The following is a 144,179-nucleotide window of genomic DNA, read 5'->3' as shown; positions in this document are numbered from 1 at the left end:
AAATGCATCTCCAGTATCTTGGATTAGCACAAGGGCTTCTTCCTCACCCAGGCTGGCCTCTCTCTCCTCTACTAGTCCCTGGACGGCACCAAGCCCCTTGCTGCTCCTTGCCGCCTTCTCCTGGCTCTGGGACGTAGTTCCTCTCTGCGTGGATGCCTGCGTCCTCCTTGCTGTTGCTGATGCCCTACCTCTGTGGACCTGCTCCCACTCTGTGCTCCCAGCCTCCCGTGGGGTGGCTTCTGCTTCCCTGTGATTCCTGGGCCTGTCACTGCTGTAGCTGATGGCTCTTTAGGGCAGGAATGCTGCTCTATTCTTTTGTGTGTCACTGTTCCTTTGTGTGTTTGCTTTGTAGCAATGACTGTTGAATTATTTTGTGTATGTTCAAGTTGGTGGCTTATAAATGATATTGCTTTTTTTCCCCTTCCCTAAATTATAAATAATCTCCCCAGTGCTGAAATTAAACAAAGAATGAGACAAAAGATCAACGTTGTTGCTGACAGCATTAGAGACTGCGGGATGGATGAGTGGCTTTACTCCAAGACCACATGTTGGCATGTATCAGGGACAGTATGGATTTACAGAATACCTCTATTTACCCAGAATCACTTCCTCGCACTCCTCAAGGACAGAGATTTTCCTCCAGACTCAGCCTGCAAGGTGGGCCTTGGGTCTGACCCAGTGTGCTCAGCCCATGGAAGCTGGAGCCGGGTGGAACACAGCTGCTCTGTGGGCAGACAGGTGCTTAGAGAGAGAGAACCACGAATGCAGTTCTATTCTCAATTCAGCCATCAGGTCACTCCTCCACAAGGTTGGGAAAGAGAGGAGCAGAAGTTACTCTTCTGAATACAGTCAGAGGCAGAAGTTTCTATTCTATGGATGAGAGAGGGAGTATGTAAGTCAGGGTCCTATAAGAAAAAGTAAGCATTTCTCGCTGATGTGAACAGAAGTGAATATTGGGATATACTGAGTGCTACTGTTAATCCTGTTGGGTGGAAAATGGCATGATGGTTATGTTAGAAACAGTCCTTATCAGTTAGAAAGGCACATGCACACTGAGATATTTATGGGTGAAATAATATAATATCTTGTGCTTACTTTAAAGTATTTCAGCAAAAACAAAACAAACAAAAAGTGCCCAAAAACAAACAAAAACCAAACAAAACAAAACAAAAACAAGAAACCAAACCAAAGAAGTAAAACAAGAAAAGAAACAAAAACAAGAAAGCAAACAGGTGAGGAGAGGACAAAAAACAGGTCAAACACTCGGCAAAATATGAATTGTGGAATGGAGTGATAGACACACAGGAGTTCATTATTCTGTTCCTTTCGATTTTCTGTATGTTTGGAATTTTCCATAATATAGTTTTATATAAAGGGATTTGGGGCAGCTTAGGGAATCTCTGAGTTGTCAACAAAGCTGGGCTGGGAGGTAAGGCAGCAGGAGTGACACCCCAAATCACCCACAGAACGAAAGGCACGACGGCCCCCCAGTGCTCACAGCAACCGAGCTGGCCAGAGTGCATGATGAATGCCAGAGTGAATGATAGACGCCACTCTAGATCTGCTGCCAACTCTGTGTCCAGAAACCAGACATTATGGTCACCCATGTCCTCCTACAGCCAGAATGGACTTGCTGCAGTCTCTCTCCTTTGGATGGCCAGCTTCTGGAACAAAACCTTAAGCAGCTGTTTCTGACTGGCTGAGCCTGGGTTATGACGCCCTAGTTCCATGCCCTGGGCTGGGGACACAGCACCTGGCAGGCAGGAGGTGGGCTGTGCCTCAAACAGTGAGAGATTCCTCCAAGTTAGGAAGCGATTAAGATTTTAACAGAAGGATAAATACCCACTGCAAGGAGAAAATAGTTCTTCCAACACTTTGAAGTGTGATAAAAAAAATTTTATTATGTTTTCATTGTAGCACCTACAGCTATTAACACTTGTACAGTTCTTTGCAGTTTGCAAATGTTTTCACATACATTCTCACCTAATTCTAAGAATATTATGTCTATAGTTTACAGGATGTTCCAAAATTTATACCTCACAACAACTTTATGAGTCAGAACTATTCCCATATTATAGACAAGAAAATTGTGGGGAAGAGAGGCAAAGTGACTCCCCAAAATTCCCAGAGTTTTTAAGAGGTGGCCTCAAAAGACAAACCCGGATCACGCTGTGTCACGTCCCCGGGACATCACCAAACTCTTAGTAATGACTTGCAGTGAAATTGTTAGCATTTATTCTAACAATCAAGAACAAAAAATTCATCGATTTCTGTCTCCCTTTGATAATTTTTCTAGAGCTGCAAATTTGTATCTTATACACTCAGGCAATACAGATTACCCGATTCAAGTTAATTGTGGGTGAGGTGTTGGCTCCAATAGAAGGCCGGTGAGTTAATTGTAAAAAAATGTGAAGTATGCAATAGGTTTCCAGGCAATTAAGCCTGCAAAGTAAGTTGGTGATACAGGACACTGCTGAGCCCCAAATATTAAAGAAAATCAACCTAGATGATTGCCTGGGACTCACTACAGCCTCCTCAAAAAGTGTTTCTGCAAGGGCACCTGGAAAAGGGATGGAGATCTGCAAAGTGTCAGGGAGGAGTTGCCGCTCTGGATGCAAATAACTGGCCTCAGCACATTCCAAGGGAGAAAGTGGAAAAAAGGAAAAGTGTGACGCTATGTCAAAAGAAGGCATCGGCCCAGCAAGCTCTCCCCTGCTGCTTAATACAGGAAATATCTCCCAAACATCTCCACTAATCCTCCACCAATACAATGAGAAATGAGCACCTCTGGCAGCCAAGCAGTTATTAAGCTAGGACAAAAAAATATTCCGCCCATAGCAACAGAGCCAAAGATAACAGCAGGGAATAGCGAAGCTGCAGAGAAATGGCAGATACAAAACATTCAATCTTGGGAGTCCCCCAAAGCAACTGACGTGTGAGTAAAAGAAAAGGCCTCATTTTGCCCAAGAAGCTCAGGGTGGATTGTAAATGTCAGGACTCGGTGTTTAGCCATGGCCATGCTGAACTCAGCTGCATGAACTAGAGTCATAGGTTGTAGAAATGACAGGCAGTCTTGAAATTGAGCAGTACTTTGAGGCTTTTTGAGCTGGTCACTGGCCTGTTGATGAAACATACATACGAGGCAGGAGAGCACCAAAACTGCATTCCACATTTGCAACACAGAGTTTCTTGAACACTGTTCCTGGGTAAAGACTTCAGGGATAGAGGGAGATTTGCTTTCTAGTCAATATTTCTCCAAAATTCTTTCTTTCTTATTAAAGTGCCCACTCTCCCAGTGTTTTTCCTAGTTCTCTGTCCACGGTGGGAGGGAACTCTTCCTAGGTATACAGTCTCTCACCATTACCTTGTAGCTACTGATTGTCTTCATTCAAGAGGAGCAATTTCATCTGCCATTTAAGAAAGAGGTGGGTTCCTGCCTCAGGCTTTTGTAGTCAGCAGCAGAGGCAGCTGGTGAGAGGTGGAGCCAGGATCCAGACTCAGGTGAAAATGAACTCAAAAATTAACTTTCTATAGCCTTTTACTATTTAAAAAATACTTATGTGTTCTTTGAACAAACTTGTTAGAGAGTAATAGAATTTCACTGTTTAAATGACTTTAGAGGTAATCCAACAGGTTTATTTTACAGAAGGTAAACTGAGGCTGGAAGTATAACATTATCTCTTGAAGATGGGCCTAGACCCATTCTCCTGCCTCTGGGTCAGTGCTTCTTCCATTCACTGCCTCATCCTACCTAAACCCCGCCTTGATCTGGGAACTACGGACACCAGATGGTTTTTATGTTAGAGTTCTTTTAGGAAGAAAGTAAAAAGATTCCTTACCTTGGCAAACTCTCCCAATTTTATGGCTTCATTGGCTCGTAGCAAAATTATCCAAGTTCCTTTAATTCATCCTTGCAAAGTTTTAGAATTTTTATTAATTTTAATTTTAAAAACTTAACCCACTGTAGTTCTATATGGAAGTGAAATGTCAGCCATTGACGTTAATTCCAAATCCACCCGCTTCTGTTCCTGTGCGAGCACTCTCCCTGATCACCCCTCTTTTCATCCTCCTCTGAGAGGACTTGTCCATAGGAAGACAAAACTGTAGGCTGGAAAATACAACATCCTATTCATTATTGATTGATTGATATACCTACAAATGACCCTTCAAACCACCTGACTCCATCTATGCTCTCCAAATGGAAACTGACCTGCTTTGGCCCCAACATGAAGATCCCATTGGGCCTTCCCTGTACATACTGAAGAATGTAGGTTGTGGACCATGAGTAAATTACATATTCTCCTTCACCTCACTTTCCTCATCTGTAAAACAGGGGCTAAATTGTACCTCCTTTAAGGGTAATGAGGGGTAAGGGAAGATTTAATGGGACAATCCATTTGAAGGGTCTCAGAAGACTGGCACATAGTAAATGGTAGCTATCATTATTCCTGCAACTACTGAACTCCAAAAAAAAAAAAAAAGGAAAAAAATGGGAACATTAAATTCTTGCAAACAGCCTGGTCCATTCTTACCTTTAAGGACACTGACTTACCTCCAGATTTCAAATTGTTAGGGATAAGTCTAAAAACTTAATCACTTGCTTTCCCTCAAACTCCAATTTCAACCTTGTGTGCATGGAAAGGGGCCAGCAAGCATGTTGAGAGTATTTCTCTCCCTTTACGTAAACCCTAGGAATGCTCCGATTTCTCCACTCATCTGGATCAATGTGTAGAAACATCTCTTTACCCTTAAGTCTAAGTTTAGCCAAGACTTCCATTAACATTTTTCAAGAGGAAAACACACACACACACACACACACACACACACACACACGAACCTGGAAATAACTGAGCAAAAGTAGCTCAAGCTTCTTAGATTATACTCACCAATTATTGGTTGCCACCGCTCAGAAAGTACCCTGCCCTTACCTTGCAGTCCTTGACACGACCTGCTTAAATGGCAGTCAAAGTCTTATAACCCATGGCAGGCTTGGGCTGGCCCAGCTGCCGAGTGTGGTAGGAATTCTACCCCTCCCGGTGGACTCTTTCCCGAAGCCCTTTCTCCAGCTGGGCGCTGTCATCCGTCATCTCAGACCTGGCCTCCCAAGCCTCCCCTGTCCTGGTCCCTCAGGTGACTAGGACACTTTCTGACTGTGTCTGGCTTTAGGCTAGCCTCTCCCTTTACCTCTCTCCTGGAGATTTCCATGGTTCCAGTTCTACCTTTGCTGTTGATTCTTTCTTCTCTGCCTGTTTTACTGCTGTGCAGTTTTATTTGGCAGAAGCATGTACATCAGCTGAAGTTAACACAGGTTCTACCCTTCTCTACAGTTCCTAATCTTCATCCATCGTCTTAACATGGCATTTGGGTCTGGCCTTTGTGACAGCCGCTTCTTTCTGTAGGGTTGCCTGTCTTACATCACCTCCTTTCAAACCTTGAGTTCCCATTAGGACCACCCATTGGGTTCTTGTTTCCTGTGACCTAATTTGTTGTGAGCTAATCTGCTGGGAGCTGATTTGCTTAACAGAAGTGATTGATACTTCATTTGTCCAATAACTGTTCAAGCCTCTCTTGCTTCTGTTTTTAGCACTACCCCCTTCCTCAAATTCCCTTTGTTGACTCATTCCTCTAGAGGCTTTAAGGATCTTCCAGAATTCTGACATCAGTTTAGCAGAATCAAACATATTATGCATATACTATATTTTCCACATATAGTAGATGGAAAAAGACACCATTCGCAAGTAAAGAATCACATTTCCTGCAGCTAGGACTCACTTGATTAGACAAGAGAGGTGATTTATTTACTTCTACGGTTGCTGAGGCAATGGATAGGAAATGTCACTGTCTCAGGCAATCCCAGTCAATTTTTGCTTCCAGTTGTAACCAGTTTGCTGAAAGAGAAATAGGCCAGGCTTCCAATACTGTTCAGGTCATGGCATATGTAGAAAGTTATAATTGTATTACGGCCAAAGAGATCCAGATATGTTCACTTCGGAGGCTCTGCCTTCTCCAGACCCCACACAGTTATCCTGAGAGCTGAGGGAATTACTATCTCAGCACATCCTCAACTCATCCTGCTCCGGCCCAGGGCTATGGAAGGACTGCAGGAGGTTTCCAATAGAAGTAACTTAATTTTCTGTTTACACCACTGCCCTTCAAACCTCCTCTATGCAATCTCCTTTCTCCACGTCTGGAAGAAGTCCTGGCAGCTCCCTTTTCTTTCCCAGGTATGTTTGGGGATGATCTTATTTTCTATTTAGCTTAAATCAAAATGCAATCTCTTATCCATTTCAAAGCTTCTCCCTTTCCCAACAGTTCAATCCCAACTCAGAAACTTACAGCAGGAAAGAGGATGGGCCGTCTTTCGCTCCTTGCCCCTGCCCCCACCTTCCTGCTGTGACCTCCTGGTTGGAGGCCAGGTAGTGAGTGCCAAGGGCTTACTTAGCCGTTGCCCTCAATATTTGGGGTTGCTGATGTCTGTGTAGCAGATATCCCAGTGCTGGCTCTCTCTCACCTGGGGCAGGAGTGCACCCCATTCAGCCTTTCTGCCAGGGTTGCCTCATTTGACCCAAGCTTTGCTATCTTCTGTACTTACCCCTCAGCCAAAGGGAAAGCTTAGTCATGCTGCCTCACTGGTGGTGGAAATGCAAGTGGGTCCCTCATCCTTCTCACTCCTTGCCTTTCCATCTCAGGCAGCAGGTCTTTTGACTTCTGCCCATGAAGGGAGGTCCCAGTCTTTGAATCTAGAAACACTGGACAAGCTCTTCAAAGGTCACTCCAGGCCCCTGACAGCCCTGGGGCTGTGTGTTCCCTGTGCTCAAAGCCCTTCAGCTGACTGAAGGCAATCTCATATGTGTATCAGGATCAAGAGGAGAAACTGGGATTATATGAAGTCAAATCACTCACAAGGTTCAGTACTTTTTTGTCTGTTTAATTTTTAAGAATTAAAACCAAGCTCTTATTTAAACTATCAACAATACTTATTGGCAGCTGCAATTAATATTCATGGGAGCCTATTATTGAAGACACGGTTCTGTTGCTTCTGACATCACTGTCCAAGTCTGTTTGGAATCTGGAGCAGCACTCCTGGAGATGTTTCAGCCATCCTGGAGTTCAGAGACTCTCCTCACACAAAACTTTTCCCAGAGTTCAGGCTCGGCCTTTTACTACGATTTGTGCCCTGGATTCTGCAGCCTGTCTTATAACACATCATCAGAGTCCCTCAAGATTCTCAAATGATTACATTTCAAATGAGAGAATTTTAATGCCTTCCAGGAAAATGTAGATGTTTTTCTTAGACATACTCAGCAAATCCCATGCAATATATTGAATGATCTGCATGAAAATGTTTGGGTGGACATTTCCTCAGAGGGCAGGCTGCCACATTCCTTTCCCATGAGCACAACTTTCTAGGTGGCACAGAGAGGTAATGCCCAGCCTTCCGTCTCCTGAGGCTGGGTTTCCTCTCATTGACACCCATAGCTGCTGGGAGCATGCAGAATGGGCACCCAAGATCGCTGAGGCAGAACTGGTGCCAGCGGCCAGGACATTGGAAGAATTATACTTTTACCTTCTCCCTGGATCTCCTGTACTGTGACTGTTTTGAAAATGTTACAGAGCCGGCTGCCCACTATATACAGAGGTGGTAAAAAACAAAGTAAGAAAATAAAAACAACAGAAACCTTTAAAATCACAAACAAAAAATCCAATCACCGCCCATTACCCAGATCTGGGGGCAAATTCCTTCACCAGATTTTGTACTGTGAGTGATGTTAGAGCAGAATGTTCTACCAGAGGCTATTAAAAGCATTGAGAATATCATAGAAATGGAATCATGCAGTATATATCCTTTGAAGACCAGCTTCTTTCATTCAGCCTGTCTTTGAGATTCATTTGAATTGTTGTGTGTATCAATATAGCTTGTTCCAGTCTTATATCTGGGTAATATTTCATGGTATCAATGTGTTATAGTCTGTTTTTTCATTTACAGTGTTGAAGGACATTAGGGTTAATTGCAGTTTTTGGCAATTCTGAATACTGCTGCTGTAAACATTATGTATAAGTATTTGTGTTCACAAATTTTTATTTTTATTTTTTGTGAAGTATTTCTCAACCTTAGCACCACTGATATTTTGGGCAGGATAATTATTTGTTGGCAGGGCTGTGGGATTTGTCCTGTGCATTGTGGAATGTTTAGCAACAACATTAGATGCTTCCCATTTGTAACAAAGAAAAATTATTTCCAGACATAGCCCTGGGAGACAAAATTACTTCCTCTTGCAATTCACTCCTCTCAGGTAGGTACCCAGGAGTGCAATTGCTGCTGAGTCACATGATAAGTATATGTTTGATTTTATAAGAAATTGCCAGACTATTTTCCAGAGTGTCCGAACCATTTTGCCTTCCCATCAGCATTGTTGCTCCACATTCTTGTCAGCACTTGGTATTCTCACCTTTTTTCTTAGCAATTCTAATAGTTGTGTAGTGATTTCTCATTGTGCTTTTAACTGCATTTCCCTAATGGCTAATGACATTGAACTTCTTTTTGAATGCTTATTTGCCAGCTTTATATCCTCTGGAAAAACATCTATTCAAATACTTTGCCATTTTTGATTAGATGTTGATTTTCTTATTGTTGAAGCTTTTTACATATTCTGGATACAAGCCTTTCTTGCACACGTGATTTGGAAATATTTTGTCCCAGTGTATAACTTGTCTTTTTAATTTCTTAAGATTGTTTTATGCAGAGCAAAGTTTGTGTGTGTGTGTGTGCGCACTCACATCCATGTGTGTGTGTTTTCCAAGATAACCAGTTTTAGGTTCACATGCATAAAAGGTAATTTTGGACAGGAGATTGGGGTGCAGGATGAATCTTCTCAAAAAGTGAAGATAACTGAGTCTCCCCTTCAACAATCCAGGGATGCAGAATGTGTCCAGTCTAGCAAGACTGCAGTTTTCCATAAGTATGAGGGCAGGGCAGGCTGGTGGACTGTAGGGCAAGAGGGACTTTGACACTCAAGGGGTAAAAGATGTAATTGTTCTCATAGTGGTGTTGCCCTTTATCATCAAATGTCAGCAAACAGAGCAGGTTGATCTGTCTCCTTCATGACTGTAGCTTCCATCTTGACCTCAGTGGCCCAGGGGCATCATGGCCAGGGTGCTCATGAGAGGGCAGACCTTGATGGTCATGGCCTCAGTGACTGGGGACATCATGAGGCTTGGGGTCACAGCATCCCCCATGTCCAGGACCTTCATGAAAAATCTCCACTTTCCCCACTTATGCCACCACCAGTACTTTCATGAAAGAGATGCTTATTGGTGATGATGCCCACCAACTCTGATAATGATCCCACCAGAATTTCTTCATCCATTTAGGGGTCCTACTCCAGAGAGACTTCCTCTGGCCCCTCAGAGTGGAGGAGGTAGTGGAGGTTCATTTTCTTTTTGGCCACCACAGCCTCTACGGTATGAACCAGGAATTGGTTCTTGACTCTCCCCTCAATATGAGGCCACCCTGCATGGGGTCACCTGGGCTATCCCAGAAGGGGTCATCTTTTGCTGGAGGGATTGGGGGACCCAGAAGATGTGGATCAACTGCCCATCAGGGTCTCCAGAGCCTCCATGGAAACCAGGCATAGGTCGCCAGTGCCGGGGGGAAAATGTCTTTGAACCCCCCAGGGCCTCCTGGTAGGAAACGACGGACTATTAACCAGGACCTCAGAGGTTAGGTGGCAAGAGCAGTCAGTCATCTTATCTGAATAGTCTGGTTGTTTTAGCAGTTATTTTGAGGGCTGACTGTTTGGGCTACCCATGATGAAAGTAAGGCTCTCCTGGACATTGATGCCTCCTTCTTCAGAGCTCAATAAGCCCTTCCAAGTACCTATGCTTCCCAGAAGATTGGCCAAAACAGGAGGCAACTTAGAACTGTCTGCCCCATCAGGCCACCTGATCCCTCAGGCTCCAAGGTCTTAACATATGGGTCTTATTCATGGAAACTCCTCATCTAGGAGGATGAGCTCATAGAGTATGAGTTCATAGGGATTAGGATCTGTTCATGAGGACTTGTCATGAACGCCTTGTCCAGGAAGAGCTTCTGAAAAATTCCTTCCTCGTACTTCAGCTTATACGTTTCACTCCTGGCTGTTGCTTCCTGAAGTGACAAGAGGTGATAAGAGCAGACCCAGGGACTAGGGGCACATTCAGGGCATGTTTACCTTTATGTTATCATGACTCAGACACTGGCCCATTTCAAATGCAGGTTGGTCTGACAGTGTCTCTCAGTCCTTGATCTTATTCACATTTCTGTGTTTGGTTCCATGCACTTCAATATATAAATATTCTCTCAGTTTGTTCCTGCCATGTCACAGTTGCCTTCTTCCAGTTTTTATTAATCCATTGGCTAGGATCTTCAGGATTCTCTACTGACTTTGCATCCAGAGCCCCTGACACCAAAGAAGCTGTACCCAAGAGCTCTGAGACTTCAACAGGTAGTACTGGGGTTGACAATCTTTGTCTGCAGCCTCAGAAGGAGGTGCTGGTCTTGGGAAAGAAATTTTGGCTGTGCTTGGTTCTGTGCATGCTTTTCCTTTGATGAGCCTTGACCTGGCAACTGGGAATGACAGCACCTTCTTAATTTTGAATTTGCAGAATCGTTCTTCTGCTTAAGTCTGCTGTTGAGGCTCTCTATTACATTTTTTATCTCATTCATTGTATTACTGAGCTCCAGAATTTCTGTTTAGTTGTTTTCTATTATTTCTCTTTGTTGAAGTTTTCATTTTGTTCATGCATTTTGTTGTTCTGATTTTGTTGAGTTGTCTATCTGTGTTCTCTTTTAGCTTGCTGAATTTCTTTGAAACTATTATCTTAAATTCTTTGTCAGGCAGTTTGTAGATTTCTATTTCTTTAGAGTTTGTAACTGGAAAATTACTGTATTCCTTTCATGTTATTATGTTCTTCTGATTTTTGTGTTCCTTGTAGTCTTGCATCTGTCTGTGCATTTGAAGGTGCAGTCACCTGTCCTAGACATTATAGACTGGCTTCGGTGGGAGAAGACATTCATCTGTGGGTGGGTGTGAAGGCACCAGCTGTGTGAAGCATGGCAGTTCTGGTTCAGGGGGTGGGTGTAGGGTCACCTCCTGCTTTGAGACATGTGATAGCATAGACTCTGGTCAGCTTCATCAGCTAAGGTTGGTGTTAGTGAGGCCAAGGCTGTAGGTATTTATAGTGGTGGTGAGGGCTGCTTGGGTACTCAATCATGAAGGGTGCTGTGGTCCTCCTATTCTCTTTCCCCCCACTAGAGGGAAGTCATGGCTGAGGGGATATCTCTTGGTTCCAAGGTCAGGGCATGTGTGCAGTGGTGCTGGGGTGGGGGTGGGGGGGGGATTCAGCCCTGGGAACATGGGGAAGGGGTCAGTGGCACCTCATTCCCTGGAGGGGAGCAGTGATGTGGACTCTGGGCAAATCCATCAGCTGGTTTCACTGTCAGCAAAGAATGCAGAGATCCTTGGTGGCAAAAGCTGTGGGTGTGGGCTGGGCATGGTGGCTCATGCCTGTAATCCCAGCACTTTGGGAGGCTGAGGGGACAGATCACGAGGTCAGGAGTATGAGACCAGCCTGGCCAACACAGTGAAACTCCGTCTCTACTAAAAAAAAAAAATGCAAAAATTAGCCAGGCATGGTGATGTGAGCCTGTAGTCCCAGCTACTCGGGAGGCTGAGGCAGGAGGATCACTTGAACCTGGAAGGCAAAGATTGCAGTGAGCTGAGATTGCATCACTGTACTCCAGCCTGGTGACAGAGCGAGACTCCATCTAGAAAAAAAGAAAAAACCTGTGGGTGTCCACAGTGGTGGTGAGGGCTTCTGGGGGAAGGCTGCTAGGCACCTCTTGCTCTTCTTTTCCCTCATGGGGAAGGTCATGACTGAAGGAATCTCTTTTGGTTCCAAGCTGTGTTGAACTGGGGGATATGACACAAATAAAATTTTTCTACGCTTTTTGATGTGGCCATGCTCAGTTTTTTTGTTTTTTTTTAATGGAGTCTTGCACTGTCACCAGGGCTGCCGTGATCTCAGCTCACTGCAACCTCTGCCTCCCATGTTCAAGCGATTCTCCTGCCTCAGCCTCCCGAGTAGCTGGGACTACAGGTACCCACCACCACATCCAGCTAATTTTTGTATTTTTAGTAGACACGGGGTTTCACCATGTTGGCCAGGCTGGTCTCAAACTCCTGACCTCGTGATTCGCCTGCCTTGGCCTCCCGAAGTAGTGGGATTACAGGCGTGAGCCACTGCGCCTGGCCCATGATCAGTTTTTGTACTTCACTGGTTTGCTGTGGCTTTTTGTTGTTATATTCCAGAGCTCTCTTAGAGATATTTTAGTGAGTAGGTAGTTGTTTAATCATCGTTTTTATGGGGGCATGAGAGTTGGGACCTTCTACTCTGCCATGTTTCTGACATCATTTTTAGATGTCCTCTTTTGACCCACGAATTACTTGGAAGTCATTTTTACATTTCCAGTATTTGGAGGTTTTCCTGTTGTCCTTGTATTGTTGATTTCTAGTTAGTTCCATTATGATCTGAGAATATTCTTTGTATGATTTCAGTTCTTTCAAATTTGTTATTTTGAATTTACAATCCAGAATAGTGCCTGTCCCGGTGAGTGTTTTATAGGCACTTGAAAATGAATATTCTGCTGTTGCTGGGTGAGTGTTCTATAAATACCAATTAGATTCAGTAGGTTGACTGTGTTTTTCTGTTCTTATCTGCTCAATTTATATATCACTGAGAGAGTACTGCTTATTTTCCTTAACAAGGAACTTACTTCTGCTTCTGCCACCTGCCTAGGATCATTAGCAGTATTGTACTACTTCAATCCAGTATCTCAGTTGAGATGGTTTGAAGCTAAGATCTAATTCCTCCGAAGCCTGTATACTTCTGTTTAATCGTACTTCTAAGGGTGTGGTGCACCAGTTATTCACTCCTTATCAACCTCCAGTTTCTTTCTTCTTACACTAATGAGATTGTCAATAGATATTTTGACTGTTTAGACTCAGGAATGGGAAATACTCATAAGGCAAGAGTGCCCACTCGGTAGATCTCACTTTGATTATCTGTTCTCCCCTGTATAGTGACTGGTAATCCTTCAGCATAATTTTTAGCTCTCCCAGTACCTTCAAGCATACGCTTTTACTTATTTTTGCTTTCAATTTTCTAGTTGGTCTCAACTAAAGGATTGATCTGCATTAGTAAGTCCGGGATCACTATAAGCAAAAAGATTGTTTTCAGAATTAAAACAAAATCAGCAGGCTCCCATCTCTCCCTTAAAAAAAGAATAATCCCTTGTGGGATACAGAAAAAAGAAACAACATGAAGACTGTTATGATAAAGTTATGAAGAGGATACTGTGTGAGCACATATAAAAGAGATTTATCCAGTTTAGGGTATAAAGTCTACATAGAAAGGTATGAGGTATAGCTTTGAAGGACAAATGAGATTATCTTGATGAATATACCAAAGAATGTCTGTGAAATGGAGTAGCATGTGCAAGCACATATGGGCAAGAGGAAGTGTGATAGGTTCAGGAAACACAGATAGTTTATCCATTTTATTAATTAATGGAGTTAATTAATTGATTCAGTCAGCCAGTTACAACTGAACATCTAGTGTGTGAGATAATGTTGGAGATATGAAAATGAATGAAAACAGACAAGAATGACCAAGATGTACTACTAGGGAATGGATTTACCTTCCTTCCTAGAACAACTAATCAACTGGACAAAATATATAAAGCAATATTTTTTTCAGATATTGGAAATATGGCAGCATAGGATAATGATTTCCGAGATAGGGGGAAAAAGGTGAGCTCTGTGTTTTCCCCAGATTATTTTTTGAAAAGTTTCTAGACTGTAATGAAGGGAGAAAGGGTGACCCAAGCAAGCCCAGTAATCACCCTGATTTAGGAAGAAGAAATTGAGAGTCTGAGGAAACCACTATGGCTAGAGTTCATGGTATAGAGTACTAAAGAGGAGATAGCTGCTGAGAGATGAGACAGAGAAAGAGATCTTCAGGGATATTCAGAAGGTTCTCTCAAGTATTCAACTGAGAGCTACTCAGCACCTGCATGTGACGAATGTTTTGGATGCTGGGGAAAGAACCACCTGAAAGGAGCAGGGAAACAAAACCTAGGGCACACGGAGAGCTGGGAATAGATCGTGTTCCCACCAACAGAGAAGAAAACTTCATATTATAATTCAAAGGCATAAAAGCACTCAGAACAGTGTTGCTTATTGCCTCAGTGGTGTGAAAGAATTGGCCCTAGACTAAAGGCTTGTCTGGTCCTGTGTAACAAAGCTTAAAAGAAATTTTAAGAGGAAAAACTGTCTTCAAGTAACCTATGTCACAAAACAATGCTTCTACTTAAAAAAGTAGAAAATGAGGGGCAAATTTAACTTAAAGTACAAGCAATGAAATAATAAGGGTCAGAGTAGAAATAAATGAAAAAGAAAATAGAAAAACAATAAGAAACTCAGTAAGACAAAAATTTCCTTTTTTGAATAGATCAGTAAGAGAGAGAAGACACAAATTAACAGTATCAGGAATGAGAGGGAGTGACACCACCACAGCTTTTATAGATATTGAAAGTATAAAAGGAATTTTTATAAACCACTTGATGCAAATCAATTTGAAAACTTAGATAAAATGGACAAATTACTTTAAAAACAAACTACAAAAGCCCACTCAATAATAAATAGATAACATAAATATTGCCACATCTATTGATGAAATTTAACTTGCAGTTAAAAACCTTTCCAAAATCAAGGCACATATGGTTCCTGTGTTGATTTTCATCATATATTAAAGGAAGAAATAATAATTTTGCAAAAACCTATCTAGAAAATTGAAGAGAAAAAACTTTCCAACTCAGTGTGTGAGCCCAAAGACTTTAAAAGAAAAATACTAACCAATATACTTCAAGAATAGAAATTCAAAATACCCTAAAATATTTTTACCAAATCAAATTTAAAAATAAATGAAAATATTAATATACTATTACCAAATATTATTTATATTAGGGTTGCAATATTGGGTTAACATTAAAAAAGCAAACAATATAATTTGCCTTATTAATAAGCAGAAAAAGCTGTATGATCATCTCACTATATGCAGAAAACCACATGAAAAATCTAACATCTATTCCTGGTAAAAATTTCCAGCGAATTAAGAATAGAAGGGAACTTCCTCAACCTGAAAACAGATACCTACAAAAAGCCTACAACAAATGTAATTCTTTTTTTTTTTTTTAAAGGGGAATTGTTAGATTTATTCATTTTTCTGCTTGATATTTTTCTTTATGGTTTTACCTCCTCATAGTAGAAGCACAACATTTATTTATTTATTTATTTATTTATTTATTTATTTATTTATTTTTTATTATTATACTTTAAGTTCTAGGGTACATGTGCATAACGTGCAGGTTTGTTACAAATGTGTACTTATGCCATGTTGGTGTGCTGCACCCATCAACTCGTCAGCACCCATCAATTCATCATTTATATCATGTATAACTTCCCAATGCAATCCCTCCCTCCTCCCCCCTCCCCATAATAGGCCCCAGTGCGTGATGTTCCCCTTCCCGAGTCCAAGTGATCTCATTGTTCAGTTCCCACCTATGAGTGAGAACATGCGGTGTTTGGTTTTCTCTTCTTGTGATAGTTTGCTAAGAATGATGGTTTCCAGCTGCATCCATATCCCTACAAAGGATGCAAACTCATCCTTTTTTATGGCTGCATAGTATTCCATGGTGTATATGTGCCACATTTTCTTTTTTTTTTTTTTTTTTATTATATTTTAAGTTCTATGGTACATGTGCATAACGTGCAGGTTTGTTACATATGTAAACTTATGCCATGTTGGTGTGCTGCACCCATCAACTCGTCAGCACCCATCAATTCATCATTTATATCATGTATAACTTCCCAATGCACTCCCTCCCTCCTCCCCCCTCCCCATAATAGGCCCCAGTGCGTGATGTTCCCCTTCCCGAGTCCAAGTGATCTCATTGTTCAGTTCCCACCTATGAGTGAGAACATGCGGTGTTTGGTTTTCTCTTCTTGTGATAGTTTGCTAAGAATGATGGTTTCCAGCTGCATCCATGTCCCTACAAAGGATGCAAACTCATCCTTTTTTATGGCTGCATAGTATTCCATGGTGTATATGTGCCACATTTTCTTAATCCAGTCTGTCACAGATGGACATTTGGGTTGATTCCAAGTCTTTGCTATTGTGAATAGTGCCGCAATAAACATACGTGTGCATGTGTCTTTGTAGTAGAATAATTTATAATCCTTTGGGTATATACCCAGTAGTGGGATGGCTGGGTCATATGGTACATCTAGTTCTAGATCCTTGAGGAATTGCCATACTGTTTTCCATAATGGTTGAACTAGTTTACAATCCCACCAACAGTGTAAAAGTGTTCCTATACTGTTGAAAGACTATGTGCTTTCCCCCTAAGATCAGCAATAAAGAATGTCTAATCATACTGTACAGTACTGTACTGAAGGTCCTAGCCAATGCAATAAAACAAACAAAAGGAATTAAAAGGCATTTAGATTTGAAAGGCAGAAGTCAAACTGCCTTAACTCACAGATGACATAAGTATATATGTAGAAAATCTTAGATATGTGAAGAAAGTGAATAAGCTACAAAATGCTGCTAAAATGAATAAATTAGTTAAGCAAGATTGTGAAATCCAAGATCAGTGTATAAAATTAATTATATACCCATATGCTAGCAATAGTCATTGACATTAAATACTGAATTGTGATATTGGGACTTTCCTGGTCTCCAGCCTGATATATGTACATATTTTTTCTTTCTTCTTTTATCCCCACATCATGTAATGAAAGATATATTGACTTTATATTAGAATGTTTGAATATTGCTAACTTTACATCCTAGTATTTAAGTATTGTTAACTTTATATTATTAAGTTACTAATGTTAGTAAAGTGACATCATTATTTAAGTTATGGAATATTGAGAAGAATAAACATCACCCCAAAATCTTGCATCTTCTTCTGGGGAAAAGGTTAATGTATTTTCATTTGTATGCAGAATACTTGTATCATGTTAGGTGAATACTTGACATGTTATTGGCATATGTTATTGACATCAGGCCTTCAACTGATGTCATTGTTATTGTATCTACCCCAAATTTATATGTTGAAGACCTAACCCCTAATATGATGGCATTAGGAAATGAGGCCTTTGAGATTAACTGGGCTTAGATAATGTCATGAGGGTGGATCCCCCGTGATGAGATTAGTGCCTTTAGAGAAGGTGAAGAGATACCAGAGTTTTCTCTCTCTGCCATGTGAGGATACAGCAAGAAGGAAGCTGGCTGTTGGCAAGCTAGAAAGAGGGCCCTCACCAGAGTGGGACAGTGCTGGCCTTCTGATCTCAGACTTCCCAGCCTCTAGAGCTGTGAGAAATAAATGTCTCTTTCTTAGTCCACCCAGCCTATGTTTTTTTGTTATAACAGCCTGGGCTTACCAAGACACCGGAATAGAACAAAAGACTGACCTCCCATAAGCAAGAATGAATTCTATCAGCAGACAGCCTTTGGAGTACAACCAGACATTGGCTCTCGCCTGGGTCTCTAGCCTACCAGCTCACTCTGCAGATTTTAGACTTGCCAGCCTCCATAATTGCATGAACCAATTTCTCAAAATAAATCTCTCTCTCTCTCTCTCTCTCAACATCCTATTGGTTTTGGTTCTCTGGAGAACTCTCACTAATGCAGTCACTTTGGAAAACAGTTTGGTGGTTTCTTAAAAAGTTAAACATCTACTCATCACCTGAGCTAGCCATTCCATTTACCTCAGGGAAATAAAGCAAATGTCCACACAAGGACTGTTCATAGATGCTTATAGCATCGTTATTTCTAATAGCCCCAAATGGGAAACACCCCAGATATTTATTAATGGTAATTTGATAAATTGTGGCATATCCATATAGTGGAGCAGTACTCAGCAATAAGGGGGAAGAACCATTGATACACACAACAGCATGGTGAATCTCAAGTAATTATACTGACTGAAAGAAGCCAGGAAAAAGAGTGCTCATGGCCTGATTTATTTTATACGCAATTCTAGAAAATGCAAACGTATCTATAGTGTCAGAAGCAGATCAGTGGTTGCCTGGATATGGGAGGAGGGACAGAGGTTACAAAAGAGCATGAGAAAACTTGGAAGCGATGGATGTGCCTATTATCTCCACTGTGGCGATGCTTTCAAATATGTCAAAGCCCATCCATTTGTACACTTAAATCTGTGCAGTTTATTGCATGTCAATTATACTCAGAAAAGCTGGAAGTGCCCCCAAAGAACAATGAAAACAAATCAGACACAGGCCATACCTTCATGGTGTTTACTCTTTAGTGGGATCATTGCTAACATTTACAGAGAGCTTCCTATGTGCCAGGGAGAGCACTGTACAGCTCATTTCTTTTAACACATGGGGAGTATTATTATCTCCTTATTGTAGAGGAGGAAAGTGAAGTTAGTGAGTTTAGGCAACTTGCCTTAACTCGCTAACTTCACCTTTCTAACCAGAGATGTGAGTCTCTGACTGCGTAGCCATTCTCATATAGAGGTTAGTGTAGGGGGAGAGCAAAGTATGAGGAGGGACAGGAGGGTAAATGAGACTCAGGATGGAAACCGAGACCTGCATGCCAAGCTCAGGGGCCAGATCATCATCTTGCAAGTCCATGGCTTCGTCAAGGGCTACCATCCATCAGTCAGATAAGACAGAATTAGCAAAAGTGAATCAAAAGAAAGGAAGGACAAAAGGATGGAGACAAGAAAAGGATGAAAGAAAGGAAAGAAGAAGGGAAAGGAGAAAAGGAAAAGCCAGTCTTATCTTCAGGGACTTTACATAATAATTTAAGCACAAGACAGCATAATTCTGGCTGCAGGGGACAAGTGGGTAGAGATAGAACAGTCTCAAGGCTCGAGGCCTGGACGGATGAGGCTGACTGGGTAAGGTTGGTTTGCTGAGCCTCGTCCTCATATATACCTTCTACTTAGCCATTCATCCTCTCCATTTTCCACATGTTAAGGATAGTGGGGAAAATTCACTCTGATGATGGACTGAGTCAGGAATGGCCTGTAATTCTGAGAGATGATGGGCAGAGTGGGAGTGGGGAAGGGGAAATCAGTCAATGTTCCACGGCGTTTCCCTGGAAATGCTGAATGATACCTTGGGAAGAAAACCTTATGGCCCTTGTGGTCATAACACAATGGCACACAGATGAGGGATGCTCACCCACAATGGGTAATTCCACCGACCTCAGGCAGAATGACTCACACGGGGGCCAAACAGAGAAAATATCTCCATTATAGTATTTTATGATGGTTACACATTACAAATATATTTAACTAACTGTAAATGTCATATGATGGCTCCCAAAAGGAATTCTTTGCTTTTAGAAAAATGAATATACTTTTCTTTTTTTCTGAAGAGGTCAAAAGGTACAATCTGAGTAATCAACTTAAGACAGAATGCTATGGCTTGAATGTGTCCCCCAAAATTCATCTGTTGAAGCCCTGATTGCCAATGTGATGGTATATGGAGAGGGGCCTTTGAGAGGTAATGGGTCATGAGGAAGGGGCTCTTATGATGGGATTAGTGCCCTGTAAAGAAGAGACACCAGATGACTTACTCTCTCCACCATGTAGGGCACAGAGAGAAGGTGGCCACACGCAAGCCAGGAAGCTCGCCCTCACCAGGAACCAAATCTGTGCAATCTTGGACTTCTAATCTCTAGGACTGTGGGAAATAAATGCTGGTTGTTCAAGCCACCCAGTCTGTGGTATTTTGTTACGGCAGCCTGAGCTGACTAAGAAACGGAACTACTGCAATTAATTCTGGGAAGAGTGAAAATGGAATAATCTCCTAACATCACAGCCCAACCAAGCTACAGAGAAGACAAAGTGACAAAGGGAGATAAGTGTTCTAGTTGTGACTCTCTAACTAACATAAGATGTGACTTTAGGCCAGGCTTCCCTTTTCTGGCTCTTACTGTATTCAGCTTTAATGTAAGTGGTTGGACTTAAATGCCTTGAGCCCCTCTAGTTCCTTCAGACTTCCCTTCTGTTTATTGTTGGTGGAGTTGTTATGAACTATATCTTTACCTAGCCTAAAAGGGCGAATTATATTTGTCCAAAGAGACTGAACAATTAAACATTGAAAAAAAATTTATTTTTCTAATTGATCCATAATTATACATATTTAGGGGGTGCATAGTGATGTTTTGATACATATAATATATAGTGTGACCAGATCAAGGTATTTAGCACATCCATTATCTCAAATATTTATCATTTCTTTGTGTTGGAAACATTTAATATCCTCCTTCTAGATATTTAAAACTATATATTATTGTTAACTATAATCATCCTACAGTGGGATAGAACACTATAACTTACTTCTCCTATCTAGCTGTAACTTTGTATCCTGTAACAAGTATCTTCCTATCCTTCTTATTCCCCTACTTTTCCCAGCCTCTACTATCCTCTGTCTTGGCTTCCACATATGAGTGAGAGTATGTGGTGCTTAATTTTGTTCCTGGCTTAATTGCACTTAACTTAATGTCCTCTAATTCCATCCACATTGCTGTGAATGACAGGATTTCCTTCTTTTTTGTGGCTGAATAGTATTCCATTGTATATTTCACATATTCTTTATCCATTAATCTGTCGTTGGATACCTAGGTTGGTTCCATGTTTTGGCTATTGTGAACACTGCTGCAGTAAACATGGGGGTGCAAACGTCTCTTCAAAATACTGATTTCCTTTCCTTTGGCTAGATTCCCAGTAATGGGATTGCTGGATTATCTGGTGGTTCTATTTGTAGTTTTTGAGGAACTTCCATATTGTTCTCCATAGGGGCTGTTCTAGTTTACATTTCTACCAGTAATGTATGAGTTCCCTTTTCTCCACATTCTCACCAGCATTTGTTATTTTTTGTCTTTTTGATCATAGCCATCCTAACTGGGGTAAGATGTTACCTCATTGTGGTTTTGGCTTGCATATCCCTGATGATTAGGGATGTTGAACTTTTTTTCATATATTTATTGGCCATCTGTATGTCTTCTTTTGAGAAATGTTTGTTCAGATCATTTGTCCATTTTACAATCACATTGTTTTTTGCTGTTGAGGTGTTTGAGTTCCTTGTACATTCTGGATATTAATGCCCTGCTGGATAAATAGTTTGCAAATCTGTAGGTTGGTCTTTTCACTTTGTTGATTGTTTCCTTTGTTATGTAGAAGCTTTATAGCTTGATATAAACACGTCTTTATTTTTTTGGTTTTGTTGCCTGTGCTTTTGATATCTTATTTGTAAAACTTTTTCTCAGACCAATGTTTTGAAGTATTTCCCCTATGTTTTCTTCCAGTGATTTTTTAGTTTTGGATCTTACATTCAGGTCTTTAATCCATTTTGAGTTGATTTTTGTATAGAGGGACAGGTGGGAGTCTAGTTTCAGTCTTCTGCATGTGGATGCCCAGTTTTCCCAGCACCATTTACTGAAGAGATTCTCCTTTCCCAGCGAGTGTTCTTGGCACCACTGTCAAAAATTAGTTGACTGTAGGATATGTGGATTAATTTCTGGGTTCTCTATTCTGTTCCATTGGTCTATGTGTCTATTTTTATCCCAGTACCATGCTGTTTTGGATTCTCTATTTCTAAACAGTTCTCATTTATCTGCAAGTTATGCAATTTCTTAATTTCAATAACAAATTTTCCTAAACTTGGGGTTGACTGCAAGAGGTTTCTGGGGCTTTGGCACAATCATGAGTGGTTAATTGTTAAGTGCCTGAGGGCAGGTTTGGTTGCCAGATAGCCAGTTTTAAGTTTTTAAAGAACTGAAACATTAGGGCTGGTTCAGCAGCACCTGTATCTCTCTCGTCATTTAGCGCTGCTTGTGGTGAGCTTGTGCCAGCAACAGGTGTTCAGGCTCAACTGTCATCGCAGGTAGGTGGGCGAGACCAATTAGGCAGTGCAAAATCATTAGTGTGTGTAATTATTCCAGCTTCCCTATGTAAGGCTGGCCATGGGAGAGATAGATGGACAGTAGAGGGGTCTGGCTGTCTGGCTGGGTGGAGGAAGGTGGGAGTGTTTCATGGAATTTCACAGTCCCCTTGGCAAACATAACTTGAGCCATTAGACTGATCTCATCCATCTTGATGTTACTCCCCTCAGCAAGCAATAACCTCAGCTTTCCATGGCCTGTGGTTTCTGTGAGTTGGGAATGAATTCCCTCACTCTGAGTGAAGGTGTCCAACTGGAAACAGAAAAAGAAGAAGTATTTAGCCCATAAAGGCTTTTTGTCATCAGGGAGTGGCCATAATTTGGAGGAGTCCCATGGATAAAGGTCACTTTGGACACCAGTATAAGCTGGAGGGGCGATGAATCAGTCAGTCAGGCATTCTTATAACCAACACTTATTAAGCATCTGCTGTGTACCAGGCCCTATACTAACTGTTTCATATACTGGAGATGCACAACTGTGGTTCTTGTGTTCCAGGAATTTATATATTAACAAGAAGGATGAAAGCAGAAACTATTAGACTTAATAACATGGATTGCAGGTATTCAACCCCCGTGGCTTATTTAAAGAAAACAGCAATTTCTTAAGGGTCAGCCATGTGCTATGACTTAAATATTAACATGCTTTGGGCATCCAGAGGAAAAAGTGACCAATTTAAATGTTAAGAGAGTTGTGAAAAAGGGTTCACTAAGGAGATGACATTTAACTTTGGCCTTGAAGAGATTATAAGATTTTGAAAATATTTTAAGAAGTGAGTTGAAAAGGAAGGACATTGCATGTATCCCATGAACAGTTATGGAGCATCTCCTCTGTGCAGCATGGTATAATATGCTTGAGAGACAATGTTCAGCCTATATAACTGATAGTCTCTGTCTTCTTGGAATTTACATATCAAAGAGGGAGGTAGACCCTATGGAATAAATATCCAATTAATCATTTAACTGCAGTTCTGAGAGGTGGTACAAAGAAGCAAAGTCTGTTGTGAGAGAAAATAACTGGGGGCCTGACTTGGTCCGTGTGGCCCAGATAAACCTTAGGTGGATTCTCCAGGATAAGAAGGAATTAACCAGAATAAGATACTAGTTGTAGACTGCACTCCAAACAGAGAAGTTAGCATTTGCAAAGGCCCACCACAGGCCAAGGAGGCAGCATTTTGCCTCTTTAGGATTTTAAAATTCTGAAGAGTATGTTTCTCTCTGATACAATCACATTTCTAGGGCTCTGCCTCTCCCTAAATATACCCTAGGAGACCTGGATTCTAGATGCAGCCAAATCACTAAGTAGGTGATAAGCAAAGATATTTAAGCTAGGAGTCACTAATCATAAAATGACTTAAATAGATCATTCCCACAGCAGCTTATAATGTTGTATATCTAAAATGGTTTTATAAACAGATGCCTAAGAAAGGATAGCTCCAAGTGCTTAGGTTGGGGCTTGCATTTTATGAAATTCCTATGTTCAGATAAAAATTTTAAGTGGAAATTCTTTTTGTTTCCTAGCTTGACTCAGCAATAGGAAACATTTTCAAGAATGCTTATGGTCATAAACTTTGCTTTGGTCTGGTGATGTTAGTAGTGCTCCTATGTTCTGCTCCATCATTCCTTCCCTTCACCTGCAATCTAATGGTCATCTTAATTTATTCTTAGACCTCCCAGATGTTCACCACTGCCCCCCTCCAAAAGACCTCCAGAAAAACTTGCTCATTAGGAAAAAACTGAGTTTGTTAGACTTACTGCAATATGAAAGAACACCATCTTTTTTTTTAAGATGGAGTCTCGCTCTGCCTCTCAGGCTGGAGTGCAGTGGTGTGATCTCAGCTTACTGCAACCTCTGCCTCCCGGGTTCAAGCGATTCTCCTGCCTCAGCCTCCTGAGTAGCTGGGATTATAGGCGTCCGCCACCACACCCAGCTAATATTTGTATTTTTAGTAAAGACGGGGTTTCACCATGTTGGTCAGTCTGGTCTCAAACTCCTGACCTCGTGATTTCCCCCACCTTGGCCTTCCAAAGTGCTGGGATTATAGGCATGGGCCTCTGCGCCCAGCCTGGAAGAATGCCATCTTGACAGAGTGTTGGCAGTATCTCAAAAAGGATAAGTATGTTACAGGGTTTTAGAACTTGGACAGGGTGACGTTAAATCATGTCCTGAAAGGTAGAGAACTAGTTGAGATTGGGTAGAGTTGATGACATGTTAGCTTTGGGTTAATGAGACCAGTGAGGAGAGATCTTGAGGTGTGTCTTATTGAATGAGCTCTTAGTCTTGTTAAGTAAGCTATTTTATTGGTTCGCTGTCTCATCTTTCAGGAACAAATATTTTCTGGAGCAAGTCACTAAGATTTGTTTTGTCCAGACACAGTCTTGTTTATTGATAAAGAGGAGCATTTATTTAGTCCCAGAACTGTTTAGCATAAGTGTGAGAAAACATGTTGGTTTCATTTCTCACAGGCCAGTCAGCTAAAGGGGACACACATCTGGTAGAAGGAAAATTATTTAATAAAATGAAAACTGAATAAAAATGAAAGTAACGTAACGTAAAGTAATTAAGGCTATTGGTTTTTTCCAATTGTTCTAAGATTTTCAGCCTCCTTTTCGGATTCTTGCTGATTCTCCTTAGGCCTTACGCCCAGGAAGCACTAGGGGAAATGGGCTGAAAACTGTTGGGAGCTCTTACCTCAGTGAGTACCAGAGTCACCCACAGTGGGGCACAGGCACTTTGCAAGTGTCTCCCCTCCCAGACACATGTGGATCACCTTCGCAGGGCTCAGCATGCTGGTGGAGGAGCTCCCAATGGGCTCCCGATGGAGAAACAGTGCCCAGAGTCTGCCAACTGAGGTCAAAACGGAGACAGGGCCGGGAGCAGTGGCGCATGCCTGGAATCCCAGTACTTTGGGCAGCCACTGCTGGAGGATCACTTGTTGCCCAGGATTACCTGGCAATATAGCGAGACCCTGTCTCCACTAAATAAAAACAAAAACCTGAGTGAGACTGGTCTGGGTTCCTGGAGAGGTGAATGGATTTGGGAGGGAAATAAGAGGCTGGACAGCTGGTGCAGCCTGAAAGTCTCTGTGCCTCTTTCACGGACTCTTTGCTTCTTGTAAACCAAAAATAAAATTCGAATCTCCCCACCCCCAACCATCCAAATGCCCTCTTTAGCCAGGGCACCCTAAGATTTAACCTGAAAGACTGGTTGAGGCTGTGGCGGGAAGTGAGGTTTGGAAATGCCTCATTAAACCTCTCTAGCATTAAAGCGGACCTTCAGTCTGGCAAGCAACATGTACAATCTGTTCTCTCTGAAGGCTGCAACTGGAGGCTTCATCTACATGACAAACTGTGGTCTCTATAACCTCTTATCAAAACCCAGACATTCCTTTCTATTGATTCCAGCTCTTTGGATAAACTCTTTCAACTAATTGCCAATCAGAGAAATTTTAAATCTACCTATAACCTGGAAGCCCGCACCCCCACCTTCAAGTTGTCCTACCTTTCTGGACCAAACCAATGTAAATCTTAAATGTATTTTGTTGATGTCTCATGTCTCCCCAAAACGTATAAAATCAAGCTGCACCCCACTCGCGTTGGGCACATGTTGTCAGATCTCCTGATGGCTATGTCACGGGTCATGACCACTTATATTTGGCTCAGAATAAATCTCTTCAAATATTTTACAGAGTCTGACACTTTTCATCCACACTCTTCTTCATGTCTAGCCACTTGCAGTCTTCAGTGAAGGACTGGATGCCATCACCTTAAAAATGAGGTGGTCGGCCGAGTGTGGTGGCTCACGCCTGTAATCTCAGCACTTTGGGGAGGCTGAGGCAGGCTGGTCACCTGAAGTTGGGAGTTCAAGACCAGCCTGACCAACATGGAGAAACCCCATTTCTACTAAAAATACAAAATTAGCCAGACGTGGAGGTGCCTGCTTGTAATCCCAGCTACTTGGGAGGCTTAGGCAGGAGAATCACCTGAACCGAAGAGGTGGAGGTTGCGGTGAGCCGAGATCATGCTATTGCACTCTAGCCTGGGAAACAAGAGTGAAACTCGGTCTCAAAAAAAATAAAAAATAAAAAAATAAATAAAACATAATGAGGTGGTCACCCTCCACGGATAACAGAAATGAGCCTGCAGGTTACAAGACCATTGTACTCCACAGTCATGCTCTGACTATAAGATCTTCAACTAAAAACAAATTTCCATGGACTGATTGGTTCACTCATTTATTTAACAAATATTTGGCACACCCAAAGCAGCTAGCTGTATACCAGGCTCTGGGAACTTACAGTGAGTAGCACCAGCTGTCCTGCCTCAGGAGGCCTGATCTAGGGGCTGCGCATAAGCACAAGGACAATGTGGCTTGAGAAGTTTGTTAAAAAGAAGCACGGAGGTCAGAACTCATGGGAACAGCGTTTGACACAGACATGGGGCTAATGGGACCAGGGGTGGGAAGAAGCCATATCAGACTATTTCTTTCAGAAAAAGTTGGACTTCATTTTTGAAATCTAACAAGTTCACTGGTATCCTTGTGACAATTGTCTCACTTCTGAATCCAAATTCTTAGCTAAGGCATAAATAGCCTTAGCCTGGGCTTGTCACCAGATGAAGTCCAATACCTTCATCTCCAGTATTTTCTAAGGAAAATATGTCCTTATGTCTCTCTCGGGGGAATCTCCTTCAGGACAGACGTGTTCTAGAGCTGTCCCTGTGGCACCCAGGTTTTCACAGTGCAAGTAATGCACCCTCGGGAGATTCAGGATGGGTGAGAGGCACACAGTGTTTTTATAAAGCGGAAGTTGGCTGGGGGAAAAAAAGAGTTCGGAAATGTGAACTACAGAAGCAGGTATATTATGAGGCAGAAAGAATACACATCTAAGTTGAGAATCTGAACATTAATTCCCTCAAAACAGTCAATGCTTGGCTAGTCCCTAGAAAAATGTTCATAGACCCCTATTTAAAGAATATTCATTTTAAAAGAGCTCTCATTTGCAAACTTAGCTGGGAAGCACTCCATTCATTCCGTATTTAGAATGCAGGAGTCATCCCTCTTCCAAGTTTAAGGACCTCCCTTCTCTCCTTTTAAAAGAACATACACGTTTAGCCCAAAGAGTGGGCCGGGGCAAAGATGCCAAAGCCCACAGGCTGAATTCCCATTCCCCTCCTCCCACCCTGCACAGCTTCCCTCACCTGAACTGTGGAGACTTCTAAAGCAGGGGCACCACTCTGCCTCGGGTCAGTCCTTTGGGGAAATTAGTAAGGTTAACTGAGCCTCAGGCTGTTTCCATGACAGCACAACAAATGGTGTGGTTCATAGAATCACAGTTTTGCTACGGCTGAAAGAATTTCAACCTGTCCAACACTTATTTTATAGGTATAGAAACTGAAGCCAGAGAGATGGCTGACTGATGTTCCCCACATGTCGCAGCTTGTCAGTGGCAGAACTGGAGCTGCGAGACAAGGCTCCTGATTTTCAAAACCAGGGCTGCACCTGCAGAAATGAGTTATTTGACACACAGGGAAAGAACAAATGGCTGGACTGACTGTATTGTTCACTTTTCACCTAACTGCCCCGCTGTTCTTTAAAGAAGCTTGTGATTTCTTCATCTGGGAAACCAGATGACCATGTACCTCTCAGGGATTTTCAGAGGAACTGCAGCTGCAGATGACTGAGTCACTCTCCTAAGAGTCGGTTTTTTACAACCTCGATCGCCCCTCAAGTGGCCTCAGAGTCCCCAGGATTTCTACTGGACTAGGGCTGGACAAGAGTCTGAAATGCTTCTAATTATTCCAAATTACAGATGCTTCAAAATGAAAACCCTGAGCAAAATCAGCTGCTTCTCTGGAGCTTTTTCATTTAATTTGGACTTAACTTCTCATTCCCCACGTTGTACCTGCTGTAAATTCCAGAGGATCAGAGCAGGCCAGCCATGACCAACTCCCAGTTAAAGACCCCCATCAGCTGCACCTGACTCAGATGTAAAACAGCCCTCCATGATTCTGGGAGAGGCCAATACCTGTTGTCTCAGTCTGTTTATGCTGCTATAGCAAAATACCTTAGACTGGGCGATTTGTAGGTAACATACTTTTCTTGCTGACAGTTCTGGAGGCGGGAAAGCCCAAGATCAAGGAACTGGCAGGTTCGGTGTCTGCTTTCGTCTCTGCTTGCAAGATGGCACCTTGTTGCTGTGTCCTCACGTGGCCACAAGCAAAAGGGTAAAAGGACTTAGACAGTTTTCCCGGCCCTTTCTTTTTTTGTTTTTTAATTTTTATTTTACTTTAAGTTCCAGCCCATTCATAAGGTCACTAATCCCATTCACAAGGGATCCACCCTCAGGATTTAATCACCTCCTAAAGGCCCCACTCTTAATACTATCACATTGGTGTTCAGGTTTCAGCATGAATTCTGGAGAGGACACACACATTCAGACCATAGCCTCTTGTTGAGTGGGACTTCAGAGTTGGAGAAAAACACATCCCCCTTGCTTGGACGTCATCGACTTCCCATTCCTCTGTCTGAAAGGATCCTGAGATGTGCCTACAGACATCAGCATGATGGTTCATCTGAAACTGAGCCTTCATGGAGCATGCAGATGAATCAAATCTAAAGAGCGAGGAAAAACCAGAAATGAGTAATTGGTGAATTTAGGAAGAATGGAGAGTTCATCAGGGTAATCAGAAACAGTTTTAACATCAAAATTAGCAATTTCATTTCCTGAATCCATGGGTAACTATGTCTCATCATTTTAGAAATGCCTATAATAAATCCTTTAAAAATAAATTCCAGTAACTTTGCAGTAAAATAAGAACCCAAATGAATATGACAATTATGTAGAGTTTAAAAATATTAGGATAAGAAGTAATTTTTAGAAGTCATCTGTAAAATGCAGATAATACACATACCACTTAGAATTTTGGTGAAGATGAAATGTTAGAATGAATGTGACCCACTTAGCCAGAGCCTTGCATATACTATTATTATTTCAGCTAATATGATCTGATCACTTTATGGGCCAAGGAAAGATGTGAGGTCTGGAGAGATTGACTTGTCTGTGGTCAGAAAGCTGCCACTGAACAACCCAAGATTAACATCCCTTAGGGTGATGCCCAGCATGGAATCCTTTCTGCTTTGCACAGTTCCAACACCCAGCAAGTTTACATCAACATATTGTAACTCAACCCCAAAACTCTAGAAAATGCTAAGGAAGATGAGACTTTCTCAAAGACGCCTGGTACATTTCAGTCACTACACATTGTTTAAAGTTGCTGGAGGAATCACGGAAGACTTGGTTTCCACCAGAGCCTTGGGCATTCACATTGGCTAGAGGCTGCTCAGGAGGGCCTTTGGGAAGGAGAATTGGGAAGGAGGTGGTTAAGGCTTATATAGTAGGTGATGCCTTTCGAAAAGGACGTGATGAAGTCTTCTCTTTTACCCCAAATTTCCAGAAAACTCACCTACAGTGGCTATTTACTTTGGCCTCCCTCAGAATCACTGGAGCGTGCTTCATATCAGAATTCTGAGGAGCCGATTAGGGAGAGAATGTGAGTTGGCAAGGCATGGGGTTGGCTGGCCAGGTTTGTCCTACCAGAATCTCCACGAGGGGCTCTTTAATGGAGAGAAGCAGAGGTAGACCACGCAACTCATGCACCTATTAAAACTTTCCTAATAACATAAAAGTCCTCTAACTTTTTCTGAGCTTGGAAAAAAAGCTTTTAAATACTTTTTTACTAAGATATTCTATTAAATTCAATCTTTTAAATATGGGTATATCTTTCCCCCTCATATTCATCGGATTTGGCTATTTTTTTATAGCTTTAGATCCTTTCTATTCAAGTTTATGTTTAGCTGCTATTTAAAATTTTTTTTATTCTTGTTTTTCCCTCCTCCCCTCCTCCCCAGTACTGTCGTGGATTTTAAAGAACACACGTTTGGGGAGGATTGGAAGAAAAGGCTGAGGCTAGAGCTTGCTCAGTCATACTAACTTAATCACAGCCATTCATCCTTCACAGCATTCCATTCCCTCGTGTGTGTGTGTGTTTGTGTGTGTGTGTGTGTGTATGTGTGTCTATCTATACATGAAGGCTGAGATATGTCAGCTTTTGAAAAAAAGATGGGTAAATTGTATGTATTTACAATTTTGCATTATGTTTCTTTGTTTTCTAGATGTCAGCTGAGGCCTCTCTGGCTCTCTTGAGATTAGGCAAAGTTAGCAAGAATTTCCCATCATTATTGCCAATGGATTTCTGAAGTTCCCGCCAATATTTCTTTGAATTCATGGGGAGGGGGCAGAGTGAAGTTGTGTTCTTAAGGCCTCTTCTGTGTCCTGGGCTACTTCTTTCCTGCTTGTCACTTTGGCTCCATTTATATCCCATAAAACTCGTCCATTCTAGAAATTAAAGAAACCAAAATACCCTCACATAAAAAAATTAAGGTGAACAGAGAAGACATTTCTACAGCTTTGAGGAGGAGGGAAAAGGGGTATTAAAATGGATGTATGACATAGAAACACAAACAGCCGCACATAGAAGAGTAGGCCTTACCATTCTTCAAATGTGCTTTGGCCACACTGTCCCCAGAACATTTCACTGGCCTTCCTGCCCTGGTACAAACCCTTGCTATTTCCTTGGCTCTTCTCTTATCCTTCCTTTTAAGAACAAATACTGAAAATGTCTCCTTTCACGCAGAACCCCCTTTCCTTTCTCTGGTGTGTTAGCTCTAAGCGAAGGAGCCTTACAAATGTTCTTGCCTAAAATCTCTAACCAGGGGGAATTCTAGTGCTGCCCCTGTGAAGGTAGCTGCGTCTCGACTAATATTATTTTTGTGTTTACTTCGTGTTTAGTCCACATACTGCCTATTTCGTATAGCTTTAGATGAAAGCTAAATACTATATATCTATAAAATAGCAGAAAGCATTCGGATTGCGAGTCCTTTTGGATTCAGCATTGTTCCTCTGATTGTCTGGTAGATGTTGTTAAAATACTGCCTGTTTTCTCTCTCTAAACCCCCACAGGAAACAGGGTAGACCTCTTGGGGTGTCTGGCAAACTGGGAAGTGACAGGATTCAGGTCCACAGAAGTAGAAGTGAGGGTTTCCCCACAGGTGATCAAGAACGGCAAAAGCCCAGTGGCTCGTCTGAGCCAATAGCTCTTGCAGAGCACCAAGGATCATGCTGGGGAACCAAGGTTAGTTGAGAAATTCAAAGATCAGGAATAGAGTTTTAAAAAAAACAAAAAAGTGTGCCTGCGTGTGTGTGCATGCATGCGTGTGTGTGTGTGTGTGTTGGGGAAGGGGCTTGGAGGCAAAGCCGAGGATTAGAGGCCAGGCAGAGCTAGAATAGCCTGGAAAGATATAGGAACACCTACAACTTGCTGTTTTAGACAACACGCAAGCAGAGGGCTGCTCCACCCCTCACAGGGACGTACGGGTACTCCTGGGCACCCTTTTGTCCACAGGAAGCCACGGCTCCTGTTCGAGTTTCGTGTTGTCAGGATTCATTGGCATTGTGTTCCTTTCTCAGCATCAGTCACACCTTTATGATCGTTGTTGTTGGGGCAATATTAAATGTTGGGATACTCCCAGGGGACTTTTATGGGGAGCAAGTTGTATTTCGAAATCTAAGGAGTATACTCCTGACTTGAAGACTAGCTGTAAAGGCAGTTTTATACCAATAGATGTGTCTTGTGATGCCGAATCATTCATCACTATAACATTTGTAAATTACAGAACTCATTTATTAGTTTCTAGCTGAACCCTTATATTCAGGCATTTCTTCAAAGATTCTCTTGCCCTTGTATTTTAATTAAAGAGTTTCTACATTTTGTTTTTGAAATATTTGTTTTTCTGATTATAAATGTAACATATGTTCATCTGCATTCAAATAATATAAAAATAGATAACTTAAAAAGTTGAAATTCCTCTATAGTCCTATATCTCTAGAGATGGTTGTAAGCAGTTGGGCATATTTATGTAACTATATCGAAATTTATATTTTATATGTCAATATATTTATATTTATTTAGAAATGTAACTTTATATAAATATGCTCATATAAATATAAATATATTGTCTAAATATATTTATATTAATGTAAATATATATTTATATTAATAAATTAATCAGTTCTACATGAATTCCTAAACTCAATGATATATATTAGATATCTTCACATTGATGCTGATAGATCTACCTTATTTGATTAGTAGTTGAATATTCCATTGTGTGATAATTTTAACATAAATTAACCATGATTTTATATGCAGTCCATTCTTATTGAATATTTGTATTATATTCAATCCTGCACTAAATATGTTTTCACCCATTCATTGCGAATTCATGAAGCATTTCCGTAGAGAAAATGGAATTGCCAGGTTAACAAGTATGTATGTATTTTTTTGTATGTATTTGTAAGAGTTTTTTCATTATTGTACATATTCGCTCATTCAATCATTTAACAAACATGAAGATTCCATTATAATCCAGATATTGTGGTGATTTCCGGGTATTCAGTGATGAATAAAATACTCATTGTCCCTGGCTGTGTGTAGGAAGAGACAGACTTAAGGCAAATAAACAAATACGTATCTTATTAAAACGTGTGATTTATTCATTCATTCAATGAATTATCGAATGTCTGCTAAGTGGCGGCATGGCAGAGCACAGGAGGAGTTCTCACCACCAAGTAGTTTACGGTACAATTGTTATGAATTCTACATGACGATATGAGAGTATTTATTAGCAACATTGCACCAACTTTGATAATCCAAGAAGGCATCTCTGATAAAATTGTATTTGAGCTGAGAAATGGATGAGAGGCCTCAGGGAGGAAAGAGAGCATGTGAAAAGGCCCCGTGCCAGAAAGGAGCACAGATACAGCTAAAGAGTAGGAGGAAAGCCAGCAGAGCTGTAGCACAGAAATTAAAGAAGAGAATGACTAAAGAGAAGATTGATCTGTGAATTGGGGCTTGAGCAGGCAGGCCCTTCGGGGCTGTGATAACATTTTAAGAAACACAAGTTGAAAAAACTGCAAATATTCTAATATTTATGACAAAAACCACAAGTCTGCACACACATTTGTATTCACATATATGTATAGAGATGCATCTGCAGGGGCCTGGGATTGAATGGGCTTGTCAAGGGAGACTTAACTCTTACCTTCGTTTTATTTTTTAAATTTTATTTTAAATTAAATAAAATATAAACATATAATTGAAAATAAATCATTTTAAGGGAAACATTTTCTATAAGTTTTTAAAAAGGCACCAATCACAGTCAATTGAAGGGGCCCCTGTCCAGATGGGCTTTATGTAGGAGGCTGCATTTTTGCAAGGACTCGAAAGCAGAAATGGGGTCAGGTAGGGGCCAGTCATGAGCGAGTGTGTGGGGATGGAGATTTCAGGACACTGTTGGGATACGGTGGGTAAGCCAGGATTTAGATACGTGAAGGGATATGGCTGGAGAGGATATGGCTGGAGAGGCAGCTTGAGGAGACCTTGGATTCAAGTTGTTTTTATTGTATTCCATGAACAAAGAAGAGTTTATTGAAGACTTTTGACCAAGACAGTGACATTATCATAGTTATGATTTGTGAATTCCAACCTGGCACAGGCATCTGAGATGATGTAAAAAGAACCAAACTCTAAATGGGAGAACTAGTGAAAGGTGAATGTAGCAATTTGGCTTAGATTTCCTGACATCTTGCTCTCCACAGTACCAGTAAAAATAAGAAAGCAAGAGAGACATTTGCAAATGGAGTTTAACAGTGCAGCAAATTTGGAAATCATAATTTTTTTTCTTTATGGAGTAACAAAACAGCCCCTTTGTACCACGTATATTGATAAGTTCACAGAGTCTGACTGTACCAACCAGCTTATAGAATTTTTCTTAGTCCATTTGGGCTGCTATGACTAAATATCTTATATTGAGTAATTTATATACAATGGATATTTATTTCTCACAGTTCTAGAGGGTGGGAAGTCTCAGATCAAGGCACTGGCAGATACTTTGTGTGTGGTGAGGTCTTATTGTCTGCTTCCAAGATGGTGCCTTCTTGCTGCGTCCTCACGTGGTAGAAATTGAACAGCAGAAGGGGTGAACTCACTCCCTCAAGCCCTTTTATAAGGGTACTAATTTTGTTCATAGGGGCAGAGCCCCCATGGCCTAATTGAAGTGGTGTCATTGTCTGGGGTGAATACCCAAGATTTGTTGTGTCATGGCCACAGAAAACCGGATGCGGACACACTAGAGTGAGGTTAAGAGTTCAAGTCCAATACACAAAAGAAAGAGAAGAACTCTCTGTGGCAGAGGGGGCCCGGAGAATATGCATTGCCACTTCTGCAGTGAAATGCAGAAGGTTTTATAGATGGGCTTGAGGAGGCGGTGTCTGATTTACATGGGACACAAAAGATTGGTTGGACCAGGTGTGTCATTTGCATAGTGTGTGAAAAGCTGGCCACCCCACTCTAATCTTTTATTATGCAGATGGGCTCTCTACCAGGCCAGTGCCATGTTGCCTACTTCTTTACTGTCTGGTGGCAAAGAAAAGGGAAGATGGAGCCTCCATGTTGAACATACTTGGCTTCCAGGTAGCCCTTTTCTATTGGCACAGCTGCCAGCATCCACCTGTGCAGGCTTCCAGCTTGTTTATCTATATCTGCAGCTCAGTTTTTCAGGCTGCTCTTTGCTGGAAGAGAAATGATTTGGAGGCTGCTTTTTGTTAAAGGGGAAACCTTGCTGAGGACGCATTTGCCCTCACTATCTGCGTAAATTATTTATTTATTGTATCATAATCACCTCCTAAACGACCCAACTCTTAAGACCATCACTTTGGGATTTAAGTTTCAACATATGAATTTTGAAGGACACATACATTCAAACCATGTCAAAATTGTAAAACCAAGATAATGTGGCCTCAAGTATGGGCCACATTTTAAAATCGCACGTATGTTATATCCACAAGGTCCAGCAGCATTATAGGTAGAAGCAAAGGAATCAAACTACTACATTATTGAAAGCAAGAGGTAGCATTTCATATGCTTGGAGGTTCACCTTAAAACCAAAGCATCATACATAAAGGTGTCTGGTTATGCGAGGTGAGGCTGCAGTTCGATTTCACCAGGTCTGCTTCTGGGGCCTTCCATCCACATGAACAGGGTGCCAAAAACCCCAAAAGAAGGCGAGTGAAAAACAACTGGGCGGAGCCTTGTCTCCAATCAGTTGTGGAGAAGATGAGACCAAAGAGATCATTTTCTCTGGATGCCTCTCTACCCTTCCGTAAGATTTAGGTCATCAAAGCCTTAGAGCTCCTTGTACTGTCTACAAAGAAATCCTTTGTGTGTGTGTGTGTGCGTGTGTGTGTGTGTGCGCCAACATTAAGAAATACTTATGCGAAAATTGTATAAGGTAGGTCCGTGAGAGATCCTATCAGTCATTGAATATTTTAAATTGAGGGAATTTTATGCAGGGAATAGGCTCACAGGGGCTGGATGAGCTGAGAAGCCAAATAGGGGTCAAGGAGGTAACCCAGAGATTACAACAGCAGGAAACCACTATCACTTATGGGGCTGGAGGTAGAAAGAAAAAGGATGGCGCTCTTAGATCCAGAGAAGAGTCACCTCGAAGAAGCTGAAACCACTGCAAACCTGGAGCCAGGGAGGAAACACAGCCTGTGCCAGAGATGCCAGCCAAGGCAGAGAGGAAGGAGGAGGGATACCACCTCCTTCTCTCCTCCTGCCCTCCAGTCTCCTGCCAGTGTCCTCATGGCTGGACCGTCAGAGCCCAGCTGACAAGGGAGTTTGGGAAATACAGGCTGCAGGAGTTGGCCATGTGATACAGTGAAGATGGGGAACAGGGAAGAAAGGTGAGCTGGCAAACAGCCCCATTACTGACATGGTATCATTATTTCATCTTGTTTAGCACAGTTTCACTAATTTGAGTTTTCCGTAGATTATTACTCTATCATTTCCTCCGTTGTCGGGCTCTTCCTTTCTTTGCTTTTTTTTCCTTCTACTTCTGTTCATTTCACAATTTCTTGGCTAATGAGGAAGCAAAATCCTAGTTGTCGGGATCAGGCTCATTTCTCCATTTCTAGAGAGAACCACTTTGTCTTAAAGTAGAGAATGGATTAGAGGTAGAAAGGGTGACAGTGTCCGCTCCATGGAGCCTGCGCTCACCCACTGACTAGGTGTATATTGTATCAGGAGGTGAATGTAGACAATAAACCAGGGCAGATTAGGAAGGAAAACGGATTAAGTAGAGGTGACTCACTAAAAATTGTTAAGATGAGACTGGCCTTCCCATTGGCTGCTCCTTCTCTAAGTATCAGGTGTCCTGTGCTCTTCTCTACTCTATAGCCTCCTCCACAATCCCACAATAGAAACTCTGTTTCGACCAAACAGGCAAGCAAACAGATACAAGCAGTATCTGTGCCTTGAGCAAAGACTATGAGCCTTTGATACTGTCCTGTGGGTCTAGTTGAGAATTCCTCTTCCAGAGGTACTTGCATTTAAAATTTTATCACAAGTTATGCAGTGAAATGCCTCTATTAAGTAAATAATATGTGTAGGAAGTCTATTTCACCTCTCAAAGCATATCAGATGCTGGTCTGCTATTCTGCAGGGCAGGCCCTGGTTCTGAAGTATGTTCTGGGGCGACAGAGTGAGAGGGAGGCCAGCTAGGGTGGACTACTGGGGAGCCGAGAGTCAGACAGCCAGGAGAGCTGTGCCGGGTGCTCAGAACAACACATTTGTCATGGTTAATGTTAGGTGTCAACTTGACTGGATTAAGGGGATGCCCAGATAGCTGGTAAAGCATGACTTCTGGTGTGTCTGTGAATGTGATTCCAGTAGAGATTGGCATTTGAATCAGTGGACCAAGTAAGGAAGATCTGTCCCCAACCATTGTGGGTGGGCATCAGCCAATCAGCTGAGGGTCCAGATAAAACAAAAAGGTGGAGGCAGAAGGCAAATCTTTACTGTCTCTCTCTTGTGAAGCTGAGACACCCTTCTTCTTCTACCTTTGGACATCAGATCTCCAGTTCTCTAGCCTCTGGATTCCAGAATTGCATTAGCAGCCATTTGTGTCCTCAGGCCTTCAACCTGAGAGTAACACCATTGGCTTCCCTGGTTCTGAGGCCTTGGACTTGAACTCAACCATGCTACAGGACTCCCTGGTTCTTCAGCATGCAGACAGCCTATGGTAGGACTTCTCAGCCTCTATAATCATAAAAGCCAGTCCCCTGATAAATCTTCTACTTATGATCTATCTATCTATCTATCTATCTATCTATCTATCTATCTATCTATCTATCTACCTATCTATCTGATCTATCTGTCTGTCTATCTAATCTATGTATCCTATTGGCACCCTACTCTCTCTGGCCTCTTGGATTGTAAGTCACATGTCTTAAGAACTGAAATTCTTGGTGGAGTAGATTTTCTGCATTGGATAAGAAAATGAGGTTAGTAAAGCCCCTTAATGAGATTTACCAGATGCGGTTAGAGGGGGAGTGGTTAGAAACCATACCACTGAAAGCTGCCCAGCTATCTGAGTCTATCCTGCAGATTCAGGGTGGGCTCAGTGCCAAGGAAGGCAGAGGGAAAGAAGTAAAAGAGACTAAGTGATAAGGTTATATAAATAAAAATAGAAGGGAAAACATTGCCTTATCCAAAAAGAACACACTTACATTTTGATTTTATGTAATATACCTCCTGATCCACAAAGAGAATTTCCTAACCTCCCAATGCTATGTGATACCAGGCAAGATTAATCCCTGAGCCCTGGTCAGAACAGCACTCAGAAAAACATCTGTATGGATTTGCTGGCTTTCCTTAACGGAGGGCCAGCTCAACCCCTTCAGGGCCTTGTGAAGCTAAATTGCTATCAGACTGTGTGGGGAAATGCAAGAAGGTTCTTCCTCTATTACAAATGGGCTCTGTTCTTCCAGACTAGGGCTGCAGAGTATTGGCTGAGGATAACAGCAGTTCAGGTTAGGAGTGAGGACTTGGGTACGGAAGATCTTAAATTGGACTCTGCCCTAGAGAGAGAATCCATGAAGCACCAAGGACTTGTCCCACTCTTGGATGCCCCCACAGGAAAATGGCCCGAGCAGTTCTTTTTGCAGACAGTGGATACGCGGGGAGGAGAGTCAGTGAGGCCAACCCTGTTGTCTTGGTCACAGTTGGGTCAAGAAACAAATTTCGCTCAACAGGGACAACAAGGAAGTAATGATATAGACCAATCAAATTATCTCTTGGGAAGTGAGAACGTGTGATGTGCCTGAAGAGGAGGGCCCATCAGGGTTAGACTCTGCCGGATAAAGGACATCAATGGGTCCTTCTTCCAGCTCCTCGTGCAGTGTGCGGCTTGTCCCCAGCATGGGAAGACTGAATCCTAGTGTGCTGTCCAGACGCTCTGAGGCTTTCTCAGCTGCTCCAGTTCCCCATGTATCTGGACAATGACCCTCGGCCTCAGAGCTAATCTGGGCATGAAGTGTTCCTGTGATTCCAAGTCCACTAGTAGGATTTTAAAACATTTTCCACTGTAAGATGATGATTAGCTACTGTCGTTTCTCATGATCACCCTCCCTCCTCCGTGCACATATGCCTAGCTTCTTAATGATCTATAAAGCTTCTAAAATGCCATCTTAGCGTAAACATCTTAAACCTTTTCTGAAATCTAATGACTATAAGGGACTAGAGCAGAGTCTCTGTAGAACATTTGAGGTCATCCTCTCCAATCAGTGGCATTTTTCAGAGGACCTGCACCTTCCTGACAGGGACCCCCCAAAGCTGTAGGTACCTGGCCCTGAGTGAGAGGCGGAGCAAGTTTCTCCCTGAGCCTTACATCACCCACCCCCACCCCACCATGGCAGTGAGCAGGAGGGTGTGACAATCTGAGGGCCTAGGTGGGTTGTCATCTTGACCTAAGTTTCCCTTGATACGACTTAGCTACACGGGCTTTGGAAAAAAACAAAAACAAAACCAAGCCAACCTGGTGAGAAAGCCTGAGACGGGATTGCTTCTCAGCCTTTTGGATAAGTCAGGTGGAGAAAGCCTGTGATGGGAACTGGAACAATTCACTCTGGGGACTTGTCTGGTGAGGTCTGTCGCTGGCTCCTGTGCCGGTGGACCCTGGAGCTCTGCTCCCTGCCTGCTTAATCCTACTTCCATCACTGAAGAAAACAAACATTTTGGCCATATTTACACAGCATTTGAATCACATTTTAAGTAATAATTCCAGGTCATACGACTAGAAGACTAGTGATAGCAAAGAAACAAGCACAACCAGTAGATTATGGGTGTGGCCATGCAACGGGCTCCTGAAGGTCATTTCATCCACCCCCATGTCTCTACCTGTCCTAAGATTTCCAGAAAGAGGGAAGGACTGGAAGGAGGCACATTACTGTTAAGTGTCAATTTTTTAAACGGAGAATCTAATTTTCTGGAAGCATTATTGGTTAGACTTTAAAGGAAGGATTTATGTTCCTATGAATTGTGTAGAAAGGAATTTTAATAACAGAGAGGCAGTGTGAGGCAACATGGGCTGAGATCGTAATTCAGGGACGAAAAGGCTTTCCAGGAGGGATTAGCAGGCACTGCAAACTCTCTCTGTCACAAGAAAGCACTTCTATGTACTGGAGTTCTGCAGTGAATACACTTACAGGCATTTATTCACACAGTTAATAAATAACCCATTGCTTGCCCTTGCATCAGTAATAACCAAGATCTGAATGCTAGGAATCCATACCTTGCTGGGTGCAGTTTGATTATATGGAGCAGGGTTTCTTCACTACAGAGCACTAGTAATATTTTGAGCTGGGTCATCCATTGTTGGGGTGGGAGCAGGGGTGTTGTCTTGTGCACTATACAATGGTTAGCAGCGTCCCTGGTCACTCACCCTCTATAGTTGTGAAAACCGAAATGCTGCCCAACATTGCCAAATGTCCCCTCAGGGACAAGTCCCTCTCCTCCCCGCCTGTTGAGAACCACTCATGTAGAGGAATGACATCTTTTTCTCCAGTGTTTCCCAACAATTAAGTTAGCTCTTTGGGGAGCTGCAGAGGGGCAGACGACGTCATTCCCAATAATGCTGATCCCCAGCAGGCTAATGGGAGTGGGACGTGCTAACCACGTGCCTGCCTGAGTTAATGATTCCAGTCTGGACAGGAGGAGTGGAAGGTCACTATGGCAGCAGTCAGTTTCACTCCCCTCGCAAGCACCTGGGTTTCCTATGAAGAGTCCTGATCAAGTGCTGAGTGGGCCAGATCCTGCTGAGGCTGAGAAAATATGAATTCTGGATTCAAAACATTAAAACAACTCATTGGCAACAGGCAGTGGCTAGAACAGAGATGAATAATGACACTACCTCCCTAGAAGAACTCTCTTATTTTTGCAGCAAAGAAAGCTCCGTGTGCCGAAGCAGAGGAATGGAGAAATATTGTCCACATTTAAAAATGTTCCCCAAACACGTGACATTACCCCCAAGGGCTCTGAACAGAGGCATAGAACATCAAAAACAGACAAACAAATACCTCTTGGCTCTATACAGTGGATGCTTGCTCTACATGTGAAAAAAAAATGTTTCTGTGGTCAGCAACATCTGAGTGCTGTTGGATGAGGTAACCCTGGGGTTGCCATGGAGACATATTTCCTAGTGGTGCCTGCATCATGAAACTGCATGAAGTTGCTTCTCATCTGCAGCTGAACACCTCGATATTGAAGGAAGAGAGTCATTTGCAAACCAAGACATACCACAAAGAGAACAAAGCTGTTGCAACAGGGGGACTCTCCAAGCCCTTTCCATCAACAGATCTCAGAGATCAATTTGGACTCAAGGAGACTGATGTGGGGACAGCAGTAGTTTCTGAGCATGCAGCAAAGGTGAGACAGAGGCAGAGTAGAATAGAATATGTGTGAAGCAGACATGCGAGTCTCCGCCATGCTAGCAGCACACATCCAAAGGGGCATCTGCTTTGAGCACCCCTTTTGTGAAGCAGAAGCTGGCTCCTATGGTCTGTCTTGCATTTTGGATTCATAAAAGACGAAACATTTCTATGGCCACAAATAGACTAGAAAAACACTTTTAAAATCCACATCCTTGTCCACACTTAATATTTTCCATTTTCTTAAATCATAGCCATCCCAGTAGGTATAAAGAGGAATCTCAGGCAGGGTGCCGTGGCTCACGCCTGTAATCCCAGCACTTTGGGAGGCCGAGGCAGGAGGATCATGAGGTCAAGAGATTGAGAACATCCTGGCCAACATGGTGAAACTCTGTCTCTACTAAAAATACAAAAAATTAGCTGGGCGTGGTGGCACGCACCTGTAGTCCCAGTTACTTGGGATGCTGAGGCAGGAGAATTGCTTGAACCTGGGAGGCAGGGGTTGCAGTGAGCCGAGATCACGCCACTGCACTCCAGCTTGGCGACAGACCAAGACGCCATCTCAAAAAAAAAAAAGAAGAAGAATCTCCTTGTGGCTTTTATTTGCATTTTTCTAATGGCCATGATGTTGAACATTTTTATGTGTTTATCACCGTTTATATATTTTCTTTGAGGAAATGTCTACACATTCTTTAATTGGGTAGTTTCTTTTTATGTTGTTGAGTTAGGAGTTCTTTATATATTCCTGAATATTAGACACTTAACAGATATATGATTTCCAAATATTTCCTCTCATCCCTCAGGTTGTCTTTCATTTTTTTAACGATGTCCTTTAATGCACAAAAGTTTTACATTTTGATGAAATCCAATTTACTTTTTTTTCATTTGTTGCTTGTGTTTTGTTGGCATATCTAAGAATCCATTGCCAAATCCGAGGTCATGAAAATTTACCCCTACGTTTTCTTTTAAGGGGTTCATGGTTTTTTACTCTTTTAATAAAATTCAACTTTTATTTTAGATACAGGGGGTGCATGTGCAGGTTTGTTACATGGGTACATTGTACTGCATCCATGGGGTCTGAATTCTGCTAAGGTACATTTCATAAGCAGTCAGGCTGTGGTGCCTAACTCATACATATGCAAGTGGTGACAGGACGCTGCTGCAAGGGTGTTTCTCACAAGGAGCAATGTTGAGGGGGTCCAAGACAGGTGGATGAACGTTTCTAGATGAAATTCAGGACACTGCCAGTCCCAGTGGCTTTCTCTCCAAGGATGAACTCATACCCAGGGAAGACTGGAATCAGCCTTCAACAAGTGGTGCCTTATGGTTGATGTATCTGTTTCCAATAAGCCAAGTTTTACAGTCTGTCAGTGGGCTGACTGCAAAGTTATAAACGTTGATCTCATAAAAAAGAAACATGAGTGGTTGACACATCACGTTGTATCTGTGTCATTCTGTGCTCTGGCAGCTAGACTGAGCCCTCACTTACAGCAACGGAGGTGACATAAAAGCAGAATAATCGGATTTTAATTATAATGGGGATTTCTCCACCCCATGGGGCTCTGGAGGGCAGGACTATTGTGACTTCTGGTTTCCAGGGAAATATATTTTCCTGTGCCACTGGTGAGATGCACCTTGTAAATGCCTCCCAAAGAAATACTGCAGAATAGATGGCTTCTGGCTTTTAATAACCAGAGTGAGAACTGATAAAATATTTGAAAGAAATGATAACTGAAGATATACATAGACTCTAAAATAACATTTTTAAGCTCTCAAGACTTTACCAAATCAAAGGATTTGTCTGCAAATATGATGGCTTCGGTCTCCACTTTATGGTATGTCTAGTTGCTAGAAGAGGCAGAGAAAGAAGAGCTCATCTGAAGAACAACTCCTCCCCTGAATGCCCACTACATGTGAGGCTCTGCCTAACTTTGCTTCCTGGCAAGATATACTTCCATCCCTGGTCTCCCTGTCGCTTTCAAGATTTTATCCCAACCAATGTTCTAGCCAGGGATGCAAGGGAGAGAATCTCCCATCTCTGACGCGGGGAACAGAACTGTCCACAACCTGACTAAGGGGACAGAACCATTCCTCACCTGGTGCAGGAGACAGGACTGTCCGTCATCTGAAACAGGGATGGAATCACCCATCACATGAAATGCAACACAATCTTCCATCACTAGATACAGAGGACAGAACCAACTATCAATCACCTGATGCAGGGGACGGAATCACCAATCACGTGATGCAGGGGACAGACCCATCCATCACCTGATGCAGGGACAAGACCATTCAAAACCTGAAGATAAAGAGAATTACCCTTAAACCTCTGCCTGGATGGGGAAATCCCTAGGATCTGAGGCTGCTCCAGGGACCTAGCTTCTCTCTGTGTCTGCGTCTCTCTTTTCATCTGCTCCTTCTCTGCTCTCTGCCAGCTGACCTCCTCACCCTCAGCTCCGACATGGCCAATTTGAACAGGGTTTTGATGCCTTGTCTGCCACTGAACCTCAATGTGCCCTTCGCCTTCACCTCTGCTGCTCATGCCTGCATCTCCCAGATTCCTTTTCCCGGCTTACCATTCTCCCAGCTCACCTTTTCAGGACAGGCCATAGTAGGTCTTTGGAAGCCTGTAGACTGGCTACCACAGGTCCTTTGACTGTTGAGTCAGTGGTGGTGGCACTGCAGAAACAGGAGGAACAGGAGGAAACAGGCAGAGCTGCAGGTGGAGCAGGTTCTTTTGGGAAGGCTGTGCCCTTACAAGTGGAGGTCAACCTCTTAGAAGGCCATTGGAGACTATCCAAGTTCTTAAAGACAGCACTCCATCTCCTCAATGACTATGTTCCAACTTACTTTCCCAACCTTCCACTAGCCCAGAGGAAGCATTCGCTGGTCCTTGCAAACCCCTAGGCTATCTTGCCTCTGCGGATTTTCTCTTCATGTATGGGAAATCTGTCACATGTCCCAGCCCTAGCCATCTTTCAAGCTCCTTCCCTTCTGTAAAGGTCTCTCTGATTCTGACTTACCGGAAAAACAACAACAACAACAACACGCTATACCTATACATCTTTCTCATTCCTCTGAGGTCTCTTTGCATGTGACATTGCATCTCTTCCCGCCAAAAGGTAGACTCTATTTCTCTATGCTTTGAGTCTTGGGCTTGACCATGTGGCTTGTTTTGGCCAATGGACATTAGCAAAGGGGACACAGGCAGGAGCTTAAAAGTGTGTGCTCAGGACTTGCTCTCTCTCTTGCTGATAGAAATCTTCTTTCATGAGAGGAAACTAGACCAGACTTCTGGAGGATAAGAGGCCACATACAGAGAGGTCACATCTTTCCCAGTCATCCTAGACGTGTGAATGAGACCATGCTCGATCTTCCAGCCCTACTGAGCCAACCCTGAGCAGAACTGCCCAGCCCACTGCAGAACTGTGAGAAGTAATAAGCAGGTGTTGCTTTTTTTTTTTTTTTTTTTGAGACGGAGTCTCACTCTGTCGCCGGGGCTGGAGTGCAGTGGCCGGATCTCAGCTCACTGCAAGCTCCGCCTCCTGGGTCCACGCCATTCTCCTGCCTCAGCCTCCCGAGTAGCTGGGACTACAGGCGCCCGCCACCTCGCCCGGCTAGTGTTTTGTATTTTTTAGTAGAGACGGGGTTTCACCATGTTAGCCAGGATGGTCTCGATCTCCTGACCTGGTGATCTGCCCGTCTCAGCCTCCCAAAGTGCTGGGATTACAGGCTTGAGCCACCGCCCGGCCGCAAGGTGTTGCTTTAAGCCACTACATCTTGGAGTGGTCTGTTATGTGGCAAAAACAAACAGATGTGCCATCCCTCCCCATTCCCCATGCTGGAATCTCTCTCCCTTCTGGAACCCCATAGTATTTATCAGTATCTTTCATTAAGTATCTGTCACCTTCTACATTTTCTCATGGTCGTTTGTGGAAGTACTTAGCATGTATGGGAGAATAAACTACTTGAGGGCTGAGTGCATTCTCAATTCATTTTTGTATTTTTTCCAAGCTCCGGTCTCGCAGCATCTGATTGGCCCCTGACGCGAAGCAAGCCCTGCAACGTCTATGCAGGAATGGGAAGCAATGTGGAACAGTGATTGAGAACACCAGTGTTGGAATTGCTGAGTTAAAACCCCAGTTCTGCTACTTACTAACTGTGTCTTCTTGGGCAAATTATTAAACCATTTTATTTCGCCGCAGTTTCCTCATCTCTCAAAAGGGCATAATACTGCAACCTACATCGTGGAATTACTATGAGCATTACTTGAGTTGATGTAAGTTGTTTGTTAAATATGAATAAATGAGAGCCACCTAGTGCTGCCTTTGGCCCACCCAGCCATACCGTGGTCACACCGTGGTCCTCTCGGTTCTCTACAGCCACCAAATGTCATCTTGTCTCTCATCTACTGAGTGACAGGATCTACCGGCAACCCACTGATCTGATAATCCAGCATGAAGAGAGATGGATGGACTCTCCCCAGGCTCTTCTCCCTCTAAAGAGCAGAGGGGTATTTATTTAAAAGGGAGCCTTCAGGAGGTAGGTGGTAAATGCAGGCCTTTCAAGCCATTAGGACAAGCTGCAGGTGTCTGCTCTATCTTGCGTGACTTCAGTGATACTGGGAAGATTATGGTACCTCTCTCCGTCTCCATTCCTTCCTCTGTAAAATAGGGGTAACGATATCTACTTCACAGGATTGGCATGGGGCATAAGCGTGCACGGCTCAATGAAGAACAGCCTTTACTACTCGTTTGCCTCCTCTCTTATCTCAGACACTTGCATATTCACTGTAATGGTCCTGGCTACATGGTCTTGCCTGAAGGAGACATTAATTAATGCTGGACATCTGCCAAAGGCCCCATGATAAATTCACCTAAATTTAGGACAGTCTGGAAATACCTTAATCTCCTGTGACCTTAGTTTTGACTTCCACCTCCATATATGGTGGTCATTTTCACAGCTGTAAAACAGGGCTGTGGCACTTGACCATGTCTCCTCCATCCTGGACTTGCCATGAGCTGCAGACCTGCACTGAATGTCAATCAGAACATGAAAGAGAGTGGTGTTGGAGAACATGGCTGCAGCAGACTCGATTTAACCTTCTAAACATCTTTCCGAAGTCAGATCGGGGGGCGGAGCAAGATGGCCGAATTGGAACAGCTCCAGTCTCCAACTCCCAGTGCGAGCGACACAGAAGACCAGTGATTTCTGCATTTTCAACTGAGGTACTGGGGTCATGTCACTAGGGAGTGCTGGACAATCGGTGCTGGTCAGCTGCTGCAGCCCAACCAGTGAGAGCTGAAGCAGGGCAAGGCATCACCTCACCTGGGAAGCACAAGGGGGAAGGGAATCCCTTTTCATAGCCAGGGGAACTGAGACACACAACACCTGGAAAATCGGGTGACTCCCACCCCAATACTGCACTTTAAGCAAACGGGCACACCAGGAGAATATATCCCACACCTGGCCGGGAGGGTCCCACGCCCACGGAGCCTCCCGCATAGCTAACACAGCAGTCTGCAATCTAACCGCAAGGCAGCAGCGAGACTGGGGGAGGGGCGCCCGCCATTGCTGAGGCTTAAGTAGGTAAACAAAGCTGCTGGGAAGCTCGAACTGGGTGGAGCTCACAGCAGCTCAAGGAAACCTGCCTGTCTCTGTAGACTCCACCTCTGGGGACAGGGCACAGTTAACAAAAACAACAACAAAAGCAGCAGGAACATCTGCAGACGCAAATGACTCTGTCTGACAGCTTTGAAGAGAGCAGTGGATCTCCCAACACAGAGGTTGAGATCTGAGAAGGGACAGACTGCCTGCTCAAGCGGGTCCCTGACCCCTGAGGCCTAACTGGGAGACATCCCCCACTGGGCAGTCTGACACCCCAACCCTACACGGTGGAGATACACCACTGAGAGGAAGCTTCCAAAGTAAGAATCAGACAGGTACACTCGCTGTTCAGCAATATTCTATCTTCTGCACCTCTGCTGCTGATACCCAGGCAACAGGGTCTGGAGTGGACCTCAAGCAATCTCCAACAGACCTACAGCTGAGGGTCCTGACTGTTAGAAAGAAAACTAACAAACAGGAAGGACACCCACACCAAAACCCCATCAGTACGTCACCATCATCAAAGACCAGAGGCAGATAAAACCACAAGATGGGGAAAAAGCCGGGCAGAAAGCTGGAAATTCAAAAAATAAGAGCGCATCTCCCCTGCAAAGGAGCGCAGCTCATCACCAGCACGGATCAAAGCTGGTCAGAGAATGACTTTGACGAGATGAGAGAAGAAGGCTTCAGTCCATCAAACTTCTCAGAGCTAAAGGAGGAATTACGTACCCAGTGCAAAGAAACTAAAAATCTTGAAAAAAGAGTGGAAGAATTGATAGCTAGAATAATTAATGCAGAGAAGGTCATAAACGAAATGACAGAGATGAAAACCATGACACGAGAAATACGTGACAAATGCACAAGCTTCAGTAACCGACTCGATCAACTGGAAGAAAGAGTAAACATCTTTCTGAACTCTTCATTGCTATGGCTACCACTGCAGCCAAAGCTCCTATCATGTCTTATCCAAACAACTACCACTGCTTCCATCTCACCCTAAGACACATTTGGAAAGCAGAGCCTACAACAAGGGTTTCTGAGCTGGTTGCTTACTGAGGAGCAGCTCCAGGAATCAGAAGTGAGGGGCAGGCAGAGTGGGAAAGGAGGAACAGACAATACTGGGTGTGTAAGTGAGGTCACTGGTTGGGTTCCTAGGGCTTACCTGGGACCTTCTGAGCCTTCATCGTCCCCTGCACCTTGCTGAGGGTTGCTCCTGGAAGCATGAACTCCCCTGCACTTCCAGATTGTGCCTATACATGGGCCAACAGAGCTCATGTGATTGGAAGCCCTGGGGAAGAAAGCATTTGAGGCTGGGGCTGTTAGTGTGAGGTGGGGTGAAGCAAATGTGGAAGTTTCCCCCATGGCTGCAGCTGGACTCAGAGGTGAGACTGAGTGGGCATGGGCCAGGGCACTTCTCGTTCCTTGCTTTTGCCTACCCTGGAGCTACGGTGACTGTTTTTTCAAAATGTAAAATGTATCTGTCACATATGCTTTCTCAACTGTCGGGATCCAATTCTAACATGGCTTGGGAGACCCTGACCCAGACTTTGCCCAGCTCTGCCCACCACTCCTGCCTCTTCTCCTCCCACCACTACATCACTGTCTGCAACTGGGCCGTGCTGCCTGCTCATCATTTCAACAAAAGTGCTGTTTCTGCACCGACCACAGGGCCTCTGCACATGAATGTCCTCTTTCACTAGCGAAGCCCTGTTTGTTCCTCGCTTTTCAGCTCAGGCATCACTTCCACAGAGGAGCCTTTCTAACTCCAGCTCTAGGATGGGCCAGGATCCCTTGTAAGCCTCTTTCAGAATCTTCCTTTACACACAAGGAGCTGGTGTCAGCAGCGCCTCCCCTTCCCTGGGGTGAAGGGAGGGGAACGGTAGCAGGGACAACAACTCATTTCTCACTGCATACCTCCGGGATCTTTGGCCACTTACACTATATTCTTGCGTTGCCAACTAAAAATATTAGGTGATTAAAAATTAATCAAACCAATAAGACAAGTGCCAAAATTGTTAATGGTTATCTGAGCTTTCTGGTGGCTGCACGCATGAAAGACCCTCCTTCTAGATTCCTCCTTTTCCAGGTTTCCTCCTCTTCTCCTGTGTCCTCTCATTGCACAGCTGGCATCTTCCTTTCTGTGGGACCTGTGTTTCCTGAGACTGGCTGGGTCCAGGAGAACATACCTTCCTCGTTCTTTGAGTGCATGTCACCCTTTGTCCAAGCCTTGGGCTCTATCACTCCTTAAGGGCTTGCGGGAGAGAGCCTGCAGTAAGTAGTGTTGGGAGGAGACAACTTGCAGGAACTTCTCAAGGAAGCAGATGGAGATGTTTCAGCTACGTGGTTTAAGCAGATCACAAAACATTAGCAATAAATTTGACTTTAAAGCTCTCTGGCAACTAACCAAGAAAAAAAAAAGAAGAAGAAAAGAAAGAAAGAAAGAAAGAAAAAAAGAAAAGAAGAAAGAAGAAAAAGAAAGAAAGAAACAGAAAGAAAGAAAAAAGAAAGAAAGAAAGAAAAAAGAAAGAAATAAGAAAGAAAGAAGACGAAAGAAAGAAAGAGAGAAGAAAGAAGAAAGAGAAAGAAAGAAGAAAGAAAAGAAGAAAAGAAAAAGAAAAGAAGAAAGAAAGAAAGAAAAGAAAGAAAGAAAGAAAGAAGAAGAAGAAAGAAAGAGAAGAGAAGAAAGAAAGAAAGAAAGAAAGAAAGAAAGAAAGAAAGAAAGAAAGAAAGAAAGAAAGAAAAAGAAAGAAAGAAAGAAAGAGCTTCAGGGGAAGTTTTCTGATTTGGAGAAATTACATCCCGCAGTACCTGTTTCGTAGGTTTGGGAGAAGTTGCCAATTTTGAACCTTTCTTTCAAAAGATTCAGCCTGTCCCCCCGAGTCACTTGTGTTTTTAGTTCCTTACTCATTCCTGGTTGTAAGCTCTTCCCCCTGGAGACACCCGACTCCTTTCTTTGTCTCCCTCATTCTCTTCTGCCTTGGTGCACCCCCTCTCTTCCCTCTTCCGTTGCCCTCCTCTGTATTTCTCCTCCTTTTCTTCTCTCCATTCTCTTTCCTCCCCACCTTCCTTAATGCTCTCCTCTGTCTTTATCTCCAAACCCTTCTCACACACCTCCCACAGAGTTCCTATTCCAGGGGCTTCTGACAATTTGAAAGTCTTGAGAGAACAAAAGAGAACTCAGCTGTCACTAAATATTCCTCCTCGCCTCCCCCCAGTCCCTTTCCCCAAGGGCTTTGGAATAGTTCAGGCCCCAGCTCTCTCCTTTTCTGTAAATGAGCCTCTGCCACATTTTCCTTATAAATAAGAGCCATTCAGAGCAGTTTTCTCTTGAGCTGCTTGGGGGACGGGAAGTGTCCATCCCATCTGTATCCCCCAGCCCACCATGCTGTGCTGTCAGACACCTTCCAGCCACTACACCTGAGGCCCAAAAGCAAGTTCCTGCGCAGCAAGCCCAGGGTGAATGTGGCATCTCCCACTGCCCTTGCACCCAGCTTTAGCAGCCCTGCCCACCAAGAGCACATGGCTCATGGAGCCTCTGCCAGGGAAATCTGCCTCAGGCTTGGTCAGAGTTTTAGGCAGAGGAGTCACTCCTGAATGCAGTTTAAATGTCTTTGGCAGCAACAGAACATGAAGGTCTTTTAAAGCAAGTCGTCCCCTATCTGTCAGAACAGGGGAGCCAGTTAAGATTTTATTGCAGTTTATCTCCAGGGGTGGGGGTGGTGAGGGAGAGCTCCGGAGTTATTTTCCATGTGTGAGATAGACTGTCCTGAGGCTTGCTAAGTTTATAGATCGCCAGTTGCCAGAGTTCCTTTTGCTTTTTACCCTGGAGGGGAAAAATAAAAAAATAAAACATCCACTTACAGATCAATTGCATCGTCTGCTGCTCAACAATATATGGGCCTAGGGCAGGAGGCTGTGAGCCAGGCCTCATTACTAAAGATCTCTGCAAAAATGGGTGCGTCCTCTCTCCCTCCAAACTCCTGACCCAGGATTGCTGTCCATGCAGCTGGAACAATGAGCACTTGTGGGGGTCCTCCCCACATCAGTCTAGGGCCAAAGGATATCAGCTAGGGCCCCAAAAGCAATACAAGGTCTTATACCACTTTTTTATTTTTCTTGCTTGGCTTTCTTTGAAATTTACATCCTGGAAGAATGTCCTGGAACTTGTATAGATAAGGGAGTTCCTTGGGAGAGATGGAAAGGGGAGGAAGAGGAAATGGGAGGAGATTGGCATGGGTGCAAGGAGGAGGAGGTAATGATCTTTTAAAGGAACCATAGAGGATGGAAGTGGGGTGGTGTGCAGAGCTGTGGTGGAGCTCAGCCTCGGAGCTGGGCTCGGCGGGTTTGGACAGGCCTTGGGCTGCAAGCAGGAGATCCCGTACATTTGGGGTCCAGACTTTCAATCCACAGACGTGTGTGTGTATCGCCCCACTTGATCCCAGTTTGCTTTCCTTCATTCTTTTATTCATTCATCTGAAAGTCCTTATGAGCATTTGCTTTGTGCCTGTTACTGGGGACACGGCAGTGTACAAGACAGGCACGTTTCTTCTCCTCTTGGAGATTTCGACTTGGCATCAGCCCGTTTGCCTCTGTGAGGAAAGACAGTCGAAGCACCCATGAGTCGTTCTACTCTCAGAATCCAGCTCTGCCCATGGTCTGACGAAGGCTGAGCCCCAGAGCTGCCACGTGAGAGGCTGCTGGTTCACAGGCACAACTCCCACAGGGCACAGCGGAAAGCAAGGAGGCATGCTGCTGGAGAAGGCCTAGCGGCAGTCACCGCCACCCTGCCAAAACCTGTCCTAACATGGGAAAGACCCAGGCAGCCAACGGCCTCCTGAATTAGGTTGTTTGACAAAGCGATGAATGTAGCCTGGAGAGAAGCAGGCTGGGACTGCAGGGCATGCTACAGCTATCTTCAAAGATCTGAAGGAGGTCACAGAGGGGGCACGGTGGAGGTATGTAGAGCGGCTCCAGAGGACACAGTTTGCAGTGCTTGCTGGAGGTTACAGAAAAAGGAATTTGGGCTTAATGTAAGAAAAAATTATATAAAACATAGTAATGAGCTCCCTGTTCTTGGTGGCAGACAAGCAGTGTGTGCACCAGCCTGCTAGTGATGGCACTGAAGAGGTGGCTGCGCTGCATGAAGCTGGCCCTGCCTGGTACCCCACGCTCCTTCCAGTTTGAATACTTTATGATTCTGTAAAACACTGAGAAACTTTATTTTTAAAGCCACAAACCACTTATTTTTAATTTGTGTGTTCCTTTCCCATATTGTTATTATTTTGTGTGGAGTGGGAAAAAAATGTTTCCAAGGCCCTTCCCTTTCTGCTGCCTCACAAAAGCCAGACCCAGGCGCCTTTTCACATGAGCATTTTACCCTAGAAACTCTGGGCAAACAGGGCCCAGTGCCTTATACACTGGGAAATTACACAGCTCGGAGATCCTGAAAAGTGCATAGTGTTATCTCCAGCTTATTGTTCATTCTTAAAAGGTACTCTGATGATTATTTAACTATGTTCCTGTCTTGGTTTGAAGAGGCAGGAATTAAATGCCAGTGAGTGTGTGTAACAAGAACTGTATAACCCTGCCCTTTGGGAAGGGTGCGTAGATCAAAGGGGAAGCTAAAATTACTCAGATCATGTAGGGCTGCACTTTGAGGTTCTCTGGAGCAAGGCTTGTGATGCCTGGGACGGCAGTGCTGGCAACAGCGAGCCTGGTGCCCTGAAGCCCCTGCCTCCTGCCTGTTTCTCTGGAAGTCTGCTGAGCTTCATGGCCACTCTAGAGCACAGCCTTGGAGCCCTGTCCGCACACATGGGTGTGCTGCCTGTCTCGGGTTAGCCATGGCCCATGAAGCTATCTCGGACTCCTGGGCAGCCAGAGGGGGGGTGGCGTGGCAGGGTGGGAAACCTCCCAGTCACCAACAGTGACCTTGGTGAGGTGCTGGGGGTGAATCAGATCCTCCTCACAGACTACACACGGCTGCCACCTCCTGGAACTTGCCATAACCCAGGCAACTCTCAGATCCTGGGCCTTCACTTGTGATGGCAAGGACAAGAGCACTGCAAAGGAGGGAGGCGGGGGCAACAGCTGGGTGTCACCTGCCCTCTACTCTGGAAACCCAAAGCTAGAGGCTGCTGCAGCTCTGGGCACCCTGGGGGCTTCTGCCAGCCCCGCCTGGCTTCCCTCCTAGAATACAGTGGAATCCTCATGGGTTTATAAAACCAAGCCTGATTTCAGGAAAGGGGGTGTTCTTTGGGTCACCTTTGATTTATCCTGCCCTCCTCATCCACATCATGCCCCATATTGGTAAAACCGTGGCATATTTTACAAGAAGCCCTTTCTCTCTCTCTCTGAGCCAAGGTGCTGTTACAAGCTGTTCAGAGGCCCCCGTGCCCTAGTATCTCTGACATAGGCAGTTGCTGTGGCAAAAGAGAGGCACCAAACAAAGCCATCAGCCCTCTCTAAAGACTCTTGGTGACTCTAGAGCCAGAAGTAAACAGTGGGAGGGACAGATCATCTCCTCCAACTCCTGTCTTCAAAATGCACCTGTGTTTTAATGGCTCCCCAGGGAAGGAGATCCAGTCACTGGTTAACATTCTGCGATAGTGTCTGACAGCGCTCACTAGCTCCAGAATGTTCCTATCCCTCTTGGGCTTTCTTTGTGTGTCTTCATCACTCTGACACTGGTGGTCCTTCAGGCCTTGTTTGCTGCAACCCTGACTGGAGCCTTCACATTTAAGTTCCTAATGAAATCTTATCTTTGACTGTTGCTCATTTATAACACTTTGTGCCAGCTCTTGGGGTCCCAGAAAAATCAGTTTCTAGACCAAATGTCAAGTGCCATCCCCCAGATATGCAGGTGAGGGTAGTCACTAAAATGCCAAGTGACCTGTTTGCGAGCAGACAGCTGAGGGTGGCCTTGCTGGCTGGGCTAGGCCAAATGGGCTCTGGCAGTTCAGTATGTTTCATTTCTCTGCTGTTTGACCTGGTTCACACTTGGCTGGGGAGATTGCGCCCAGGCAGTGGGCCCAACTCAGCTGTGTCCTCTGGCCTCTGCACAAGATCTTTATCATGAAGCTAGGCAAGGGATGTATAATCCTTTCTGTAACTTCCGGGTAGTGGTCAAGGTAGGAAGGAGCTCTGGCTGACCTGTCTGGAAGAACAGGTTGAGGTTTATAAGGTGGATTTCAGTAGCTTCCGGGGTTTAATGGGTAGGGAAAGGAGAGGGGCTGGCTGATGATGGCCTGGCTGTAGCACTGAAGTCCAAAGAAGGTATACAGAGGTCAAAGCTTCAGGTTGGGCAGTACATTTGTGCAGGCCAGCCTGGAGAGCCTTCTTAAGTCTTGAGGATGGTACATTCCCCAAGGGCAGTGACCACATCGTAAATGTATTTTCACTCCTTTACAAAACTCAGCACAGTACTTTCACATAGTACACAGACGATGGTCAAGAGCACTGAGTTCCAAGGCCTGCTCTAGGATTTAGCCCTGTGACTAGGGTGAGTTAATTAAATTATCTTCTCTGTGCCTCAGTGGGCTCATCTGTTAAATGGAGATAATAATAGTACTTGCCTTACATGACTGTTACAAGGATTAAATGAGAGGATAAGCAATTACAGCAGTGTCTGGCACATTTGCTAATCTTACTAGGCACACAGCGGGTATTGATTGAGAGAATGGCTAAAATTCAGATGGAATTATATTGTAGGAGGACTAAATTCCTAGTCTGAGGCTCTTTATCTCCAGTGCTTAATTTTATCCTGGTATTTGTCACCTATTTTATATGCTAGAGAGTTTTATAATTATTTAAATCATGTCACCAAGACAGCCTGGAAGAAACTAGCACATGTATTGAAATCCCTTCCACCTCAAGGCTGCGAGCTGGGGCCAGCCGTGCACTGCCACCATGTTGTCCACACACATTTAAGCTCAGGGGCTGAAATGTGCAATTCTTTGCTGCTGATGGAGCTACAGCTGCCTGGACAGAGCTAGGTTACACTGTTCAGCCCCATGCTGCAGCTGGCTCCTCTCATGACCAGAGGCCAACATGCATCCCATGGTTTGTTAGGGTCAGGGCAGCCACCTGGGGCCACAGACCAGAATGCTGCTCACTTATCTCCTTGGGGATTTGTATTTAGCCCTTGGCCTTGCTGGCTGTCTGCTCCGGCCACCTGAGAAAGCTGGCACAAGACAACAGGAAATTGGAAGCTATGTCACAGGTCAGGTGTCCAGGGAAGGGTCCGAAGGTGACCACCCTGGGTGTCATGTGGAGGGAAGGGAGGACACCCTGGCAGGAAAGCCTGGACTCAGCTTGGGCTGTAGCCAACCCCTCTCTCTTCAAAGCACCCACCATAAAAGCTGTAACAGAGCAGAATGGCTGGGCCTCTCTCGCCCCTTCCTTTCCCGCACTTGTGCACCGGCCTCATGACTCCCTTGCCAAGTCCCTTGGCTTCCCTCCGCAGTCTGTGGAATCTGAGCAGGATGATCCCTGGCCCAGCTGTTAGGAATCATTTTGAGGATGAAAACAATTAAGCTGGGCAAGAAGCCCACCACCGAATCCTGTCCCCATTTTTGCACCCTTGCCTTTTGTTCTCCTTCACCCCTTTCTGGGTCACCTTTTCTATCTATCCATGAACCTGCTGAGAACCTTCACTGACGGTGTGCTGGCTCTGGAGGCAGCCGCCCAACCCTGTGGATTTGGAGATCCTGGGGTGTGGGAGGAAGGGGTAACTGGATTCTAGAAGCATCTCCCCCCGCAAGAGGCTGGGCCAGATTCAGCCAAAGTGCCGGCCATCTGTGTAACATTGCTAAGCAGTGTCCTTTCCTGGACTCGTCCTCCCTGCCCTCTGGGCATCAGAACTCTTGGTGCTGAAGTAACAGATGTGGACACTGAGGCATGGCTAAGGAAGGCTGTGAGCCCTTTGTCCATCCACCCCAGGCAGCCCTTCAGGCTCTACAGGCCAGGGAGCTCACTGCTGCATCTGAAGAAGTTCCTCAGATATTTTGAACCCTCCCTGCAAGGGCAGGACTAGCTGAAGGAAGTGCTAGACAGGGCCCTGGGGCTCTGGACTCTAGCCTGCGAGCCAGGCGAGGGGATGACCGCAGCATCTTTGGTCTCTGGTGCTCCACATGGCTCTTGAACTCCTCTGGACAGTGTGTGTCTCCCCTGCCCCCCAGGCCACAGTGTTCTTCCCGCTGCTGTGTCCTGATATCTAGGACCGTGCCTGGCACACAGTAGGCTCTCAGCAAATTTGTCTCACTAAGGCTGACAATGCCCACTTTCTGCAGCAGAGCCAACATCCTTTCTTCACTTTAAGGCATTGCTATTCCTTCTTCACCTGGGTTGTTTGCCTTAAGTATCAAAGTCCTAAGCTAAAGAAACGAAATGCTAAGGTGGCTGATTTCAGGCATCGACAAGGGAGAAGAAGGTCTGTCTGGGGAAGGAGGCGACAATGGGAGCTTCCGGAAGACAGACAATGCCTGTGAGGCTCAGCTCCCCACCTATCCCTAGAACTTCCTCATTATCTCTGTGGCCCCAGGAAAGGGACCCGGAGGCTGGCCCATGCCCAGTGTGAAAGCTGGCAGCAGGAATGCAGGAGGAGCTGGGAAAAGCAGCCCCAAGTGCATTTCTCAGTGCATTTCTCAGCGTATCACCTTACTCTGATCCACCCTGTTGGTGAGGGCGGCTGCCCCGCCCACCTTCACAGCTGCCGGGGTGTGGCTGGGGAGGGGAGCCTGGGCTGTGAGAACAGATGATTTCAATTTAAGCAGCATTTGGGAAGAGTCCTGTTCCACTTGCTCATTTTTCTTAGCACTCCCCCCACCCCTGCCCCGAAACTTGATTCAATCAGTGGTGGATGGGAAAGGCCCGTTTCCATGACAACCCTACTGTGAGAGAGAAAAATCAGCCACCGAGCAGGCTAGAATTTTATCTGGAAGAGGGCACTTGGGTGGGTTTAGAAATGGAGGTCCAGCAAACAGTGAGACGGGCTCTCATCCCACGGTGGGACCTCAGACCCTGGAGAAGGCATGGAACATGGGGTACCATCAAGGATGTTTATGCTCAGAGAGACACACCTGCTCGTTGCCTGGTTTCCATTAAACCTGCCTGATCTCTCTGGGCTCCAGGCCTACTGCTTGGGTTTATTTTCATGGCTGATGTAACCCAACCAGACTGATGAGTCTGGATCTTTCCCTTTTTTGTACAGTGCTTCCTGTTTAGTTGAGCGTGTTCAATATTTCTGTGCACATTCATTTCCCATCTGATGTTTCCAAAGAGGACTGTGGTCTCAATTTCATCTTCCAAGGCGAATGCTCTGGAGCCCAAGGACCCAGATGTGTTGATAGAAAGCATGGTGTGGACGTTGTTCACAAAGGTTCAATCCAAAGGGAGGGGATCTTTGGGAAAGATTAAGGGTTTCGGTTCAACCTCTATACCCTTTTAGAGTTGTGGAAGTTGAGTTTCTAAGGAGAAATTATTGGCTGGACTTGGTGTCTCAGCCTGTGTCCAGAATGGGATGTTCAGCAAAGGTGTTTCTAGGAGGCACGTTGCTTTGAAAATGCCCATGTCTGGGCTTGAGGACTCAGGATACATCAACCCCTATCATTCTCTGAGGTTCTCAGTCTGCTGGTTTCCTTGGAGATCCATATGCCAGCCTAGCTCTGAGCCTGGCAGAACTCATGGCCCTGGGTTTGGAAAAATCCCCAAATGCAATCTCCTCCAAGGGTTTTGCCCTTCACTCTGAACTCCATGGGGCCTTTTAAAGTAGATTGAATCCATATGTTTCTGATTCATTTACACTTAACTCATCAGAATGTTCCCCTTTTTTAAATGAGTGATTTGTTGTCTTAAGATGTCTTTGCAGTCTTGTTTATAAGTGCTTCTTTACCCTTTAGAAACAAGATACCATGTCTTGTCAAGGGATGTGTTGGGGGTGGCTGTGGTAGACACCTTCTAGTTTCAGGTCTGAGTCTCGTTTTGGTTCCTAAGAGGAAATGCACTATTTTTGCAGAGCTGCTTGGTTTGAGTGTTAAAAGATTTTGTTTTTGCTCTGAGCATGGGTTTGAGAGCAGATATTTTTACTCCTTCTCTTTGGTGGAAACTCAGTAAATGCTGCTTCTGAGTAGCAAAGTAACCTTGGGAAAATTACTTAATCCTTGTGGTCCTCCAGTCTTTCCTCTGTAAACTGGGAATGAAAATACCCCCTACATCACATGGCTGTCATAGTAATAACGTATTTCAAGATGTTATAAAAACATGAGTCATAGAATTAGCTGGGGTTCCTCTAAACAAGCCCATGCACTGCTCTAGCCTTTCCTTCATATGTCATCCCTTGGGTCCACGTTACTCCAATGAATACATCAAGACTCAACCCAAACATCACATATTCTAAGACCTTCCTTATATATCAGTCTTGATCCCCAAGAACAGTCCGTCAGTCTCTCCTCTGTGTCCGTGCAACATCTTACCCATGTCTCCATCCTCCGACTCATCACTTGTTAGCCATTTGTTTATATAGCCCTATTTTCCCTTTATAAAACTGAGATCTCCTTGAGGGCAGGAAAATTATATTCATCTTGGTATTTCCAAAGACCTGGACAGAGTCTGGCTCATGGAGGGGCTCAATAATAGTTGAAATTAAGAAAAAAAGACAGCAAAGGGAATACAAGGCTATAAATTCTTTTGGGATTCAGGATAAATCCAGTTAACTCCACCTGGCTTTGTAAGAAGTGAGGCTAAGGAGAAAGTAATTAGTAAGGTTTCTGCTTTTTTCTGTAAGAACTGTTAATGCCCATTAGAGGGCAGCTTCCAAAAACCACCAGTAGCAGCAGCACACTTCTTCACTAACTATATCAGATCCTTTAGTCACGCCCAAGATTTTGAGACAAAACTAGAGATACCCAACCCACAGGATCATATGTAATAATAAATATCAAAGTCCTACAGTAGAATTCCAAGCTATTTCCTTCTTTAAGGTATATCATGTGTAATGGGAGAGAGGAAAGTCGTTTCCTATTTTATGAAGGATTTTATTGTCAACACTGGTCCTCTCTCTCAATCCATAACCTATGAGCATAGCCTTCGAGAAATAAAAAATAGGTCCATATAAATTCAACATTCAGAGTCATTGAATGTTTGATATGTGAAAAGCAAAGTGTGACTGCTAGTCACTGTAGGTCTTGGGGCAACAAACCAGCATTGAAAAGATCCCTGCTTTTGAGTATTGGTTGTAGATAAAGATGCACAGCTAACTGCATGGCAAAGAAGATTTTGATAATTGCTAAAACAAAGGAACAAAGCATGGGTACAGAGGAGGGAAAAAGCACCTATGACCAGTTTGATCTTGGAAGGCTTCATGGGGGAAAGGTGGTAACATTTGACCTGAACTTTGAAATACAGCTAGAACTTGACAGATGGTAATAGAGAGAGCTTCCAGACAAAGAGAATAACCGCCTGAACATAGTTCATAAGGTGGACATGTGCAGAGCATATTTTATGAACATCAAACAGACCAGGCTGGAGTGTATAGTTACTGGAAGGAACAATGAGAAATTAGACCAGAAAGACAGACTTGAGCTTGAAGTTAACGACTTAAGACTTTATATGCAATGGGGACCACTATTTTTTAAATTATGGAATGACTTTATCAGAACTGTGGTATAGAAAGATAATCCACGTCACAATCTAATAATAACAGTCATCCTTTATTGAATACCTGCTATATTCAAGCAACCATTCTACCAGATTTACATGAACTAATTCCTTTCATTGTCATTTCAATCTATGAGGTACATTATGTCTCATTTTACAGATGAGTAAAATGAGGCGCAGATAGGCTGGGTGACCTTCCTGAGTCCAAACTGCCAGAAATAAAATTTTTGGTGCAGACCCCATGCCCTTAACACTTAACACTCATAGCAAAGAAGCAGAAAGCAGGCAATTAGAAGCTATTTCAGTGTCTAGTAGCAAGTTCTGAGGGCTGAATGGAAACAGTGGTTTAGAAATGGCAAGAAAGCAGGTATGAATGACACAGTAGAGGCACTGCCCCCAATTTGCTGTGGAGTGGAGGATGGTGAAGGAGAGCAGAGTCAGAGAAGACTTTGTGGCTTGGGATTTGAACCACAAAAGGCAAAGTAAATTTCAATGGGAAGGTGAAGAGTTCAGTTTTGAACATGTGGAACATAATACACATGTGAAACTATCTTGCAAGACGTTGGAAGTGTGGGCTGGAGAAAGTTTGCAGCTACAGATGTTGAAACATTGTGGGAATCATTGAAGCCAGAGTAGGTCAGGCCATCAGGAGCAGCACAATCTCTTTGATTCCTTTTAACATAAACTCTCACTTATTTTTCTTTTTCTAGTTACTTAAGGTATAAAATTCAGTTGTTGATTTGAGATCTTTCTTTTTCTAAATGTAAATACTTATGGCTACACATTTTTTTCTTTGCCCTGCTTTCACGGCATCCTGTAAGTTTTGGTATGTTGTATTTTCATTTTCATTTATCTCAAGGTATTTTCTAATTTCCCTTGTGATTTCATCTTTAACACATAGGTTGTTTAAGAATGTGTGTTAAATTTCCACATATTTGTAAGTTTCCAGTTTTCCTTCCACTATTGATTTCTAGTTTTATCCTATTGTGGTTAAAAAAGATATGTTGTGTGACTTCAATAATTTTAAATTTGTTAAGACTTGTTTTGTGGACGAGAACATCCTGAAGAATGTTCCAGGTAACACTTGAGAAAATATGTATCCTGCTGGTGTTGAGTGAAGTGTCCTCTAAATGCACGCTAGGTATAATTGGTTTGTAGTTGCTCAAGTTCTCTATTTCCTTATTGATCTTCTGTCTGGTTGTCTTATCAATTTTTGAAAGTAGGGTATTGAAATCTTCTACTATTATCGTAGGCCTGTGTACTTCTCCCTTCAAGTCTGTCAATGTTTGCTTCATATATTTTGGAGCTCTGATATCTGGTGCATACATGTTTATATTTGCTATATCTTCTTGGTAAATTAACCCTTTGATCAATATATAATAACCTTCTTTGTCTCTTGTAAAGTTTCTAATAGTATGTTGTCTGGTTTTAGTATAGCCACTCTTAACTGTTTTTTGCTGATATTTGCATAGAATACCTTTTACTATCCATTTTCTTTCAACCTATGTGTGTCTTTAGATCCAAAGTGAGTGTCTTATAGGCAGCATATAATTGGATTATGCTTTTTAAAAAATACATTCTAGAAACCTATGCCTTTTGTTTGGGAAATTTAAGCCATTTGCATTGAAATTAATTAGTAATAGGGAAGAACTTTCTTATGCCATTTTGTTATTTTTCTGTAAGTAAGTCTTACAGTTTTTTTGTTCCTTATTTCCTCCATTCATTCTTTGGGTTTAGTTGATTTTCTAGAAGTGACAAGTTTTGATTTCCTTCTATTTTCCTTTTGTGTATATTCTGTACATTTTTTTGGGGGGGTTACATGGGGATTACAAATAGTATCCTAAAATTATAACATTCTATTTTGAATTGATGCAAAATTAACTTCAAATGCATATAAAAACTATACTTCTTGGAAGCTACTCCCAATACTTTATGTTATTGAGGTCACAAATTATATATAGTGTACACATTAACATGGATTTATAGTTATTGCTATGCGCTTGTTTTTTAAATCCTACAGAAAATAAAAAGTGGAGTTATAAATCAGAATTACAATGGCAGACTTTGCATTTGTCCATACCCTTACTTTTACCAGAGATCTGCATATCTTCTTTGAGTTACTTTATAGCAGCCTTTCTATTCGACCTGAAGGACTCACGTTAGCATTTCTTGTAGGGCGGAACTAGAAGCAATGCGTTTTCTCCGTTTCTGTTTTGTCTTTATCTCTCCCTCATTTCTGAAGGACAGTTTTGCTAGATGCAGTTGTGTGTGTGTGTGTGTGTTTTATTTTGGGACTTTAAACATTGTCCAACTGCCTTCTGGCCTCTAAGGTTCCTGATGAGAAACTAATCTTACTGAGGATCTACCGTATACGATGAATAACTTTTCTCTTGATCTTTCAAGATTTTCTTTGTTTTAGCCTTTCAGCAGTTTGTCTTCAATGTGTCTCAGCATGGGTGTTTTTGGTTTTATCCTGAAATTCATTGAGATTCCCGAATTCGTAGATTCATGTCTTTCCTCAAATTTGGGAAGCTTTCAGCCATTATTTCTTCATGTAAGCTCTCTTACCCTTTCTCTCTTCTCTTTCTGGGACTTCCACAGGCATATATTGATCCTCTTGATAGTATCTCTAAATCCCTTAGGTTCTGTTCACTTTTATTTATTCTTTTTTCTTTCTGCTCCTCAGATTTGATAATTTCAAATGTCCTATCTTCATGTTTACTGATACTTTCTTCTACCTGTTCAAGTCTGCTATTGAAACCTTCTAATTCATTTTTCAATTCAGTTTTTGTATTTTTCAGCTCCATCATTTCTGTTTGGCTTATTTTATAATTTCTATCTTTTTTTGATACATTTATTTTGTTCATACATTGTTTTCCTGATTTTCTTTCATTTTTTTTTTTTTTTGAGACACGGTCTTATTTTGTTGCCCATGCTGGAATGCAGTGGCAGGATCATGGCTCACTGAAGCCTTGATTTTCTAGGCTCAAGTGATCCTACCACTTCAGCCTCCTGAGTAGCTGGGACTACAGACACATGCAACCATGCAGAGATATTTTTTTTTAACAGAGACAGGGGTGTCACCATATTGCCCAGGCTGAGTTCAAGTGATTCTCCTACCACAGCCTCCCAAAGTGCTGGGATTACAGGCATAAGCCACTGTGCCCAGCCTCATTCTTTATCTATGTTTTTCTTTAGCTCTTAGAGCATATTTAAGACCGTTGTTTTAAATTCTTTGTCTTATGTCTGATCCTTGTGTTTCCTCAGGGACGGTTTCTGTCTTTTTATTTTATTTCTTTGAATGGGCTATGTTTTCTGATTTTTTGTGTGTACCTTGTGATGTTTTGTTGAAAATTGAGTGCTTGAAAAAAACAGAACAAAACAAAACCATAAACTTCTCTCAGTCTTCACAGGCTGGCTTTGTGCCAGGGCCATCCTCATCTAATTAGCCAGGTGTGTTCTGAGCCTTTGGATCTGTCTGAGGAGAAAGGTTAAAGTCTTCTCAGGTCTTTTCTGAGCATGCATCTTGCCCGGATGTGCATGGCATTTCTATCACCCCATATACACAGCTGCTTGTACATGTCTTAATTCCCCAGAGTCTTACCTCAGTTTCTCCTCAGGGACTTAAATGGTCTATTCTATGTTTCCATCTGTCAGCCCAGGTATCTACAAGTCTTAGTCTCTCTGCAGCTTCCCAAACAGTGCCTGCTACTTCTCACTGCCTCAGCTCTGAGTTAGGTGCAAGAGACCAATCTTCAGGAAGCCCCCAGGTAAGTTAGGACATTGTGAATAAGGTCCACTCTGCTCCCTCCAATTCAAGTGATGGGATTGAGAACTGCCATCTCCTTCAGACCAAGACGGTGGCATGTCAGAGAAAGGAGGGGAAGGGTGAGTAAAAATACCACAAAATTTTCTACCATTTTAAATTTTACTTATTTTTGATTGGGCATTTTCTTGACTGCTATAGATCTTTGACGGTTTTTCATAGCTCATATAAGAATACTTTATCCTGATTTTGGTTTTTTGTTTGTTTGCTTGGTTTTTGTTGTTGTTGTTGTGTCTCTGTCAGGGAACAAGGCTTGATACTCCCCAGTGTGCCATTTTGCTGATGTCACTCTCCATTATCATTTTTATGAGTCCTTCTGGCTGCTGGATACCCTTGACAGACCAAAATGAAGGCAGACAAGAGAGTAAAAAACTATGTCTCTTTTCATGTGCCATAACAGATGAATTTTTCCTATGAACAGTATCTATGCTACTCAGGAATGACAAGCTATAAAGAATGAGCATATATAAACAGAGGCCTTGGAAAGCTCCAACTCTTTAAATCTTAACCACTATTCCAAAACATCAAACAACCCTATCCTTGTATAACCCTAATGTGAACTTTGATTTTGTCATGGTTGAGGTGATTTTGCCATGGTTGGTCCCAAAGCATATCTTGCTCTGGATAGGCAGCTGTGAAAATACTGACCTTCTTAGCTTGGGTTCCCCTGAAAGCAAAGTCGTTTATCTGGGAGGTGATTCCAAGTTGCAGAAATGAGGGATGAAAGAGAATGAGAAACAGAAGAAGAGGAGGCCAACATAAGACGGTTACATTGATGCTGCTGCCATGCACGTTGAGGGCTCAATTTTGCTGATTTTCCTGAGAAGCATACAGAATCATCAACCCCTAGGAATTGCCCACAGAACAGATGGGAAGCCAGAGTATTTATTAACTGTCAAGGGTGTTCCTTGGGGAAATCAACTCCTTCTCTGATTTTCCTCTGAGCTGCACATGTACCTGGGTCTGTCTCTGAGGTATTATACTGCAGGTGGGACAGTAGTGGAGTCTGCCACTGGTCAAGGGTGTGTGGTACTCTGTGGCTAAAGCGGTACTCCATGGCAACTGGGGATGCTGATGTGTGTTGAGACGAGTCAAGATGTCCACAGAATGGCAGTCATGTGACAGCCTCATAAGTATAGATGAGGTGCTCTACCAAACAGAACTCAACAGTGTAAATGTAGAATCTCATCTTTTCTTTTTCTCCTGTTTTCCTTCTCTCCTTTTTCCTTGTCAAATTTCATCTATTTATTAAGAATATTAGTGCCATAATAATATAGAACTGAATTCCATGCTTTTCCAAGTCACTGCAGTTACACAAGTTGGCCCCCCACCACCATGTTTTCTTAGTTTCCCAGTGACTATTAACCAGAGACATATATTTCAATCCCAGAGAGCAGTCCTTAGCATATTCTTGGGCTTTTCAGGGTAACTTTCTACATGTTGAGGAAGCAAGAACTCAGGGTTTTTCCAAAAAGCCGTGGGTTCGAGTGGTTAATCTGCACTGGTTTGCATTAGCTTACGTGTGGGAAACGCAACACAAAGGAGGTGCCCAGCAACCCTGCACATAACGTGCAACCACTCATTCTGACTCTTTTCCCTGAGGATTTCTTTTGGCTGAACAGCAAGCTCTCTGGGCTCTGCAACTAGAGAACATCTCTAACATAACATAAACGTTGGGCAGCTGCTGGGAGCTGGAGAGGGCTCAGTCTGAACAGCTGTGTGAGGTTTGACCTTGGGGAAAACAACACCAAATCCCACTACCATAGGCTGGTTTCCATTTGGACTTAGTGCAAATGAGGCATAATAACAATTAAACAGATATACTTGGAAGGGAAGGAAATTAAAAAGGCATTTTATGTGGGGTAAGGAGAGTGGGTAAAGAGAAGAAATTTCATGGATGATAGCCGAGAGAAGCTTTTCTGGAACTGACAGAGGTAAAAACTATTACGGGTTGTTAGCTTTATGAGAGTAGGAACTTTCACTTTTACTTTATGTGATTCTGTATTGTTTAAGTACATTTGTTTATTACAAACATGCCCAATTTTCTAACTCATCCCCCTAGAACACAGAGAGACCCACCGATTGTAGAAGTGTAGACATGAGAAAGGAGAGGGGTTGAGGGGTGAAGCTGTGTTTTAAGACAGCCACAGACACTGATTAGACAGTTTGGGATGCTTCTTTGAGTTGGATACTCAGTGGTAAACATCTTGGCTAAAAGATGTCCTGGGAAAGATTATATGAGGACTTGGGGCTTTAAATCTTGGGAGAAGACTTTTGTAAGATCACTTGAAAGTCCCTAGGAATTGCTTACAGCACTATCATAAAAGGAACAAAAAAATCCATGTGAAAATATTAATCATAGGAGGCTGGAAAGGCAAAGACATTTGTGGCTGTGGACAATTTCAAATAAATTTTGTTGCCTTCCTTAAGCAATGCCAGCTGTGGGCCTGCTTTCTCAAACCAAGATGAACTGTAAGAGAAGAAAGGGGAGGAAAGGTCCGTCCCCCATAAAGACTGCAAGTGTGTCTGAATTAAGGCAGCTAAATTCTATTATTTTCATGTTCCTCAAATCACTATTGTAGGGTGGGGTTCATAAAGACATAATAAATGTTTGTTCAACTAAATATTTCAATGACCCAAAGTCTATGTGGATTAAGAAAATTAAAATTATGTTCAATTTTCCTATTGAATTTGAATCCTGAGACTTTACTAAGCTTAAAAACCATTGTGTTTTTAAGTGGCTTCTTAAACAAGTTTACCCAAAGGCTTGAGTCATTCGATGAATGTGTTTGCTTTATGGCATAGCTTAGCATGAGCTTTGCTGTCAGATGTGAGTTCTGGCTCCACCATTTACTAGCTATTTGACTGTGGGAAAATGGTTTAGCCTATTTAAAAGCTAAGATTCTTCAGTTATAAAGTGGGTTTAATAACGGTACCTAATGTATGGAAGTTTGGTGATTAAGTGAGATAATACTTACAGAATACCTACCTCAGCATTTTTCACAGAGAAAGCACTCAATGTTAATTGTAGTTGGTCACCAACATCCTCCTCCTCTTCTCCCTCATTATCTGGAAGAGGGGTAGGTAAACTGGGGACCCACTGCTAGGTTTTATAATTAAGTTTTATCGGAACACCGTCATGTCCATTTGTTTATGTACTTTCTATAGTGGCTTTCATTCTACAGGGCAGAGTTGAGTACCTGTGATAGAGACCATATGACCCAAAAGCCTAAAATATTTACTCTCTGGCCCTTTACAGAAAAAATTTGCTGATCCCTATTCTAGAAGGAAGAAAATCTAGGGATGTGTTTGTACTTTTCCTGAGCTTAAATTATCAGGAACTCATAGCTTTGATTAGAAGAAACTAGATGAAGAGTTTGAATAAACCCTTAAGGCATAGAACATTATGTTTTCTTCATAGATTTAAAAAATATGCTTAGAGGCAGAGATGATCACATGCTAAGAAAGACATGGGGAATCTTTAAACCTAAAAATTCTACCTTAAGAAAAAGAACAGTTAGAATCTTTTGGCTTAATAGAAAAGCCACAGAAGCAAGCAGAGAAATCCTGCTGAGTTAGAGGACAATCATTTCCAGGGATTTTGAGTGTGTCTTAAGTTATTTTATTAAAATAAAAATTTATTTTTTCTGAGTTCAGAGGCATAATCTGGAGGTCAGAGAGCACTTATAGCCAGGAAATGTTTGCACATAATAACAGATATGCTATTTGTTCCCAGGGATTTTTTTTCTTTAAACCTCAGAGTCAACACAGTCAAATACAGAGCAAGTGGAATTTCTGCTCTGTAATTCTAAAATTGTCTTTTTAGACTCATAGTCGAGAAAATAATCCGAAAAAAGCCACTTGGAAGAAAGAATGACTAAAGCTGATGACAACAGATTGGAAAGAAAATTAAAAAGCATCGAAAAACCACAAGACTTTCAAGATTAGATAAAAACTGCTCTGGGCAGATGAGCTGGAGAGGGTAAGAAAAAGAGAGGACCTGCCTAAAGAGAAAGGTTGGTATGGCTCAACACGAGGCCAGGGGAACCATAAGGACAGGGTTGGTGATAGCATTAGAAGTTGGCTGGCCTCAGGCCACAAGCAAACCCTACACTGGGGCTTCGCGAGCCACACAAGCGTTGAGTTAGAGGGTCCCATCACCCTTTCATGAACCCATGACATGTGTCTCTTGGCCTATGGGACTATGTTAGATGATCTTGTCCAGAAGGAATGATAGACGGCCCTCGGTGCCCTTAAACTTTGCTTATGTCTTTTCAAACTACTGCGTATAATTCTCACGTTAAGGGCTAAGGGTGTGTGTGCATAAACAGAGAGTGGGACCTGGGCTACTGCAGGGTTGAAGTAAGGTAGAAATAACAGTTCCCAGCCTCCATCCTGGGGCTGCAAGACAGTGCAGGGTCGATGTTAGCTGTATATCTCCCCAAAACCAAGACTGTGGTGGGATCCACCCTGCGGAACATAGTAATGGTTAAGAGGTTGTTAAGAAATTGATATGCAGAATGTCCCAAGCATTTCTCATTTGTCCTAAGCTTGTCCTAAGGTGTATAATAGTGATCATGTAAAGTACTGGAAACACTGCTTGCAGGGCAAGTGCTCAATGCATGATTGCTAGTTGGTTTTTTTCAGGGAAACAGAACAAATATGTTAGATCTAAATATATACAAGGGGGGATTTACCATGGGAATTGGCTCACACAATTCTGAAGGCTGAGGAGTCCCATGACAAGCTTGTCTGTAGGCTGGAGAACCAGAGAAGCTGGTGGTATGATTCAATCTGAGTCCAAAGGTCAGAAAACCCTGGTGGGGGATGAAAAGAGGAGGTGCTGATATAATTCCTAGAGTTAAAAGGCTCAAGAACTTGGAGTTCTGATATTCAAGGGCAGAGAAGGTGGATGTACCAGCCCCCAAAGAGAGGGAAAATGCACCCTTCCTCTACCATGTTGTTGTCCTCAGTGGATTGGATGATACCTACCCAATACTGGTGAAGGCAGATTTTGCTTGCTCAGTCTATTGACTCAAATGCTAATCTCTTCCAGAGATACCCTCACAGACACACTCAGAAATAATGTTTCACCAGCTATCTGGGCATCCTTTAGCTCAGTCAGGCTGACAAATCAATTAACAAACACATTGCTATTATTTTTATGGTTGAAACCAAACTGAAAACTTTGGTTTTTGCTGTTTAGCAAGGAAATTCTATTTGTTTTTTAAAAACAAACAAGCAAAAAGCACCTAACCTGAGAAGTCAGCACAGCTTTCAGATCCTCACCCCTAGAAAGCTCTTGTCTTGGCTGCTCCCTCCTCCTCGCGAGAAATTCCTTATGCAGTACGTGCAGGAACTGCCTGCGTGGGATGATCTGTGAGCTACATGTGGACTACCCCAATCTGCTTTTTGTTCCTAATTCCTGAACGAGCAACTGAAAATTCCCCATGTGATCACTCCCTCTACCAGCTCCTGCTTTCCCAGAAACACTAGGCTTGCTGTTTTGTACATTTGCAGGATAAAAGAAATGTAAACATTTAAATAATAATGTATTTTTAAAGGCATAATGGGGTTAGTTAGGTAAAACAACCCATCTCACATCATCTGCAGAAGAAATCTAATAAGTTTTGGGGTTCATTGGGGAACCAGAGAATATTCCATTTTATGAGAGGATTAAGTTTTTATTGAATTACGTCTTTATTCAAGGCTCTTTGGTTCATCTACTAAAATAGGGAGTTTAAACTCAGTGATCTTTGGACTAGTAAAATGAAAATCATGATAAGAATCTTTTCATAAATCAGTTCTTTCTTTCTTTTGTTTCTTTTTTTCTGAGACAGAGTCTTGCTCTGTCGCTCAGGCTGGAGTGCAGTGGTGTGATCTCGGCTCACTGCAACCTCCTCCTCCTGGGTTCAAGCAATTCTCCTGCCTCAGCCTCCCGAGTGGCTGGGATTACAGGTGTGCACCACCATGCCCAGTTAATTTTTGTATTTTTTTTTAGTAGAGATGGGGTTTCACCATGTTGGTCAGGCTGGTCTCAAACTCCTGACCTTGTGATCTGCCCGCCTCGGCCTCCCAAAGTGCTGGGACTACAGGTGCCTGCCACCACACCCAGCTATTTTTTTTTGTTTGTATTTTTGTATTTTTAGTGGACATGGGGTTTCACTGTGTTAGCCAGGATGGTCTCAATCTCCTGACCTTGTGATCCGCCAGCTTTAGCCTCCCAAAGTGCTAGAAGTACAGGCATGAGCCACCGTGCCCGGTCTATGAATCAGTTCTTTCAACAAAGACTCTACTGGGGCTGAGGGCTGCCAGATATTGGGTGTCCCTGGAGATGAAGCCAGTTGTGTCTATTGGCCTCTTCTCCAAATAGCCAAAGCAAGTGTGCTCAGTGCCCTGGAGTGGCCCAAGGGCAGTGGAATGAATAGTAAAAAATGTCTCAGGAAAACTGAGTTCTAGTTATGGTTTTTCCATTAATAGTTGAGTCTCCCAAGCTTCTCTGGGCTTCAATTTTATCATCTGTAAAAATAAAGGCGTAAGACTATTGGTAATTTCGAAATACTGATCTCATGTCAGGCTAGTGACTTAAAATCCTTCCAGGAGAGGCTGTTAAAGGTACACATTTCTTAGCACAAATCTGGAGACAACCTAAGTGCCCATGAGTAGGGGAGTGGTTAAAATAAGTCATGGTATATTCAACCATAATTGCCCTTTGAAAAGTATGAATAGATCTGCATGTGCTGATATAGAAAGATCTCTAAGGAATATCGACTGAAAAAAGTAAAGTATAGAGCAATATATACGGCAAAATTCCTCTTGTGTAATGGAAAATGCATATGTGTATGTGTGTGTATGTGTGTAACTGAAAATGAATATATATTCATATATAAATGCACATATATATATGGCACACACTTGCTTTCAGTTATTGTTTGTGTGGGGGTATACATGAAACTGTTAAGAGTGTTTATTTTAATAAAGTCTAACAGCTGTACTGGGCAGGGTAATATTAAAGGTATTGCTAATAGCAATAGTAATGTCAATAGTTAAGGGCTGATTCACCCCACCTATTTCTGATGGCTTCTTTTTTTGTACCGTCAACATTTATCTACTAATGGGTTATAACAAGAAGGGGACTTGGTACTGTGGGGATAATACTGAATGGGCAGTAAGTGGATCTGAGTTTAAATCATATTCCAGTTGAACATTCCTGTGCCAGTAACTTAACTTCCCTGGATCTCAATGTCCTCATCTTTTAAATGCAGTAATGGAACTGGCAATAAAACATGGTGGTTCTATTTTAATTTGCAGGTAGTGTTTATAAGTAATCTGGGGAGACACACAGGAACACATGCACACACTCAAATACAGAAAAAATGAGTAAAGAGCATTGCTAACTCTCAACAAATACTTTATAGTTCTTTCTTAACACTATGGGCTATGGAGGAGAAATAACCTTTATCCTTGGGGAATTTTATGATCTTGTAAGGGAGACAAAACAAATTTGTGTGAACCAACTAGAGAACAATATAAAGCCACATACGACAACCTTGGATTAACCTTATTCTTACAGAGCTCCCTTTAAAATATTACTCACCTGAAACTCAAGAAAACCAGACTCAGGCAATAAATGTAAAACCCAAGTTCCTCGGTCACATTTGCACTGAAATGTAAAATAAAGGGTTAGACAGGTACAATTTCCTTTGTAGTGATAAGATCCTCCGATTCTATTATATAATCTCCAAAAGCAGGTCCACATTGAATAATTTTTTTTTTCTCCTGAAACTAGATTCCTCTCTGTTTAGTAGAGTCCTCATTTCCAATTTAGGGCTTTGCCAACCTCAGTACAACTTCTTTGCACAAAATTCCCCAAGATAAGGTCAAGGAGAAGGCTTTACATTATGTCAGCTCCATTATCTGAGCTCGAGAGCCTCCCTTGGCTCCGCCCTGTCTGGGCAATGCAGTGGGAGAGGGGACTGGGCTGGGGGTGGCCAGGTGGCTGTCTGGCCGGCCTGGTCACAAAGACCCCAGTGAGTGTGAGATGAGCACATGACAGGGGCTCTGGGCAGGTCAGACTGGACGCCTAACTTGACCCCACTGACAGCCAGAGTTTGATAAAGACATGATTGAGTTGGAGATTTCTTTCTGACAGTTTAATGGATAGCTGTAATTAGGGGCCCGCTCGGAGGGTGTGGAAACACATAGACCCCATTGTAGGGAGGCTAAATGCTACAAAGGTCAAGGCCAAAATATGGTATGAAAGAAACTCAACGTTTTCCAACATGCAGGAGAAGTGAGTCAGTAGTGAAACGTGTTTACTGAGCATGAGCAAGCATACCCAGTTCTTTTCGGTTCCTGAGCCTGATGGTTGTCATCAGTGGTGGTTCTCTGAAGCAGAGCTTCAGTCCTTGTGGCTCCAGAGACTAGCACTCTGAAGGCAGAGCTGACAGGATAAAATTCCCACCTGATCTCAGAAAGCGACTGACTTTCTTTTCTTCTCCTGGAACCATCTCCCTGACTAAAAATAATAATGACAACCACAATGACTGAGACATACACATCGAATTTTAATGTTAAATTTAAACAGTATTTGTCAGTTTGTTTATGCTTCTTTGTCAGAATAATGATTAATGAAAGTGGCTTTCAGCCCTAGATACTTTCTGGGACTTCTTAAAAGCCTTTTTCTTAGAATAAAGGAGTCATGATGTGCCAGACATAATAAGATCCAACTAACAATGGTCAAAAAAAAAATACAGTGAGTAATGGCAATAATGTTCTCATTAAAGGAAAACAGTTCACAACTTAGACAGAAACAGAGGGACTTAGTGAAACTCCATCCACCGAGGGCTCATAGTCTGCCCTTGGAAATACTCTTACCTGGTCACAGTACTAGTGAATTCATTTCCTGGTTAAGTTGGTAAGGTAGGCATCTTGAAAGACATTCATTAATCGAAGAATCAGATAATCCCAGGGCTGAAAAAGGATTTTGGAGGCCCTAGAGTGCCAAGAGGCTGACCCACCTCTGCCATATGGATTCTGATGAACAGAAGCTCTGACTCCTTTACACTGCCTATCCCAATCTGGGTAGCTATGAGTATTAACAAACTTGTCCTGATACAGTAGTCTCCCTTGTCTGCAGTTTCACTTTCTACAGTTTTAGTTACCTGTGGTTAACCACAGTTCAGAAATAGTAAATGGCAAATCTCTAGAAATACACATAAGTTTTAAATTGCACACCCTCCTGAATGGCATGATAAAAATCTCATGCAGTCCTACTCCATCTCACCCAGGACGTGAATCATCCTGTTGTCTGGTGTATCCATGCTGTCTGTGCTACTCACCCATGAGTCACATAGGAGCCGTCTTGGTTATCAGAGTGACTGTCATTTGTTTTGCAGTGCTTGTGTTCAAGTGACCCTTATTTTACTTAACAGTGGCTCCAAAGAAAAAAAGTGGTGATGCTGGCCATTTGAACACGCCTAAAAGAAGCTGGGAAGTGCTTCTGTTAAGTGAAAAGGTGAGAGCTCTTGACTTAATAAGGAAAGAATAAAAATTACAATATTAAAGTTGCTGAGATCTACAGTGAGAATGAATTTTTTACTGGTGAAATTGTGAAGAAAAAAAATTCATGTAGTTTTGCTGTTGCACCCCAAACTTTATTATAGGTATGTATGTATAGGAAAAAAACATAGTTGGGGTTGGTACTATCCTAGGTTTCAGGCATCCATTGGGTGTCTTGGAACATATTCCCTGTGGATAAGTGGGGACTACTGTATTGAGCTAAAATCTGTTTTATTTTTCTACCTCCCACTGATTGGTTCCATTCTATCAATTGGGGTCATATAGAACAGGGCTAAGTCCCTGTTATATATGTAACTAGGACTGGCTATGTAATTTGCAGGGCCCAGTGCAAAATGAGAATGTGGGGCCCATGTTAAAAACTACTAAGAATTTCAAGATGGCAACAGAGCATTAAGCCAAGGGTGGAACCCTTCTAACTGTGGAGCTCTGTGGGGCTTTACAGGTAAGCACACCCAGAAAGTTGGCTGTATAGGGATCGGTGTTAATAGAAGGAAACTTTATTTTTCCTCCACTTTGTGTTATAACTTTTTTCAATTCCTTCTTCCTTCCTGCAGATCCCATGGAGTATTCTGGTCTTTTGCAGATATTAAAAGCCCAGTTCAATATTTTATTAAACTCCAAGCTCTGTCACTACCTTTGCCCTGGCTGGGGCTGGGAAACTTGCAGAGACTTGCCTCTTCTCTTTGTCCTCCTGGCTGGTCTACCTCCCACTCTTCATGTTGCTGTTGGCTCCTTCAGGGCTGGCCAGGGGTAGAAGGAGAAGGGCAGTGGATGGGAAAGGTCTTCCTTATTTGGCAGGCCCAGGTGTGATCTGGCGTAAGGGCTCTCTGAGTTGAGCACCCAAGTGCTCCTCCTTTCTTTCATGGGTATGTCTCTGGGTTCTTCTAAGCTCCTCCTTTGGAGACTTCCAACTGCAGTTTTCTGGTGCAGGGATGCCTCCTTTGGCTAGAAATTGATGGCATTCTCCCAGCCCGTGGCTGGTGGTTCACTGCAGTCTCCTTCTGCTGGGGTCGTCCACTCTGCACTCCCTAATTCCAGTGGTCCTCTTGGATAGAGTTTTCAAACTGCTTCATGCTGGTTTCTTCCTCAGGGTTCACATGTGGACCTTAGGAAATGTGTTTTTGCCCTGCCATTCGCATAGCTCCCTTCAGTCTGCCAGCACAGCTTCTACTCCCTGCCCACAGCCAGAGACTCCCTCCTTCAGATTTTCTTCCAAGTAAGCGTGACTCAGATACCAGTTCCAGAATCTGCCCCAATTCCAAGGAATATATGGCAAGCCTGTTAGAGATTATTTGAAACTCATCTCAGTTGGCCTGAATAGTGGAGGATTAGGAGGGCATTTCAGCATACAACTTTCTTTTCTTTTCTTTTCTTTTCAGGTAGAATTTTGCTCTGTTGCCCAGGCTGGAGTGTAATGGTGCAATCAAAGCTCAGTGCAGCCTCAATCTTCTAGACTCAAGCAGTCTTCCCATCTCAGGTCCTGAGTAGCTGGGACCAAAGGTATGTACAACCACACCTGGCTGATTTTTTGTTTTTTTTTTTTTTTGGAGAAATGGGGTCTCACTTTGTTGCCCAGGCTACAACTTTCTTTCTGAAGAAAACTTACCATTTGTTGCTCCTCCCTAATGGATATTTTGTCTTTTCTTATATAATCTGGAGATGAGTGATAGACCAACTCAAGCAGAACAAATTATTGGTGTTGCCCCTTTCTCTAAATTTGAAGGTAGTTGGCACCTATTGTGCTTAGTGTTAGGGCTTTAGCAGACAGTAAGACAATAAATAGAAGTCCCACTTGAACATCCTGTTACACAAGTAATGGACTAAGAAACATTTGAGGATAACTACAGCTATGGATTCAATGTTTGTGTCCCCCACAAATTCCTGTGTTGAATTCCTAACTTCCAATGTGGCTATGTTTGGAGATAGGGCCTTTATGCAGGTAATTAAGGTTAAATTAGGCCATAAGGGTAGGGACCTGATCTGGTAGAATTTGCACCCTTATTCTTAATTCCCTTTCTTTCTCATGTGCCCTTCTCTCTCCACCATGTGAGGTCACAGTGAGAAGGAGGACATCTGCAAGCTAGGAAGAGGGCCCTCAACAGAACTAAATTGGCTGGCACCTGGATCTTGGACTTCCCAATCTTCAGAATTGTGAGAAAGTAAATGTGTGTTGTTAAAGCCAGTCTGTCTATGGCATTTTGTTAGTCAGCCCGGGTTGAGTAAGATGACTACTCTGCACTTTCGTGAGTGTTGCCTTTCTAAATGTGAGCACCTGCCATTCCTTTAATCTTCCCCAGCAGACCCAAATCTCTTTTCTCACCTCTCTGGACAGGCTCTAGTTTGTTACATATTGGAGTCACACTTTTCAAAGGAATTGTTCTCTGTGGAGAACAATGAGCATAAGTGAAAATTGTGTTAAGTCACTTCACTCTTGAAAACCCATTTGGTTGTTCTTAAAATGTAAATATAAAATATGAGATTACTAGGATAAAGAAGGGTTGGATGCACAAACATATAACGAGGATTACTCTCTTGTAAACACAATTTAGATGGTTGTCTTTCTCTTTTGCCAAGGTTGCATGGTAGCATTTGGGTAACATAAATGCACTTTTGATTCAATGTGACTGTATTTAACTTCAAGGACAGTGCCCAGATCTAAACATGCTATCCCAGGGTGGTCTCCTGAGCGAAAGGAAGAGGACTCTTAACCCCAAGACCCAGAAGCTATAGTTCTCTGAATGTTTCCTGAAAGTGCAGTGATGCTGGTGGCCTAACTCCATCCTGCTGTCTCATTTGGTATCTCATTTTCTCTATTTTGTCCTTACTGTATGCTTTTAAAATGCAGGTACAGAACTCATATTTATATCTTTTTAATTGTCTTTCTTTCAGATTCTGCCCTTTGATGTATTAAAATATATTTATCGATTTTAAAGTATCTCCTCACATGATGCTTATTAATTGCAAAGGGAAAGACAGTTAACTTTACAGAGGGGAAACCTGACAGCCTTCCCCATAAGCAAATGACCAGCGTAAGACACAGGGGCATCATGTGCCTCTGGATACCATACACTGAGAAGGACATAACACCACTGTGCGTATTGCTAAAAAGGCACAACCTCCATCGAACCTTGAGAAAACAGCAGACACACACCCAGATGGTAGAACATTCTATAAAATAAAATTATATCAATGTCATTAAAGACAAGAAAGACTGAGGACCTAGCTCACAGATTGGAGGAGATTAAGAAGACATACTGACTAAATGCAATGCAGATAAGAAAAACGCCATTGGTGGGAAAATTGGTGAAATTCAAATAAGGTTTGTAGTTTAGCTAAGAGTACTGTATAAATGATAATCCCCTGGTTTTAATAGTTTTATTAAGGTTTTATAAGATGTGAATGTAAGAGAAAGCTAGGAAAGGTTTTGCAATTTTTCTTTGAGTCTATCAACATTACTTTAAACTAGAAGTTTACAAATTGTATTTATTGGGTCTCTCCTCTATGCTATTCTCTGTGCTGGGAGGACAGCAGTAAACAAGACACAAGCTCTGCTCACAGAGGCTCACAGTAGAGTTTGCAGAAGGCCAAGCAGTCATGCACTACTTGTTATGATGGGTGCATGCACACAGTGCCGCAAAGAGCAAACAGCTGAGTGTGAAAGAAAGTAAGTGTGCCACAAATCTGAATGAGAAATAGCCGTTGGCTGGAGAAAACTGGAAGTGACATGGAAACTGAATCCCAAAAATGGATTACAGCTATCCAAATAGACAAATGTCATGTGGAAGAGAGATAGGGGAAGCTGTTCAGGCACAGGGGCAAATTGTGCAAAGGGAGAGCCCATTGGGGAACTGTAGGAATAGATGTGAGTGCCTCCTCAGTATGCTGGAGGGCAGGAAAGGTGCGTTTGAAGTCTGTGAGCCTGAACGGGAGCAGGATGCAGGGGCCAGCCCAGGAAGGTCTCCCGAAGGCCTGCTGAAGGCCGTGCAAAAGAGCTGGGAACGTGAAGTCATTGAAGGATTCCAAACAGAGATTTGAAATGAGATTTATGATGCAGTGCATGCACTCTGGTCACCGAGTAGCTAATTGACGAGAGCTAGCAGTCAACGGCTCATCTCTGATTCCAGTCACAGTCCGTGTGGCCAGACGAGGATATTGAGGTCATCCAGATGAGAGGACAGTGGCCTGAGTGGGTGTAGAAATCAGTAAATGCCTCAGTATCTTTGTGAATCTCACCTCTCTCCTGAGAAGGAGAAAGGAATCAATGTGAATACCTACCATGAGCTGAGTTCTACACTGGACATTTCACTCTCATCATTCCTTGATGTGCCTATCAAAGCCTGATGTTAGAGGGATAGTCATCTTCATTTTAATCGTAGGTAATTGAGGCTCTATAAGGTTCAGTGGTTGAATCCACTCCCTGCCTCACAGAGGGGTAAAGGACAGAACTGAGATTCAAATCCAGGTCTGCATGGCTCCAGAGCCCATCCTCTACTTACTGTAAAATATCACATATAATCTAATATTATACCCATCAGCCTCATGTCATTGGCCAGTTATCATGTGTAAGGTTTACAACTGAGAGAAAATAGTCTCCAGCGGCTCCTGTTTTAGGTCAGATAGACTGTAAGCACACACAGAGCAGGAATCTGCCAGCCTGATCCAGCGCTGGGCCTGCACAGTCCCCATGGCGAGTTCTCACCACAGCAGGCAGAGTTCTGCCCCGTACCCTCCCCAACCCCTCTGTACCCCAGGCTGGCAGGTGAGTGGAGATGTGAAAGTTTGCTCCGCGCCCTTCACATAGTGTTCCAGTTAGGGATTTATTGAATGATCTTAAGTTATTTCTCATTCAGATTTGTGGCACACTTACTTTCTTTCACACTCAGCTGTGTTTCATGTTCAACTTAGATCCAGGTTCAAACTATTTCACAAGATGGTTTTAGATTATAAACTAAAGAGGCTGAAAAGGCAGGAACATTCAAAACAAATTAGGTCTCAAATTATATAATTTCATAACTAAGTCTGCAAATGTAATCTTGTGTTGCCTCTCCTCTCTGCTCGGGGCCACCGTGATGTCTTCCTAGTGTTTTCAAGTGAGGTTCTGGATATTTATTCTGAAGACCATTCGCTCTGACTTCTTCTGTCTTACCTCCCTTTGCCCACAAAGAAACCTCTTTCCCCCGATCACATAATGTTCCCTCTCAGACTATATCACTTTCCACACCTTTCCATTGCCAACACTTCCAGAGGTCTGTCACACTCTCTCTTCATAAATGTGCCCAACATGGTTCCCAACCCTCCACCTTCCACCCACTTCTAGAAAGAAACACACTTCTCACAGAACACTTTAAGTCCAGGCTTAGGGAAGCCACTTAGCTCCCAGAACCCATGGTAGATACAGTTGCAGGTAATCTGGGTTCTAACCAGCACAGCAACAAATTCTTACGAACTTAGCCTTCATGAGAAGATGGGACGCAGTCCTCCTCCTAGCCGAATTGTTAGCAAAAAAATAATAGCAAAGCCTTTGCTTGGGGTCTTTTGGGACCAAACCACTTAAAAATAGAATGCCCCAGAGAACATTTTAATCCTTATAATTGAGGTATTTATCATCTAGAAATATAGCCATTTCTATGTTGCCAGGTACCTTAGGCTATTTGAGCAAGACCTCAATGCTGGGGTCATTGCTATGAATGCTAAGCCAGTCCCCTGGGTGAATAGCAAAATAAGATTTTAAACAATAGTCTGGGCAGGTCCTATGCAAGGGAGAAATTTGGCTTAACCCAAAAGAATAGATTTTTAATGGTGGAAACTGTGGGTAGCATATTAGCAGCAGGTGAAAAATGTTGTGCAGGAGGCTTCTGCCTCCCAAGCATTCCTGTTTGTCTGCCTGTGATCCAGACCTTCAGAATTTGCTCTCATGTCCAGGTAGTTCAGTGCAGGTGGGAATATCTCAAGTAATGTTTAATATTTAGTGGTGAATAATTTACACATAGTTTTCTCAAACTTCCTTTGCTTCTTTGTTTATTCATTCATATAATCAGAAAATTATATGAACTAGAGATTCAAATATGAGATTGTTACTTTTAAAGGGTTTATACTGTGTCAAACAGAAAGACATTTTAGTGGGAAACAGTGTACGATTAGTAAGCGCTATTGTTGAGTTATGTAAAAGGCCCTGTGGAACACAGAGATAAGAACCTTTTCTGCTTGAGGATCGTGGAACGCTCTGTGGAGGAGATTGTGTTTAAAGTCGCAGCTGGACACCTTCATTAAGAGGTGAGGTGAGAGGGGTGGCATGGGAGGAGGACATTTCAGGCAGGGGCGGGGTGACCTACCATCCTAGTTTGCTTGGGCCTGAGGGAATTCCTGGGGATCCAAGACTTTCACTGCTAAAACCAAAACAGTTCCCAAACAAACTCAGATGGTCAATCGCCTTAGAAAGGGGGAAATTTATGCTAAGCATGAGAATGGTTTGGCCCTTCCCATTTCTACAATAATGGTCTGTTCTATGTAGGTCAACGTCTCTTTTCTCTTTAGATACCTTTTCTCTTGCCTAGCAAAAGTTTTACTTATTATGGGTTATTTACAGTAAGAGCTTTAAGATCCACTTTCTATAACATGTCACACCTCATTTGCTCTCCAAAACCTCAATGAGTCCTCAAGCAGAAATGAAGAACTGAGATCTGTTCTTACCTCTTGCTTTTAGCTCCCCTTCTCTCTTTCTTGTGCCTCTTTCTTCTTTCTGCCGACTTCCTTCTCCTTCCCAGTCTCTGTCTCTTTCTCTTTCTTCAGCACCAAGTACCTTCTCTGTTTCTGAGGAAGCAGCAGAGGAGCCTATGTGATCCAGAAAACTTGTTCTTGGGTTCTGGAAGCAGAGATGCAGGAATGGACCAGTAAGGCACTAAACAAACCCATTTAGAATCTCAAGAAAGAAATATCTAACAGCATAATCATAACAACAACAATTTGATTTCTTCAGAAGCACTCCAATAGCTTCACTGGCATTAGCTAATCTTGTGCAGTGAGGAGGTGCAATTCCCTCTAGCCTGGCAGATTCTGTTTGGTTATAGTATTTATAGTGGCTCCTTTTCAGAATCCGATTCTCTGACCCTTTCTCCTAATGAATCTCCATGTTGGTGAAAATACATTTATATCTTCCCCCCTTTAAAAATGGAATATGAGACTAGAGACAGACGGTATCCTAGTCCCGATCCTCCAGGTTCACATATGTAACATATCTCTGTATTGTGAATTCAGATACGCTTTCCCATCTCTATACCTAACAACCACATGAACAAGTAGAACTCTGGGTGCACAAGGAATAGAACCACATAGCAGTTTAAAAGCTTAAAGCAGAAGTGGGGGTCAACAGAATAGCCTGCAGGTCCTTGAAAGTGGGGTTGTGAGTGCTGGGTCCATCAAGATGCCCTCAGCACAGTGCGCACCCAAAGGAAGAGCTCATTCTATATGTGTTGACTTCCTGATTGATGCATGTGCAGTGAGAAAGAATCAAACCAAAGACCACGGAGTTTTTTATATATATACTTAAAAAAAATTCTACTTTAAGTTCTAGGGCGCATGTGCACCATGTGCAGGTTTGTTACATATGTATACATGTGCCATATTGGTGTGCTGCACCCATTAACTCGTCATTTTCATTAGGTATTTCTCCTAATGCTATCCCTCCACCAGCTCCCCAGCCCCTGACAGGCCCCGGCGTGTGATGTTCCCCACCCTGTGTCCAGGTGTTCTCATTGTTCAGTTCCCACCTATGAGTGAGAACATGCGGTGTTTGGTTTTCTGTCCTTGTGATAGTTTGTTCAGAATGACGGTTTCCACCTTCATTCATGTCCCTACAAAGGACATGAACTCATCCTTTTTTATGGCTGCATAGAATTCCATGTGTATATGTGCCACATTTTCTTAATCCAGTCTATCATTGATGGACATTTGGGTTGGTTCCAAGTCTTTGCTATTGTGAATAGTGCCACAATAAACATACGTGTGCATGTGTCTTCATAGCAGCATGATTTATACTCCTTTGGGTATATACCCAGTAATGGGATTGCTGGGTCAAATGGTATTTCTAGTTCTACATCCTTGAGGAATCGCCACACTGTCTTCCACAATGGTTGAACCAGTTTACAGTCCCACCAACAGTGTAAAAGTGTTCCTATTTCTCCACATGTTATCTCTCCAGCACCTGTTGTTTCCTGACTTTTTAATGATCGCCATTCTAACTGGTGTGAGATGGTATCTCATTGCGGTTTTGATTTGCATTTCTCTGATGACCAGTTATGATGAGCATTTTTTCATGTGTCTGTTGGCTGCATAAATGTCTTCTCTTGAGAAGTGACTGTTCATATCCTTTGCCCACTTTTTGATGGGGTTGTTTGATTTTTTTCTTGTAAATTTGTTTAAGTTCTTTGTAGATTCTGGATATTAGCCCTTTGTCAGATGGGTAGATTGCAAAAATTTTCTCCCATTCTGTAGGTTACCTGTTCACTCTGATGGTAGTTTCTTTTGCTATGCAGAGGCTCTTTAGTTTAGTTAGATCCCATTTGTCAATTTTGGCTTTTGTTGCCATTGTTTTTGGTGTTTTAGTCATGAAATTCTTGTCCATGCCTATGTCCTGAATGGTATTGCCTAGGTTTTCTTCTAGGGTTTTTATGGTTTTAGGTCTAACATTTAAGTCTTTAGTCCATCTTGAATTAATTTTTGTGTAAGGTGTAAGGAAAGGATCCAGTTTTAGCTTTCTACTTATGGTTAGCCAGTTTTCCCAGCACCATTTATTAAACAGGGAATCCTTTCCCCATTTCTTGTTTTTGTCAGGTTTGTCAAAGATCAGATGGCTGTAGATGTGTGGTGTTATTTCTAAGGCCTCTGTTCTGTTCCATTAGTCTATATCTCTGTTTTGGTACCAGTACCATGTTATTTTGGTTATCGTAGGCTTGGAGTATAGTTTGAAGTCAGGTAGCGTGATGCCTCCAGCTTTATTCACCTCCAGCTTTATTCTTTGCGCTTAGGATTGTCTTGGCAATGCGGGCTCTTTTTTGGTTCCATATGAACTTTAAAGTAGTTTTTCCAATTCTGTGAAGAAACTTATTGGTAGCTTGATGGGGTAGTCTATAAATTACCTTGGGCAGTATGGCTATTTTCATGATTTTGACTCTTCCTATCCATGAACATGGAATGTTCTTCCATTTGTTTGTGTCCTCTTTTATTTCATTGAGCAGTGGTTTATAGTTCTCCTTGAAGAGAACTTCCTTCACATCCCTTGTAAGTTGGATTCCTAGGTATTTTATTCTCTTTGCAGCAATTGTGAATGGGAATTCATTCATGATTTGGCTGTCTGTCTGTTATTGGTGTATAAGAATGCTTGCGATTTTTGCACACTGATTTTGCATCCTGAGACTTTGCTGAAGTTGCTTATCAGCTTAAGGAGATTTTGGGCTGAGACGATGGGGTTTTCTAAATATACAATCACGACATCTGCAAACAGGGACAATTTGGCTTCCTCTTTTCTTAATTGAATATCCTTTCTTTCTCTTGCCTGATCGCCCTGGCCAGAACTTCCAACACTATGTTGAACAGGAGTGGTGAGAGAGGGCATCCCTGTCTCATGCCAGTTTTCAAAGGGAATGCTTCTAGTTTTTGCCCATTCAATATGATATTGTCTGTGGGTTTGTCATAAATAGCTCTTATTATTTTGAGATACGTTCCATCAATACCTGGTTTATTGAGAGTTTTTAGCATGAAGGGCTGTTGAATTTTGTTGAAGGCCTTTTCTGCATCTATTGAGATAGTCATGTAGTTTTTGTCTACCAAAGACCAACAAACAAACTAACTCTCCAACAAACAAAAATACAAACTGGGAGAATGTTGTCAGTGGCACTTCCTGCCTTACACCACCAGTTTTTATAATTATTTCCCACGATCCCAGTGTCCTACTGACTCTTCTTAACCCCCAACAGCCCAAAGCTGTGGTGCCCAAACAAAGCTTCTGTTTTCCAGGAAACAGCTGATATTCCTGTTGTCATATTCCTTATTTTTATTCTGTAAGATTGGGAGAGAGAATACAAGTAGGTAAAAGTTACAGTTTCTAGCATCAGACCTGTCCTCCACTCCTGGCTGTTGCTTACTACCTGTGTGACTTGGGCAAATCACTTCTTATCTCGGAGCCCTTTCCTTTATCTGTAGAATGAAGATAGCACAGATTACCTCAAAAGATTGCTGTGCAGTTTAGCTGGGATAAGACTGGAGACATGGGGGTCTTCAGGGACTCAGGCTGACTGAGCAGCCCCGTAACCACTTTTTTGAAGGTTACTGGTTGACTAAGCCAAAAGGAAAAGAGAGCTCTGAAGGATGTCTCATTAGCACTTTTAAGTGAATAGCAGGTTTGCTCATATCTGATTGGCTAGAACTGGTCACATGGTATCACTCAAACAGGAAGAGTCTGGGAAGTACAATTCTCACAGGTGCCAGGAAGGCACAAAGCTGGGAATATTTAGCAATTAGTACAGCATGCAGAGTACCTAGCACTATGACTGGCATGTTCTTTGTGCCACTCCATGCCAGCTGTATTTTAGTTCAGATCTGTTATCTATAAAATGTTGTGCATGTATTGTTTAATATATTCAAAAGTGTTAATTGCTGGTAATTGATATATTACACTCTCCCTTTCAGAAGTTCCTACAGCTTAATAGAAAATTCCTGGAGTGACTCAGCTCTCAGTTAGTAACTCAGTGAGTGGAAATATTTGGAAGGTTTCCTGAAGGAGGTAGAATTTGAACTGGATTTGGATGTTTGCGTAGCATCTCAGTAACAAGCTATCAAGTAGGACTTCTGACCCATGGCACGGAGTGCCTGAGTTCTTTGCTTTGCACATGCAATTTATTTATTTATGATTTGCCCATTTCTTTATTTATTTAGTTATTCATTAAATGTTTACCAAATGTTTATATGTGCCAGGCACTGGAGATACTAGCATGGAATAAGGCAAAGATGTTTCTCTTTGTGAAGCTTGCATTTTAGTAGAAGACACTAAACCAAAAAAAAAAAAAAAAAAAAAGTAAATATAGTAATAGTATAGTAGGTGGTGATACGGTTATCAGTGAGTGAAGCAGAGTAGGGAGTAGACATGCCAGGGTTACAGAGAGTGGGAGGGTGTTGCTATTTTGTTTGGGGTGGTCAGAAAAGCAATTGAAGGGGCAGGCTCTTTGCAAATCTAAGAGGGGAGTATTCAGACAGAGGGACCAGCAAGGCCACTGCTCTGAAGAGAGAGTCTTCTGGACCTATTTGGGGAAAGAGTGAAATGGTGGAAAGAACAGAAACTAGGAGCTGGGTCATTATCAGACTTTTAATCTTGGCTTCATTGTTGATTTGCTGCTGTACTTGGAGCTGGCAATAAATAAATTGGTTGCGAGGATCCACTGGGAGCTAGGCTGCCTGGATTTGAATCCCAGCTCTGCCCTTTACTAACTGGGTAAGTGGGGTGAGTTACTTCTCTCTCCAAGTTTCAACTCCTCCATCTGTACATGGGGGTGGGGACCTTCACACTTCATGCAGTCTTCGGGAGAATTAAGTGAGTGAATCCACACAGAGCATTGAAACCAGGCCTTGACATGCTGTGAGCCATCTCTGATGTTAGCTATTGCTATTAGAGCAAGTTATTTCCCCTCTTTGGGATTTAATATCATCGTCCAGCGATTGTGAGCTTTGGAGACATGAGCTTCTCTCAGGAAGTCTGAGGCTAATTTATATGTTATTCTGTGGACCATTTGCTTGTCATTTGCTCTCTCCTCAGGAACTGTGTTTTTTCACAGTCCTCTTGCTGGATTTAGCTTCTTTCCAGTGAAGTCGAGCATGGGGTACTTCATTTGTCTTTGCTAGACTTCCACTTCTCTCTGCCTCATTGGTGGGCTTTATTCCTTCCTGGAACTTTGCACACCACTTCAGTACATTTTGTTGATTAAAAACATTCTCTCCACAAACTTCAATACACTGGCAAAGGATCTCTGTAGCTGAAACTTTAAAACATGAAACTGCAGGCTGCTTTCTGTTTGGAGACTGAGCATCTGGGAAAGATGCCATTTGAACTGAGGGTGCACCAAGTCATAGACACTCTTGGATGGCCCTTCCTGCAACATAGTCACAAATGCCAACAAGCATCTTACTGCTCTAGCCACGTGCTGTGGTTGCTAATCATATAAAGTAGTGCATTTGAGAACCCATCCCATCCTTGGTCTGAACGTTTGTGTCCCCCCAAAATTTACAGATTGAAATCCTAAACACCAAGGTGATGATATTAGGAGGTGAAGCCTTTGGGAGGTGATTTGGTCTTGAGGGTAGAGCCCACATGAATGGGATGAGTGCCCTTAAAAAAGGGGCGTAAGGGAGCTTGTTTATCTCTTCTGACATGTGAGGTTACAGTGAGAAGATGGGGTCTATGAGGAAATGGGCCATCATTTGACATTGAACCTTGGTCTCCAGATTGTGAGAAATTTTTTTTTTTTCTTTTCTTTTCTTATCAGCCACTTGATATGGTATTCTGTTGTGGCAGCTCAGACACAGTCCTGTGTCTTTAGAACTCAGGGTACACGGTACGCTCCATCCATGCTCATGACCATTTGGTACTCACGCTGGAGTGTGGGGGTTCAAAACGAACAACTGAGACCAGCCGTGCAGCATCTGTCCTCTTTCTGTGAACAGTGCCATTCTGTATGTGACATGGACTCTTAGCTTTAGACCCTACAGATCACGGTGCAGTGTCTTTCACAGAATGAGTGTGCTCGGTACTAGTGATACTAAGCTGGGCGATAAACCCTGCTAGGCCCCAGAGAGGTGCGGCCTGCATGGAGTGGAGAGTGTGTGGCCAGGTGAAGCAGCCCAGACAGAAGTGCCAGCACCACCATCCACGAACTGGGTGACCTCAGCCGTGCACCTGAGCTCTGAGCCTCATCTTTCCCATCTATACCATGTGGGCATGTAGCTTTGTTTTGACAAATAAATGACAATATATGCTTTCGGAAACTGGTGGCTACTAATCTTATGTAAAGAATGTGTGTATTTATCTAGCCAAATAAATATATGGTTGCTCTTCAATTTCAGATCATGACAAGTCGATATCATAATGAATTTGGTGTATTTCTTGGTCAGGGAAGAAGGAGAGAGAAAAAAACCCAGTGCCTAGTGATGACGCCAAGTCAAGGTAAAACCTGGCCAAGGGTGGCCCTGGCTCCAGCATCTCTTTCAGCTCTCCTTCACCCTGGGGACTACTCATTTATCTCTACGAATGCAGATTTATGGACCTACAAATGAATATATGTGTTAGGGCCACCATTGCTTGTTGTAACTCCACAAAGCATGTTGATCACAAAACCCACAGAGGGCCATGGGGGCCCAGCCTGCAACGCAGCCCATCTGCTCCCTGCATCCTCATCCACCGCCTTCCTTACCACCGCCCAGCCACATGCCAGCACTGCCACGCTGCCTCTGCTCCGGCCGTCGCCTGGCCTACACTGCCTTCTCCTCATCTTTCCCAGGGCGACTCCTAACACCTCTTAAAACTGCCTAGAACCACCAGGAAGGCTTCGCTGGCCCAGCCCTGCCAGCCCGGCTTCCCCAGGCTGGGGGAGTCCTTCTGGGGGCTTCTGTGTGCACCTCCGTGCCGCCACGTCTCTCCTCACACGGTGACTTTCTGAGGATGCCCTGCCTCCCCTTTCCACGGATAATGAATTCACCCAGGACAGGGCTTTGTCTCTTCATTCCTGAGTCCAAAGCTCACCTGCTACCAGAGAGTTTGTGAATCTCCGCTGACCACATGGAAGCCCAGGAAGCTGTGGGGGAGGAAGAGTCAATGACTTCCTTCAAGGCCTCCTGGCAAAGCAGCAGCGCAGCGGGAATCGGAGCCGGAGGACGCTGGCTCCTCACCTAGAGCCCTCCCTTGAGTCGGGTGGCTCTTCTCTCCCATACCCAGCGTCCGGCGCTTGGCTTTGCTTCCCGGAGTGGGTGGCACTGTTTGGCCGCCACAGGCACAGCATCGCCTCTAGGTAGCACCCTCCGCCCCCAGGGATGTCCCCATCCCGCTGTTCACAGCCTTGCCTTTCCTGATGGCTAAAGCAACAGCGCCACCTTCCGGCCTCAAGGCCAGCGGGTGTGGCCAGACCTGGGAGACCTTGGGCGCCCTCTTGTGGAATTTCAGAAGTTGGGCTGCGGCAATGACTCCGTTATCCCCAACTGGCCATGAGGACCGCTGGGCACTTCCACCTCTGAGGTTTGAGTGGTTCAGTGCGCCTGTGCAGGGAAACCCGGCCTAGAAAGCAAGCCTTTATAGCTACCTTGGCGAAGAAGACCAGAGGCATGTGAGGTCATAAGTTGTCAGGCACAGGTGACATGCTTCCTGGAGACAAAATGTCCAGAAAGCTCCTCTAGGCAGCAAATAAAGAAGTTATGGAAAGGAACCGTGGAGAAAAAGGAGGTGAAGGGAAAAGAAAGGGAATGTTATTCTGACCCACATGCCTCACCTCTAGGGTTGAAGTCACTAACAAGGCCATTTAGGAAGAGCAGGCTGGAGTTGACAGCCTTTCCCCAGGAGTCCCCTGGTGTTTCCAGGTCCCCCAGTTTGAAGCACTCAGGAACACACTCAGCCCCTGAATCTTCACTCAGCTCCGTGGTGTTACTGGCAATCGTTGGATGTCCCTGGCTGGGGCTCAGCCTCAGCCTCAGCTCCTGTGTCAGTCACATAAGAATCTCAGCATCTTGGGAACGTGAGCTCAACTTGAAATACACTTCCCTGAAAGGATTACTTTGTTTTGGGACAAGGCTCATATCAATCTGTCCTGCCAAGAGATTACTGCTGTTAAACTGTTGGTTTTCATTGCTGTCAAACATAATCTTACAAGGAGAGAGAGGGGCAATCACTCTCAATGCCCAGCTACAAGAAGACTTTTGACTGGGCAGGACTTTTCCTGGCACTCTCTGGAGAATAAAAAAGGAGTATGTAGAATGGTTGTTGTGTGATTAATGTTTACACCCACAGTGCGGCTGAGCCATTCCCAGGGGTGCACTGAGTGGGACCCCTCCACCAGCAATGACCCTGCTGGCATTTCGCAGGTGCCTGAGGAGAAGGCCCATTGAAGACCTGGGGCTGAAAGGGCAGCTCAGCTTTGCACATATGCTTGGATTTCCTCTCTATTCCAAGGCAGACAGTCCTCAGGGTTCGGCCCAACACACTAAGTATGGGAAGAATAAAGAAACGATGTTCCAACAGTATTTCTGCAGCTCTAAGCTTCTAAAGGGATGCTGGACCAACCAGCATAGATGCTTCCTTTTCCGTAATGCCTCGAAAAACACTTGGGAGTGTGAAGGAGTGAAATTTTATGCTATTGGCCTTTTTCTCATTTGCTTTTGATTATTATAAAATTATTCTAATGCAAAACCTATAGAAAATCAGTAAACTCAGAATCTCGCCAGATGAACTGTTACGTCGGACTATGCTCTAGGAAGAAGTATTAGAAATCAAAGATACTAACTTTCCAAGTGTTCATTTCCATCTGAGTCCCTCTCTGGGACTCAGTTTCCTACTCTGTACAATTGGGAAGGTGACCTACTTTCAAGGACCTTTATAGTTCAAACACTCTTCGGTTCTGTGAAAAGAAGCCTTGTATCATCCCACGGTGGGCTGCATGTCACATTATCACACAGGGTGGTCCTTGCTTTACAGAAAAATATTCATTTGCTCATTCATTCACCTATCCATTCATTCGACAAACAGTGAGCACCTACGATATTCCTCACACTGCTGAAGGCAGAGCTGTAGGGTGAGCTGTGAATAAAGCAAGGTGTTGGCCCTCATGGGGCTTGCATTCTTATGGGAACCACACACAATGAAAGATTTAAACATATATAGTGTAACCTGAAGTGATGTAAGCCAGGCACAGAAAGACAAACACTGCATGGTCTCACTTAAATGTGAACTCTAAAGAGCTGAATTCACAGAACCACCGAGTAAAACGGTGGCTGACAGGCTGAAGGGTTGGAGGACTGGGGAGATGCTGGTCAAAGGACACAAAATTTCAGTTCGACAGGAGGAATAAGTTCAAGAGATCTATTGTAAAACATGGTGATTACAGTTAACAGTATATTGTATATTTGAAAATTGCTCAAAGAGTAAATTTTAAGAGTAAATTTTAAGTGTTCTCACCACAAAAAATGATATGTGAGATAAAACATGTTAAATAACTTGATTTAGCCATTCCATAATGTATACATATATTAAAATGTCATGTTGTACCCAATAAATCTATAGTTTTGTCAATTAAAACAATTAAATGTAGTATAATGTAACATCGTATAACAATAGAAAATAAATCAATAGTAAGTGCTATGAAGAAAAATCAGCAGGATTAGGGATTATGGGATAAGGAATGCTATTTTTTAGACAGGGTGGTCAGGAAAGCCTGAGAAGGTGGCATTTGTGCAGAGACACTGGAGTAGGGGAGTGAACCATGCCAGGTAGAGGAAAGAGCAAATGAGAAGGCTTCACATTCAGGCATGTGCTTGGTGTGTAAGGACACTGGGAGACGGGGGAACAAGGCTGTATTCCTGGATGTGGTCTTAGGTTTTGATTCTAAGATGCCTTTAGAGTTTAAGAGCATTCTCGAGTCAGTGTTGTGTGCAAGGCTCATTGCTAGGCTCTGGGAGTACCCAGAGATAAAACACAGTCTGTGCTAGAGGACACTCCTAAGGGACATGCACTCATCTACACAAGAGAAGGTACTGATGGTGGAAGGAGGTGTGTGCCAAGAATCCAATGCATGGCGCAGACACTGGTTCTGAAGGAGCTCCAGAAATGGGGACTCAGGCATTCAGAGATGCCTGGGCGAGCAGGGGGAGTTTAATGTGGACCTTGAGCAAAGGACCAGGCAAAATGAGAGAGGCAGACTGTTTAGGCAAGGAAGGAGTGAGCAGAGGGAGTGGGCAGGAGTGGGCATGGCCTAATTGGCAATGGCTTGGTTGGAACAAAAGCATCTCACATCAGAGCCATGGGAAATAAGGGGTGTGAAGAGGCTAATCAAGAAGGAAGGAAGCCGCCTGATTCCTCAAGGCTGGATAAGAAGGTGCTCCTCTGAATTCAAATGAGATTTCATGATCTACATGGTTAGGACTTTGATGCTGTTACTCTAGGAAAGGGTTAACGGTTTCCCCTTGAGGTCTCATTCTCTAAGTGCTGAAAGAGCTGTTTACCTCACAGGCCACTAGGCCCCACCTGCCCTAGAGGCCCAGTTAAGGGAGGACGGCTTCCAGCGCTGCCTCCAGGGCGGTCTTCTCCTGTGAATGGCTGCTCTCTGCACTCTGCCTAAGCCTCCAGGTGCTCAAGGGCCTGGTGACCAGGAATCACCTTTCTGAAAACCAACCGGACTGGCCCAGAAGTGAGCCCATCTCCTCCCAGCCTCTGTCTTCCTGTCCCTACTCCTGAGCACGAAGATGTGCAAGACCCTAACTTACTGGAGCACGGCTTGGAGCCTGGGGCATCAGACCCTGTGTCCACTGAGAACTGTGGATGTGGAATATGCCCAGGGCTGCATTCTGAGCTGTGCCTGCCAGCCACACACTGGTGCCCGACTGCTGCACCATCTATGAGATAATGTCTCTCCATTTTGGGATTGTGACATAGTTACATCAGACCTCAATGGCCAGTGCTTGCATTCCAGGCCTGAGATCAGTGTGACAGCAGAGAAACCTGAGCTGCGAGGGACATTCTCAGGCTCAAAAATCACAAACCCGACAGGGAAAGGAATTTGATCAGAAAACGACACCATTTAGGTTATTTTAATGCCTGGATTTGAGCTGCCCTTTAAGCAGAGCCCCTTCTGTCGCAGGACTTTATTACCAAGTGATCCCAGCAGATGACTTTCACTTGTTTTTAACTGTAGAACAAGGTCATGTTTGGTTCAGGCATACTACATGGAGTGGACTTTGGGTGACAGGATAAGCCCTGGCTCAGGCCTGTTTTTCCATGCACACAGCATGCAGGTTGACAAGGCAGAGGCCAGGTTCTGCGGCTTTGTAGCAAATGACCTCCTGTGGGTGCAGAGAGAACTTCTTCCACTCTTGCACGTACGGTTCCTAAAAATTCTACCTTTACTGAGGCACTGTACTGTTGAATGCCACTTAGGCATTCTTTGATCATCTGAAACTTGCAACTAAGAGATGGGAAGAGACAACTGTAAACAACTTAGAGGTGACCATTAGTGCATCAAACAGTCAATCAATTTATGAATCAAGAAACATTTGTATGTCTATTTACTAAGCATTTTTGATGTGCAGGAGAGAGTACAAAGCAACATACAACACAGTCTTCATTCTTAAAAAGTACCTAATAAAGGTATGGAAAACAAGATTTGTACTCAGAGAACTCTAAGACAACAGTCAAATACTCAAATGGCCTGGCCCTAGTGGTAATTCCAGCGGACAAACAGCGTGAGAAAAGGCTGGGAGACAGTAATAAACATGTGCCCACTGCAATGAGCTACCCAATCAAGTCGTTTTAGCTCCTTAAGATGGCAGAGGAGAAGACCCTCTTCCCCAGAAGAGTGGGAGTGTCTGCCTTCAGGCTGTCAGCAATATTAAATAAGAGTGCTTGGTTTATACATTTTAAAAACGTAAGGTCTGACATTCTGCCCAGAGCAACGGAGTGCAGTGTGGTTTAACAGCAAAAGGACTGAACAGAGTGCCAGGAACCCTTAGCTCTAGACTTACTGAACAGAAAGACCTTGGGTGAACTTTTCATTGAAACACTGAAGGCTTTAGGTTCACACCTGTATACAAAGGATAGTCCTGGTGTAGGGCAGCAGAAATGCCACTGAGCTAGATGCTGGAAGACCCAGGTCCTGGCTTTGCTAATAATAATGACATTTATTATGCACTGTGTGCTCGAGGTTGTTCTTAAATATATTAGCTCATTTAGCTCCCTTGCCCACCCAATCTCTGTGAGGAAAGCACTATTCTTATGAGCATTTAATGGACAAGAAAAGTAAGCCACAGAAGTGTGAAATCACTTTCCTAAGGACACAGAGCTAACTACTGGCAGAGCTGGGATTCTACCTGGTTGGTTGCCAGCATAGTCCATGTTCTTAATCCCTGTGCTGCTGCCTCCCAATAAACTGGGCGAGTGATCTTGGGCAGAAGACAAACTCTCTGTATTTCAGTTTCCTCTTCAGCAAAATGAGGATATGAGTATTAATAACTTGCCAAATTACCTTAAACAGTGATTGTCAAAATCTAAATAAGACATTGGAAATGAAATACTTTGTGATATAAAAAGTCCTATACATGTGTGAAGTCTGTTCCTCAGAGGAATGATGAAAAGATGAAATGAGATGGCTGGTGGGAAACGCTGTGGGACATGAACATAAAAGTGTGACTTGGATGATCAGTGCCACCACCATCCTGGAAAAGACTAACTGGCGGTGAGCAGGCTCTTGCACTCCGTGAAAATTTCAGGATGCAGCTTCTTTTACATATCTGTATAGTATCTTTAGTCAACTTGATTTTGGCAGGTTTAAAGATGAAAAATGAAGGATAGGAAATTTTTATCCTAGAAGCCTAGAGAAAGTCAAGTATATTCCTTTCAAGAAGAGAACCCCAAGGTTTCTTTCCTTTCTTCCTTCCTTAAATTGAGACCTAAATGAGGTGGAAGAAGTCTCTACTGAGATGAGACTCATTTTGAGGAGAAACATGGAGACTATCATCGTTGTTCCGGAATCTGGTCATGCACTAAGAGACAGCTTCCGCTCCCTATCTGGTATTACCAAGCTGGACAGCGACTTTTCTATGATCCAGTTCAACTTCTTTGTATGGAAGAAACTGAGGTCTAGGGAAGTGAAGAGATTGGTCCAAGATCACTAGAACTCATAACTACAAGGCAGTTCTTCTGAGGCCAGGCAAATGTGTGTTCCTCCCCATTTCACTGCCTTTCTTTTGGGTGGGTTTTGGGTGAGGGAAATTTTTATGAGAACCCACATCATAATCCCGCGACAATTCCAAAGAACAAAATGATTTTAAAAAAAATCTGTTCTCTGAAATGGCTCCATCTCTGCCTTCATATTGCCTGAAGAGTTAGACACAATCTGGCTGAGTCTCGAAGATACTCTGAATCACCTGTTTTCTTGTGGTAAGAAGGTGCTTCCAGAAGGCTGATTTTTCCCTTTTCATGCCTTCCCTTTTCACGTACTGGGGCACAGACTCTCTCATACTGACAGGAAGAGAATTAGCCTCCTTTGGTGTTACTGCTCCTTCCCACTTTAGCTCAGCATTATACACATAAAACGGGTGGGTGTGGAGCCCTTTCACCAGGGACTAGGTTGCAGAGTCTGTTACTGGAAAAAAAAGCAACACCCTTTTTGAGCCCAGAATTCATCGGATTTTTTTCCTGTGGTGATACAGAGGCCCCTTCACCTCGGCAACCAAGAGACTACAGCTGGATATGTGCTTACGAGATGGGTCATAGTTAAGAGCTGCCAGCCTGGGGTCTCTTTCTGGGACATTTCCACCTTAGATTAGACAGGCATTGGAGTCAGGAGCTAGCTGGTTACTGTAGCAACAGGCCTTCAAAGCTTCACATTTCAGATGGGAGCTGCTATGCTATGAAACTTGCTCAGGACATCCTTTTTCTCAGTTTGAGGTTAAGTACTCCTCCGCCCCCCACCCCCCACCCCCCACGCCCAGTATATTTTCTTTTCTTTTTTTTTTTATTATTATTTTTTATTATACTTTAAGTTCTAGGGTACATGTGCATAACATGCAGGTTTGTTACATATGTATACTTGTGCCATGTTGGTGTGCTGCACCCATCAACTCGTCAGCACCCATCAATTCATCATTTATATCAGGTATAACTCCCAATGCAATCCCTCCCCCCTCCCCCCTCCCCATGATAGGCCCCAGTGTGTGATGTTCCCCTTTCCGAGTCCAAGTGATCTCATTGTTCAGTTCCCACCCATGAGTGAGAACATGTGTTTGGTTTTCTGTTCTTGTGATAGTTTGCTAAGAATGATGGTTTCCAGCTGCATCCATGTCCCTACAAAGGATGCAAACTCATCCTTTTTCAAGGCTGCATAGTATTCCATGGTGTATATGTGCCACATTTTCTTAATCCAGTCTGTCACAGATGGACATTTGGGTTGATTCCAAGTCTTTGCTATTGTGAATAGTGCCGCAATAAACATACGTGTGCATGTGTCTTTATAGCAGCATGATTTATAATCCTTTGGGTATATACCCAGTAGTGGGATGGCTGGGTCATATGGTACATCTAGTTCTAGATCCTTGAGGAATTGCCATACTGTTTTCCATAATGGTTGAACTAGTTTACAATCCCACCAACAGTGTAAAAGTGTTCCTATTTCTCCACATCCTCTCCAACACCTGTTGTTTCCTGACTTTTTAATGATTGCCATTCTAACTACAAACCACTGCTCAGTGAAATAAAAGAGGACACTAACAAATGGAAGAACATACCATGCTCATGGATAGGAAGAATCAATATCGTGAAAGTAGCCATACTGCCCAAGGTTATTTATAGATTCAATGCCATCCCCATCAAGCTACCAATGAGTTTCTTCACAGAATTGGAAAAAACTGCTTTAAAGTTCATATGGAACCAAAAAAGAGCCCGCATTGCCAAGATAATCCTAAGTCAAAAGGACAAAGCTGGAGGCATCACGCTACCTGACTTCAAACTATACTACAAGGCTACAGTAACCAAAACAGCATGGTACTGGTACCAAAACAGAGATATAGACCAATGGAACAGAACAGAGGCCTCAGAAATAATACCACACATCTACAGCCATCTCATCTTTGACAAACCTGAGAGAAACAAGAAATGGGGAAAGGATTCCCTATTTAATAAATGGTGCTGGGAAAATTGGCTAGCCATAAGTAGAAAGCTGAAACTGGATCCCTTCCTTACTCCTTATACGAAGATTAATTCAAGATGGATTAGAGACTTAAATGTTAGACCTAATACCATAAAAACCCTAGAAGAAAATCTAGGTAATACCATTCAGGACATAGGCATGGGCAAGGACTTCATGTCTAAAACACCAAAAGCAACGGCAGCAAAAGCAAAAATTGACAAATGGGATCTAATTAAACTAAAGAGCTTCTGCACAGCAAAAGAAACTACCATCAGAGTGAACAGGCAACCTACAGAATGGGAGAAAATTTTTGCAATCTACTCATCTGACAAAGGGCTAATATCCAGAATCTACAAAGAACTCAAACAAATATACAAGAAAAAAACAAACAACCCCATCAAAAAGTGGGCAAAGGATATGAACAGACATTTCTCAAAAGAAGACATTCATACAGCCAACAGACACACGAAAAAATGCTCATCATCACTCGCCATCAGAGAAATGCAAATCAAAACCACAATGAGATACCATATCACACACCCAGTATATTTTCATAGCAGAGAGGAGGTCTGGAGGAGACAAGAGCCTAAGGCTTCACCCTTGCTCACTTGGAACTAGGCATTCTTGCTGTCATCTGGTTTAGTCAAGGGGGTTGTGAGGGGTGTGGGCTCCATTGTGAGTGTAGAAAAGACAGAAAATTGCCAGATGGGGATGAGGATTCCAAGCCTATCAGGAGGAAAGAAATATGTTACTCACTGCCACAAGAAGGTTGCCAACTTCATTTACGGCTCAGCAACCGCTTGCAGGCAAAAATCTGTTACATGCCTGTCACTAGGCTATGCACCCGAGGATGGAGGCACTAGCTGAGGCTTACGAGATAGAATAGATAAGGAGAAAATTGTCTGCCATGGTATATGCTGGAAAAACTCTGGGAAACAAGACAATCTGCCTCCAAGGGATTAATAGTCCAGTAGGGAAGACAGACCAACAGGCAAACGCTAAGGGCAGGTTAGAAAGAAGCTTGACTAGTGTAGGTGCTTCAAAATGAAGACAGCTGTTTACGTCTCAATCAAGTTGTGTGGGTCCAGCCAATTTAAGATAAGCTTTGTTTAATTACATTTTATGTTTGAAAAGGAAACTTCATTACATTGCCTATCAGGGCAGGTGAGTAAAAAGGCACATGGAACTATATGAACAGATGCCATCAACAGGTTTTTGCTTTTACTTATCATCTTTCCCATTTCAGCATTAACTACTCAGTATTTTCTCATCAGCTTTCAGAAAGTTTCTCATGGATAAACCTGTAGAGGGATTTGGGGAGAGGAAGCTTTATCAGGATCTCTGGAGGCTATTTTATATTTTCCAATGTCTGAATTGTTTTTACAACAGATTTTCCACAGAAAGTTCAAGTGTCTAAACTTTCTGAGTCTCAGAAGCTGGGACTTAAAACCAGGGGAAGAGATGTGAATGGCTAAACTTTCTAGTTGTGTGAATAGTTTGCAACATATAAAGAATTGGTCAAAATGTTGATTCTTAGGGTTGGTGGTTCTTCTGACTTTACAGAAGAGAATATTTGGCCAAGTTTCCTCACACAATATCAATTGTGGAATCAAGTACAGGGACTATCATGCATTTAAGGTTCACATATAGCCTTAAGTTGGTGTCCATATTGATTTAACTATCAAAAAGACAATTAGATTAGTGGGGTAGCCAAGTCACCTACAAAGACTGATGAGCTGATCTAGAAAAAAAAAAAAAAAAGGAATAAAGAAAAGCAATTTTGAAGTTCCGTGAGAACAGGAGAAATGACAGATACGAGTTTTTTGAAGAAAGTTTCTTCTCTGTTGCTATTTAGTTTTGTTTTTAACAAAGGAGTTTCAGAAATGAACATAGAGATGTAATTGGGTGAGGCTGCCTGCTAGATGAAGAAAATTTCTGACTTGGGAAAAATCCACAGAAATCCTAATCCTATTAAAAACTGAGGTCATTCCACCCCAACAGTACTCTTTCTTCCATGTCCAAAAGCAAACATGGAGCTTGCTTGTGTTTCAATACAAGCTCTTGCCTCAGTCCTCTCTAGATTTCTAACAGGAGGTATATAACCCTGCTCTTCAGCAGAAAGACCACAGCTATTCCTGCTGCATCCACATATGCATGCTTACTTCCCTTTGATCTGTGGCAATGAGCTCTGGCGCTGCAAATGTCATATGCCATCCGCAAACCCACATGGATGCAGGGTACACACCTGAACAGGGGGTAGCCTCTGATGAAAACATTTGAGCAACAGATTTCTTTATCTCATCCAAATAGATCCACTGAAAAGGAAACTTTTTGGGTCCCCACCCACATGCAAGAAGTACAAAGCTGTCTGGGGCAGGTCTGGTACAAATGAGCCAGTGCCCTCCACTGGAATAAGTGGTTAATCTCAAAGAGGTTTACAGTGGTTTCTCCACATACCTTCACCCTTCAAGCCTTACCTGCAAGCATTTCCACAAAAGTCACCAGCACACTATCTTTGGGATGTGGAAGGTCGGGAGAAAGGAATAAACAAAATGAAAGGAACAGTATCAAGATCCAGACTTATTCACAAAATTTGCCTCTTAAATAAACAATCTTTAATTAAGTAAACTTTAATATTTATTTTGTACCTATCGTGCACTAGGTATCTACATATAGTTGGGGGGCATAAGGACATAATGGGACTAAAAAAGATAAAAGTTATGTTTGTTGCCCTTGAAGAATTATAATCTCTTACTGAGGACTTCATATACATGCACATTGACTAGAGAGGCAGTGTAAATAACTAAAAAGAAAGTGGGGAGAGTTTTGGCTGGTGCAATCAGACAGTGCTTCTTGAAAAGGGAACTTGAACTGGTGCTTATGGGCAGAGGTAGTCTACCTGCCCAGCCAGAGGAGAAAAGGTAATCTACCACGTGGAAGGAAGGGCATGAACAAAAAAAATGAAAGCAGGAAGGAACATGGTGGTTTGGGCAGAATAAAAAATCCCTAGATTTTTGTGGAACTTTCTCATCTAACCTCCTGCCTAAATCATCTATAATACATTTTGTCCCCAAGAAAATGTTCTACTGCCAACCAAGCCCATATGATTCTCCTAGAGATGCACGAGTCCTTAATGAAAGCTGCCCTTGCTATTCTTGAAAAAGCCACTTGCATTTATAGATAACAGAGGGTAAACTTTACAAAGTGGCAAGGAACTGGCCTGCCGACAGCTCACTGAATTTGGATTCCATGCAAGCAGCATGTGTAAAGGAGGTAAACTCCAAAAGTGTTTTTCCTCCCTTAATAAGGTCTAGTCTCCTTAGTGTCAAGGCATGAAAAGCAGATATTTCATACCAACATTCATGGTTAATCTTTTTGATAGTTACAGGAGTAGAATGATTTTTCACCCAGGGGTGCGGGCAAAAGGGCTGATTACCTATGCTCACAAGTCACCACATCCAGTTGAACACAGTATAAACAAATCATTGCTTCTGTTGATATTTGAGTCCTTTTGTCTGCAATCAGGGACTTCTGTGTTTATCGAGCTAGGTCTTTACTCTCATGGATTAATCAAAGTTTCTGGAAGCAATCACAGTCAACTCTGCTTATAACAGGGTGCAGCACGGAACATAAGGTGGGAAAAAAGACAAAAGTGTGGATGATTCATACATTATTCACAAACTTACCTTCTTAATCACTACAACATTTTAATATTAAAATTAGCTTACACTTCCTAAACAAACACTGACTGGTGACAAAGGGATGGGGTTAAAAGGAGCAGATAATGTCACTTCAAGAAATGTTTTCTAAGTTTGGATCTTGATACTGTCACCTTCGTTTTGTTTTTTCAATTCTTCCCTCCTAACCTTCTGCATCCCAGAGATGGTGTGCTGGTGGCTTCCATGGAAGTGCTTGCAGGTAAGGCTTAGAGAGTAAAGACAGGTGGAGAAACCAGGTTCTGTCAAGCTGGTGAAGAGACATCAAAGCCAGGAGTAATTCTCTGCAGCCTGTCACATGCTTGTTCCTGCCTCCAAGAAAGCAGAGTTAAAATGGACTTTCAGACCAGAGACAGGTGAGGGTGACAGGGAGGCAGCGCAAGGCTCCACAAGTCTGAAAATAGCATCATGAGTCTGCCAAGGTGACTGCGGGTGCCCAAATTTCCCCTACCACTGCACGGTGGCCTTGGCTTTACAGACTGTTGCCACCAAGTCACAGAACGAAAAAGATTCTGATGATTTTCACTTGTTTCATGCTTGACAATTAACACATTCTTCTGGATTTCCTTTTTTTTTTTTTTCTCTTAAACCAGTCAATGTCGTCTTTGTGTAATACGAAATATCAGGCAAGTCTTAGGATGTGGACATCATGTTTGGGGCAATGTCTCCCTCACGGCCTCTCTCATCCTTTATACCATAAAAGACTGATGGCAATAGGCTAGCTGAACTTCACCCTTTGATGGTTTCATTTTCTTGTCTACAAAGGCAGGGTGAGTGACTGCTGCCCTGCGATTTCTGGCACTCCCAGTGGAAAGGAGGCAGAGGGGCCAAGTTATGGCAAAGCACGCCCAGTTAGGCCTTCAACTACAAAAGTATCATGGTTTCCCTTCCTCCCCAGTTACCATTCTTTCCTTGGTTCCCATTCCCTTCCACATCCAGCAGCGTGGGCTAACCTTCCTCTCCTCATCTTGGGAAAACACATCTTGCTCCGGTGCAAAGTTAGATTGGACCAACAGCCGGTGTGGACGGAGCGGTGGGAGGTACGGCTTGCCAGGACAGCTTGGCTGAATGGGTTCCTGCAACAAGGCATCTCCAAATGCTCCCTGCCCCTCCAACAGCAGAGGAGGGTGATAATCATGCTCTCGACATTTTCAGAGCATAGCACTTACACTTTTACTAGGCCTTACTCCGGACCTACTGAATCAAAATTTGCATTTTAAACTGATCCGACGCGAATCACACAAACATTACAATTTGGTAAGCAGTATTCTAACTCACTAGACCTCAGGGCCATAAACTATGACTCATGAAACAAATCTGGTCAGCTGCCTATTTTTGTAAATCAAGTTTTACTGGAACACAGCCACACTTGTTTATGAATTGTCTACGACTGTTTTTATACTACAATGGAAAAGCTGAGTAGCTACAACAGAGACCATACTGCTGCAAAACCTAACATTTAGTCTCCAGACCTTTACAGAGAAAGTTTGCTGGCTCCTATACTAGACTGCAGACTCCTTGAAAGTGAGAACCTGGTCTTGTTCTGCTTTGTAAGGTAGAACGGCAGTTTAGTATAGTGGCTATACATGTAGGCTCAGAGGCAGACTGACATGATTTGTATCTAGGCTCTATCACTCCCTTGCAAATGACTGTGGGTAAGACATAACCACTCTGTGCCTCATGTTCCCCATTGATAAAATGGGGATATATTAGACTGGTGCAAAAGTAATTGCATTAAAATGGCAAAACTGCAATGACTTTTGCATCAACCCACTACAACAGAACCTACCTTTAAAGGTTGATTTGTGGGTTAAATAAGTAAACATATGTAAAGACTCTAAGTAACGCTCTCAGAAAATGTTAACTATTAGCTGGTACCAGGCATTTTGAGAGTAGACAGGGGATTTGCTTAATGTTGGCAGAATGACCCATCCCTAGAGCAGACACTGTCTATCAACACCCATTCTCTGCTTCTTTCTTGCTAACATCAATTATTTCTGTAGATATCTGACCTTCACGGAAGATGACCTCATCTCTGGGGGCAAATACTATTGAAAGTCAATCACAATGCCATTCACAGTGTCAGTGGATTGGCATGAGGTGGGTAGTTCTAGCCAATGAGTCATAAGAGTTTTTTTTTTTTTTTTTTCCTTTGATTTGGGGTCTCACTCTGTCACTTAGGCGAGAATGCAGTGGTGTGATCATGGCTCACTGCAGCCTCAAATTCCTGGGCTCAAGTGATCCTCCTGCCTCAGCCTCCCTAGTAGATGGAACCACAGGCGAGAGCCACCATGCCCCACTCATTTTTTATATTTTTTGTAGAGACAGGGTCTTGCTATGTTCCAGGCTGGTCTTCAACTCCTGCCCTCAAACAATCCCCCTACCTTGGCCTCCCAAAGTGTTGAGATTGTAGGTGTGAGCCACTGTGCCCGGCCTAGAAGAGGACTCTTGAAGGACTTCTGGGAAATGGTTCCTTTATTCCTTAGAAGAAAACACAGAAGAGATGCTCCTGTTCTTTTATGAATGTTATCTCTGGGAGTGATGCCTGAAACTACAGCACCAGGAAGGCAGGCAGTCTGAGGACACAGCTGACCTAATTAATGGCAAGGAAGAAAGATGGAAAGAATTCAGGCCCCTTAAGAAGTCTCAGAGTTGCTGAATCACCAAACTCCTGGGCTTACCTACTCACATACTAATGTTATGAAAGAAAATAAATTTTCCTCATAATTTAATTCCTGTCCAGAGCATCCTGATTCATATAGCCAGGGATCATAGTTACACATATTTTTACTTCATCCAGGACCTAACAATTGGTGTTGGGTGCTAAGAGCAAAGGAAGAGCAGTAGCTGGAAATGAATAACCTGGGTAGGACACAGGAAGACTCAAAAATGTTCTAGGCTACGTAAATCAAAACCACGAGATATTAATATCACCTAATACCTTTTAAGATGTCATTATGAAAAAACAAAACATTACAAGCGTTGGAGAGGATGTGGAGAAATTGGAACCCTTGTACATTGTTAGTGGGAATGTAAAATGGTCTAGTCAATATGGAAAACAGTATGAAAGTCTTCAAAAAATTAAAAACAGAATGATATATGATCCAGCAATCCTACTTCTGGGTATTTATGTAAAATAATTAAAAGCAGGGCCTCAAAGAAATATTAATACTCCCATGTTCACTGCAGCATTATTCTTAATAACCAAGGCATGGAGCCAACCCAAATGTCCCTCAATGAATGAACAAAGAAAATGTGGCATAGCCATACAATGGAATGTTTTCAGCCTTAAAAACAAAATTCTGTCACATGCTATAACACAGATGAACCTGGAGGACATTATGCTAAGTGAAATAAGTCAGTCAAAGAAGGACAAACACTGCATGATTCCACTTATATGAGGCGTTCAAAGTCGTCAAACTCACAGAAGCAGAAAGTAGAATAGTGACTGCCAGAAGCTAGTGGGAAGGGAAATGAGGGGATGCTGTTCAATGGGTATAAACTTTAGTTATGCAAGATGAAAAACCGGAAGCAGTCTGCTACAAAATAGTGTGCTGCTTCTAGTTAATAATGTACTATCTCAAAATAAATAATGTTCTATACACTTAATTTAAGAGGGTAGATCTCACATTATGTGTTTCTTTACAACAATAAGAAAATCACCTTGTAAACTGGAAATTTCCAAAATGGAAATTGGAGTAGCTTGTATTGTTTTTAAAATTTATACATGCTCCTAGGCTCAGGTTTAGGAATTTATTTTCCATTTAGGTTTTATTAAGTCTAATCCAAAAATGTGAAAATGGAACTGTGAGTTATATGTGATGACAAAGTACAGCTTTCTTGAATTCAAATAATCAATGGCAAAGATCACATTTAGAATTGGACAGAAAGAACACAGCATCCCTGTCTCGTCTTTTTTATAGATATTAAGAAAAGGGAAAGTAGTCTTATTTCAAATATCAAAATTCTGACTTAAATGAATAAAATTTAGTCACGAGTAAATACAAAAACAAGCAAACAAAAAAACCTTCCTGGATTAGCACAGGCCCAATTCTTCCCTGCCTTTTATCACCCTGTCAGCTGGGAGTATCTTTTCCAGATACCTGTGGCTCTCTACCAGTTGTTACTCTCTTGTTGTCTGAACCTGCTACCCAAAATTGGCAGGTAATTTTCAAAGTTGTGATTGTTCCCTTGGCAATATCCATTATTTCCCTCCTGGGTAGAAGGAGGATCTGAGGACAGCTTATCTTTTTGGGGTACATGGAGTAGAGGTGGGGACTCTTATGCAATATGAAATAAAAATAAGTTCTTTGGGCTGGAAGTGTCAAAAGATTCCTTAGAATTTACAGCCACAGGGATTTCATGGTGTGTCTGATGTACTGATTTTGTGCCACATTTCAGCCAGAACTGGCAGCAGATTCAAAGCAACACAGGTGGCTAAGTACACATGAAGGGAAGGTATGGGGAGAGAAAAGTGGCATAAAACAGGGCTGCCCCCCTATGCCCATCGAGAATAGGATCTTAACCCTCACTGAAGCAGCTGAATGATCAGCTCTAATACATTGGCTGGACTCCTGTAGGTACTCACAGAAAGTAGAGATGGTGAGCAACCTTTTCCTGTCAAAGTCTAGGGCTGGAGATGCTTCAAGAACTTTGGAGCCATAAAGTCACTGTAATGGTCAACTTTTAAGGCTAGAAGGAGCCATGAGACATCTCATTCATCTCCTTGCCTTTGGGCAAGAATTGCACACCTAAGCCTCCCAAATAAATCAGACACAATTTAGGGTTAAAAGCCTCCAGAGGGGCAAAAAAGTAAAAAGATTTTACAACTTTCTCTCACAAACCACTTTGTGTGCTCATCACCTACTTCAGAATCTAAGAGAACTTTGACACTTGTTTTTGACACCCCATTGCCTTCTCATCAGTCTAACTCCAAGACCTTCCTTCAAGCGGCAGGCTCTGGTAATTCGGCGAAAGCAAGGCGCTAACAGGCAAGTGTGAAGCCAAAGGGCTCGCAGTGACATCCTTGACACCTTTTTGCCAGCTATTCACATGTGTTTAATATACAGCACTTCCCTGTGACTGTCTGTATCCTTTTCCATCACCATTTATCCTTCTCCAGCAATTCCCAATTGCTTTGCCTTGCTAAGAGATGTTGCAGTCTGATAAAACACCTTTGCCTTCATGCTGGTGTTGTTAAAAGACTAATTATAACCATAAGGAATGGGAAATAAGAAGCTATTCCCTGTAAGTTTGCTAATCTTATCTGTTCAGAATAATAAAAGTTCTCTGTCAAAGACTTACAAAGGGAGGTTTCATCCCCCAGGCTTGCTAGTCCTACTCTCTGTGCATTCTTAAGACAGGAGGCAAGTACTTTACCTTCTCCTTGGAAAAACTGAGGCTGGATATGCAGCTTGTCATGCAATTTTGCTGAAGATATAGAGAGGGTCATCAATTCAAAAACTCAATTGCTCTAGGGCAGAGGGTTGGGAGAAAAGCCAATAAATAAAATGTGTGGTACAAATGCCTTTCAGGAAAGGGTGTAAAGGGTGGGGTGGATTTACCAGAAGCTTTGGCAGTCAGTTTTGAGTCTTCTGGAAAGGAAAAGTGTAGCCTCCCGGGGAAGCAACCTCATGACATCTTCCACAAGGCTGATGTGTTGGGAAACAGCAACACATGAGCAAGAGGTTCCTTGAAAAATTTTCTTCCCTCCTTCTTCTTCTGGAACTGTTGGGAAACTAGATTAGACCCAGGAGTCTGGTTTGTGAGAATGGCCCTGAATGAATTTTTAGTTTCCGGTTAGGAACAGAGAGCTCAGAAGGTTGTTTTCTCCTCCAAGGAAATCTGGCCACAGTTTTTTTCCTGTTCTATCCAGAGCTTGTGTGCTGGTGGATTAAGCACATGTGTGCACAGGGCCAGGATTCTGGCAAACAATCTCAGGGAGGATGGCAAAAGGAGAAGCAAAAGGGGCTCATTCCTCTACCTCACAGCTTCTTTTCCCAAAGGAAACAGGATCTACTCACCAGCAACAATCCCAGTGTTCCAAAAGAAACATGGAAATAAATGTGCATGCAACTGGGACACACATACCCCTGTCACCTGCTACAAATGGAGCAGAAGTGGGAGGGAAGTGAGCCACTGAGAACCTAGGCCTTCTTAGCTGTAGCCTATTTCAAGAGGGCACAGGCTTCCTGAATGGTCTTTGGTGGCCGAGTAACTACTTCCCTGAACTTGGAAGAAAGCGTGAATAACCAGCTAAGAGGAGACACCCATCCTCTTAGAGTTGCCTGGGGTATCTGAGGCAGAGGTGGTAGCAGCAGACTTCTCAACAGAGGCACTGAGATCCAAGAATTCCAGGATGATGTCCCCAAGACAGTAAATCAAATGCCTGAAACAAATGGGCAAAAAACTTGGGGTTTGGCTCAGTCAGGAAACACAAGATCCTGTTTATGACATTTATTTTCTCCTCCTCCATCACCGATATGCTAAACTTCAATAGCTTGATGAAACTTCTGCTAAGAAATTAATGTTTTTTGAACTAATAAAGCCTCTGGCCCTAATAAAGGTAAGAACAGTTGTATATAAGACTAGTTTTACATAACATCAAGTTTTATAAAATTCCATTTCTCTTTACGTAGTTACATTAGCACTGCGCTGAGGAACTGTGCTAACAAATCCTTGAGATGTCAGGTTACTAGACACTTTCAGAGCTCCTGACTACTGCTCTTTCTCATAATTAATTACCTTAAATTTATAGGCTGCCTTACAGGCAGTGAGGCAAAGCCAGGATCCTTGAGGAAGTTAACAAACACAGTCTACTCTGGGGTAGGGTTTGAGTGTAAGATTACTCAATACTTCTAGAAGAGTAACAGCCCAGGGGATGGAATCTACCTCTTCTGGATTATTCTAGGACTCCTCACCCAGCATTTCTGGTCCCTTTATGAAATTCCAACCTTACTATCTTGTCTACTTGATATGAAGCAAAGACAACTCCTGGTCCTGACATGAATCACAGCTTTGCTATGAGGCCAGGGGCTTATGGTGAACATCGTTACATGGTCTATGATACACGGGCCAGGGTACGCTCTTGGAGCATTCACAGGGACTGGCAGATGTTGGAAAGAGCACTGAGCAAGTATGCTGAACAAGCCTGGAGGATAAGAGGTCATTTTCAGCAGCTCATGTGGGGGCCTGTGTAGAGTTCTTCCAAACACAAATGGTGGTTTGTCCAAGACTGACTTCCTAGCACATGAAGATCTGCTCTGAAGCCTGATGGTGTGGGTTTTACTGAGTGTGTGGATCTGGACATCAAACTCTGTAGTCAGTGCCCAGACCAAGTCAAGACATCAATCCTGTTCTTTGGAATGTGGGCTTTTCACTCAGAAACCTTGGATGCCTCTAAGACCAGAGACAGCTTTAACTACGCTGAGGTTGGAATAACATTCTTCCACTTACCTGTTGATGAGCGGTTGTTGTAGTGACTCCAAGACTAGACCCCAGCTCACCCGGCATTTGTTCACCCCAAGAATTTCTACTACGAGATCTGAGGAGGAAAAAACAGAGGGAATGTGTGTGTGACCACTGAAGTTTTAGATTCTAAGGACAGTCTCTCCCCAGGATCTCTGCCGTTTTTACATAGGTTCGGTATTTCGGGCATACCTCTAAACCACACAGCCAAACTAAAATCCTCACAAAACAGGAAAAACCTGAGAAAAAAATGTTTCTTAAGTTAGGTGTCTACACAAGAATGGGCTTCAAAAATTATTTTGTAACCTGTCACTCAAATGCAGGTACTCCTTCCAATGTAACAGTTTAGGTTGGCAGACACAGAGTTATAATGATACGGGTAAATACAACTGATTGTCCAGAGCTAAGTTCACAACTGTTTCCTGGTTATCACAGTCATAGGCAACAAGCTGCCTTCCTGGCCCTCTAAAAATACAATGCAAGGAAAAACAACCTCAGATTTTGTTTTTACTTATTGCTAAAGGCCATGTACCATACTCAATGGCTGCAGTTTATTAAGTTGGAGCTTCTGTGGGACATGTGATTTTCTTCCTTGGTCCCAAAATGCTATGAATTGTCAGAGAATCTGAAGTCTTCACCTCCTGGAAATGGCTCTGAGACCTGTCCCCGCAGGCAGGCTTCCCCAGACCTGCCTGTAGGTAGAGAGAAAGTTATTAACCTAAATATCTGCAGGATTGTCACCTAGTATTTAGGGTGCAGCCATAGAGTTCTTTTCCATTCCCTTGGCATCAGCTGAGCAAGGGATAAAAGAATTGCAGCCCTGTTCATTTTCCTATTAGCCTGAGAAATGATGGGTCAACAGAGTTTTGAATCTAGCCACATGCAGGGCCCTTTTACAAACAGGAAAAGGTGAAAGGGTAATGGTGGCAAAGCAGAATGGAAGGGAACTGTGACTGGTACAATTGATCTCATTGGTCCAGTTACCTGGGAGGACTCCCATGAGGCTCTGCAAAGCCTGTTTCTCAGCAGCCAGTTTCTGCTCCTGGGTCCTTACAGGCCGTGGAAACTTAGGCAAAACTCCACCAGGCCAGATGGACTCCTGAAGAAGCCTGAGGTACTGCACCCAGTGCTGTGGACTTGTTAAATGAGCTACCTGCACCTCTAGCCACCTGTGGTGGAAGAGAGACGAAAGCTTAGATCAAACTGAAGGAAAGGAACTAGCAAGACAGCGGACTGACTGTTTATGCCCCTGCAGGACTGACTGTTTACGTCCCTGCAGGACTGACTGTTTACGTCCCTGCAGATCTGAATGTCAAAGTCCCAAACCTCAAGGTGATGGTAGGAGGAGGGGGGGCCTTTGGGGAGGTGGTCAGGTCATGGGGGCAAAGGTAAATGCCCTTATAATAAGAAACCTGAGGAGACTTCTCACCCCTTTTGCCATATGAAGACACAGGGAGAAGACAGCTCTCTATGAACCAGGAAAAGGGCCCTCAGCAGACACGAATTCTGCTGGTACCTTGATCTTGAACCTCCCAGCCTTTAGAACTGTGAGAAATAAACTTCTGCTGTTTATAAGCCATTCAGTTTATGGTATTTTGTTATAGCAGCCCAAACAGACAAAGATACCATCAATTACATAAGCTATCAGAACAGGAGAAAGTCAGCACTGATTCTTGCAATGGAAACCAAGCCAATTCAACAACCTGGGATAACAGAATTTGAAGATGAGTAACAATAAGAATCGTGTTATTTACTCAGTGTTCACTATGTGCCACCTACTGTACAAGCGGTTTTACGGAAGAGAACACTAAAAGGGCCGTGGTCTCTGGGCAAGGCTGCACCTGCACCTGCCCAGCTCTCCCCTGATGGGAAGCATCATAACCTTCTTGGTAACATTACACACAGCCTTCAGAGCTGAGGGTCTGGCGATCTTTATACAAATTCTGCTCTCTACCCTCCCCAGCCATATCCCCTGGACTTCAAGTCCTCATGACTGTCTTGGGGATTTCCTACATCTGCCCTTTGTTCGTAACAGTTCTCTCACTAACAAGGGCCTCTTCTCGCCTTGCCTGAAGAATAAGTCTCAAGTCTGCTTCTGGCAAGACCTGTTTCAACCCCACCTCCTCCATGAAATCCTTGACCACCACAGCTGGAAGTGCTCTCCTTCTCCATAGACCTCCTTTGGCAGGTAGTTCTGGAACAATTGCTTTTTAAAGGTGTTTATAGCTTTACTTCTTCAACTAAATTATAAGCTGTAAGAGTTCTGTGTCTTGTACTTAAAAAAAAATTTCCCACAGGGCTTGGTGCTTAAGAAACGGTTGACTAACTGTTCTTATTTCAATGAAAAATTTTCCCTTTGTCTTACTTTCAAAAATGAGTCAATTACTCTGAGGGGGAAGATACACCAAATCTGGAGTTCAGCTGGAAACTTAGAAAGTGGTTCAACATTATTCTTTATCTGTTCCTGCATTTTTTTCAAAGTGATATGGTCAGAAGCTGAGGTTCCAGGCTGTTGAGGCCTCCCCTTCACCCACCTCATTTAAGACGGACATAGCTGTGTTGGTCATGGATGGACAATCAACCACTTCTATTCATGCGCGGAAGACTCGTTTGATCCTGCACCACATGGCAGCTCATGCCATCGCTCCTCACTCCTATACTCGAGTCACTTGTCACTCATCCAAGAGCAGAGGGGGCTGCCAAGGCAAACTTTATTTAACCTCCACTCTGCCAGACAGTCTGCATTCCACTCAAGCTGGGCATTCCAGCCATGGGGGCTGCAATCCCCCAAGCCCAAGGCTCACAACTGATTCTAAGAATAGGAAGTGTGTAAGGTAATAGCAGGGCAAGAATGGCAGCCATCGATGGAGATCAAGAGTGGCACAAAGCTGTTCTTGTCCAAAATAGCCATCACGATCGTATTTGTTATTATTAGGGCCACATCTCCTTTTTATAGGGCTTTTCATTCAGCGAGCCTAAGATGCCTGATGAAAGGGATCCAGTAGCAAGAATTCCTGTTCCTGCTTATATAAGAGGGTCACTAGAGGGAGGTGGCTGCAATGACCTGATCGGCTTCTCTGCAGGGGATTAAGTGACCCAAGGTCTCCCTTCTTCACCTCAAGCCATGTATACTTCTGCAACTTTTGCTGAGGAGAATGATGTGTCTTAGGGTCTCATCTAAGTGTCTTGAGGGAGAGGGGCAAAGTCTTGCAAACTAAAATCTTCAGCCACACGATCCTTCCTAGACTGAACATGTTACACACCAGCAAACCTGGGTACCTCAGCCATCTTCTGGGCATGTCTTACAAAGCAAGAGTTAGATTCTTCTGAATGAACATTAATTTATCTGATAGGACAGGACCTCACATGACATTATAACAAGGATATCCTCCTTTTTCTCTTGTATGGTGATTAAGTGTCTCATGTAGGTGTGTTGGGTGCAAAATGAATTTTATCATGTGGCAAAATATAAATTTATAAACTTACAATGATTCTATAAGACAGTTTTTCAAACTCTAAATGAAAATGTTGGGGAGACACATAAAAGTATGAAAAAGTAAAAATAAGCACCTGATGATAAGGATGAGTCTATGAGTCAAATAAATTTGTGGGAGCTAATAAGCACAACTCACTGACGAAAAGGACTGCCACCTCTGAGTAAGTATCAACTGCTGACGAGACAAATACACTGTCAAGCACTGTACACACAAGGCACAGAACTGGCCAACAGGAGGCCCTGGAAAAAGTCAGGCCCAGGAATATAAGAAACAGGACTTCTATAAACTGGCAGAAATAAACTCCCTCCAGGCCTACAAAGAGGGACAGAGTTTAGAAAGTGGCTTCTAGTCCCTGGGAGCTGCGGAGTGCCAGCTTTCCTTATTCTTCTCCATACTCTGAAGATACAAGACACAAACCACACACTTGCACCACACACAATTTAAACATTTGCTCTCTTTCCTGGATTCTCCTCTTGCTTACGTTCTGCCCACCCTTTCCCCTGTTGGCAAACAGAAGCTTTATCCTAGGCCTTTGGGCTCAGCACGGTCTTATTTCCTAGCCCCAGGCAGCCTGTGTGGAAGACCAAGTGCAACACATCTTTCTTGTTCGCAGAAGTTCTGAGCAACAGTGTCTCGTTAAAAATGATGAGCATGCCAATCTGGAAGGAAAACATGATAAAGCCCAAACCAAAAACATCACCACCACTACTGCCACTGTCCTCACATAATACAATCTCGACATTTTTTAAGCTGTAATTCAATTTCTAAGACATACTTTATTATCACCCACAATGCCTTTCTCAAGTTGTAAACGGCCATATTCAGGGATTTGGTATACTCTGTCTTGCCCAACACCTGGATGGAACCAACTGCCACAAGTTTTTGAGAGCAATGAAGAAGGTGGAGATCTCTTCATCCAAAGATCTCTCCTCTCCCTTCCATCCCCACCTTCCCTTCCTTTGGTTCTGTCATCCTTCTCTAAGGTAAAACTCCATACACACCATCATTTCATTATCTAGCTTTATTAACTCCCCTAATCATGCTTGCTGTATTTGGCTAAAACATGGAAGACAAAGAGATTAGGTGTAGGATCGTTAAAAGGGACAGACGTCGCAACACCTCTCCATTAACTCTCTTCATCTCGCTATTCTACACTGCATCTTTCTATTCTTATCATAGGAGTGGGAAGGTTAAAAAGAGATTTGTATCCCTATAGAGCTCTCTTTAAGTGGAAAGGATGGAATTTATGTGTCTGAAATCTAATACATCATATGAGCGTTTCCAGCATCAGTTTCTGGAATTTGCTGGTACCACTTACTATTAGGCTGACAGAAATCTAAAGCTTCAAGGTCAAAACACACACACGTTCCTCTTACTATTCATTAGAAATTACTTATAATAGGCCGGGCATGGTGGCTCACGCCTGTAATCCCAGCACTTTGGAAGGCTGAGGCGGGCAGATAACCTGAGGTCAAGAGTTTGAGACCAGCCTGGCAAACATGGTGAAGCCTCGTCTCTATTAAAAATACAAAAAAAATTAGCTGGGGATGGTGGCACACGCCTATAGTTCCAGCTACTCAGGGAGGCTAAGGCAGGAGAATCCCTTGAACCCAGAGGCAGAAGTTGCAGTGAACCAAGATTGCGCCACTGCACTCCAGCCTGGGCGACAGAGGGAGATTCCATCTCAAAAAAAAAAAAAAAAAAAAAAAAAAAAAAAAAAAAAAAAAAAAAGAAAGAAAGAAAAAGAAACTACTTATAATAAATCATTTACTAAATACAAATGCTATTGTTTATGTAATACGAGATGCATGAAGTAAATACGCTAAAATAAATATGGTAGGGAATAGCCTCAGATAGCACTGGTTTTATTTTCCACTACTATTCCAGGTCTGATACTTGATTTAGAGATATCTCTGTCTATTATCCTGCCTTCAGCCCAAAGAAGAGAAGAAAAAAGAACCCAAACCAGGTCTCTTGTGTTAAGCCATCTCTCAATGATTCAGAGCCTTACCAGGGGACCTAGAAATAGCCAATAAAATGGCAAAAAAAAAAAAACCCACCATACAACACCATTTTGACCCCAAGACACTCAAAAGCTTCACTTATGCCAGACAGGGGAGAAGAGAGGATGTGGAGATCAGGGCTTATCAGTACGCTGGGATTGCACATCTACTCCATGTTCAAGGGAACCTGGTCTGAAATAGCCACAGATACAGGAATGAAGCAATGACTAAAAAGGAGACAGTTTAATACTAGGGCTTAAGATGGCACTTCAAGGTTAGCAGATCATTTCCCATCAAAACAGCAGAATCAAATCTCATGAGTAAGAGGAGAAGGCTTTAGAGACCATGTCTAATCCAATTAGCTAAATCCCCTTCACTTCTTTTCTAAGACAGCAGCTATGGTTGAGTGAGAAAGGGTCTTGAATCAGGACGGCTTAATGAAGAGGAGAAAGGGAAGAAGATACTAAAATCATGAAACAGAAAATATTCATAAGATCCACAACAATATTCTAAATGAAAACGCCTGGTGCAGTCTAAATACAAGAAAAATAACAGGTCCATTCCTTCCAGCCTATTTATCTATTGGCTGTACCTCTATAGACAATCCAAGGGCAATTATGCTCCAACCTTATCTTAAGATACCAAATATAGTTCAAAGGAAAAGAGACAGAAAAGGAAGATCAAGTTAAAGCTTCTGTCATCCTCAATACATCTTCGATAAATTAGAATTATTGACTGATTTTATTACCCTTAGAGCAGGGTTTTCAATCTTGGTACTACTGGTATTTCGGACTGCAAAATCTTTGTCATAGGGGCTTTCCTGTGCATTATACAACATTCCACAATATCCCTGCTCCTCCTCCCCTCAAACTAGATGCTAGTTGTGCCAACCAAACGTGTCTCCAAACATTGCCCCATGTTCCCTGAGGACAAAGTTGCTCCAGTTGAGAATCCTGCCTTAGACTTAAGGACTTTTGGATACAATTGTATCAGGCTACTTTCATAGCCATTTAAAACCCGATGGCTGTAGTGCAATGTTTTTCGAACTGTGGGCTGGACATCATTAGAGGTCATACAATCTGTTTTGCTGTTTGTGATACCATAAAGATGCATCTCACGTTTGCAGACACGTTTTTCGTATGTATGTACCTATATACGTATACATCAGATATGCGTGCATGCATATGTGTGTATGTGCCTGTGCCTATGTGTATGCTCATAGTGGGCTGCAATGTACAATGCATTTTTTACTGTAGGTTGAAGTTTTTAAAAAAGTTTGAAAAACACTCATATAGAGTCAAGAATTAGGAGTTCCGAGAGAAAGGAGGAGAAGCCCAAGCCATATTTTTAGCTTCCTGGAAACGCTCCCCATCTCCACCCACCAAGCACCCAGTAAAATGTTTGCAGGGGCCTCAACCACGAACACTGTGTTCTGTACTGCCAGTCCTAGCACAGAAGTATGAGTATTGGCTCATCCAATCAGTAGCAGCAATCTATAGGGTGGGAGAGAAGGGAGGTCTTGGAGGTGATGGTGTAGATTCGGGACATTCTCCATTAAACAAACTGTTTTTGCCAATTTCACACCTGATAAAAGTTACACTTCTTTTCTCTCTGATGCCATTCCCAGGCCTCTGTCTTCCTGCCATGGCCCCTTCTTGTGTTTACAGACAGTTCCCCCTGTCAGCTCTCAGCTCTAGGCTTCTGTCCTGTAACTATCCAGACCCAAGTTACTCAGCTGCGTCTGAGAAAGTTCAACACTGCTGCCCTCTGACTGTGTATCCAGGTCACCATCCTTTCCTGCCCGGTGCTGGGGAAGAATGAGGACGAAATGAACCCCGAGGGCAAGAAACTATGTCTTTCTCCCAATGACTACTGTGAAATCTAAAATGGCTCAGAGTTTGCACAGTTTCTTCCCTGATTTTCGCTTTCATGTTTTCAATCATGGATCCACACCTTCGAATCGTGTACTTCAAGGGAAGACGACACTCTCCTAAATACCACAATATAAGAATCTGAGTTTCATACATTTATATCTAGCCACAGTTATTTTTGATTAGTAAAGTACACATCACAGATATGAAATTAATACGTATTAAAAATGGAAGGATTCTTAAGGAAGGAATTTCAAAAAATCATCTGTTCAACCTTAGTGGCTTTTCCAATCTCACCAGTTCCAACTATGGAAATACTGGGCACCAAAAGGAAGTATTTTACATCAAGTGGCTTATACGAACATACAACTTGAGAGTTGGAAGGAAACTTAGAGGTTATTTTATCCAGTCTCCTCCCAAAGCAGAAACCTCCTCTGTAATATAATGGCATAGACAAGGGTTGGGTCCTGTGAATTCAGAAACTTGGGCTTTTATCTTAGTTCTGCTACCCAATTAGCCATGTGACCTCAGGGAAGTAAGTGGCTTAATTCCTTCAAAGCATAATCTAAATTCGTTGAAGATGCTTCTTAAACCTTGCCAACCCAAATCTGCCTCCTTGTGTTAATAAATTCCAGTCATTGGTCCTAGTTCTACTCTCTGGAGTTACCAGATACTAGGTTAAATCTCTTCCAAAAGACAACATTTTGCATTTTTAAATTCAGCTATTATTTCTCCCCTACCTCCCTTCTACCACCTACACATCCTTGATTTTGCCAACCTCAAAGACACTCAATAAATGTCTGATGAACGAAGGAGAGAAATGAACCACTGCTTATCCTGGCTCCATCCTCTGGTATGCTGCTTTGTTTTTCTTTTAAAATGACGTGCCCAGAACCAAACAGCTCTGAGATGTGACCTGACCAGCAAAGAATACAGGGGATTGATGCCTTCCTTGATTTAGACGCTATACTTCTTATATAGCCGAAGATTGTGTTAGCTTTTTGGCACTCACGTCAAAAGCACTGACTCATATTGAGTTTTCAGTCAACTAAAATTCAAAGTCCACATATGAACATTAAAAAAAACTGTTAAGTATAGTCTTGCCCTTCTGTATTTGTGAAATTAAAAAAAAAATCTAAATTATAGTTTACAATATTCATTTCTACCAAATTCCATCTTGTTGGCTTTAGATTATCATTCTAAGTTTTCTAAATGTTTTTGAATCTTTATTTTTGTCATCTAGAGTATTAACTACTCCTCTAAGATTAGAATTACTTGCAAATTTTCTGACAAAAAAATTGATCAGGGTAAGATGAAGAGCAGTGCTCTATCACTAGAAATTTCCCTCTAGGATGGCATCAGTTTATGATATTATTTAATACTCTTGGGCTAACGACACTCAACTAGCCACAAATTACTTAAAAGTACTATAGTGCAGGCAGCATACTCCATTCTGTCCATATGGGTATTATGGCAAAAGCTTGTTGAAATCCACATACAATGTAACTACAACTGCACACTAATCAGGCAGGGCACATTTCTACTGAACCATAATGGTTTCTAGGGTTCCCCATTTCCCTTTCCAAATGCTCACAAACATCTACTTCATCATCTGCTTCAGAAATTTCCAGAGATGAATGTTGGGGTCAAGAACCTGTAACCATTTTTTTAAAAAGGCAAGATATCTGTGCATCTCTAACCCATATGGACAAATGGCAATGTTTCTTAATGACCTTAGGTCTTTAATGTTACATATAAATTTGTTAAGTTTCATGGGATATAATTCATTCAGGCCAAGTACAGGTTTAAATGTACAAACTTTAAAATAGGTTACACGCTCTGTTATTTTCATTTCTATTTTGGTCATCAATTCTACTTTAATCACGTCTGTTCAATTCTTCTTGCTGGGCCTTTTCCTTGACAAAGAAAATAGAAAACAGCCTAGCAAATAACAGACCCATTCATTCATTGCTGAGTGAATGAATAAATGCTTTTACCACGTAATCAGTTAATACTACAGCATCTGTCCCAAACAATTACCTATATATATTTTTTCTTGTTAGTAACATGCGACATGTGTATGTGTTCTTCACCTGTCTTTTCCCTTAATATTTATGTACAACCTCAGCTCCTTCTGAGTTGAAGCTTACTAGACCCTGTTCTTGTCAGTTCTATTACTACTATTTTTGCACTGTTCAGTATATGTCCCTCTTTCTATTTTTTAAATATGTTCACCTAGAATCTGATCGCAGTTTAACTACCCTGGTTTCATTTGATGCTGACTCTTTTTCTTCCTCATTGGAAATACGCGTTTAATTTGTTCATTCATTTACTCAAAGCATTGGCTGAGCTTCTTGTAAATGCCCCCCAACCCCCCAAAAAAGACTATTAAGGTTTTGAAGTCAGAAATCTTATATAATTCATTTTGACATCTCCTTTAGCATTTAATAGTGTCATTCACAAATAAACAATCAAATATTTAGTGAATGAATCAATCCTGTTGCAAAACTTTCAGCGACACCTTCTGATGTGAATTTTACGTTAATCTGTTCTTACAGCATGTAAAACAGTTTTTATCTCATTCTGTTATGCTCCTATGAATTCCAGTACCTCTCATCTATCTCTGCTTTCCTTTGTCAGCTGTTTTTCACAATATCCAGTTTTAACTTTATCTGAATTTTTTTGTCAGTGTCTTACTCTTTACTGGGTTGATGGTCTGTTGACATTCTTTCTACTATTTTTGAGTTGTATTCTGTTTGTAGTCAGAAGTCCACCATGTGAATAATCACATGTCATGGCACAGAAAATTTAAAAACCTTGCCTTGGTACACAGTTAGCTACTCATTCCATGTTTTCTTTTTTCTTCTAAAGAAACTTACAGATAGAAAAAAAGTTGAAAATATAATCCGGGCCTTAAGTTTTCTATCAAAAAGAATCTCAAAATTATTAGAGATACAGTATAGGCTTCTTCGGGTGTCATCATTTATTTTTATATAAATCAGAGTAGATACTAATCTATTACTTTAGTAAGCAACAGGATTTTAACCATAACCCAGATATGCTGTTCAGAAAGATATTACCGCATCTTTTTAGTTATCTTCTCAGTCTGCAAGGTGGAAAATTATGTGTGAGTCATTCTTGATTTCTCTTTTTCTCAACTTTAAATAGTCACTAAATATGGTGATCCTACCTCCTCAATATCTCATGAATCTATTACCCCTTTACCATCTCTATAGCAATGATCTTAGTTGAATGCCTCATCACCTTTTCTATCAATGAAACCCCTTCCTAATTTGTCTAACTTTGGCCCCTTCAATTAATTATGCCTCCACAGCACTATTTAACTAATTTTTCTCAATTGCAAATTTGCTCATGTCATCATCTGTTTATGTTTTGTAAATTATTTCCTATCAAATGAGTGACAAATGTTTTGTTCTTGGAATGACTCACAGGACTCTGAATGAGCAGACTCCCATTAAACTCTTCACCGTTATCATCAGCCATTATTCTTGCATATCATATATTCCTAATCAGTTATACTCAAGTTCTTTGAGTACCACAAACACACTATATTGTTTTACTGCTCTGCCTTGAATGCTGTCTCTCTCTCTCTCACTGTCCGCTGGCAACTCCCCTCATTCTTTAAATCTCATCTCTGATGTCATCTACTGTAAGCCTTCCCTGGACCTCTCATAATCGATAAATCCCTTCTCTGAATCACATATAGAGTTCTTTTCAAAGCCCTGATTTTATACTGCAACTCCTATTTATAAGTTTGCACCTCCAACTGATACTAAACTTCCTATGGTAGGGGTTTTGGGTCTTTTTCTGTATTTTGATCACTTAACAAAGTGCCTGCCACAGAGAAGGCAATCAATCAATATTGGTTACTAAGTGAATTCATGCTGTATATGGGACAAACACTAGTCTTAAAGCACGGCACACTGTTCAAAACAGGTTCTGCAGAAAGCATACATCCCAATACTTAAAACAGCAAAAACACTGAGCTCTTAAATTATTCACGCTTACGGAGGAAGACAATGATAGATTTTTAAAAATCATGGACAATATAAAAATCCTTTGTATATGGCATTCCATATGTGTTTATATACACATCTGGCAGATTTGCTTTCCTAATAATCTTTTGTTTAGGCTAATAATAAAATTAAACTGTGGGCCAATACACCAGTGATATAGAGCTGATGCTGTAAGCGGTATGCTAGGTAATAAGTCAGGTGACCTAGAACTAAGTAATCCATGCAATGGGCATTCACATCTGGCTATGCGTTCCTCTGGAAGGGAAGGGAGCTGGAAGGCAAGGGAGTGGGTCAGCCATGCTTCTTATCTCACACTATGAATCCTGGGGGAGAGAGACAGCTGCCAGTAGCCTATGTTTGGTCAGTTTTCCTGGGAAATAGGCCCAGAGGATAGAAGAGATTGAAAGTCAAACAAAAGCAAAGGGGGTTTATGAGGACTATGAGTCACACTTGTATTTTGGGAAGTGCCTCTGATGGATGGAGCAGCATCAAATTGATTCCAACCCATTATCTGAAACTAGTAAGAAGAGAGGAAGGTAGCCGAATGGGGGAGGAAAGACCGAAAGCAAAGGTCAGGTTACCTTTCTAACAAATGCAGAAGGAGAAAAAGACACTTGGGGATTGTGTATTTTTAGGATAAATAAGACTGATAGTAAAGGGAAAGCTCCAAACATTTCTTCTATATTTGAGTATTGTGACATGTTTAAGATGTCAGTTTGAAAGTTTTCTTCTTTTTTTTTTTTTTTTTTTTTTTTTTTTGAGACAGTCTCATTCTGTCGTCCAGGCTGGAGTGCAGTGGCACAATGTTGGCTCACTAAAATCTCTACCTCCTGGGTTCAAGCTATTCTCTTGCCTCAGCCTCCCAAGTAGATGGGACTAAGGGCATGCGCCACCATGCCCGGCAAATTTTTTTTGTATTTTTAGTAGAGATGGGGTTTCACCATGTTGGTCAGGTCGGTCTCAAGCTCCTGAACTCAAATGATCCGCCCACCTTGGCCTCCCAAAGTGCTGGGATTACAGGCATAAGCCACCGTGCCCAGTCAATCTGAAAGTTTTCTATACACAAAGCTAGTGTGCCTCTAAAGTCTTTCAAGTCAACCTTTTTTTGGCCTCATACTATGTTGCTATCGACATACTATAATCCAGTTCTGAGAAAATCAGGACTGACAGACTTTAAAAATAACACTGAAAAGCTACAGACAGGTTTGAACCTGGCTTAACCACATAAAAGTTTAACGAACTCTCTGAGCTCTGGCTTCCTTCATTATAAAATGGGCAAATTCTTGCCTTGCCTTTTTCACAAAGTTATCATCAAGATGAAATAAGAAAAATAAAAAGCATTTCTAAAGTGCTTGTGTGTTGGCACATGTAAAAGAGAAAAAGACTCCTTCAGACCTTCTTTAAAAATTCAACCAGGTCCAGGGAACTAATGACAGCCGGATCTGGAGTAAGTTTTGCATTTCATGCCTCAGTTTTCTCACTGTAAAACTTATACTCCTGGCAGGCTCAGGGAAGTAAATACTGAAACCGGTAAAGCATTTGGTACTGAGTGGTTACGAAAATTGGGAAGAGGCCCCAGGGGGTTTTGGATAATATGAAAACTCTATTTCTGAATCCTTGCGACAATCAGACCTCTATATACTAAACAATAAAACTTTCACTGCAGAGACTATAGGATCCAAAATGTCTCTGTCTCTTCTTTCCTTGTCCCCGTGTGAACAGCAAGCCTGGCTCATTCTCAGTCCCCAGGTAGTTATCCTGACCCTGCCTTTCTCAGCAGCAAGGGCAAGGGCAGAGAGGTGGGGTGGGGAAGGGGGAAGGTAATTAAAATGGCCACCCATTCAGAAGAAAATTGAGTCCGTGGAGGGGAAAGGGCAGGGAGAGGGACCAAAACCCTTAGTGCTGAAGCACCAGGAATAAAGGCAAGACACAAAAGAGGGAAGAAGGCAGTAATTTAGTGGTCGTCTTGACAACCAGAGCTCCTATTGTTCCTGGGGGCTTTACCTCACAGGGAGATCTCCCTGTTCTGCTCTGCACATAGAACTCCCGCCAAAGGAAGGAGGATGGGAAGTGAAGGGCTGGAGGAGGCAGAAGTGATAAGTAATTATGTGCTCGCAGAAGGGGCTGACCTCCAAATTTCCATAAATATCACAGATAACAGATTGAGCGTGTGCTCAGCTATGATCTGGAAGAAAATTATTAGGGATTTATTTAAATCCGCAGACATTGTAGGACTTCAAATGATGCTGTGAAAATGGCTAGAGGAGGCTGGAAAAGACCAGCCTTGAGGAGAATAAAGAATACATACAAGAAGCAGATGCCCAAGATAAAGAAAGAGAAAAAACACTGAGAGGGGTATAGAGGAGAAGGAAAAGTGACTGTCATTAACACCATCACCTTGGTGTAGAAGAGCTACCCAAAAGTATTCCCAGTTTCCTGGCTACAGGCTGAACTGTAAAACCTTTCCAAGTAGAAGGCCATCCATCCTGATATGAAGGATGTAGGGACACCGGAGTGGTAACTCCAGAATCTCCACAGAATAAGAACTGTGGGAGCACTGACTATGGGTAGAAAACACAGAGGAGTAATAAATAAAACTGGAAAAACAACAAAAAGGAAACTTGGGGGAGAGAGGAGGTGGGTGTTGAGAAACTCATCTTGATGCTGCATTTGCACACCAGCCTCCCTCCCAAGAAGGATGAATTCCCCCTGAGAAATCTTTCAGGGCCAGCATTGTATTACAGCTAAAGTATATTTCCCACCAATTAATCCAACTGTCTCCCTGCTCCAGTACCAAATAGCTCTGCTTCTCCAAAGGGCACTTGGAGAAGCCTGCAAGGACAGAGGTAAAGATCAAAAGTAAGCATTAACATATGGTTGCTTCTCCAAAACCAAATTAATGGGAGAGAGTCCAACAGTCTCCATCCATGGCCTAAAGCAATAGGAAACGTCCTTGAATACGTAACAGGTTGATAAGATCCTAATACCAGGGCTATTCAGCACTGACAATCTCCACCTTAGTGAATACATAATGTATAAGATTTTAGGATCACAAGAGACCCTGAATAGAGGTCCAAGTAGTTTATAGAGAATACTGACAAAATTCTTTCAATTCAGATGTCTAGCTGGTCTCATCACCACAGACTCTGTTCTGCTCACTCTGTTCTGAATGAATCAGCTCCAGCATTGAAGTTTTAATGGTGGGATCCACTCAAAGGGGCAACTTCTGGTCATCCACACCGCTCAGAGAAGCAAGCGCATGCTGAAGACGCATTAGAGCAGAAGGAAGAAGGGTGAAAGATGCAAGAAACAGGGCTTATCTAAAAGTCACTGGCACTAAGGAGTAGGCAGATAAGTGGCCTCTAAATCACGCAGCAAGCCAGGGAATGGCTTCAATACTGCTGTATGAACATCAGGGCAGGGGACCGGTAACTGCAAAACAAACAGGTCTTCCGCAAAGGACAGTGAATGGTATTGTTTAACCTGCAGCGCCACCTGGTGCCCAGGGGGAGAATTCCCGTACCCATGCCATGCAGCAGGAGTTTGGCAGGCTTTTCGTCACCTATTTGAAACAACAAAAGCCACATACATTCAGAAAGAAGCTGGCTAAAAATATTCCAGATTACTTTTTATTTGAAAGTGGAAATAATGCCCCTCCTCCTGCTTTAAAAATGTCTTAGTGTAGAGAATATTATTTAGTCTAAACCAGTCTAAGCGACACCTATTTCACCAGATTTGGCTTTGTTATGCCCTTCCTCTATAAAGCCTCCCGAACACTTACCTCTACATTCTCTCTCACACCCCAAAACTGCAGGCACTAGGCTATGATTCCCGTTTGGACAGTAACAGGCAAAGGTGGGTGCGTGGTGTGTTCTAAGTCACACAGCCTCAAAGCAAGATCTGAATTCAGTTCTGACTTCAAAGTCCATGTTCTTGCTTTCTATGTGGAAGGAAGAGGTGGAGAAGGCACAATGGCAGGAGATGCTTCCAGAGAGGGCAGGCTCGGTGGGGCTTCATACTGGGAGGCCCAGGTTGGGGAGGGGCGCTGCACTCTTTGGAAAGGAGAGGGCCATTAGAATGGGAGATGGCCTGAAGGGCCCCCAAACCTCTTTGCTTAGGCTGTACCACGGCTCTGGGAATCAGAATTCCCCAATTAATTGAAGACCTGGGTACGCCCTGTGTGGAGGGAACGAAAGATTCAGTTTCCATTTTGCTTCTGGTCCCCCAGCACTATTGATGAACTCTTAAGATTCTTAATAGTGAAAAGCAGAGGGACTGTCTCCAGCAGAACGATGTGTGATCTTCTGTGTTCATTTATTTGACACAAATTTATTAAGTGCCTTCTACGTATGGGGCTGGGTGTTGAAGATATGATGGTAAACAAGACACAGTCCCTGCCCTCAGGATGCTGACATACATTCTAAAGCTGTCATCAAAATGTCAAAATCTTAGGCTCCTGGTGCAGTCACAGATGGGCAAGAGACACCAAGAACCCGACTTGGAAAAAAAGGCTCTGAGGTTTAAATACCTCATGCTATTCTGTTTTTTGTTAACTTTTACAATGAGCAATTTTGTACCTCTATTTCAGTATATGAGACTTCAAGAGCACACACACAGAAATGCAAACACAATGCACAAGCACACGGCTGTCAGCTGCCATCCACCTGCTACAATCTCAAAGATACATTCTAGTAGAGACTGTCACTACGTGACAGGAAAGGCATGATGTCTTTATCCTAAGATGGGTGTAGAATAAGTGACACCCAAGAAATATGACAGGCAGACCACTCATATGACAGGGGAAACTGCTAGGGCCCATCCTGGCCCAGTCTACAGCAGTCAAGAGCTTCCCTTTGGCATGGCCTAATGGAAGAGGCCTGGGACTCCTTCCCAAGGAGCCACAATACGATCTGAGCAAAGTCATCAATGAAAAAAATTAATTTCAGCACCTCTAAAAACGGCCCAAGCCAATGATTAGAGAGCCAGAAAATAACCGAGAATTCTGAAGACTTAGTTTGAGTTAATTTTGTATTTGGGGGTCTTGCAAAAGTGTGCGTATTTCTAGAAAAGCTGTGCATAGGAAGAGATTAGGTATAAGATATAGCCAGGCACCAGAGCTGAACTGGAAGAAAAAGTTACACAGCAAAGGAAAAAATTGTAATCTATGCTTCCTGAGAAACTCTGAGTCTTAACGTTAATAATCTTTTCCTGATTGTGAATAGGATGTAAATAGAGATACCTAACAGACAATCTCTGGCTCAGAAGTACTTTAAAAATAAAATCAGAATATGCAGACAAAAACAATTTATATGCTACCATCAGATGCATGTGTCCCTGAGACCAGCCGGATAGAAAGCAAGAGAGGCGAGATGGGAATAAGGCAAGGGAACTTTCAGGTGAACCCAGTTCTACTGAACACTGCTTTGTGGGGAAGCTTGCATGGAGGGGAGGCAGGGCAGAGCAGTGGGAAACACATGAGCTCTGAGGCTAGGATGACTTAAGTGGAATCTTAAGGTGTGGTTGTTAACGACTTTTATGATTTTGGGAACGTTATTTTACCTGAATGTAATTTTCTTCACTTATAAAATGTAGAACTATATGTCTATCTCATAGAATTGAACAAACAGTACATAGCTGCTTTCCTGGTATTAATATTGTAATAAACGTCAGTTCCTTTCCCATTGCAATTACTTGTGCCCTTTTGGTGGCAGACCTGGAGGTTCTCTTAAGAAATAACCAATGTCACAAAGAACTGTGATCCACCTGCTACTCAGACACGCCCAACCAAGAAAGAGGCCCTGGAATCAGAGTTCCACTCAGAAAGCACCTTGATTCTGGAGCATCCTAAGAGAATAGTGGAAGCAACAGCGTTCATGGTCAACCTTTCCCAACTGTCCTTAAGGGAGATGGACGTTGCGCTTTGCAGCACAGCACTCTCCAGTTCTCCCAGACTCTGCCACAACTCTCCTGACCTTTTCTAGGAGATGGTTTATAGAGCGACATCTTCTCTAAGAAAGTGATTCCAAGGTCTGGTGTAAGGTCCAGAGCTTGCCATCAAGTTTCTCCTTGGTCCCCTGCTTGTTGGACCCTTAAACCTGCACATCCTTTCTTTTCTTCTTCCTCTCTGTACACTTCCTAACTTTACACACTTTACACTCCCCTCTGCCAGAACCTTCCCCCCCTGCTTTCTGCCAAGCCATTCCATTCCCACATGCCCCAAACACTCACACTCTCTGTCTCTTAGACACACACACACACACACTCCCTCTTTAACTGAGAAATCCTGACGCAGATGCCAGGAATGTGTCTGCTGCCCTTTTGACAGAGGTCGGATGCCACCGTCGGGGCCATGGGGAGGGCAGCGCCGTGGACGTGGTATTCACGCATTCTGCTACTGGCGTGGTTCCTATTTTTATTGTGGCATTACTCTGGGTGTCCAGGCAGGGCGCCGGTCCAGCTTCTTCTCATTCCTTCACTCTCCATCAGGGCTCCACACCAATCCTACCCCTTACCTTGGCTGGATCTTCCTGCCCCAAACGCCCTAACATCAATGGAGCACAGTGTATCTCTCCTCTTTCCCTCCAACCCAGTCTAGCTCTGAGGACTTGCCCAATTTGCTAAATCTGATACTGATGTTCGTAGAGATATTTACAAGTTTCTTCTGTTTTCGGGCATGAGCAGAGTTTGCACAAGCCGGATTTGCTCCTTGGCTCAGACTGCCACCCGCTCCCCCCTTCCCCTCCCTTTGTCTCTCATTCCAAATAAGGAGTGCTTCTTGTTACATAATTGGATGTTCCCAGCACAGAAGCTGACACAAGAGGTTAGGCGCACATGCATGCAAGACTTCCCTTTGACTTAACAATGCCTTTTTTGGGCATCTAACTTCTCTTCAGCTCCCCTCCCACTTCTCTCCACACCATCAACAATCAAGGGAGATAGATTTACAAGCCTGGCTCAGATCAGAGCTCTTCCAACTTTGGCTTAGAAGGAGGGGTTATGAGGTCGAATTTTTTTTTTTTTTCCTTTGCAGGATAGAGAATGTGCTTATAATTTGACAGAAGTCTATGGCGTCCAAGGCAGTAATGTATATAGGTCTTTTAAAGGTGCAAGGAGGGTACACAAAGTTGGAAGCAGAGGAAATAAACTTGCCTGCTTGGGGATAATAATACTGGAAGCTGGAAAATGAGGACATTTTAAGGAGGAGATGCACTCAAATCTGGTGACTTTAGCATCCCTGATGGTCAAACTGCAGTGTGTTTCAAATAACCAGAGAAGTGGCAGTACCACCTGTGGCACCAACACCAATTATCCTGCTCTTTTAAGCACAGAACTGAAAGGAAGAGAACCCAAGTACCCTGCAAAAGCATGTGGCTCAGCTACCTATGGTTTCCGGGAGGGCAAAGATGTAGCCTTCTAGGTAGCAGTCATGGAGACGGAACACAACGGGACCTCATATCATGCCTCTTGTGGGAGAGGCAGGGGGTGCAGTGGAGAGGTGCTGCAGCTCTGGAGATGTTAGGTTTCCAGCACACTGGCTTACCAAAGCAAATAAAGCTGAAGCATGTAGCAATGCAAACACCACTTTTTAAAATTAAAACCTGCAAGTGTCCTGGGGACAGTAACATGTGCTGCCTTTGGACTGCAGCAGTGCCCTTATGTTAGATGCAAGTGTGTAGACACAGAGATGCAGTTTGGATTCTACAAACTGCCTGATAATCTCCAGTACTTGGAGACAAAGATTTTTGGGTTGGCTTTTATCCTGCTGAATTGCAGGGCAAAGATCTGATCCTGAAATTTAGACACTCATCACAGCTATAAATCAGAAAAACCTGGGTTCAAATTCTGCCTGTGATATTTATTAACCCTGTGATTTTGATGAGATAACCCACATTCTTTATAAGTCTTAGTTTCCTCGTCTTTAAAATGAGGGTTAATACCTCTTTCGCAGGACTTTCGCAGGAATTAAATATTAGGTTGGTACAAAAGTAACTGTGGCTTTTGAATAGCATGTGCATGTAGTGTTCAGTACAGTATTTGCACTAAGTAAACTCTCGATAAACATTTGCTGGACAGTAAATATGCTGATGCTGATGGGATTATCAACGTGTACACTCTGAAGGCTAAAATGAGTTAGTCCCATGTCTATAATGCACAGGGTGCTTGCAGGTATGAGACCATGGGCCACTGATGACAGATCTTTGGAAGCTCTGGTGGAAGAACCGGTTCTTTCTTTAGATATCATGACTTCTAGCTTCCTATCTTAAGGAGGCTTCAGGAAAACTGTGAAACCAGCTATAAGGTACTTCAGAAGAGGGCCAAAAATGTCATTAAAAAGATGGGAAAAATGATTTGTAGGGATACATGATTGGCCTCAAACAGAGAAGTATGAGATTCTTCATTTAATTCTAGTCTGTGGAAGCTTGGATGAGGAGACTGCTAACCAGATGTGGTCCTATTTTCATTGCAGCTAATACAAAACCAAATGGGTTACGGATACAGTTGGATACTTAGATATAAGTAAGAACTTGTTGACAGGAAGGGATATGAGATAACTGAACATGTATAAAACATCTTCACCTGGAAACATGTATGATGAACAAAGATAATAGGCCACAGTTACAAGTTTTTCAAAAGTAGCTGCAAAATTCTGTTCTTGCACAATATTCAGTGGCTTCATTCAAATTCACCAAATATATTCAGAGTTCTCCCACTTTTCCCATCACAATAGTGATGCTTTTCCATAAAATAGAGTAAGACAAAACAAAAAAACAAAAACTCAGAATGTGAAAAGACGAGAAAATCAAGGGAAATTCAGCTGTAAGCCCTCTCCCTGATTTCCTTTATGGCATGAACTACATTTGGGTTTTGCTAGTCTTCACTCACCAGACTTTACCCAGCTAACTGGAGTTTTGGTTGTAGCTGGGGAGTGTCAGGGATAGGAATGGAAAGATGAGGAACCTGCCTGGGCAACACAGTCTCAACCGAAAAATTTAAAAAATTAGCCAAGCATGGGGGTGTGTGCCTGTAGTCCTAGCTACCTGGGAGGCTGAGGTGGGAGGAAGGCTTGAGCCCAGGAGGGGTGAGCCCAGTGAGCTACGATTGCAGTGCCACTGCACTCCACCTTGGCGACAGAATGAAATCCCATCTCACTGCTATTTCATGTATTGGCATTTTATTCTCAATATATGAAAAATGAGAAAGAAAGAAGTCTCACAGTCTCTGCTCTGAACTCTCAAATGAGCCCTGTCTTTTCCATGTCTGCCATGCACCTGGAGCTTGCTTCCTTCGTATTGAACTTTTCTGCCTTAGATCTCCCAGGACCCTGGCTACATGAAACAGTCCTTCTGGGATCGTTCTCTGACTCCCAGAATATAGGTATCTTCCCTCTATGTGGACTAGCCCAAGCCCTTGAATATTCTAAGTTATTCAAACTTCAGGTAAACTTTTTCCTACCTCTTTTATATAAGGATCTCAATCTTCTTTGAATTTCTCCTAACTCATCTATACTTTTATCCTCATACTGAATAATTTATTGTGTTCTGAAACCAATTTGTCATGTAAATGACCTCAAGGAGAAGGGGTTATTAATGATCACATTCTAGCTAGTTTTGGGATCTTCTCATTTTTTTTTTGTTTCTTTAAACCACTTAGAAGATTAACAAAGGGAAATCCAAAAGAAGAAGAAAAATGAAGGCCCAATTAGTGACATCCAGAGGTGACAGAATACAACTAAAGAGACTATACTTTCAAGTGTAAAGGTACTGGGAAGGGAAATGTTTATTTCTTTATTAAATATTTAATGAGTACCTACTATGTCCAGGCCCTGTATAAGCTGCTGGGGACACAAAGCTAGTTCTGGTCCTTAAAGAACTAATAGTCTACACAGGGTTTCTCAAGCTCAGTAATACTGATATTTTGGGCAGGATAATTCATTTCGTTTGGCACGGTGGACTGTCCTGTGTAGCTGAAGGATGTCTGGCAGCATGCCTGGCCTACACCCACTAGATGCCAGTAGGCATCCCACAGCCCCTTTCCAGTTGTGACAACCAAAAATATCTCCCGATACTGGCAAATGTCCCCTGGGGGACAAAAGTGTCCCCCAGTTGACAACCACTAGTGTAGGAAAAGCAGATCATTTATATAACACACTGTGATAAGCACTATTATTAAAACTTTGCGAGTTAGAGAAGAGGACTCCTTAATTCTAGGGGAAAGAGAGCAGATGCTACAGAAGGTTTCACAGAATAAATGACATTTTATGCTTAATATATGAAAAATGTTTTGCAGTAGGCCAAGCAGACAAGAAGTGGGAAAGTTACGAACACATGGAAGGAACACGAAAAGAACAGGTAGAGAAAGACCATCCGAAGTCAGATACAGGAAGATGAGCAAAGGCCTGGGGGTAAAAGACCACAGAATATTCAGGCAATGATGGACAGTTTACATGGTGGAAAATGAAAAATAAGACTGAAACCAGATCACGCCAAGAAAGAAAGGAGGTGGAATTTTAATATAAATTTAATATAAATAAAGAAATAAGTGCATATTTTAAACAGAGTGGAGCCCTTTTCCAAACAAAGCCTTACCTAGATCCCCAGTATATGAAACTGACTGAAGTGGAGCTTCTGTGGTTGGGTCATGGTCACTCAGTTTTCCCTTAGCTTCTAAGTTAGCTTCAGAAGCACTTCTGCAGAACCCTAGAACCCTAGGACACATACTGGAAAAACCACTTTGGTAGGTAATAGGATACTACTGAAAGATTTTAAGTGCAGAATATATGTTCAGATTTGTTTTTCAGAAAAAGGCACTCCAGTGGCAGGGCTGAATATTGAGTAGGTACAAGGGGAAAAGCTTAAAGGGACAAAGACCAGTCAGCATTTTATATGCAGGTTTCACTTGGAGATCAGTCTTAAGGCTACAAGATACATGAAAAAAGCACATTGGGGTTGAAGTGATACAAATCTGGCTTAAAATTCTAAGTGTGCTACTAATGATGACCTTGGGCGTGTTAGTTGACTTTGCCAAGTTCTATTTTCTCATTCTGTAAAATGGGGCTACCTACCTCACTTGACCACTATAAAAAAATACATGTAAATGGAGATTGGGTGCTGGCATACATAAGCACGTAGCAAATATAGATGTGCATCATCTTCTTTCACTTGGCCTCTTTATGATTCAAGTTTATTAAACCTCCCTGATCCTATGCAACTTAGAAAAGGGAGATTTAATTGCTTGCTGTTAATAACTTTTTGACTTGGTAAAGAATAGACACATAATTTTTTGTTATAAGGATATATTTTTTGAGTGACCCGTTAGCATGAGCCTCATGCTAAGAGAAGGTCAGCATTTGGCTTCCTCTTACTTTTGGATGTGCCAGGATGTCTCATAAGAGGGAGTTCAAAACAAGAGTAGCCAAAACCCAAGCACTACATGTGTCTGCCTGGCTCAGAGAGAGTGTTTCTGGCCTACTTCAGGTTAGCAAAGCTTACATCAGTTCCACAGTTAGAAAGTCAGCAGCTAAAAACTCCACCTGTGTACAAATCTTTCAGGAGATCAAATGGTGTGAGGATTACAAAGCCTGGATTAGAAAAGCCAACTTGCAAATCCAAATTTCCCTCTATTCTTTACCATCCTGTGTCAGTAAGTACTTCAACTGTGAATATTTATGCCCCTCTCAGAGAAAACAATCTTTATTTCAAGAGCACTGATGTTTTCTCCTTTTCTTTCCCACTGTTTATCATCACACTGGTGACATAATGTCAGTCAAGACAAATGTCCACCACAACCAAGTGAAAGGTGCAGGGCTGGAGGATAAAACTGGGTGGAAAATTGAGAGGAGGAAGAGTTCAGCTAAGTATTTTAGGATCACACACAGTGTCTGCAACTCAGTATACTATGCCAGAAGTCTTACAGAACTGGATACTTTCAAATTGTAGACAACAAGGTAGTTAATAAAAGCTTTCTGATACTCTCAAGGCATTTTTGATTCCTGCAACCCCTGTAACAGAGAATCTATCTTCTCTTACGGCTGCAGATTCCCTGTACACTATTCAGCATTGCATCCACCTTTTCTGCAATTTGAGATTCTGATGTGAGGGAGAATTCAGCAGTCTTACCTTTGAACTAGGGTCCCAAAGATAAGACGAAGACACTTCTGCATGTTTTCGGTACACAGCCATTTCCACTGTTCTGTTAGTAGCAAGAGGAGCAGATCTAGGGCTGTGTCAGCTAACTCTGTCTCTGTTCCTGAGGGACAAAATGGCATCAAGAGTAACTCAGAAGAGACCCATACTTGAGGAACATCTTGCAAGGTGCTGGGTGGCACCTGTGTCTCTCTACCTTCATGCCGATCATCTGGTATTTCTGCAATCCCTCTCCACTCAAATCAAGAGATGTTTAACTCATATCTAGAAGGTTCAGTGACAGGCTCGGCATTTCTTTACATTTTTAATTAATGTTCCTGATATTGTAACCTAATGAATGCTTCTATGTTTTTAAAAGATATATATATATCTTCTAATCATATATATGTATCTTCTAATCATATATATACACACACACATATATACACACACACATACACATACGCACTTATTTGGCCTACTTAGTTTCTATTTCTTCTATATTTCCCCAGGATGCTGAATACTTTGTTCCAAATAAAAGCTCACAACTAGTGACTAAGTGCAACTGGCAAGGCCTCCTCTCTTTCCAACCCTGCATTCCACTCACCCCCACAAAGCATTAGGGAAACACCAGGGCAGAAGTGAGGAAAGATTTGGCATTCACTTTCCTGAAAAACCTCCATTACACAGAGCTGTGGGGTTAGGATTCAGGAGGCTTCAGTCTGATTTTGAGATAACATTTGGTTCTAGGAAGAACACCACACCTCTGGCAAAATGCCGTAACAATTACTACATTCATCATGTTTCAAAGACTGGAAGGGCCACACATGAGCTTATACCCATGCTAAACTAAGGTTTCCTGAAAAAATGTATTTTGTGGAAGGAAGCATGTATTGTTTAAACCTGTCCTGGGGTCCCAATGTCACTTCTGATTTGCCTCCAAGTATGTGACGTTACAGAATGAATCTGAGATATCTGGTGCTACTGCTGTGATTAATATTATAAGTAGTATCAACAATGACTTTGCTAGTGTAGGATCAATGGGTATTCTCTGGGTCACCTTGCCCCAGCTCTCCTTGAACATGAATGACTTCTGATTTGGACAGATCTACTAGAACTGAATCATACTTCCCTCTTAACCCCATATAATGTATAGTTTCTTTTCTGTTTGTATTGCAAAGATTGGGAGCTGATATGTTGTTTGATTTCTAATCATCTTCTCAAAGATGGGATATTGCATTCCTTGGGAGATAGCATCATCCTGAGCCCTAGTCCTCAATTGTATGATTCTCTCAGGTTTTGCATTTGCCTGGAGCTGCCACCATGTGGTAAGAATTAGTTATAGCAGTGAAAAATAAGAAAGCAAACAAGGTACCACCAAGTCAGTTCTCCTACAGAAAATGACGCATTTTTTTTTTTAATCATATGAGCATTTTGAGTCTCTCAGAGAAAGAAGAAGGGTTTCAGGCCTAAATCATCCCTCTAGAGATATTATGTTCAACATGTACAGGCTGGACTTTGCCTAGAATGACATTCTTACCGCACTGCCTCCACCCCCCGCCATCGCTACAGTCTCTCAGAGTTTCTGACGCTTTCACTGTCATATTACTCTATTTACTTAATCGTGAGATATGTGTGAAGGGATGGGGCTGTTCATCCCAGTTTTCACAGACTTAAATCGAGGCCCTCAGAAGAGATGTCAGGTGATTTGTTTATGGGCACCTGAGAAAGAATAGTGAGATCAGCTTTTTCCCCATTTTTGAATCCAAGATTTTGCGATCTTTTATTCTCAACAGAGGACTTTATCTTGATGGAACCGATATACTTATTTTAAGTTCTTGTTCAGTAAATATACTAATTAGTATCTAGAGCTTTGAATTTTTCTTCTACAGAGTACACATCTGCTCTTCTCCTGGAAGGCGAACTTGCTCTGCCTCCAATACAAATAAGGAAGAAGCAGAGCTTTCATCTCTTCTCCCTCCCTACTTTGTTGGGTAACCAGGTTGTATCATCTGCCATGGCAGTAAATACAGAAAAAAGAATAGATCTGGGGAAATAAGACAATTTCCATCTTGAACACATAATATTTCAGTTGCCCTATGGTATATCCAAGTGAAGATATACAATATTCAATATTTAAGGCATCACCACACATGCGTTACAGCTGTAGCCAAGAGTACAGCTGGCGTCACCCTGGAAGAGTATGTAGAATAGGAACAGTGAGCCAAAAATCAAGCTCTGGCAGGTGGATCATGGGGCCAAGAGACTGGACTAAGAAGCCACAAGAAGGGCATGAAGGAAACCAGGAAACCGGGACACTAAAGGAAGAAAGATTCTAAAGAAATCCAAGAGTCTGATATGCCAAAAATAAGTTCAATGAGCTATCAATATTATCAGCATGGTCTCGTCCTGCTGGATTAGAACTCCCTGTTTGTGCCCTGCTCTGCTGCTTGAATCCGCTCTGGCAACTGTGTCCTACTCATCTCTGTGCCCCAACACAGCACCTCCAACACTGGAGTTCAACACATGGCATGCAGCTGAATGGAACAGAAATCAAAGTTACAAACTCCAACTATCCCAAGTCCCAAGTGGATGCCACCCTGGCTCCCTTCTCCATGGGAGCAGAGACCTCGCCACTCACCTGGATCGCTGTTGCTGGGGTCTTGGGCTGGCACAGCTGCATCTGACAAGCAACTGTCCACATGTCCTTTAGGGGGCTGTTCAGGATCTTTTTCTGGGGCTTTTGTTGGCTGCATTTCCAGTAACTTTGTCTGTTTTTCAACAAAAGATTCCATCGCAGACATGGATAGGGTCTCGGACTCCTAAGCAATAGCCAGTGGCGTATCACATAAGGAATGCTGACAGTAGAGGAGCAAATGTGGCACTCTAGGTTTCCCTGCCTCTCCCCTGCATAAGTACCTTGGGTATAAAAGCCAACCGATGCTCTGACTACTTTAGGAAAGATTTTATTTTTTACCCAAGTTGCAGGTAATACAGCCTGCCCTGGGATGATAAGATCTGCACAAATTTTCGGTCATCCATTTTTTTCCAGGAACTAGCTTTCTTTCTCATCTTGTCATCCACTATCCCAAACCCACCATGGTTGAGAAGCCAACCTGCCAAGCCAGAACTGGTAGGAATTCCAAACCACTCAGAGAAAATACTTTTAGCATAAAAGTTGGAGATCCAAAGGCTGATGAAGTCATTTAGCAGGACATATCTGACTTTAGAGAATATCTCAACTGCCTATAACTACAGGACCAACATCTCAGATATTTTTGCCCCACATTCTTTGGGTTTTGGTTCTTACCACATTGCCTTCCTGGAGACAATAAAGAATCTTGTCTTGTGCTTCAGTCACACTTAGTGCTGGCGAAATTTTACTGGATGAGAACCTCAGCCTGGACCTGGTACAGAAACAAAGAGCAGAAACAGGATGTAATTTACGGTCTTGAGCCCCACACAAAGGGCTGGCAAGTACTGATAATAAATGACAACAAGAATATCTGTACTTATTCTGGGGACCTTACTGTGATCAGACGGTCACAGCTGCCAGGGAAGCCTTGGCCCTGCAATCTCCCAAACAGTGTATATTCTCGCAATTCTTAATAGACAATGTAACGCATACACTAAGCTAGGTCTACAGTGCACTTGTGAAATGGCTTCTGCTAAGTAAAACTGGCATCAGTCTGTATCATGGTTATATTCCCACAGGAAAGATTAGCTAACACATACTAGGCACTCATTAAAAATTTGCTGAAGATGAAACAGACAGGTGGCATAGACCAAGTTTTTATTATTGCGGTTCACGGTGGATCCTTTTTGGACATCCATTTATTCCCCGTGTTCCAAATAAAACTAGAGAAGGAACTGCAAGTGATAACATCAATGTTTCAAGGGACAGAGACTCATAAGCACAGGTATCATGGTCATCCTTCAATAGATAGGCCCAGTTAAGAAAAGGTTAGGTGCTGTGAGTCTGTTATTGCTGGCCCACGAAACATAAGCACAGAGACAAAGAGTCAGACACACACACACACACACACACACACAGATGCTCTTTCTTCATAAGGACCCAGATATAGAAGACATTTGCAGTAAGGGTACATGTGGTGCCCTTGCTTGCCACATGTTGGCTTTGAATGCTGCCAGGAAACAGCTGGGGCCCTAGTGCAGGAGACAGTAGCAGTAGTCAACCAGTTACTAAAATAGGCCCTGTGGGTTTCCATCCTAGCCTTTTCCTGTTTATTGCTAATATATGCAACTTCTGAGCCAAGATTTCCAGAAATGATGGCAAACAGAGATCAGTTATAAGCCTTAATTCTTAGGAAAGAAACATCTCAATTTTCCAGGAAAAGAGAAAAGAGAATATCCTATTCAAAAGAGAGTATTCCTCCTAGTCAAACATCTCTGGTCAGTTGGGCCCCAGGTTCCCATGGCAAAACCAAACATTCAGCAGTGCTGCCTCTGCAGCACCACAGGCTCCTCCGGGTGGAGCACTGAGGAGCCTGGGGTCTAGTTTCGCCTAAAAACTGGTATGTCTGACCCACCTCCTCTCCTCTAGGGCTTGAGAATAGGGTGAGCGTTTGCTGAGGATTGGGGATCAATCTGGGAACTGGGGAAAGGTGCCTGGGTGACTGAGGGCTTCTCACTTGCCAGCCTTCTTGCCTTCTGTCTGGGACTTGCTTTCAGTCTCGGCCTCACTCAGCTCCTCTGTGGGACTCTGGGGTTCAGAGCGAGGAAACGCTGTCTTCAAGGTGTCCACAATGGCACTCACCACCATCTGCAGGGGTCAGAGGTGCAGGGTCAGTAAGGCCATCCACATCCACAGATGGACACTGCCAAGCAAGCAGTCACCTTACAGCACTTTACGCAACAGGATGAGGAGAGGGGCCAGGCTCTCTAGCAAAGCCTTATCCAGTAGCAAGGTCGAATACCAGCTAATGACAGTGACAACTATCTTTCCTTTTTTCCATGGCCACAAATATCTTTTTCCTTGAGGAGTAAAACAAACAACGCCATGGGAAAAGAAGCCAAAACCAACAGTGAGAGAAATAAAAACCTAGGAGTTATGCAGGCTGATGATGCATCTTTCAATTTCTTTCTTTTTATATAAAAAAGTGATTTCTAGTTTCCAAATTGATAACAACTTCATCAACATGTGCACCAGTGGAAGTACATAGATAGGAGTATAAAGAGAAAGGAAGAGTGAAGAAGATGATCAAAAATAAAAATACAGTTTAGAGGCATAGGTAATATTAACATGCTTAGAGTAACTTACACAGAGCAAACAATCAGTTTTTCTAGTCAATTCAAACAATTTCTTTAAGTACAGAAAAAATAACAAAAATCACTCAGGTCAAAACTAAGGTATCTGGAGTTGATTTGTTGTAACTTCTCTACTCATAAAGACCAAATAAAATAATCCTCACTGAAGATTAAGAATAACCTCTATTTCTTCAGAATGGCAAGATGATATACAGATATTTGCTAAAAAGGACAATGTACAAACGAAACCTTAAACTACCCAAGAAACAGAATGAAACATTTACTCTTCCTCTGGTGCTTCCTGCTAATTAACACTGCTGGCTCAGAGCAGCACCATGCCTTCTTTGAGTCATTCTTGTGGTATTCTTCCACAAGGAGTAAGCTGGCATAGCCAAGACAAGGCTGAAGAGAGTGGTCAGCAGACTACAGTAAAGACTGGGGGAGAACAAACTAGGGAAAGAACACTGAGGATGCATGAATTTAGATAATGCAGCTTAGAAAATACAACTTGTTCTCCAGGATCACAGAATTGTAGTCTGTGAGGGTGGGGAGGTCCTCATCCATCTCATTCACTGATGTATGAACAGCAACTAGTAGAGTGCCTGGCTCAAAACAGGCATCCAGTAAGTAGATGTGGAAATAACGGATGAATGATATCTGCATGGAACCCTAGGCATTTACCCAGTTGATCCCTTTTTAGTTTGTAGTTTTTTCCATAGCAGTGGCTATCCCCTAACACCTACTACATGAAATTCTATTTTATTTGTTGCTCTAAGCCTAGATGAGAAGAGGGAGGCTCCTCTTCCGCCAATGCGTGTTTCCCAACCCGATAAAACACACATCACTTTTGACAAACTTAAGCCTCAGACTTCTGCCCCAGAGACACTCATATCAGTTGGTAACCACTGCTTACAAGCTCCGACATGTTACACAAACGTCCTTCTTCCTACCATCTCCATAGGTGCTGAGACAACCTCTTGAAGAAGGTACAATTCTCTCCATACTGTGTTCTCTAGCGGAGAACCATGACACCACTTTAAATCCAGCCTCGTGTCCTGTCTTAGGGTTCTCTTTCCTGGGTGACCCAACACTGGAAATGACCTTTACCCTCTGAAAGACCACCCCTCCTGCCAGCTATCTGTGAAGACACACATTGATCTTTACATGCCTCCAACAGTGTAACAATATAGTAATACCCCAGAAGATATGTGTATACTTAAGAGTATTGGGGTGCTGTTTCCCACCAGCTGTTCCCTGTGATTCAGCGAGCTGATGATTCACCCAATATTTGGCAACAGGTCTTGACAATTTGAGTCCATGTTCTATTGACGCCTCTGTGCTGCCCCTTCCCACACCCTACCGCTCTTATTTTTCAAGCACTACCTCCATTCTGATGAATCCTCCTCATTTACAGATCAAAACTAAAGCTGAGCACAGTGGCCCTGCTGGTACCTTGTCTATTCTAGAGACCATAAGTGGTTTCTTGACAAAGGCAATACGAGCATCTGTGTTCAGAGCAAGGAACTCCTGCACCTCCTCACTGTTAGCGATCTCCGGAATGGCACAGAGTTGCTGCAAAAATAAAACACACACAAAAATTTTAAAGAGAAATTCCAGTCTCCAGATCTCTCTGCCTTGGCTTGGGTATTCTGGGGTTAGACACCCAGGTTAAAATGAGAACAAGGCCAAAAGAGAAGGGTGCTGACCTTTAGGAATGATTCTAGGAGGCTCTTACGGGCTTCTACTCTGTCACTGTCCATATTTCCAAATGGAAGATCTGGAAAGAGCTTTTTAGGACCTTTCACATCTAAAAAAAAAAACCAAAATATTCACTCATTTAACATTCACAGAGAGCTATTCCATATAAAACATATAAAGAAAACAGAACTATTGAATATATTTCCTTGGATTAAAAAAAAAATTCCAGGAGTTCCAAATATACATATGATCCATATGATCCACACAACACTAACTTGTTACAAGAGAGGGTTCTAAAGTGCAGAGACCCAAGTTTAAATTTGGGCTAAATCTCTACTATAATAAAGATCTTAGATCATTGGTATTCTTTCTGACTTTGTTTCTCTTCCATAAGATGAGGACAATGAGGGTACCTATCTCATAGGCTGATGGGAGCATTAAAAGAGCTAACATGTGTAAAGTGCTTAGGAGAGAACCTGGCACACATTTTCAAGCTTGGCTCAGTATTAGCTATTATATTAAGAAAGAAAATGCATAATTTATGCCCAAACTTGTTAAACTGTTTATTTGGGTAATCATCACCATTTTTAAAAAACAAAGTAACCAGTTACTAGCTAACTCTTAGAGTGAAATTTTATTACATTACAAAAATATTTAGAGAGGGGTGGCGGCTCACATCTATAATCCTAGCACTTTGGGAGGCCGAGGCGGGTGGACTGCTTGCGGTCAGGAGTTCAAGACCATCCTGACCAATATGAGGAAACCCCATCTCTACTAAAAATACAAAAATGAGCCAGGCGTAATGGCAGGCTCCTGTAATCCCAGCTACTCTGGAGGCTGAGGCAGGAGAATCGCCTGAACCTGGGAGGTGGAGGTTGCACTGAGCCAAGATCGTGACATTGCACTCCAGCCTAGGTGACGAGAGCAAGACTCCGTCTCCAAAAAAAAAAAAAAAAAACCAGTCCCCCGTGCCTGAGAGTTGTCAAACAGCACACAAAAGATCTGGATGTTAAAGGAAAGAAGGTGGCAACAACTTCTGTGTAATATTTTAATATTTAAGAACCACCTATCTATGAATCTGGAAAAGTTAATTTAACTCCTGACACTAACTTACAGGCACAGGTGGAAATGTGAACACTTATTTTTTAATCTTAAACTAGATGTGGCTCCAGAACAAAGCAGTTGGCAATAAAGGACTACCTCTGAAAGAATGTGATTGCTGCTGTCCAGCACTAAACCTCAGAACTCCTGAAGCAAACCCAGGGAGCAGAGAACCTTGAAATGGCATTCTCCTCCCCAATCCCTCCCGTAAACCAACAGGCCAGTCAAGGTGGCTTGACGTGGGAAGCAAGCGGCAGTAGGGGTTGGGGAAACTCCTGACTTTTGATGAACTTTCGTAGATCTGGTTTCTCCTCCAGTCGGGTCTGCAGATTCAAGAACTCTCGATAGCGACGATTCACAGTGTGGTAGGCCAGCTGCTGCAGGCCGCTGCTGTTTTCACCATCAAGGGCTGTCTCGTACTGTTCAATGAACAAATTGATTGAATCAGCCGGGTCTCAGCAATCGTCTACTCTGGCTTTACTGACTACTTGGTCAATGGCCACATAGCAAGAGTAAGAAACTAAGAACAAAGGGAGGGAGATGTTCCTAGTCTGTTCCAGAACCTCCTATATCTAATTGCTCAGAAAGTCAGAAAAGAGTTTCACTCCTTTACACTACGACTTTCAACTGAAAGCTCCCTCTCCCAGATACTTCCTTTACTTACAAAAATGGCTACATAACTATTTTTCAAATGAATATCTGAATAGTAGGCATAACATCCATAAAAATGATACTGCCTCTATCACCTTTAAATTACAGGGCTAAAAATTATAAGGGGAAAACCATTTTTCCATTATACTCCCCCATGATTGTTTATATTAGTTAAGGGAAGAACAAGTAATCCAAACAGGAGATAAAAATCATTTGTTTATCTGGAATAAATTAAAGGGTATTTGTTTTGTTTCAGGCAGATTAATTTTCCTGATTGTTATTCTTGAGCTAAACCGAATTTTTCCTAAGTACCTATCATCTGTATCATAGAAGTCACGTGAAAATTGGAGATGTGATAAGGGGTCAAAGTCCACTGTCTTCCTAAGCTTAGAGGGGTTGGTATGTGGAAAAGATGACTTACACCTCATGTTCCCCAAAGAGTGAACGCCACGGATAGCATGGAATCTGGAACTCAGCTTGGGGGCCCACTTCTTGACAGGGTGGTTAAGACACAATGAAACGTTGTGGGAGAAGTATATATGTGCGCCTTCTCATTAGGAATAGGTTATTATTTTTTGGTTGAGGTATACTGTGGGCGAGAGACGGAAAAAACTAACTCCTTGTTGGTGGGACTTGAGGCTGGTGCTTTACAATTTTTTGGAGACAGTTAGGGTATTCATTATGAGCTGATGTGAGCAAAGCAGTCTCTCAGAACAGTACTGAGGAGGAAAGACCAGATAAGAGAGACAGGTGACATTCAGGGTGGGGCTCTCAAGCCTGGAGCGTTTGGGAACTATGAGGCTTTCTGTGGAATATGCTGCTTCTTGAGGGCCAGTTTTCAACACTGTTATGGTTACTTCCATCACATAAACTGAAAACTATTTACTATCAGAAAGTATAATAATATTGACATACAATTTAAAATCAGTTATATGTCCATATAAAAATCTAAAACCAATTTCAAACTACTCATAATTGGCTATATTACTTTGTTCTCATTTTTTACTTTATTCTTTTCTAATGCTTAATTGAAGTAGTAGAAGATGTCAAAATCTAGCAACAACAAAAAAGAATAATGGGAAAGACTGTGAACTTAAACATTCTATTCATCAACTTAATTTTTCTGCTAATAAGGAGGAAAAAAAATCTGCTGTTTAATGTCAGTATAGGAACAGTCATTTACAAAAGATGAAATAACCAGAGCCAACACTTAAATGTGAGGAAGGTGCATGGCATAGGGACATCCAGAATAAGAACAAAAAGGCAGGAAAATGTTAACAAAGTTATACCAGTCATTTGAGGCTAGTCTCAGTTATTTTATGACCAGTACTGATCTGTACTTCTACAATTTGCCTACAAGGAGTGTGAGTGTGTTTGTGTGTTCACATATAGGCATTTCTAATTACTTCCACTCTGTCTTACTTGAAAATGTCTTATTGTTACTTTCTAAAATGCTATGTCATGATGCAGCTGTGTTGAGCAGATCAAGGAAGGCCTTCTCCCTCTCACCTGGATTGGGAGTTCTTGGGGAGGAGTGAAGCAAGCAGGCTGTGCCTGGTGGTAGCTTCTGGACTCAAATGAGAGAAACTCAAGTGGAAGGCAAGGAAAATCCAATGGGTAGGATCTTGCCCAAGAATTTTCTAAACTTCTTCCCTGCTCATTTCTTTTTCAAAATACTAGTATATTTTGTACTTTGTTTTAGGAAGGTAGGTTATTTACCTATACCTATCTCAGAAGACAGCAAGTTTTTGACTCTTGGAGGTGTTTAAGCACAGACTTGGGAGCAACTTGACAACAGATAATATGAAGAGGGTTGGTTGGATGAGAGAGGCAATTCTCCCAAAATGGACGTAGGACAGGCTGACTCCATGTTACCTGGAGAGTTCTATTTGAAATACAAAATAAATAAATAGAGAATCCAGGGACCCCTCCTTAGAAATTCTCATCTGAATCCATCAGTGTGTCAGAATCTGTATATATGCAAGGCAGCTCAAGTGATTTGGAGGTGCAGCCAAGTTTGGGAACCACTGAAAATATAACCCTCAGCATTCTAGCAGCTCTGAAGTTCCAGGACTGTTTGTGTGAGTACAGGATAAATGCTACTCTGCTTTACACATTAGCTTCAGACCATTCACAGAGATAGATGCCTATTGAGAGAAACACTTCAAACTAAGAGCATCTCTCCCCAGAGAACATTTGCTTCACTGACTGCTTTCCAAACCCACTCCTAGCCCGGGTGAGCACCCACAGTTTTAATCCTGTTACCTTCACAGTATAGAGTGTGTATGGGTGGAATCCAGTGCCACTGTGCTCTCGGGCTGTAATGGTGCCAGTGATACGAAGGTTCTGGATGATAACTGGGCCATCTGGACTGGTTAGGGGCTCAAAGCTGAAGGGGGCTGAGCTGAGAGGACCAGGTGGAGAGGAGGAAAGCAGAACTGGTGGCAGAGTAGGCTCAAGGGAGCTCACATCACGGGTGAGATCCTTCTCTAAGCATGAGGGCCGCGACGGGCAGGTCTTTTCTGGCCCTTCCAGCAAAGCTGTAACAGAGGTGGTAACATCTCCTTGTTCTATCTCCTTGTCTGCTGTGTCGATCTGGATCTCTGGGTAGGAATTCAGTGTGGAGACCGGCAGGCCTGTCTCTGTTTCTGTCCCTGGACCCTCCTCAGCCTCTGCTCCTTCAGATGCCTCACCATCTTTGGGTTCCAGAGCCTGGGAACCCTCTAAGGCACACAGGGCATCCTGAATCCTGTCAGAGAGAAAGTTGCCTGGAGTCATGAGCATGATGGTTTCTTTGCCCAGTTCAGACAGCGGAGACTCCAGCTCTGAGTCTTCACATAAGAACAGGGGACCTCGAAGATTTGGCTGTAGGAAATGAGATGAGTTGTTTCCCACTTTTCTTTCTTCACACATCCCACTCAAATCTCCCTCTACAGCTTCATGGCCTTCTTCAACCTCTGGGGAGGGGCCTGCAGGACCCTCTGGCTCACTGTAACTTAGAAATACTGGGGCTGCTACTGGAGAAGTTCTCCCTTCTGGAAGCTGCTCTACCTCAGCAATCAGTGGCAGAGATGTGGGCACTGAGGGCTGTTCGGGGGCACTGGCTGGGCAAGGTGCTGGATCTCTGGCCTTGGAAAAGATACCCACGAGCACAAGGTGGATCCAGTCAGGATCTGACAGCCTGCTGATCAGTGGTAAGATTACATTGCATGTGATGAGTTCGACCACTACATGGCGTCCGGTACGAGTCTCCAAGTGGGGCTTGGGCACCAGCCCTTGAAGCAACAAAGTCACAACGCCACGTGTATGGGTGACTTCAGCACTGGGGCTGTGCACAGCAGGATGTGGGGCAGTAGCCCGGCAGTAAGCCTCCCAGAGGTGGGAAGGCTCAACTGGACCCTTCTTCCCTGCAGTGGCCTCCTTTGCCTGAATGTAGCTCTGCAGGTGACAACCGCAGAGCGTCAGAACACTCTGGGCAAGAGCACGACAGTCCATCATGCTCATCCTTCTCCGAAGCTCCTGGACCAACCCTTTCATGGCTGCCTCCATTTCCTCCTCAAAGGCTGGCTCCTGGCTCACGGAACGGTACCAGGATAACACAAAATCTCGAATAATCATCTGGATGGTGCGGTTGATCTCCTGTTCCAGCTGCCTTTCTGCCTCAGGGCATGGAGGACAGGTGGCCAGTGGGATGAAGCGTTCCAGATGCAGTCGACCCGAAGCTGCTCCAGCGACGCTGGAGCCCAGCCATCCTCCCAGCACCACTAGCACTGCAGACAGAAGGCACAGCAGCCACACATTGACCAGCAGGTGCATGACCAGGAGCCAGCCAAGCAAGACCCCCACAGCCATCAGCTTCCGGCTACTCAACAGCTTATTGAGGTGACAGCTGGATCCAGCGGGAGTCTCCTGGAACGGTGGTACTGTTTCTGTCTTCATGGCTGAATGCACAAGGTGGCTTCCCCAGATGACAGCCCTCAAGATTTTACTTCAGAGTTCGGGAAGGGGGGCATGAACTGTGTCTCATATGGGGCGATCTGGGTGTTCTTCCGGGAACCGGGGCTCCGGGCCCTCAAAGTCCTACAGGCACTGCAAAGCGACGGCGGCAGCTCCGCGTCTCCCCATTGCTAACAGTAACAGAGCCCTCGAACTCGCCCCTTCCAGCCGAGGTGCGGCTGTGGAGGAAAACTCTGCGGCCTTCATACTGCCCCAGGCGGAAGGCCTCTTCGCGGCCTCGGGGCGGGCGGTGCAGGGCCCTGGGGCCCACGGACACTTACACACGCAGAGGGCAGCGGCCGGCAGAGACTGGGTCACACGCCGCCGGGAACCGCGCGCCCACACTCAGCCCCGACCTGAAGTGGGCTCATCCAGGTCCTCTCCGCTGGCCTCGGCCCGCTGCCGCCGCAAACCTGGGCGACCGCGCTCCGCGGCCGGGCCTGTGTTAAGGCTGACCGCCGGCCGGCCGCCGGCGACAGCTTCCGGGTCGACGTCGACGGGAGCGAGGCATGCTGGGAGAGCGGCCGCGCGCGCCCTGAGGAGCGGCGCTGCCCGGCGCCCTCTGCTGGAGAGGAGCCGCCCTGACGGCAACTGCGCGCGGTAGAGTTTGAGCCTGAGCCTGAGCCTGAGCGCGCACAGGGCGCGTGCTCGCCAAGAGCGGGCGCAGATTCCCCAAGTGCCACGGAACAGCCGCCTGCAGCAGTCGCCGCTAAGACCCAGACTTCCAAACGCTTTAAAACACTTCCTAGTTCTGGTAATTAAATGAAGCCTGTCCGTTACTGCTTAGGCACGCTGTCAATAATCCAGTTTATTTTAATTTCATGGAGGCGTAGTTTCATTGGCCTGGTGTGTCTTAACATTTACCCGGTTTCCCCTAGAGCCAGTACCCCGCGTCCCCAGTACACAGCTTACCTCATTTGTTGTCAGGAATTGCAGAACATAAGGCATGAAACAATACAGAGATAGGTTTATGTTTTAAATTTCATATACTGTATCGCAGAATCAAATCTGTGATTGAGCGTTCTTTGCTGGTGGCATTACACAAACAATCAAATATTTTGAGCATCAGCCACCTTCAATGTGAGAGGCAGGGTGGGCGAATAGAAGCAGACCTTGTCCTTTAGGATCTCCTGCTAACTGGGGAGGCCAGCGCTTTGGATGCGATTGGCTATCTAATAATGCCAGTCAGCGTGCGGTATAGTAAAATAGAAAATCGTACAGGAACTCAGGAACGAAAGATCACTGTGGGTTGCAATGGTTAAGGAGAAGCTCACAGAGAAGCTGCCTTTATGCTGAGCCTTCAAGGATGAGGGTTTCTATTCACCTCTATCTCTTCTCACTTTATCCTCTCCAAAAACATAGGAAAGGAAAGCAGAGATAGAGGTGTTCTTTCAGATAGTCCTGTAATATATTTGCTTTGGAATATGCTCTATGTTGGATTGTTTTTGGTTTTAGCAAATTTGACTTCAGTTGTCTACACAGGAACTTATAGGAAGACAAAATACTGGAAGCGCTGACCAGGTGTAAAAAGTGTTAGTGTCAGTTCTGCGTGAAGCTAGCTTCCATATCCACCTTGGGCCCTAGGAGCCGCGCCTGCAGTGTGGGTCTCCTTTCCACTTAGGCACAGGATGCACATCGTTTGCACAGAGCTGCTCATGGTTGCCCTTTGTCCATCTTCTCTGTGCTGGAAGCAGTCTTTCATCATCAGGGACTACTCCCTAGATGTTTAAAGGAATCTTCAAACAAATCCCAACCCAAAACTCTGCCAACAAGAAGTGTGTTGCAGCTTCCCATCTCTTCCATTGCTACCTTTGGGGTAGAGGCTTCCTTTGAATACAAAAGAAGCCATCATTTAGATGTGACCCATAGTTTACGATTAACCACTTCTAAAGCAAATGGTTTGATTTAGGATCAGTGTCCACTAAGCAGACTGGGCACTCCCCTGAGATGGCAGAATGTGAGTCCATGTTTTCATGGTCCATACCTTTTCACTGCTACCTGCCTTCCCACAGAAGAGGAACCCGAGAAGTGGGCTCTGCCCCTCTCTACCTTCCCAGACCATTCTAATGTCCTCAGGAACACTTAGAAAATGGCAACAATGCTCTGGAAAATGTCCCTGCCACCCAGTTGGGAGCTAAAACAGAAATGTGAATGATGAAGGGACTAACGACAGTGCTGAAGACTTTCTGTGGCAGTT

General features: G+C 43.0%; 1 protein-coding gene and 1 long non-coding RNA gene across 13 annotated transcripts; one reads left to right on the top strand and one right to left on the bottom strand.

Annotated features, from left to right (window-relative positions):
- Nucleotides 1–28,366: 28,366 nt before the first annotated feature.
- Nucleotides 28,367–142,493, bottom strand: SNX19 (sorting nexin 19). 12 transcript variants are annotated; one of them, XR_004053511.1, is made up of 18 exons: nt 140,252–142,493; nt 137,616–137,754; nt 136,243–136,343; nt 135,989–136,108; nt 133,921–134,051; nt 132,579–132,675; nt 131,910–132,090; nt 129,263–129,392; nt 106,723–106,907; nt 105,727–105,814; nt 103,651–104,659; nt 100,656–100,864; nt 99,225–99,347; nt 97,033–98,579; nt 79,326–79,497; nt 70,651–70,716; nt 67,751–67,870; nt 28,367–28,695 (listed from the first exon to the last, which is right to left on the bottom strand). XR_004053511.1 is itself a non-coding variant. In XM_010370849.2 (11 exons), the coding sequence occupies exons 1-11, from the start codon at nt 141,923–141,925 to the stop codon at nt 104,527–104,529; spliced, it is 2,979 nt and encodes a 992-aa protein (XP_010369151.1). In that variant the 5' UTR covers nt 141,926–142,493; the 3' UTR covers nt 102,006–104,526. The 12 variants fall into 12 exon arrangements, 3 of the variants coding, with proteins under 3 accessions (XP_010369151.1, XP_030773272.1, XP_010369152.1); XR_004053512.1 differs by lacking the exon at nt 99,225–99,347; XR_004053509.1 differs by lacking the exon at nt 28,367–28,695 and adding an exon at nt 63,142–63,385 and having other exon boundaries at nt 97,033–99,347.
- Nucleotides 66,901–74,055, top strand: LOC115893499. Its single transcript, XR_004053516.1, has 3 exons — nt 66,901–67,035; nt 72,488–72,570; nt 74,015–74,055. It is a non-coding gene; the product is annotated as an uncharacterized LOC115893499 (long non-coding RNA).
- Nucleotides 142,494–144,179: the final 1,686 nt, after the last annotated feature.

Source organism: Rhinopithecus roxellana, chromosome 15 (assembly GCF_007565055.1).
Source record: "Rhinopithecus roxellana isolate Shanxi Qingling chromosome 15, ASM756505v1, whole genome shotgun sequence".
NCBI classification, from domain to species: Eukaryota; Metazoa; Chordata; class Mammalia; order Primates; family Cercopithecidae; genus Rhinopithecus; species Rhinopithecus roxellana.
The sequence above is the reverse complement of the archived record's forward strand: the minus strand, read 5'-3'. Positions and strand labels throughout refer to the sequence as shown.

Coding starts and splice junctions, on each gene's coding strand:
- SNX19 (XM_010370849.2), bottom strand. CDS start 141,925: ATGAAGACAGAAACAGTACCACCGTTCCAGGAGACTCCCGCTGGATCC. Junction 136,109..136,242: donor TCCTAGAATCATTCCTAAAG/GTCAGCACCCTT, acceptor TTATTTTTGCAG/CAACTCTGTGCCATTCCGGA. Junction 105,815..106,722: donor CCTCATGGGAGTCCTCCCAG/GTAACTGGACCA, acceptor TTTCCTCCTCAG/ATCTCGTAGTAGAAATTCTT.